General features: G+C 38.4%; 4 protein-coding genes and 1 non-coding gene across 11 annotated transcripts; 2 read left to right on the top strand and 3 right to left on the bottom strand.

The window, feature by feature from the left end:
* Positions 1-36,547: 36,547 nt before the first annotated feature.
* MMUT (methylmalonyl-CoA mutase) lies at positions 36,548-63,807 on the bottom strand. 2 transcript variants are annotated; one of them, XM_067752735.1, is made up of 13 exons: positions 63,623-63,807; positions 59,843-60,267; positions 58,272-58,639; positions 54,670-54,827; positions 53,748-53,919; positions 52,217-52,465; positions 49,709-49,820; positions 48,191-48,306; positions 46,231-46,346; positions 44,525-44,656; positions 43,216-43,363; positions 40,668-40,835; positions 36,548-36,876 (listed from the first exon to the last, which is right to left on the bottom strand). In XM_067752735.1, exons 2-13 carry the CDS (start codon positions 60,225-60,227, stop codon positions 36,748-36,750), a joined length of 2,253 nt encoding a protein of 750 aa, XP_067608836.1. In that variant the 5' UTR covers positions 60,228-60,267; positions 63,623-63,807; the 3' UTR covers positions 36,548-36,747. The 2 variants fall into 2 exon arrangements, with proteins under 2 accessions (XP_067608836.1, XP_067608837.1); XM_067752736.1 differs by lacking the exon at positions 63,623-63,807 and having other exon boundaries at positions 59,752-59,879.
* Positions 63,808-63,839: 32 nt separating this feature from the next.
* CENPQ (centromere protein Q) lies at positions 63,840-98,463 on the top strand. 5 transcript variants are annotated; one of them, XM_067752739.1, is made up of 9 exons: positions 63,840-63,966; positions 68,151-68,293; positions 69,065-69,119; positions 70,409-70,529; positions 71,118-71,186; positions 71,736-71,865; positions 76,786-76,905; positions 77,060-77,134; positions 97,925-98,463. In XM_067752739.1, exons 1-9 carry the CDS (start codon positions 63,840-63,842, stop codon positions 98,075-98,077), a joined length of 993 nt encoding a protein of 330 aa, XP_067608840.1. In that variant the 3' UTR covers positions 98,078-98,463. The 5 variants fall into 5 exon arrangements, with proteins under 5 accessions (XP_067608840.1, XP_067608842.1, XP_067608839.1 ...); XM_067752741.1 differs by lacking the exon at positions 97,925-98,463 and adding an exon at positions 94,984-95,055; XM_067752738.1 differs by lacking the exon at positions 97,925-98,463 and adding an exon at positions 83,812-86,596.
* Positions 98,464-98,536: 73 nt separating this feature from the next.
* Positions 98,537-104,796, top strand: C10H6orf141 (chromosome 10 C6orf141 homolog). Of its 2 annotated transcripts, XR_010946783.1 has the most exons (2): positions 98,537-99,481; positions 102,034-104,796. XR_010946783.1 is itself a non-coding variant. In XM_067752743.1 (1 exon), the coding sequence occupies exon 1, from the start codon at positions 98,610-98,612 to the stop codon at positions 99,183-99,185; it is 576 nt and encodes a 191-aa protein (XP_067608844.1). In that variant the 5' UTR covers positions 98,537-98,609; the 3' UTR covers positions 99,186-99,809. The 2 variants fall into 2 exon arrangements, 1 of the variants encoding a protein (XP_067608844.1); XM_067752743.1 differs by lacking the exon at positions 102,034-104,796 and having other exon boundaries at positions 98,537-99,809.
* Positions 104,797-117,105: 12,309 nt separating this feature from the next.
* On the bottom strand, positions 117,106-117,213 carry LOC137233231 (U6 spliceosomal RNA). Its single transcript, XR_010947390.1, has one exon. It is a non-coding gene; the product is annotated as a U6 spliceosomal RNA (small nuclear RNA).
* Positions 117,214-118,292: 1,079 nt separating this feature from the next.
* RHAG (Rh associated glycoprotein) lies at positions 118,293-140,951 on the bottom strand. Its single transcript, XM_067752737.1, has 10 exons — positions 140,789-140,951; positions 129,980-130,163; positions 129,454-129,604; positions 127,574-127,721; positions 127,218-127,384; positions 124,983-125,120; positions 124,315-124,436; positions 120,321-120,394; positions 120,037-120,110; positions 118,293-119,319 (listed from the first exon to the last, which is right to left on the bottom strand). Exons 1-10 carry the CDS (start codon positions 140,949-140,951, stop codon positions 119,239-119,241), a joined length of 1,302 nt encoding a protein of 433 aa, XP_067608838.1. The 3' UTR covers positions 118,293-119,238.
* Positions 140,952-144,179: the final 3,228 nt, after the last annotated feature.

Genomic DNA, 144,179 nt, shown 5'->3' with positions numbered 1-144,179 from the left:
CTCTCACTGTTGTGGCCTCTCCCGTTGCAGAGCACAGGCTCCAGACGCGCAGGCTCAGCAGCCATGGCTCACGGGCGCAGCTGCTCCGCAGCATGTGGGATCTTCCCGGACTGGGGCACGAACCCGTGTCCCCTGCATCGGCAGGTGGACTCTCAGCCACTGCGCCACCAAGGAAGCCCCAGACTAATTCTTTTGGAATACAATGATTTAGCCCCGCCTACAAACCCAACCTCATCTCATGCTAGTCTCCCTCCCACAGATCATCATGTTGTCCTAACGGTGGCTTTCCATCAGTTCTTACGGAAGGCCAAGCTCAATGCTATCTCAGGCAAAGCTAAGACCAGGCCCCTTTCCTGACCACATTATGTAAATAGATCCACATTCTGACAGTCCTCTCCTAAACCTTATCACAACCTGAAATCATTTATATATTTGCTTGCTTCCGAAATTTCTTCTCATTAAACAGTAAAATCCATGAAAGCAGAGATTTCACTTCTCTTCACTCCTGTATTCGCTGAGCCTAGCACATTGCCTGACACATAGTAGTTACTCAGAAAATAATTGTGGAATCTTGTTAGAATTCAGAACAGAAGATTCCATACAACCAGACGGATAACAATTGCTAATCTCAGAAATGAGGCTGTTTGCCCTCTGCCTGCATTTAAAAAAAAAATGCACGGGAGCAGACAAGATTAGCAGGTGGATATGTTTCCCAAATGAATTGGATTCTCCCAGGCTGAGGATTTCAACAAGGAGCTGTTTTATCCAAGGTAAGGCAGTGGTTCTCAAATGTTAGTATGTATCAAAATCACCTGGAGGGCTTTCTAAACTGCAACATGGCTAAACCCAATCCCAGAGTTTCTGACTCAGTAGCTCTGGGGCTGGGGCCTAAGAATTGGCATTGCTAACAACTTCTGAGGTAATGCTGATGTTGCCTGTGCAATGATCACACTCAGAGAACCACTGATTAAGGGACCTTCACAGTGCCTGTTAATGTTTCCATATGCTCTTTACCACCCCCATACTTGGTAAAATGGAGATAGGCAGATAGTACCATGTACATGGCCGCAAGCTTGACTCTGTCCTTGTTGAACCTGAAAAAATTAATGGATCTCTCAAAAAGGGAAAAACAGAAAAAAATAATTTTAAGCCAGGAAAAAAAATGTTCACAGACTATTCCGTTTCTCAGCAAAAGAAATAATGCTCTGTGTTCCAAGAAAGCAACCCACATAGAATTGATGTTGTGGCTTTTGGAAATATCAACAAAGAACATCGTGTTTATTCTACGTGCAAACTATGTGTCAGATTTGGGTTTGAGTAGAGTCATGCATTACAGAAAATTCTGCATAAAAGCATATTTCTTTAAAACCTATGTATCTATTCCTTAAAACTCCTGTAATTCTGTTCTAATTATCATGGAGATTTTACCCTTATTATAATTAAAATATTAAGGTTATAAAATTACAATTACCCAGGATAGAAGCACTGGACACATTCCAAGTGTGAGGAAGACCTCTATCTTGACATCAGTAACTAGGACTATCTGGGACTGGACACACATGAACCACCCTGTACATGTAAGCTGGTATTATTGCTGGGGTTTCCCAGGAGGCCCAAGAAATAGGATATTTTCTCTCTCTCCAAATTCTGAACACATTTAGAAATAAGAGAAAGGGAATCTGATAAAGACCAAAATATCACTGTGATAATCCATAAAGACTAAAGTGGACTGGAGAGCTTAACGTGAGAACTAAATGCCTCTCCACAAAGAGAACCTGCCCAGGTTCAGACTTCCTGAGTGAAGGAGTAGAGGGTATTCATTCCTTCCTGGTTTAATGTCGTCATAAATTTGCCAGAGATAAGCCACCCCTTTCAACTAGAGTAAAGTAAGTGGTGAAGAGGTGGGGGGAAAATGTAGTGTTTCACCAGTTCAGCCCCCTCAGAAACATCAGGAGGAAGGAAGAAATGTGCCCACATTACTACTACTGCTGTTACTGTACGTTTCAAAGGAATCCATTTCTTTAGATGAAGAGATATTTCTGTGCTTAGTAGTTTTCTTTAAAAATGGTCTTAACTTCCCCACACTGTGATATGTGTTTCCCCAAGCTCCTTGGTATACATTCAACTTTCTGCTCCAGCCTGGACTAGGAACCTTCTTTATCCCTCAGGAGTCAATCTCTCCACTAGCTCCAGGCCTCCCCAACACAGAACTGTAGACAATAGTGATCAGGGAGAAAGAACTGACCCTTCCCCAGGCTGGACCCTCACTCTGTAGAGTACTACATCTCTTCAAAACAGTACACTTAAACACAATCCCACGTCAGCTCAGATTTTGAGGACTAAGCAACTACAGCAGAGTACAGAAACCAGCAGTAGAAAGTGCCTATGAACTGTGGTTCTGCATATTTATTATGGGACAATTGTCATAAAAATGTAACCTCAGCTAAATCCTGGGTTCCAGCTGGATCTTTCTGAAGTTAATGCTTTGGGGGATAGCACTTGAAAATCTCTTTTAAATTGAGTCAGCCAGCTAATTAAGTTTCCATTTCCCAGAATTGTTTTAATAAGATGTATCAAAGCTGTTAATAGACTGTGCAGCAAAACACATTTACTACCCTCTTGCAGGCCCACAGTATAGATCTTTTGTTTTGATTAATGCCTAAAAAGTCACTTAGCCATGAAAAGTAATTTTTATCACTTGTGGTTTTTCTCAAAAATGTATAGATAACATAAAAGAGTTTTTCATTAAAGCATTTTCATTAAGAGATACTTCCCAAAGTGCTCATAGATGGTATATCAAATAGTTAACACCTAACTACTCCACCTTTAAAATTTCTCTAACAGCTGACTAAAAATTGAAAAAAGATATCCAAAATATCCCAGATCCAGGATATGGTTGATTAACTCTTAATATCACTATAACAAGTTGCCCGTTTTACCAGGACGCCATTTGGGCTGCCTGACAAGGTGGTAAGTTATAACTCAAAAGAAAGAAAACTTGGGCTTCCCTGGTGGCGCAGTGATTGAGAGTCCTCCTGCCGATGCAGGAGACACGGGTTCATGCCCCGGTCCGGGAAGATCCCACATGCCGCGGAGCAGCTGGGCCTGTGAAGCCACGGCCACTGAGCCTGCGCGTCCGGAGCCTGTGCTCCGCAACGGGAGAGGCCACAACGGTGAGAGGCCTGCGTACCGCAAAAAAAAAAAAAAAAAAGAGAGAGAGAAAACTTGCTACTGATAAGATACTGGAATCTAACTCTCCTTGCAGCAATGAAAATTACTGATTTTAGCTAACTTTTAAGTTAATAAAGAAAGAACCCCAACAGATTGCCATGAAATGATAAATGAGCTGGTAAACTACTTTACCTAATAATAAATACACAAGGATCTATAAAGCAAAAGCATATTCAGGAAAACTTCAGACAAAAAAATTAATGACCAAGATACAGTCCAGGAAATTTTTGTGTAATTTATCAAATTTGGAAAGTGAAGTTGGGAATTTACCTGTACCTCTTGGAAGACCAAATTTCTTCCAAAAGCCTGAATAATATAAAATATGTATTTCTCTCAATATAGAAAGACTGTCTTCTTTTCATTTGTAACTATATTCCATTAGCTTCTTTAGAATACTTTAACAATTAGAATTTATATATTTGCCATTAATATAATTGATGTTATCAAACATATGATGTATTTGAATGATCATAACTATAACATATAGAAGTTGAGTAAGATATAGACAAGTTACTTAACTGTCCTAGTCATACATGAAATTTAATGTTTCTTTTAATGTTCCTTTGTATTTCTTTTTAGCATCCCAGTTTTGTACACATACAATTTCTTAAGCACCTAGCGCCTTCATGCTGCCCATCACTGCCTACTTCCTCTCGTTTTGCTGCCCTACCTAGACCTGTATTTCCAGAACAGTTTCTCTAGCTTCAGAGCTCTCTGATTTCCAGTTTTAAACATAGAAGCACTACGCTTTCTAGCACCATAAAGTATTACAGTTGTAAAGAACCTTATGGGTCATCTAGCCCAACATTTTTGTAGATGGGGAAAACAATTTACTCATTATCAGTGAGTGAGTAACTTTCTGATTACTCATTATCAGTGAGTGAGTTTAATTTTCTTTTCTCTTATGTTCTGGCTTTGAATACGGGAAAATTATTCATTCTGCTAGGTTAGGCACATGTTTCCTAAAGGAATCCAAACATAAACAATGTGTTTTTCTGTTTACATAAGTTGAGGGGAGCCAGGCAATCATTCACACAATGAGCAAGAAGCAGAAAAGGCATGTTAACAGAAGTCAACATCTACTCATGAGAAAGACTCTCAGCAAGCTAGGAGTGCAATGCTGTAAGACTGAATGCCTTCTTCCTAAGTTGGGGAGCAAGACAAGGATGTCTGTCTTCAACCCGCCTAGTCATCATCATACTAAAAGTCCTGACCAGTGCATAAAGGTAAGAAAAACAAATAAAAGACATGCATGTTGGAGAGGAAGATAAATCTGTCTCTTTTGCCTGACTTGATTGTCTAGGTAGAAAATCCAAAGGAAATTTTTTAAAAAGTCTTCTGAAACTAATGAGTGTATTCATCAAAATCCCAGGATGCAAGATCAATATACAAACAAAACAAAATAAAACCAAAAAAAAGTTTTTTTCTATCATCTAACAATGAACAACCAGAAATCAAAAACACTTAAAGGGCCATTTACAATCCCACACAAAAATTAAATAGGTAATGACCTAACAATATATTCAAGGGTTCTCTATGCTGAAAAGTACAAATAATTAAAGAAAATCTAAATAAATAAAGATATTTATAACATTCACAGATTGGAAATCTCAATATTGTTAAGATGTCAAGTATTCCCAAATTGATCTATAGAGTCAATGCAATCTCAATCAATATCCTAGCAGAATTCCTTGTAGATATCTACAAGTTGATTCTAAAATATCAAACTATCAATGGCATTTTTCACAGAACTAGAACAAAAAATTTCAGTTTGTATGGAAACACAAAAGACCGAATAGCCAAAGCAATCTTGAGAAAGAAAAACAGAGGTGGAGGAATCAGGCTCCCTGACTTCAGACTATACTACAAAGCTAAGGTAATCGATACAGTATGGTACTGACACAAAAACAGAAATATAGATCAACGGAACAGGATAGAAAGCCCAGAGATAAACCCAAACACATGTGGTCACCTTATCTTTGATAAAGGAGGCAAGAATATACAATGGAGAAAAAGCCTCTTCAATAAGTGGTGCTGGGAAAATTGGACAGCTATATGTAAAAGAATGAAATTAGAACACTCCCTAACACCATACACAAAAATTAACTCAAAATAGATTAAAGACCTAAATGTAAGGCCAGACACTATAAAACTCTTAGAGGAAAATACAGGCAGAACACTCTATGACATAAATCACAGCAAGATCCTTTTTGACCCACCTCCTAGAGAAATGGAAATAAAAACAAAAATAAACAAATGGGACCTAATGAAACTTAAAAGCTTTTGCACAGCAAAGGAAACCATAAACAAGATGAAAAGACAACCCTCAGAATGGGAGAAAATCTTTGCAAACAAAGCAACTGACAAAAGATTAATCTCCAAAACATACAAGCAGCTCATGCAGCTCAATATCAAAAAAAACAAACAACCCAATCCAAAAATGGGCAGAAGACCTAAATAGACATTTCTCCAAAGAAGATATACAGATTGCCAACAAACACATTAAAGGATGCTAAACATCACTAATCATTAAAGAAATGCAAATCAAAACTACAATGAGGTATCACCTCACACTGGTCAGAATGGCCATCATCAAAAAACCTACAAACAAGAAATGCTGGAGAGGGTGTGGAGAAAAGGGAACCCTCTTGCACTGTTGGTGGGAATGTAAATTGATACGCCCACTACGTAGAACACTATGGAGGCTCCTTAAAAAACTAAAAATAGAACTACCACATGACCCAGCAATCCCACTACTGGGCATATACCCTGAGAAAACCGTAATTCGAAAAGAGTCATGTACCACAATGTTCACTGCAGCACTATTTACAATAGCCAGGACATGGAAGCAACCTAAGTGTCCAACGACAGATGAATGGATAAAGAAGATGTGGCACATATATACAATGGAATATTAGTCAGCCATAAAAAGAAACGAAATTGAGTTATTTGTAGTGAGGTGGGTGGACCTAGAGTCTGTCATACAGAGTGAAGTAATTCAGAAAGAGAAAAACAAATACTGTATGCTAACACATATATATGGAATCTAAAAAAAAAAAAGGTTCTGATGAACCTAGGGGCAGAACAGGAATAAAGAGGCAGACGTAGAGAATGGACTTGAGGACACAGGGAGGGGGAAGGGTAAGCTCGGATGAAGTGAGAGAGTAGCACTGACATATATACACTACCAAACGTAAAATAGATAGCTAGTGGGAAGCAGTTGCATAGCACAGGGAGATCAGCTCGGTGCTTTGTGACCATCTAGAGGGGTGGGATAGGGAGGGTGGGAGGGAGATGCAAGATGGAGGGGATATGGGGATATATGTATACATATAGCTGATTCACTTTGTTATACAGCAGAAACTAACACAACATTGTAAAGCAATTATACTCCAATAAAGATGTTTAAAAAATAAATAAATAAATACCGCTTTACTTAACAAGAACAATTCTAATGCCTTTCTCTAAGAAAAACTCTCAACACTGTAATCTTCTACTGCTAAAATTTCCCTCAGGACCCATCCAAATCTTTACCTCTTAATAATGACAAACCAATTTTAAAATTGTATTATTTTAGTTGCAACATTTTGCCCCTAATTTTTTCCTTTGTTAAATAAGAAGTCAAAACACTCTTATCTTTGAATCTGAAAATGCCATGAGCTTCTGTTTGACTTTTTTTTACAATCCATCTGTGACAGGCTGAACTGGTGATGGCAGTAAACAGATACTGAACTTCTTTTCAAGTGTCTCCTTACCAGAGGACTCTTAGCAATCTGGGAGGTTTGTCGTTTGAAGCTTTCCTGCTTTGGAAGAGCATACCAGTGAAATTCAGCATGGAATTAAGTCATTTAAAACGAAGCAAGTCATTCTATTGCCAATGAAGCCAGAGATATCATTTTTATGCCTGAACCACAGGAAAATTAAAACTGTCCTTACCAACCTGAGGATTATCAGGTGCAAGAAAAAATACATTTCATCCATTTTTAATAATAGACATATAATCATATTGGGTAAAGATGATTTTTCTGGTCCAAGGAAAAATTTCATTTACATGGCATTGATCGAAAGGTGAGTTTTCAAAGTTAGTTAATCAGGAATCAGGCTTAATAAAATAATTTTCTTAGTAGTGAAATATTATTACACATTTGGCGGTACTATTTAGAGGATAATTTGGCAACCTCTTAACTGAAAATGGCTCCTCTCATAAAAATGAGTACCCAGAGAGAGTTTTATGCATACTCGAATGCCATTTCATAGGCAAAGAATTACTCTAGAGAAATACATCACTAACTTTTTAGTGTCAGAGTAGATAACAGTGTAAGTCAACAAAATCTAGCAATGGCAGGCAGAGCTTAGGGAAGAAAGGTAAAATACAGTCGAAATCCATTTTGTTAGAACCACTGCTTGCCTACCTAGTACCCATTCTCCCCTTCCTTCTTACTCACAGCTTTTGTACCTACAGGCTATCTGCCAACCAAAATCAACCTTTTTTAGCTTCCCCTGCAGCAATGATGGCTATGTGACACATTTCTGGGACGAGATACAAGCCGTATTCTACCAGGGGTTCTACAAATGCTTTGTATTACTGAGATAAGCAATTCTCCTACTCTTTCTTTTTCCTTCCTTTTTTATGCTTGGAATGTGGTCTGGAGCTAAAGCGGCCATCATGAAACCAAACGTATGAGAACCACATGCCCAAGGTGATGGGACATAAAGCTATAGGAAGATTGAAATATGGGTGGTCTCAAGGGGCTGCTACCTCAGACCTGGACCACAAGCCTCGATAGTTCTTACACAAAAAATAAATTTTTTTTGGCTTAAGCCGCTGTAGTCAGGTTTCTGTTACATCATGCCAAATGCAATCCCTAATTGATAACAATCTTGAGTGCAACTACCAACAAATATAATAATCTCTTTGAATGAGGACAACTATTTATATGAGCATTTATGATAAATTCATGGGTCTTCAGTCATTGGTGGAAGAAAACTTTACACATAAAATCATGAGCTTCTGACATGGTATTCTCCTATGATTTTTATGCAGAATGTTACAGAATCCATTAGGCAATAAATAAAGTAGGATAAGTTAATGTAAAATGAAAATATCACCCAGCAGGTGCCTAAGGTACATTTGCTACAGAACTAAGTGAAAGAAGAGACATCCTGATGAAGCATCATGGTTTACATTCCTTCCATCCTCTTTCATAAAATCCTTCTTCAGTTAATTACGTTGCTCTTTCTCAATGTATATGTGACAACCATCTGGATCTCAGAAGCTCTGAGAGTCTGTCCTAACGTTAATAATACATATGCTTCTCGGAAGTCCTAGGACTGCTGATCATAGGCGATGACGACTATAGAGAAAGTAGCTCACCTTCCCAAATAGACGGATTTGTTATGAGCTCTATTTCTCAGCCAGATTGGAATCGACAAGTCTTACTGTATTCGCAACAACCTCTTTTAAGTCTTTTTTAAAACTTCCTTAATTTTGCCAACTGTGCAAACTTGGTGCTTACAAACTGTTACAATTCATAAACAAAAACCTAACCATTTCTAAGTAGGCACATCTCTTCTGAACCATGAAGTCAGCCTTACCCAAATTCTGAGATGCATATATTCATATAATCAATCAAATTATCAAATATCCTGTTATTTGTTAACTTGACATGAAATAGTCAATATTAAAAAATAATGAATTTAGGAACTATTAGAGTCATTTTATCTGTGGGATCTTTGCATTGATAATTCTAAAGAAAGAAACAGTACAGCTTAAACAGAGGTCTCAGCCAATTCTACAGGAAGCTCTGTATTTGGGGACCTTCAAAGCTTTCCTAAGTTGAGGTAAAGGGTGAGGCTTTACCACTACATCTACTAGTAACTGGACATGGACTGCTCCTGAAGAGGGGAACTACTCTTGAATGAGTCCATGCCATCAACTAGGGTAATTCTGGCAGAAAGAAACAGCCAACGCTTGCCGTAGTTGGGGGAATATCTTGACTTGAAGGTGAGTCTGGACAGTGCACCTCTAAGACCCTCTCATCAATTGAAGACGTCTGAGAAACATTTATATGAGATATACATCTCATCACACTCTGTGCTCATACTACAGACCCCTCACCCAAACACCTTTGTTATCAATTTTCCAACCTATTCTTTCCATGTCCTTGACCATTCGACCAACCTATTAGTCTCTGCCCTTGAATCACTGTAGTTCTGTACCTCAAGCCCCCTTCCAACTTGAAGTAAATGACCAAAGGCACAACCCGAAGTGTTACCCACTTAAAGGACTTCTTTTACTACGTTCAGGACCAACGCTGCTAACTGGCTAGGCAGATAACATATAAAAACTAGTCCTTACTCTTCCACAGCTATAGGTGGAGGGGAAAGCAACAGGACAGTAGGAAATAGTACAATGTGAGTCTGAAGCACCTGTTTTTACTTCTTTACCTTCTGGATTGGCTCAGATCAAATCACATTACATCATTTCCATTTTATACTGAATACTGCTGTGCACGTTGAGCTGTATGGGGCTGTCAAACAGATAATTTTCAGTTCAATTTGGACATAATCACTTCACTATGTATCAAGCCAAGAGGTGCCTTTTAACTGGTTTCAGAGGATGGGAAAGAAAGAGAGGTTGAGAGTTATACAAAACTTGTAGTAGGAAGTAGTAATAACGATTGATATTGTAAAAATTAATAAACAGAAACCTCAATTAAAATAGAGTCAGGACAGCTACATGTAAAAACAATGAGATTAGAATATTGCTTCGCACCATATACAAAAATAAACTCAAAGTAGTGTAAGACCAGAAACCATAAAACTCCTAGAAGAAAACAGACACAAATTGTAGCAATATATTTTTGCATCTGTCTCATGAGGCAATGGAAACAAGAGTAAAAACAAACAAATGGGGGCCTAATTAAAGTTAAAAGGTTTTTCACAGCAAAGGTAACCAGTGACAAAATGAAAAGACAACTGACTGAACAGGAGAAAATTTTTGCAAATGCTATTGCAAATAAGGGGCTAATATCAAAAATATATAAACAGCTCATACAACTCAATATCAAAAAAACAAAAAACCCAATTAAAAAACGGGCAGAAGACCTGGGATGCTCAACATCCTTAATCATCAGAGAAATGTAAATCAAAACCACCATGAGATATCACCTCACACCTGTCAGAATGGCTATTATCAAAAAGACAACAAATAACAAATGTTGGCAAGGATGTGAAGAAAAGGTAACCCTTGTACACCATTGGTGGGAATGTAAGTTGGTGCAGCCACTATGGAAAACAGTATGGAAGTTCCTTAGAAAACTAAAAACAGAACTACCATATGATCCAGCAATTCCACTCCTGGGTATATACTCGAAGAAAACAAAAACACTAATTTGAAAATATATATGCATCCCAACAGTCATGCCAGCATTATTTAAAACTACTAAGATATGGAAGCAACCTAAGTGTCCATCAACAAATGAATGGATAAAGAAGATATGGTGTACATATACAATGGAATACTACCCAGTCATAAAAAAAGAATGAAATTTTGCCATTTGCAATAACATGGATGAACCTGGAGGGTATTACGCTCAGTACAATAAGTCAGAAAAAGACAAATGCTATATGATATCACTGATATGTGGAATCTAAAAAATAAAACAAACTAGTGAAGGAAGGACAGTTTGGAGCAACAGCTTGTCAGTTACTTCAACAGCTCTGGAGAATAATTGGGAAGATAAAAGATGAGAAAATAAACCATTCAAATTTAATGTCTGAAATATCCCTGTTAATCAAAGCCAGGAAGGGGGACCATCATCCCTTGTCAGTAAATCCCACCTTCCCTTCCTTTACTCTCTTTCCTTTCTTCCTTTCTTCCTTCCTTCCTTCCTTCTTTCTTTCCTTCCTTCCTTCCTCTCTCCTTCCTTTCCCTCCCTTCTCTTCCCTTTTCTCTCTCTCTCCCTCCCTCTCTCAACTGTGGTAAGAACACTTAACATGAGATCTGCCCACTTAAGATATACAGTATTGTTAACGCTAATTACTATGTTTTACAGCGGACCTCTAGAATTTATTCACCTTGCATAACTGAAACTTTATACCCATTGAACAACAGCCTGGGTCTTATGAATAAGCTTAGCATGTCAGATCTTGCTAGTGTTTTTCCTACATATCATGTTCAGCAGAAGTTAAGCTGAATAACAAGAATGAAAGGAAGAACCCTAATCCTTTGCCCCAACTGACTTGCTCTGCTCTGTGCTGCGAGAGAAGCATTGTCTGAGGCATCTGGGAAAGCAGCACTGGGAACATACAACTCTACCAAAGACCTAGACATCTACTTGCACAGACCTAGACACCCTTTTCTCCAGCCCACTCTGAGAATCAGAGTGAATTTTTTGAAAGTAGACACAGGTGGTGGGAAGTTGAAGTGTCCAAAATATTTGTATATAAATGACGTTTGTAACTAAATAATGCGCCCAGAAGCTATAAAAATACTTTTCTTTTCAAGAATCTATTACTTTCTGGACATGTTTATGTTATTAATTTTCTCTGTAAAAACCTTTTTTGCATAGACTATGAAAAAGAAACTTCAGCCCTGTTTCTGTCTGAATTAGTTTGGAATATAAGCTAGTGGAGTCAGTTAAGATTTTACAAAACTGTAGAGGTTACATGTTCTTTTCTCTGTGTTCTGAGTGCTGCAGTGGGGTGGGAGGAAAAGCAACCTGGTCCTATATTTAATCTTTTCTGGCAAAAGGGTCCGGCCACACAGCAGAGCTTAAACGTGACATTTAGAGTTCTGGGAACCAAACTTGACAGTGCACTGCCACCGCAATCTGTCACAACCAAGCCCTGGCAGGAATTACCTTCGTAGAGAGAACACTGAATTCCCTCTGCGAGACCTTGAAAAAGGAAACAGAAACAGCGAACTAGAGGATGCGAGTATCCAAAATACAGCATTTGGGCCCAAAATAAAGGGTGTTTAAAATGTGGCTCTGGAAAGTAAGTCCACTGTTGAGGGGAAAAGTAAGTTCACAAAATGCAGTATTTGATGTGTACCCCTTTATTTATAAACGTATAACACCTAGATACAGGTAAATATAGAACACAGAAGAAAAGTTTGAAAATGAATAAAAGATCTCAGCAGTGCTCAGAGTGGAGTATGGTTCTTTTTTCCCTCTTTTTGATTATCTTTAATTTCTAAGATTTATGATATATAAATATAGATATAACTTTTGAAATTTTAGTTATTTAGAAATTTTAGTTACTTAGAAATTAAGTTATTTGTCAAAGTTATGGATAGGCTGATGAACCAGGATATGTACATAAAGGCTTGCACCGTGTATAGCTCTAGTAACACACGGCATTATACCAATCAATGCTTATCATCTCTTCTCTTCAGTAAACTCTGAGCAACTTGAGGTCAGGGATAGGATCTGATACTTCTGGATACCCCAACTCCAAATAAATAAAAGACAGGAGTGTATGTCTTTAGTAACGTCTATGTAGTTAACAAACTTAATTCTTAAAACAACTCTGTAATCATCATCATCATCCCCAATTTTACAGATGAGAAACTGAAGCTTGGAGATATTAAGTAACACAGCTCAGGTCCTTCAGTTAAGAAGTGAGTGAGATTTGGGTACACATCTGTCTGATCCCAAACTAATGTCGGTGTTAAAATTTCAAATCTGTTAAATGGAAGAGAGGAAGGGAGAGGGGCAAGCCATGTGGACCTGGAAGAAGTTTAAAGTTATTAATGTAAAGCAAATGAATAGAATATAAAATAAAATTTACAATAAGCAATTGTTTAAAATATGTATAGAAAATATGCATCTCGTGAGGAAAAATGTGCTCCGGGGCTGATATATCCAGATGGGAACTGAATTACTAGCCCTCGAGAAAGTTGTAGTAGAGATTGCTGTCCTGAGGGCAGATGCTTTTAGGTGACATCCGGGCTTATTAATCTTGGTTCTCCTGTATTTTATTAGGGTCAGTCTCTCATGTTTTGTTTTGTTTTGTTTTTGGCTGTGCCACGTGGCATGTGGGATCTTAGTTCCCCGACCAGGGATCCAGTCCGTGCCCCCCTGCAATGGAAGTGTTGAGTCTTAACCATTGGACTGCCTGGGAAGTCCCTCTCAATTTTTTATTGAAGGTCCCAGGTGATTTTTAAGGACAGAAACTTGTTCCTTTCCTCTGACATCCTCTTTCATTTGGCAGCAATGCATCCCGGTGGTACTTGAAAGAAACAGCAATCAGAGGAGATTCATGATGATTCTAATGAATCACAGGAGACAGGCCCTTTGCTTCAACGCATTAGCAAAAATCATGGATGTAAATGCAGTCCCACAGGTTCTGCGGAGTTTTTTAATAATTAAAAGTTATTCCGTTAGTGCCATCTCTGGAGCATTATGCTTGACTTTATGATAGCTCTAATCAAAGAAGATATACCCATAGGTAAATGCTGGGACACACTCAGAAAGTAGGACAGGTTCAGTTTATCCGAAAGTGTAGAGGAAGTAACTGATTTCCTCTTTGGGACTTAGAATAAATTTGATAAAACCAGTTACCATATAACTCAAGAATGTGGATATTAATTAAAGATCCCTAACAAATATTGCAATTTAGAGCTACCTATTGTCTAAGTAGTTGGGAGTCCCAAGTTTGCCCTGACTTTGAAGTAAGTCCTAAGGTATGAAGGTTGGGATGAAAAATGGGAGAATCCAGGTTGTTCGTTCCCTGAATATTTTTCAGGCACATGGGTAAAGAAAAGTGTTCCATTCAAAGAATGGAACTTGATATTTTTGCCTACACCGTGAACCGCATGGATACTAATATTAGAAGTACTGCCTGTAGTATTTAACAAATAGAAATGGCACTATGTTATGACAGTTAGTTTTGGCATTCCAAAGGAAAACAAGTATCTTGGAGTCTCATGATATGTATCCATAGAAAATAGTACACCTTTCACCTATCTTATTTTTTACCTAATCTCTCATTCCCTATTTGTAGCCTCAAAGCCTTTAATCTTTACGAGCAGTGCAAAATAAATGTATCTGATAGAAATTAACAGTTTTCAAGTTCAAAAAGTTCTGCCAAAATGAGGCAAAGAGAGGTGATTTCTCCTAAGAAGTCTTTTTTGCGAGACAAATAAAGGATGAACTACACTGATATTCCAAGCATTCTGCTGAGCTCAGGGTATAGAAAGATGAATAAATAGCTTCTTCTCACAAGGAACCTATTGTCTATGAGGAATACAGACCATCACAGAAAAATATAAAATTTTGAGGTAGGTATGCTGATGGAGTTGTGGACATGCATTGTATGTTCGCTAGGATGTGACCGCTAACTCAGGCCATTGGGTACAGGAAGGGCTTCCTGAGTAGCTACTGGAGCTGAGATCAAGGTGTGTAGGTGTTAACCAGGCAGAAGGGTGGAGTGGAGAGAAGAGTAGGGAAGGACATGCCAGGTAGAAGGGGTAATATGAACGAAAACACAGCAGGGAACTACGAATAGCTCTAAAATGACAGATTGTAAATTATGAAGCAGAGAAAGAAGAGATATGGGGGGATGCAGTTAGGCAGTGGACAGATCATAGATGAGGATATTTGCACACATGAAAGAGTTTATCCTTGTGGAGTTACTGAAAGATGTAAAGCAACCAAGTGGTATTACCAAACCCGAATTTCTTTTATTTATTTATTTTTATTGAAATATAGTTAATGTATAATATTATGCTAGTTTCAGGTGTAATAATTATGATTTGACATTTGCTCTCATCCTCTAGTTTTTTAAGAAATAATGATTACATCCCTAGCACTGTTCCATCCCTCCAGACACCTCACACTTTCATTCAGTTACCAGATAAGGATAGCACAAGAACACTACAATGGATACAAAGAATACAGATGGAGCTAACCCATATATGTTGAAATGATGAAATGCACCATTTCTACATTCAAGCATTCTTTCCAAACATGTCCCAACCTCTCACTGCTCAGCCTGGAGTCTAGTGCTGTGAATACTGTTACCTCCTTCTTATGAAGATAACCTGATTGAGTCTTACTTCACAATGGCACTTGGTTCATCCTTAGGGATACACTGGGGAGGCTGAAGATTACTGGATTTTGGACTGTTCACTTGTAAGAAGTCTCATAATAAGAAATGTTCACATATTTTTTCCTACCCCAAAATCATAACTTCAGGGGTATGTGTAGACTCATTTGAGATCTTTTTTTTATTCTGTGTTCCAGGCATTGTTCTAAGTTACTGCATTCAACCCTCACAACATCTCTGTGATAATTTTTTTTAACATCTTTATTGGAGTATAATTGCTTTACAATGGTGTGTTAGTTTCTGCTTTACCACAAAGTGAATCAGCTATACGTATACATATATCCCCATATCACCTCCCTCTTGTGTCTCCCTCCCACCCTCCCTATCCTACCCCTCTAAGTGGACACAAAGCACAAAGCTGATCTCCCTGTGCTATGCAGCTGCTTCCCACTAGCTATCTATTTTACATTTGGCAGTGTATATATGTCCATGCCATTCTCTCACTTTGTCCCAACTTACCCTTCCCCCTCCCCGTATCCTCAAGTCCATTCTCTAGTGGGTCTGTGTTTTTATTCCCATCTTGCCCCTAGGTTCTTCATGACCATTTTTTTTTTTTAGATTCCATATATATGTGTTAGCATACGGTATTTATTTTTCTCTTTCTAACTTACTTCACTCTGTATGACAGACTCTAGGTCCACCCACCTCACTACAAGTAACTCAATTTTGTTTCTTTTTATGGCTGAGTAATATTCCATTGTATATACGTGCCACATCTTCTTTATTCATTCATCTGTTAATGGACACTTAGGTTGCTTCCATGTCCTGGCTATTGTAAATAGAGCTGCAATGAACATTTTGGTACATGACTCTTTTTGAATTATGGTTTTCTCAGGGTATATGCCCAGTAGTGGGATTGCTGGGTTGTATGGTAGTTCTATTTTTAGTTTTTTAAGGAACCTCCATACTGTTCTCCACAGTGGCTGTATCAATTTACATTCCCACCAACAGTGCAAGAGGGTTCCCTTTTCTCCACACCCTCTCCAGCATTTATTGTTTCTAGATTTTTTGATGATGGCCATTCTGACTGGTGTGAGATGATATCTCATTGTAGTTTTGATTTGCATTTCTCTAATGATTAGTGATGTTGAGCATTCTTTCATGTGTCTGTTGGCAATCTGTATATCTTCTTTGGAGAAATGTCTGTTTAGGTCTTCTGCCCATTTTTGGATTGGGTTGTTTGTTTTTTTGATATTGAGCTGCATGAGCTGCTTGTAAATTTTGGAGATTAATCCTTGGTCAGTTGCTTCATTTGCAAATATTTTCTCCCATTCTGAGGGTTGTCTTTTCATCTTGTTTATGGTTTCCTTTGCTGTGCAAAAGCTTTTAAGTTTCATTAGGTCCCATTTATTTTTGTTTTTATTTCCATTTCTCTAGGAGGTGGGTCAAAAAGGATCTTGCTATTGTGATATATTATTTATTACACTTTCCATAAAAGTTAACCAAGGAGGTTTAAAAATTTATCCAAGTATCTATAGTTAGTGACAAAGGAGGACCCAGGGAGCCCAGATGACCAGCTAATTAAAGGCAGAACACAACATAAAACTCAAGTTCCTGAGTTGGCAACAACAGTGGGCTCAAATAAATATCCAATCCCTTGATAGACTTACAAATTTAATATCTCCAAAGAGCATTCCTGACATTGATTGAAAATGACATTTCAACACTGAGGATGCACTGTCTTTCTTCTCTGGAGACTGAATGCTCTGAAGCATGAAAATGATGAAACACGGAGTGTATCTGGGGAACCCGCCGTGATTATGCCCCAGACTGCACTATCCCAGGCTCTCTCAGGGAAAAATACCAATGCCCACCCTGCTAACAAATATATATTCTTTCCCCTTTTAGGGTTTTTATTCCCAAAATATCTGCAGCCACCTCAGGGATGCTTATATATGTAACCTGGAGAACACTTCTGCTCCAGTAGCTTTGTAACATATGGTAACTCGTGGGTGTATTTTTTTCTTATGGAATCCGAGCAGCAGTCCCTCTGCACCAATACCTGGTATTCGAGCTTCTTGAGCTCCTACTGAATTGGTTTCATCAATCTTCTTTTCTTCCCCCATGGGTGAGGGGACATGACGTGCAAAGCACATACAGGTGTTAGAGTGTTCTAGCCTTGTCTCAGCAGTTGCCACAGCAGAATGTGTTGCACATGCCAGGCATTCATTTCAGTTATGGTGACCTTCATGGTGATTTTTTTTCTCCTTTTCCCCATAATTCATCCTTCTTTTATGGACAAATTTGGGGCCTCTTATCATGTAGGAATCCTTCAGGTATGAATGAATGAATGTGACAGCCTTTAAACAAACAAACAAAAAGGGCGGTTCACTTGCCCAAGTCTGATATCTGACTTCAGGCACCAGCTTGATCTAGAATTCAAAGGACATCTCGAGAATCCACCACTTTGTTCTCTTTGTTCAGATTTGGCTCCATTCTAGGGGGTCTACTTTATACAGCCCCCAAAAAAACTCCAGGCTCCCACTTCTGTTTACCTCTCTGTCTCTAGGTGACCAACAACATCTGATGCCCACTAAGCCATCTGGCTATACCTCTTTTCTCCAGAAAGAAAAATGAGAACAAGGGAGTGAAGGTAATTGGAAGAGAGAAAGAAAGAGAGCTGAGATTTGTTGAGCAGCTACTATGCACCGAGACACTTGGTAGGTACTTGACCCTCTTTAATTAATTAAGCCCTCATGAAAGTCTCTTAGGAACATCATCTCCATTTTTAAGCTCATGCTTTTACCGCACTGTCATTAAGGGCAGGGTTCCTCCTGTCGATCACTTTCCACCACATTCTATTATATCTTGCTCAGCCCATCAGTACTCGCCCTATCCTGTGCTTCATTTTACTTTCATCTCTCCTATACTCCACCAGCCAACTTTCCAGTTTCAAGTTTCCAAGGTGCCACGGGAGTTCTGTTTGTCTCTTTTTGTTTTCTCCTCCACTCTGAGCTTTAGGAAGTCCTGCTGTCTCCACTCTTCTCCTGATCCTTGGCCAACTAACTCCTCCTCAATTTTGGATCTTCACTTACATGTCCCTTTGACAGGGAGGCCTTTCCCAACATCCCAAATTAAATAAGACCACCTTAGTACCTACCCCTATTTGTTGCAGTCTGTTTTATTTGGCTAGAGTTGACACATGAAGTGTAACCATGTGTGCAGTGATGGGCTCATGTCTCTAAATTCTGTCCCCTAGCTGAACTTTAAGCTCCATGAAGAAAAAGACTGTCCTTATTTTTTTCACATGTGCCTAGCATAGTGCCCGGCACAGAGTATGGCTCAAGACACATCGACTGCATAAAATTTTAAGATTAGTAAATGGATAAAAGAATAAAGGACATTTTCTCCTTCCTGAAATCCACCTTTACTTTGTTCAAGGTATATGTCACTGTGTGTGTTATATTAAAGTTATTTATTCACATGCGTTATTTTTTTAACTAGGCTGTAAGCTCTAAAGAGGAAAAATTCTATAATTTCTCTATGTATCCCCCCCACCCGCCTTCTCTCTCTCTCTCTCTCTCACACACACACACACACACACACACACACACACCAAGAAAATCCTATGCGGTAGACACCAAATAATAGTGTCTTAAATAAATGAGGCGGGAAAAAAGTAAGTGTCTCAAGATAAGTGGAGAAAAGCCAACTATGGTTTCACATGTTTCCTTTCCCAGGAATATTTGAACTGAAAAGAGCATCACTGAAGAGTTATGCCTGATAAGCTAATGGGGTTTCATGGAGTTCAGAGACCATTTTTCTCTTTTTTCAAATCCCATACCATAAATAGGCTTCTCCTATTGGCCTGAACATGAACTTGGCTCTGTTTGTAAAAAAAAAAAAAAAACTGTAAATAACCTTAGGAGGTTCCCCCGCCCCAGTCTCCCACTTCCCTGTTCTTCACTTAATAATGTGATGGTGCCCATAAGTGCAGCATTTAGCCTCAGAGGGTGTGTTGATCAGCATCACCCAGCTCTCACTAGCAGCTTCCTGGTTCAGTTCAGGATCCCCCTGTTCCATCTTAATAATGGAATCCTCATTTAATGCCCGTCCAGCAAGATTCAGAAGCATTTCCTCTCTCAAATAAACACGTATCCAACCATTTTAAATTTCCAAGAAAAAAAAAGGCAGGGTTTGATTTAAAATGTGAGAGGACGATTATCCTGCATTCCTCTGGAATCACAGAATGAGCTCATTCATTCTGAACAGCAACACTGGGAGACAGCCTGGATGTTAAGTAGTATCATCCTGTCACCAAAAGACCAATGCGTCCAATTATCAGCAGCACCTTGCCCTCAGTAGAGCATAACCTGAAAGGTAACAGAGGAGAGCTCCTCAGCCCTGGGGCCAGGGTTTCGTGACCTAAACTCAAAAGCGAATTCGATCAGCACAATATGAGATGTCCAGCTCTCTCCCTAGTGTTCTGGGAAGGCTTCACTGGGCTAAATCATGGAGCTTAAGGTAATCCATTCACAAGCATGCACTGAACACCTCGATTGCTGATTTCTCCCTGTGCTAGAAGAGCTTAGATGTGTACCTCCCTCTCACTCACCTTCCAAATCCCACCCTGGGGCTGGGGACGGTCTCCACACTCGCTTTCCCAGTCCACGTGGGTATGTGTGTTGCGAGGGGGAGGGTGCTCTAAAGAGGAAGAATTAATACAGAAGTCTGGAACTCAGTGAGGATAAAAGGGGACCTCCGACTTTTCTGAGATGGACTGTTACTATCCTCAACCAGCAGCAGGCAATGGCTTTGAAAAGTAGAAAGAGAAACTCTTTAGCACTTGAAATATATTCATATTCATGCCACCAAAAGTCACCCTCAGCACTAACACTGGCGTCCTGTAATTTAGGTAGTAAACCTCTCCTCTGCCTACATTGTTACCCCAGAGGCACCAAAGAGGCTGCACATCAAAGTTAAAATGCAAAACAGGGTGTGATTCAGTTCACCTTATGAAATCAAAAAAACGTGCCCCTTTCACGGTATAATCCTATATATGCTTATAAATATGAATATGAATACACAACACAAAATAATGCCTTCCAAAATGTGGCTGTTTGTATGGAACGTTAAAATGAATATTTGTCATTCTGGGATGTCTAGTATGCAAACATTTTTTTCTGTTTGAGGGAGTAGAGGTGGGGTTCCATCTCCTACTACCTAAAAAGAAAAGGAAAAAAAGTGTCTTTCCCAGCCCTCTGGCAGTTGGGGCATGGCTGTCAGACATAACATTAGCCAGCAGACGTCCCAACTGAATTTTTGAACCTTGAGAAAATAATACAAAAAATTTCAGAGGAAATTAAGACCTCAATAAAAAACTAGAAAGCAGAATCTATAAGAATTGTACGACATGACCAAGTAGTCTAACGTCTGAAAATCAACCAATGTAATACACCATATCATTAGAATAAAGGACAAAAGCCACATGATCATCCCAACAGGTGCAAAATAAAAGCACTGCACAAAATCCAATACCACTTCATGACAAAAAAACAAAAACCAAAAAGCTCAACAAACTAGGAATAGAAGGAAACTTTCTCAAGCTGATAAATGGCACCATTGAAAACTGACCTAATATCATACTTAATAGTGAAAGACTTAATGTTTTTCCCCTAAGGATCAGGAACAAGATGAGGATATGCACTCTTGTCACTTCTATTCAACATCGTACTGAGGTTCTAGCCATGGTGATTAGGCAAGAAAATGAAATAAAAGGCAACTAGATTGGAAACAAACAAGTAAAACTATTCCATTTTCAGATAACATGATATTGCATATAGAAAATCCTAAAGAATCCACTAAAAAGCTAACTGAATAAAATGCATTCAGCAAATTTGCAAGGTAGAAGATCAATATACAAAAACCAACTGTGTTTCTATACGTTACCAGTGAGCTATCTGAAAATGAAATTTTGAAAAACTCATTTAAAATAGCTTCCTAAAGATCAAATTTGTAATAAATTTAACAGAAGAGGGATAGAACATACACTATAAAAACTATAGAAACGTTGAAAGCGATTAAAGAAGGAATGTGTTAAAACCTAACATTTATGATACCACACATCCCCTGTTTTACTCTAGATAAAATCCTTATGAAGTTTTTCCGGTGGAAACCAGTGAACTTTTTTAACAGCTTTGGGAATTTTTTTGTATGATAATTTTTAAAATTGCAATGTGTACTCTTCAAACGAATTAAGGCTTGAGGTTTTCCAGGAGTCACCTTTTAAAAGTGTTTGTACACATTTTAATACTTTGATATTTTCTAATTTGGTTTTGTATATTTTTATGTGTACATAGTGTACAGACTTTTTTTCTTGTAAATAAAACATGTTTTCATTTGTCTAAAAAAATTTTAAAAAAGAATCTGTTTACTCAGAGCAGCTGTGGTGAAATTAAGAGTTAAGCACTAGCAGAGCATCTAAGGATGAAGATGCTTCTGACAACAGGGACTGACTTCCTGGAGGCCAGTCCAGTGATAACGTAGAAAGGGATGCTCCTATTTCCAGGATGAAATTTTGGTTGTGACATGACTTCAAATTTTGGTCAGTTTTCTTAGTCTATTTCTTCGGCCCTCCCTTAAATTCAGAGATCTGTGTATTACCCTTTCAATAAATTCCATTTAGCCAGAATTGGTTTCTATTTTTTTGTAACCAAGAACCCTGACTGGTATGGGTATTATTGCTGCTTAGTTTTCCTCCTCTCCTAAAGATTTCGCTTAGAAAGGAAAAGCCCTTATAATTCCTAAAATATATACATAGTTTTAGCCCTAAGTGCCATTGTTTTCCCAATGTTTAACTCATTTTCACAAAAACATTCTAACTTAATAAGAATAACCTCGTAAAGCATATATGATTAATCCTATTTTTATAGGTGATAAAACTAAAGTTAAAAGAGATTACATGATTGTCTAAGAGAGGGTAGACCTCAGATGGAAATACAGATCTGCTGAGTCTAAATCCCAAGTAATTTCTACTATAATAAGCTGCTTCCTTAATTTTCTGTCCTCAAAGCACAAAAAGCATGTTAGCTGGCCTCTCCCTAAGGAGGATGGCATTGAGCTTAAGTAGACCCCCACACTAAAGAACATTAAAAACTCAGCAATAAAGAAATAGTTACATGAATTACTTATATGCAGTCAATGGAATAGGAAACAGTCATTAACAGTTATGCTTTCAAAAGTATTTAATGACATGACGATATTAGTTGCAAATTTTAGGATAAACACTCAGAAACAAATCCAATTTGCAGACATATGTGTGTTTATCTGTCTTATATATGTGTGTACATGTATTAGACAGACATAAGTATTATAAAAAGTGCTAAGCATTAATAACAGAAAGATAAGGAAAGAAAAGAGTATATTGTGTATTTGAGGAGAAATAGCAGGACATAAGCAATTATAAAGACAATAAATAGCTCTAGTCTTGGGCCTTGAAAAGACTGGGCCCATGCAATCCTACCATGCTATACTCACCAAAAACCTATTGCGTGCTCAAGTCCCTGAGAAAGCCACACCTTTCCTTTCTGTGTCAGAGGTTCCCATCACTTTTGGATTGCTTGTGGCTCTCACAGCTTCCCCAAACAGCCAAGTCCTCCCATAGCTTCCTGAATGCTGACCTCTCCTGGCCATTTCTGATATTGCACTTCTTCCAATTGAGACACATTTAACATTGAAGCAGCTCAACCTGTTCTCTTCACCCGTTGCAGATGAGCTAAAATGACCACAGGTGCCTAAGAGGCTAACGCTGCTGGAGCCCCACTGCCAATAATCCTCCTTGGTGTCAGTCTTGCCATTATCCAAATCCAAGTTCACCCTGGGTGGGCATTCTTAACAGCTCTCTCACCACCTAGCCCTGGGCACTGGAGACTTCTCTGTTGTGGACACTTTTAGACTCAGGGAGTTTTTCCAGACAGGGTTTCCATCACTGATTTGAATTTTCTCACTCTCATCTGTGTTCCCTGGTTTTATGCCTTTCTGCTCACATCTGTGTCCTCTTTCTGCCTCATTGAACAGTACGACTGGCTTTGATCATTAAGAGTCTTCACAGCAGCCGATAAAACTGCTGAATTTGGCAGCAATATCAGTTATGAGAGAAGGAAGACTGGGCCCTTGGATGACTGAAACTCCATCTGTCACTCTGGGGAACTCTCAATGTTAGGAGCTGTGTCCTCACATCTAAAAGGAGGCTCCACAGGTCTCCAGCTGTGATGGGAAACAGAGCCTCATTGTGGTCAGTGTTAGGGTCATCATGCCACCACCAAGCAAACTAATAGATCATAAAACTGTTGTAGCCACTAATGACCAGTGGGCTCTCAACACAAGCAGCCCAACACAATCACCTGATGAGGGCATTTCTCAGTCTTTCAAGCAATATTTTCTCTTCATGCCGAGAGTTAATGGCTGGCTAGGATCAAATTAGAAAGCAAAGCTTTAACAATGAAGACTATCCAACTGGTAAAATGCGTCCGATACCATCTATATTATGGTCATAGCCTGACAAACAATGTTAGATGGATTATTTTAGATGATACAGATTTTCAATGATAGCCTTGGGATTTTCTAAGGGCCGTTCCCTTAGAAAGCATACACACGATTTTGAGTGTTTCTGAGCATATCTGTGACCAGTCTTTCTGAATTTAAACTGTTATAGGGCCCACTAAATCACACAAATTTCACCCCAGGGATGAGAAAGAGGAGTAGGAAGAAGTGGAGAAGAAACAGCACTCACCACAATGAAGCAAGTGTGGGGCTGTTTAAGTAAGAGGCTGTGAAGCTCTGCATTGCCAGTCTGCAGAGTCAGCTGGAAGCACTGTCCTCAATCATGGTCTCCATTTCCCAGTGAATCTTTGTATTTGCCTACAGCATGTCTGTTTTCAATTTAAGTCAAGTTTATTTCAGGCCTTGGGCCTGTGGAGTCCTGCTAAGGACAAGGTCCTATAATCTGAACAATCTGTCTTTGTTTTCCTAGGGTGCAATTTCTTTGCCTTTGCGAGGAGCCTGGGACCATGAGTACCCATTTTACACAAACATGTGATGAAGAGAAATATAATCAAACAGGGAGTATTTAAGAACCTAAACTTACACGGATATAGAGGACAAACTAGTGGTTACCAGGGGGGAGCTGGAAGGGCAAGATAGGGATAGAGGATTCAGAGGTACAAACTACTGTGTATAAAATAAGCCACCAAGGATATATTATACAGCACAGGGAATATAGCCAATATTTTATAATAGCTATAAATGGAGTATAACCTTTCAAAACTGTGACTCACTATGTTGTACACCTGAAATTTACATAACATTGTATACCAATTACACCTCAATAAAAAAAATTGTTTTGAAAAAAGAACACAAACTTGGTCTTGACATTGTGAAGGATATATTAGAAATATATATTAGCTAGAACGCGTTCAGTGCAAGCAACTGAATACACAGCTAAAACTGGTTTAATTGGTAAGAACGGTTATTTTCCCCCATAACAAAAATTCTGGAGGCCAGGCAGTTCCGGGGTCTGTGTAGTGTTGACTTAAAAAAATGTATGCACAATGTGAGAGCTGCGAGTTAAGTTTTATCTCGGACTAAATGAGGACTGCAGCCCGAGACACAGCATTTCAGATAACTCTGAGAAACTGCTCCTTTGAGGAGGGGAGGGGAGGAGCCAGGTGATATAGGAGGTTTTTCAACAAAGAGCAGGTAATTGGGAAGTCAAAAGATTACTGTTAAATAAAGAAAACCAGACATCTCAAGTTAAGGAATTTAGAGCTTTTCTATGTATGCAAAGATGCAAGAGTCTGGGCTCACTGAAATCACTCCTGTGATATGCACCTCAGCGATCTGGGGCCAGGAGCCTGTGTTTTCACATCCTGAGTTTCCTCGGGGCTCACCAGCCCATGTTGGAGGGCTGCAATCATTGGTGACTGTGACATCCTTTGTTTACTGATAGCAGGAAATATTCCATTTATAAATATTCCATTTATATATTTATATATTCCATTCAGTAGTCACTCAATAGAATCAGAGGCCCATGTTCCATACAGCTTTCCACCCTGTCACTCTTAAATTACTGACTCTCCCTTTTGGCTCTTCTTGGAGTGGCATGATCGCCATCAGAGTTCTAGACAACCACAGAGAGGCAGAAGACAGGATATTTTATTTTCATGCATTTTTCAAATAAGAGAGTTAAGTATTTCCCAGAAACCACAGAGCTGATTTTCATTTAGGTCTTATTGGCTAGAATTGGGTCCCCTGCCCAAGTCTTAGCTGCTGGAGAATGCAGCCAAGAGAGTATTTAGGCATCTTCAGCCTCTACGGCAGGAGGAGGATTCTGCCAGCAAGGAAACACAAAGGGGCTTGTAGGATGCTTCAGCAGTCAACACAACCCGCCACGGTACAAGGTACACTTTACTCTCAAAGAGCTTACAATTAATAATAACATCATTTTGTATGGTGATTGACAGTTCACAAAGTCCTTCTGAATAAATTATCTCACTTAATCTTCACATTGCCCTGCAAAATAGATTAAATTACCCTTTCCATATTTTTAAGGAGGAAATTGAATCTCAGTATGGAAGAAGACTAGTAATATAGTACAAATTAAGCTTCCTCAACCTTGTAAGTCTACTAGTAAACAAACTTAGAAATCACAGGGATCAACTGGAATTGGAACTAGGTAGGCAGATCGCCACCAAAAATCAGCCAATAGTCTAGGAGAAGAGGAAATGAGCAGACAAGAAAAAATGAATACCCAGTGAATAGGTAAATCTAAGACAGGGGTCATGAATGCAAGCCCTACTGAGAAGTTTAATTCTACAGTATTTATTGGGCACTTACTGTTTGTGCAAAGTTTAGACTGTGGAGAAAATCAATGTGAATTAGACTTAGTCTGTGCTCTAACAGCAGAGTTTAATGTAGCCCCAATTAGTAAATGCTCTGACAGAAACATGGAACTCAATATCTCATGAATAGCTGAGGGAAGAAAAAAGAATGTAGGCAGATTTTAGAGAGTAGGACACCACAGTCTTTTATTCAGCTCTCTTCTCCCTCCACATGTGATGTTCATTGTTAATGAGTTTATTTTCTTCCTACGCAACTATTTTTGGTTCCCAGATCATTTGACATGAACACCAACCAGCCAGGATGGATGTTGGCCAGGGTGCCATATTCTTTTTCTTTTTTTTTTTATTTTTGCGGTACGTGGGCCTCTCACTGTTGTGGCCTCTCCCGCTGCAGAGCACAGGCTCCGGACGCACAGGCTCAGCGGCCATGGCTCACGGGCCCAGCCGCTCCGCGGCATGTGGGATCCTCCCGGACCAGGGCACGAACTCGTGTCCCCTGCAGTGGTGCAGTGGTTGAGAGTCCACCTGCCGATGCAGGGGACATGGGTTCGTGCCCCAGTCCGGGAAGATCCCGGGCCCGTGAGCCATGGCCGCTGAGCCTGCACGTCCGGAGCCTGTGCTCCGCAAGGGGAGAGGCCACAACAGTGAGGGCCCGCGTACCGCAAAAAAAAAAAAAAAAAGAACCTAGGTTCCATCCAAAATTTCGCCTAAAACACAGTTATTTAGCCCTACCTTTTCTACATCTTTCTAGGTTTTTTTTTTCTTAAATCTGTACCAGTAGGGAACTTTGAATGAATTTGCTCTATGCAGATCCTTATGAAAATGATGCAATTAGAAACAGGGAGAGATGCTGGAAAGCAGCAGGAAGCTCAGAAAGTAGACAAAAATTTTCTGTACGCTAATGTAAAGTGGAGTTAAACATTTTCCCTACCCTCAGTATTCTTTAAAAAACTAAGTTGACCTGGCCTTACAAAGGAACTTCTAGTCTTGAGCTGATGGGATGTGCTCAGTTGAATAAAGTCTCAAATAATAATTAATTTTTTCCACTTTAAAATTTTTCAGAGATTATTCCATTCAATGGAACTCTCATAAGAGAGGTAGAAAGCAGAAATTATTAAAAGTACAAAAAACAAGCAAAAAGTATTCACTGGCATTGTCTGCTGGGAGAGGTCATTAAGAGGACATGACCACCAGCTGACCCAAGAGCTGAACCCAGGCAATCGGAGGTGCCTCACCCCCTTCCCTTTCCTTGGAATGTACGTCCCACCCACTTTTCCCATAGCCGAAGACATTTCAAGGACAATTCTTGAGAGAGCACTGTTTTGTTGAGACCATCTGGACTGAATACGTGACTGAACCCAGTCAAGGCCTCCACATAAACTTTTAAGATTCTGATGGATGGGTGTGGAGATCTACTCAGCTTACACTCATCCAAGACAAGCCTCAGGTGTAAGCTCCCTTGCCTATTAAAACTTATCACCTGCCAATCTGGAGCGATCTACCTATTTCCTCGTTCTCTCTTTGCCCTCCACGTATGGAAGCCAATTTCAGATTTCACCCACCGAGCTCCCAAGGTTGCAAACCAACACCGTCTGACCTTCAAGTAAATAGAACAAATTCAGATTTGTGGTCATGTGAACTCTGCCTGCACATGGCCTTTCAAAAAATATTTCAGGGACCAGTCCTCCAAGAGTCATTTAGTATCTCATGCAACAGTGATAGCTTATTGCATATAAAGGTGAGAATTGTTGTTGCGATGTGTACAGTTGATGGAGAATAATAGCAGCCTTCTCAGCAGCTAATAAAAGGCCATCTGGAGACACCCTTCAACACTGATGTTACATTTCATTTTTTTAATGCACTAGAGATTGCATGGAAAATTAAGTTTTGTGAAACCCAGCAAAGTGGCATGCTGTTGCCTTTCCTTAGGACTTTGTCACTTGTATTCATAGTATTGTTTCTAAGCTGACAAGGTGACGCAAATCAAATCCATTTTTAGAACTTACTTTGGCTTTACTGTTGTAGATTTCTATATATCACAAATCCACACCTTGGAAACAGACCAAATAAATAACATATCCTATGTACTAGTGTCCTCTGGTATCTTTAGTAGTCAAAGTAAAGTAGAAAATCTGATTTTTTTTTTCCCTTCCAGTCTTAACTGAGTGAAAAATTGTGTCATTGTCTTCTTGGATAACCCACACATTTTTCTCCCTCCCTGAGGGAAGTAAAACTAACATTCTTCAGTGTTTACTCTGTCTGAGACACATATTCATATACAAAACATTCAAGGAGGGTGACAGAAAACTGAGGCCCAGCAGGACAAGCAGATGAAGTTGCCCACAATCCAACATCTGGAAAAAGGCTGAACTGGAACTTGGGTCAATCTAATGCCCAAGTCCATGCTCTTTCCACAAGTGGACATGATTCACAGAGGCTGAGCTGATACACAACCAAAAAAACCTAGAGAGGAGAGATATATATATGTATATGCAATGTAATATTACTTAGCCATAAAAAGGAATGAAATAATGCCATTTGCAGCAACATGAATGAACCTAGAGGTCATACTAAGTGAAGTAAGTCAGACAAATATCTAATGATATCACTTATATGTGGAATCTAAAAAAAATCATACAAATGAACTTATTTACAAAACAGAAATAGACTCAAAGACGTAGAAAACAAACTTATGGTTACCAACGGAAATGGGGGGGTGGATAAATTAGGAGTTTGGGATTAACATACACACAGTACTACATATCGATATAAAGCAAATAAACAAGGACCTACTATATAACGCAGATATTCAGTATCTTGTAATAACCTATAACAGAAAAAATCTGAAAAAGAATATATATATACACACTGTACACCAGCTGTACACAACATTGTACACTGTGTATCAACTATACTTCAAAATAAATAAATTAAAAAAACACATGCCTAGAGAAGCCACTTGGTCAACAGAATGAAAAGAAGAAAAAGGAAATGTATTTTCATATTGCAATCAGAATCTTAGAACTAGAGGCCCCCAGACAGTGACCTCAACACACTGGCACCGCTCCCTCCCCAGCCCTAGTCCCCGGGGTGGGGTTGAGGGTTTCCTTCCCAGGCTCTGCTGGAGTCCCCTGACTGCATCTGAGACAGGAAGACAAGAGCACAGCCATTTTGGAAAAGGACCAGGGAACGCCTTGGGCAAAACAGGCCTTGGAAGCCAAAGAACAAGGGCCCTGGGGGCCTGAGTCCCAGAAGGGGGAAAAAAACAGGCTTAAAAGATTAACTTTATCTCCGTTACACTGACGAGTACACCTAGCTGCCATAACACAAAAAGCTCAACTATACATTTGCACCTTATCCGTTCCTGTGCTTTCTTGCAGGAAATTCTCCTGCATTTCTTTCCTCTCAGAGAAGCACTTCCCATTCCTGACAGCCACCCTGGAGCCCCCTACTGCTGATTAAAGAAATTATCAGTGATTATGAGACACACCTGTCTTCTGTTTTAAAAGCAACTTGCCCTGGGGAGCTGGCCCTTTCCCCCCCCCCCCCGCTTTCTCCGTTGTGCACATTCTATCTCTTCTAATAAAAAGCTTTGCTTGTCTAAGAGTCTTGAGGAAGCGATATTCATTTCTACGGTATCGCTGTCCAAGAATCTGGAAAGGGCCGTGCACCAGCTCATGAAGGTATGCTCCAGGTTAGAGGGAAAAGCTAAAGGGATTCGCTACCAGATCCCCGGCGCCCGGCCAGGGTGGGGAGGGGTCTCCGTGTGCCCTGGGGGCGCCCTGAGAGGGGCACGGTCACTGGGCAGGAGGACGTGTCCAGGGGGAGCGCCGAGGGTTCCAAAAGGTAGCAGGAGTCGAGGATGGAGAAGAGGGGAGGCCTCGCGGGTGGAATCTTGAACAAACATGGCCTCGGAGCCAAAAGGGTGGAAGGCGCAGGGATGGAGGGTGCTTTGAAGCTACTGGCCTGGACCGAAACGCGTCTGACTCACCTCAGTCGGTCTTCTGAACTGCGAGGACCCCGGAGACGGCGCTAGGCAAGCGGGTCCGACCCTTTTCAGGCCCCCCCTGTCCGCAGGTGGAGCTCCCGGAAGCAGCGGGACGCCTCGGCAGTGTTGGGTCTGTTTCCGCCCGGAGGGCGTGGCACATCGATTCTCGCGTTTTTTCCGGGACCAATTGGTGAGCCCTACTGTATGCCCTGCGCCCATCTTGGGGCCCAGCGGGGACCCAGACAGCCCCGACCTACCCTCCCAGGGCACACAGGCCAAGGGTTCTTAGATTCTCGTCTCTTATTACTTTCCGTTTCCCCGGGACCCTGGAAAGGCTGCGGGCATACCCAAGCTGCCCAATAAATGTGTATTGAATAAAAAGAAAAAATCTTATAAATAGAAAGCATTATACCCATCAATACCCACAATAGTTTGCTTCCACATCACCCGCATATCTTCAGTACCAGTAAGAGGACCCTCAGCAAAAATATGAAGTAAAACATGTTTTCCTGTGCATGCATACGCACACACATGCATGCATGCACACAAATACACACATACATACCTGTTAAAAATACTCAAATTGGGCTTCGCTGGTGGCGCAGTGGTTGAGAGTCCGCCTGCCGATGCAGGGGACACGGGTTCGTGCCCCGGTCCGGGAAGATCCCACATGCCGCGGAGCAGCTGGGTCCGTGAGCCATGGCCGCTGAGCCTTCGCGTGCAGAGCCTGTGCTCCGCAACGGGAGAGGCCACAACAGTGAAAGGCCCGTGTACCGCAAAAAAAAACACACAACCAAAAAAACCTTTGTTGCCAATTTCCCATTGTTCAGGAAAACCCATCGCAAGAATGTGCCTCAATTTTCCCTTCTTCTCTGCCCCTGCCCCCATTCTATTACTCACACAAATACCCTTTTTATTCTCTTAGCTCCTTTATACTCTCTCCCAGATCAAAATGTATGTGCGTAAAAAGATCTAATATGAATTGTCAACACTTCTCCCAGAGTTACAGTTTACTCTCAGTCCTAACTAGAATTAAAGATGTGGTCTGCTGTTAAAGGAATCTTCAGCACAACTAAGCATGTGAGAAAGTATATTTGGGGGTGGCATCTTTGAAATCATCCTAGTTGATTATTTCTTCTCTTGGTCTACAAATTTATTGTCCAACTGAGCAGTGACTTCGATGAGAGTCAGAAATTTTGTGTTCTCACAGCATCATGTGGAGACTTCCTTCACATCATGTAGTCACAATCTTCCTGTGAGTTCATCTCCTGCAAACTGGCTACCATCTCCTTGAGAGGAACCATGTCGTATGTACACATTATTTTTATTTCCAAGGGCTAGAAGTGAGGCTAGCATAAAGTGTAATAATTACTATAGAAAACGTTGATTGGTCTTTCTCTGCAGGCTGCACAGTTCAAAGGGGGTTCCATGCACTATCTCATTTAATCCTTAAGACAAACATTTGACATGGGCTCTGCCGTTATGCCCCCTTCAAGGTGGAAAACAGCAGCACAAAGTATGCAGGGCTGTGACAGTGCAAGACTACAAAGTAAATGGCTCTCCCTGGAGGTGGGCAGTGCACAACCGTGCAGAATTAACAACAGCCCTCTCAGTCAATGCTTTTAGAATCAAATTTAAATTTTCAATTGAATAGTAGGCTTTTATCAGATATATCTGTAATTCTGAAGAATAATTTTAGAGGTCTTGATACCTTAAACCAAAGAACATGTTAGAGGTAAAGACAGCCATCTGCCTAGTGTCCTTCACAACTTATTGTCCAGATAACCATTTATTCTGACAGAAAATTGTCACTAACATTGCTCTGATGACCATATGGTCTAACGAGAATGAGAAAACTAAAGGAGAGAATAGGACAGATTGTCTGAAGTAAAGATAGTCCAGAAAATCTGAGAATATCATCAATGTTACTCTACTACAAGTTTTAGGCTATTTTGGTAATAATTTAACATGAAAATGTCTCTTTTCTATAAACATATGTAATGCGTACTGGCCACGTGGAGCTCTGCTAAAACATAATAAAATCTTGTATGTCTTTATTTTCTAAAAGTAATAGCATATTAGGGCTTCCCTGGTGGTGCATGGTTAAGAATCCGGCTGCCAATGCAGGGGACACGGGTTCGAGCCTTGGTCCAGGAAGATCCCACATGCCGCGGAGCAACCAAGCCCATGTGCCACAACTACTGAGCCTGCACTCTAGAGTCTGCGAGTCACAACGACTGAAGCCTGCGCGCCTAGAGACCATGCTCCACAACAAGAGAAGCCACCGCAATGAGAAGCCTGCACACCACAACGAAGAGTAGCCCGTTTGCCGAAACTAGAGAAAGCCTGCACGCGGCAACGAAGACCCAACACAGCCAAAAATTAAAGAAAATAAAAAGTAACAGCATATTAGAATTTAACAACTGAGAGTCAACCAATAGAAGTACACATTACATGAATTCATGGCATTTATCTGAATTGATATTTTGTCCATGGTCTCAGAATCAAAAGGATATTCGAGTAATCCTGAAAGAAGTTATTAAATTCTGCATTTCTCTTTTTTAAAGGACTTTTAACGGCATCTGTATATTGCGTTGTGTATAAATATTCCTAATATCATTCTCCGATCTCATGGTAAATGGAAAGAGAAGGTCAGTATAACAATAAGAGGTTCAAGTGCAGAGGGAGGAAACATGCCATGAAGAATTAGTAACTTAAAATGAGTTAGTGTGAATTAGGGATGGATTTACTGAATAGAATTCAATAGCAATCTCATATCCAAGGTCATAGTCTAGCTTCACTGCTAATGAATTGCTCATTTTAGCACAAACGCAGTACAGTTCATGAACAATTATCAACATTTAGTTTTATCAACCATAGATCACAATCACAAAGGATGACATTAGGTGCATCTAAGTAGATTATTAAAGAAATTTTGTTTATAGCACCTATGGGTTGCCAGAATGGGCATCATTTCGAATATTTTCAGGGAAATAGAATAATCCTGAACTTAGGGAGACACCTACAGGTAGAGTAGAAAAATCAAATAACATAAAAGGAGTATCTGAGAACCAGAAAACAATAATATTGTTTAATCAGGAAAACCAAAATAATTTTCTTTGAAAATAGTTTTGAATGCTGAGACCATTTTTCATAATGATAAGCACAAATTATATAAGAATATCTTAGTAGAAAAAAATATACATTTTTTTTAATTTTATGTCTCAACTTTAAGGTACTTATAAAAATCAAACTTCGTCAAATGGTCTAAAGCATGGTCCATAATTGTTGGAAATGGGTCAGGATTTACCTATTGGTAGAAATAACATTAGTTGCGATCACCATTACTATTATCATCATCATCATTTTTACTGAGTGTCTACCAAATAGCAACAAGTATATTTAGATATTCATCACTTTGGTAAGTTTTTTTTCATTTAAAATAAAAATACCCCGGTTGCACTTCCCTGCTGGCACAGTGGTTAAGAATCCGCCTGCCCATGCAGGGGACACAGGTTCGAGCCCTGGTCTGGGAAGATCCCACATGCCGCAGAGCAACTAAGTCCGTGTGCCACAGCTACTGAGCCTGCACTCTAGAGCCCATGAGCTACAACTACTGAAGCCCACGCGCCTAAAGCCTATGCTCTGCAACAAGAGAAGCCACCCCAATGAGAAGCCCAGACACCGCAATAGAGTAGCCCCCGCTCACCGCAACAGAGAAATCCCGCGCGCAGCGACGAAGACCCAACGCAGCCAAAAATAATAAAATAAATTTTAAAAAATAAAAATACTCCTGATAAAACAAACATGGTCAGTGCCAGCAGACATTTATGCCTTAACGTAAATGATTTTATTAGGTTCTTTCTTAAAGAAAAGAATTTTGAGTAGTATGAAGTGGGTAGCAATATACAGATACTAGTGGAGAGTGATGGTGATGAATAGCATAATCTTGTCTGTGAATATAGACCTAGAGCTGTTTAACAGCCCCCCATCCCCACCCCATTAAATGAATCCCCACTCCCTGAAATGGAAATCAGAAGAATTCATCCGGTTTTCTTTTGTTGCTTATCCCTCCTACTTCTATGCAGGTTTTGCTCAGAAAGGCTGCATCTTCGAAGCTCTCCTCCACTGCCTATATTACTATTATAATATTCATATTTATATAACACTTATATTTCCATTAAAGGAAAGGATTTGACATCTTCAGATGCCTAGAGACATCATTCTAGTATACTTCCAAAGCCGGAAAAGCTTCTAAAGCTCTGGTATTGACCAAAAAATTATTAGAAAACAAATCCTGTAATTCTGACATTTCCTAATGTTGACATTATGCCAGTGTATCCAGTCGTGAAATCACTGCACATCAAAAAAGGTCCACAAAAGAACTAAAATGGGTGAGAGGAGAGCAGATTCCACACAGCAAATACTTAAGGATCAAAAGCCTTTGTTTTTTTTTTAAAGACAAAAGCCAGATTCTGTCGATTCAATCTTCCAAAAATAAGATCATAGTCTCTCCATCTTTGCCATCTCTGAGCAGCACCTAAGCAGCAGATAAGCTTAGATACTTAGAATTTCCGTATTATATTATTGTAACAGTCTCTCAATTCTTATCTCCAGTCTCGACTCCATTAAAAGGCATCTTCCACACAGCTGTTATGCTGAAACAAATCTCATCAGATTATTTCCCTGGTTAAAACCCTTCTATGAATCTCTTTATCTTCAGGATAAAGTCCAAATCCCTGAACTGTACAAAATCGGTCAGCGCCTGCCTTCCCAGTTTCATGACTTAACATTCATTCTTGTTTAATAATAACAACTAACATTTATAAAACATGCACCATATGCCAGGGCTGTCCTAAATACTTTTTTGTTGTGTTAAAACATACAAAACATAAAATTTATGATGTTAACCATTTTTAAGTGTAAAGTTCTGTGGCTTTAAGTACATTTACATTGTTGTGCAACCATCACCACCTGAAACTCTATACTCATTAAATATTAATTCCCCGTCCCCTGCACTCCCCAGGCCCTGGCAAGCACCATTCTACTTTCTGACTCTTCTATGTACCTCATATAAGTGGAATCATTCAATATTTGTCCTTTTGTAACTGGCGTATTTCACTCAGCATAACGTCTTCAAGATTCATCCGTTATTACGTGTCAGAATTTCCTTCCTTTTTAGAAATAAGCTGAATAGTGTTCTGTTGTATGTATATACCACATTTTGTTTATCCATTCATCTGTCAGTGGACAGCTGGGTTGCTTCTACCTTTTGGCTATTGTAAATGATGCTGCCATTAACATTAATATACATAGCTTAATGTACAAATATCTGAGTAACTCCCTGCTTTCAATTCTTGTGCATGTATACCCAGAAGTGGAATTGCTGGGCCATATGGTAACTGTTTTAATTTTTTTGAGGAATAATATCACCTTCCACAACAGCTGTATAATTGTACATTCCCATTAGCAATGTCAAAGGGCTCTGTGATAGTTAATTTTATACGTTGACTTGACTGGCCATGGGGTACCCAGATTAAACATTATTTCTAGGTGTGTCTGTGAAGGTGTTTCTGGCTGAGATTAGCATTTGAATCAGTGGACTTGGCAAAGCAGACTGCCCTCCCCAATGTGAGTGGGCAACATCCAGTCTGTTGAGGGCCTGGAGGAGGAAGGAGATTGGAGGAAGAAGGAATTCACCACTTTTTTCCATCTAACTGAGCTGGGACATCTCATCTCTTCTCTGGCCCTTGGACTGGGATTTACACCACACGCTCCCCTGGTTCTCAGGCCTTCAGACTCAGACTGAATCACACCACTGCCTTTTCAGATACAGACACCCCCGGTTCACATCATCATTCTGGAGGAAGCCATGGTAACAGCCTGAGCACTTTCATTTTAGGGACTATTCATAAAGATCCACTCTCCTGAGTCTTAAGCCAAGCCTAGCAATAACAGGGTCACGTGTTCACGTTCAGGAAGAAAGTAAAGTCAGACCTGAAGGAATATTCTGCCATTTCCCCCCCGCCTCCCCATTCCAACTTTGGGTCTGATATAATACACTTACGAAGTAATTCTGGTAGAATTTGGCTGAGGACTACAATCACAATATAGTCCCTACATAAACACTCCCATTATTTTTTCCAAGATAGGTATAATTATTTTACATATATGGATTACATCCTCTGGTGTTCAAGTCAATGTAAAACTAAATTAAAGAATGGGACTAGTCAGATTTTTTTTTAGGCATTGTTTAATTCTTAAAATAGAAAGTAAATAGGTTTATAAGAAATCTTTCAAATAAATAGCACAATTTTAAAAAATAATACCTTTGTCTAGAGTTTCTGACAAAGTATTGAGCATACGTTATAGAGAGTTTTTAAGGACTTTTTTAATTTTTAAAATTAAAGTGAAACTATACATACACATTTATAGCATAACAACATTCTCATAAGTCAGGTGCTTGAATGTAAAGCTTTCAGGAAAGCACATATTAGGTGCTGAATAATTTGAAGACGTGGCTTCTTTGATCATTAGTGAAAGAATAGTTTAGAAAGCTAAAACAAAAACAGGATGTTACATAGACTGTTGCTTCTTTTCCAAACACTTCTCAATATCATCAAGCACTTGAACGGCAGCCTTTGGAATTCGAGTCCCAGGACCAAATACCTTGGAAACACCAACTTTAAACAGAAATTCATAATCCTGTTGAAAGAATTTAATTAGTAGGACAATATTTCTAATTTCAAGAAAATGAAACAAAAGGACAATGAATGCTGTCCTTTCTTCTTTATCCCCAACGCCCCAAACTTTCTCATCCGGTACACTCTTGGCATTTGGGGCTGAAAACTTCTTCCTTGATTGGAACTGCCACTAGCACCACCGTTAGTACTCCAAGACATTAAAAGAACAAAAGACATCCTGCCCATTTTCCAAACACCCCAGTGTGTTGTTTGTGGTGGGAAGCTGTATGGTCCACCAATTGAGAACTTCTGAGCCCTAAACCATAATTTTCTCTCACCTAAATTTTTACTACTTACCATTATTTGTGTTAAATTTAGCAACACATTATAGCTTTAAATTTACAAGGCTATTTATTTCCTCCAAGGTAATTTTGTCTACAGCTAGTGAATGGTGTAGTACTTTGAATTCGGCTTCGTGATGGAATTAGGTTTTCTAGAAATGAAAATTAACTCATTTAAAAAAATTCTCTGTTGTTGCTGCTGCTGTTTATTAGTTTTACACAAAGTTTGAGTGAAAAGATTCCCAGGGCACAAATACTGCTCCAGGCTTTGGATTGTTTTAACATCAGAATATTTGTATTAGGATGTGCTGTAAAGCCCTGATCCTCACCCACTAGGATGATCATACTTCCAGGACATTCTGGTTTGTGCTTATTGCTGCAACAGCTTTTTTGTTTTTTTTCCCATGAGTCTTTTTTTTAAATTATTGAGGTATAATTGACACATAATATTAGTTTCAGGTATACAACTTAATGATTCAATATGTGTATATACTGCAAGATGATCACCACAGTAGGTCTAGTTAATTATCTGTCACCCTAGTTACACAATTTTTTGTGTGTGCACTTGTGAGTTTTGTGTGTGCACTTGTGAGTGCAACTTGTGAGTTGTGAGTTTAAGATTTATACTTAAAACTCTGTAACACACTGAGCTCTTGGTAACTCTCTTAGTTACTTAGTACTATGTCCTTAGTCCTTAGTCTCTAAGGTACTACTTACTTACTTACTTACATACTACTCTCTTAGTAACCTTCAAATATGCAGTACGGTACTATTAACTATGGTCACCATGCTGTACACATATTCCTAGGACTTATTTATTTTATAATTGACAGTTTGTACCTTTTGGCCCCCTTCACCCATTTCACCCACCCTCTACCACTGCCTCTGGCAAACCACCAATCTGTTCTTCTCCATATAAGTAAGATCATGTGGTATTTGTTGTTTCTCTGTCTGACTTATTTCACTTAGCATAATGCCCTCATGATCCACCCATGTTGTCGTATATGGCAAGATTTCATTTTTTTTATGGCTGAATAATATTCCTCTGTGTGTGTGTGTGTGTGTGTGTGTGTGTGTGTGTATCACATTTTCTTTATCCATTCATCCACTGATGGACGCTTAGGTTATTTCCATGTCTTGGTTATTGTAAATAATGCTGCTATGAACGTGGGGGTGCATATATCTTTCAAGTCACTGTTTTTGTTTTCTTCAGATAAATATCCAGTATTGGAACTGCTGGATCATATGTACTTCTATTTTTAACATTTTGAAAAGTCTCTATATTGTTTTCCATACTGGCTGCACCAATTTACATTCCTACCAACAGTGCACAAGAGTTCCCTTTTCTACACATCCTTGACGATGCTTGTTATTTCTTATCTTCTTGATGATAGCCATTCTAATAGATATGAGGTGATACCGCATGGTTTTGATTTGCACTTCCTTGATAATTAATGATGTTGAGCATCTTTTCATGTACCTGTCGACATCTGTCTATTTAGATCCTCTGTCCATTTTTTAATTGGATTATTTTTGCAGCATCCTTTTTAGTAGTACTCATTTTCATTCTTAAAAGTGATCACATTGGATGATTAATTACATGGTCATGCTAATTATCCCCCAGCTACTTCTTTTCTATCTCTATTATTTCCTTATAATATTCTTGTAATACCATAATTCTGCAATGGCACTTAACATGTGTTATCGCTATAAGCTCCACAATGGCAATGGCTCAATCATTTTGATTAACCGCCATATATTAGTGCTTTCTAATCTAAAATCTAAGAGACTTTCAGTTGAATAATAGCAACACTTTATATATTTACTGGAAACAAATAATGAGAAAAATGCATGGGTGTTAACTGATATATAATTATATTATAAAGGATACCCATGTTAACACACAAGTGTGTCATTATAGAATATGATCCTTAGTCTTTAAACTCATGGGGAAAAAAGTATGGCAAACACCTACAGATATTCTAGGTAATTTAAATATCCAGAGACTTATACAAAATATATTTCTTGAAAATGTCAGCTCACTTATATAACAGGCCTGCATTTCTTCTCAATTCATATTTCAATGCCAGTATTTTGTGCTGCCTAATTATTTTGGTTCTTAAATTTTAATATCATGCCCAAGAGCTTAGGGATTATAGACTCTAAAACTGCAATATAGATAGAAGTGTTCCACAGACAGACAGCAGTAAAGACTAAAAGCCCTTTATATTCCCAAGTAGTAAACTATATTTATGAAGACAAGAGCAAATGTGCTAACAAAAGCAGTTTTGTGTTGACTGTAACACATTAAGTATTGTGTTGTTAGAGAGAATAAGTAATACATAGCTTGGTCACCAGCCCCACATTGTCACCAATCTCACAACCTCATACATATGTGTATTTTCTCATTTCCTAAGTAGTATATTCATTATTTTATATTCTGAGTTGTAATGGAGGGAAAACAATTGTAGACATGGGCACAAGATCACATGTCATTGACAGATTCCTGCTATATAGTGGTGAGGACTTTATAGTATGTATGAATCATTTACTTAGGAGCAGTTTCATGTAAAGTTCGTGTAACTCAATACTTTTTCCATTCTTAGTAAAAGAAGAAAATTTGATATAATTAAAAATTAAATTGGAAATAGACCCAATTTATATCTCAACTATTTTAACTTATCAGGAAGGTGTCCCTGCCCCCTTAATAAATTAATTGACATTATTGTTACCTAGCACCCATTTCTCCTTTCCTAAGAGGATCTACCTTTTTGTTCAAGCATCCACCTCTGCCCCATTCAGCCAATAATTTTTAGGACAGGCTGACTCCATTTATATCTGAATTAGGTATTTTTGGCTCTAAGAAAACTATTCCCCAATCAAATTAGCTTCATGAAAAAGGGGCTCTTACAGGACCATGTAATTTATACAGTGCTGAGTGAAGGCAACATTTAGGGATGGGAACAGGCAGGAAATGGACAAGGCAGTGACTCTAAAACAACAGAAGTAAGTGCTACCAACTGACTGACTAAAGGACTGGCTCCACTGCTAGGACAAGGGGTGCTCACTCTACCTCTAGGGAGGGGCTGATATAGTCACTGTGTGTTCACCATTTTTTGCTACTCCAGTTGTGAGATTTTATTACTTTTATCCTGCTCCTTCTCCGTCATTGCTTATTGAATATAAAGAAGATAGATCTCTATCTAGGTGACGAGTTTGTAGGGAGGCAACTCTCTCATATAATCATTATATATTATTAAATCAAATTATGCATATTGAATTATAATATAGTCTGAATAGAAAACAACATGGACCACTTTTATAGAATTTACTTAGTAAATGACCTAGGAAATGATCTGGCTCTAAATCTGCAACAAATTTTTAGAGAAAGTATATAGAAAATTAAAGGACTATGAATAAGCTACTCAGATTTCCCATCATGGTACTAGAAAATGTAGGAGATGAACAATACCTGTGGTGGTATCACCCCCCCACACATGACAAGAATATCTGGCCGTCCAAGGGCGTTGAGTTCCTTGATGAGCTCAGGAACTAGGGTCTTATGCCCAGCAGCGAGTGTGCTCACACCCACAGCATGAACATCTGCATCCACAGCCTGCTGGGCCACTTCCCGGGGAGTCTGAACAATTCAAAAGTAAAGAGACAAATCATTATTTATTCCGAAAAGTGTTTCTAAAGTGTTATACTACTTCAATCAACATTCTAAGATTTTCCTCATTAAAAATCTTGAAGTGAATATAACTTCATATTTCATCATCAAATACCAACTCATCCAATTATTATAATAAACACCAGGGCTATATCTGCTTCTAGCACTACAAACTATCAATTAGATTTAAGTCACATCAAAATATAATTCCCCCCAAAATGTTCAAGATAAAGTAGGAATATAGGCAAAGTATATATTATCTCTTCATTATAATTTTTAAAAAATACATCTGTTGTCTTCACTATCAACATTTACTGAGAGGTAACATGGGATAGGATTTATAAAGAAGTAAAAGACTGAACATAAAATGCAACATGAAAAAGTGAGCCTTAGGTTTTAAAATAGAATGGGAAAGAACAAGATGGTGGGCTAGGAAGCTCCAGGACCTCATTCTCCCATGGAAACACAGAATTAACAGTAATATATGGAGCAAAATAAGGTGAGAACTATAGAAACTAGTTAAGGGGCTATAGCATCCAGGAAAGTGCATAAACAAGAGAAAGGATGGTGCCAAGGAGGGCATGCCTCTCATTTATTAACTGATTTAACCATTGGGATATAGAAGCATAAAGGATGTTTTCAAACATTCTATTATGAATTGAATTACCAAAGATCATATCTGCTCTGTAATGAGTCCGTGACATTGCTTTGATACTGTACACATATATTTAAATCATTTCATATAAAAAGTAACTACAAGTTTCTTATTGTAAATGTAATGTAAATTGAGACAACTGGGAAGGATAAGGCCACCTGAGAAACCAATGCACAATTATAAGCACTAAAAATACTATCAAAATCTGTGAATTTTCTGAGCTGGCACGATTTTAAGGCTCATAATTTTAGCGCAGAATCAAAAGATTTTATACTCAGTAATGGATCCACATTCAAGAAGATCTCTAGGTAAGTCATACAACATATTGGTAAAACCTTGAGTCTGTGAAGAATATTAACACACAAAATTAAAACCTTTAAAAATGTGCATATTCCTGCTATTGATTTCTTAGAGGTAAGACATTTAATTTAAGCATGATTTGTTATTCATATCATACATGCTACCAAAATTGATTAGATTAAAATTCCATTTAGGGACTTCCCTGGTGGCAGAGTGGTTAAGAATCTGCCTGCCAATGCAGGGGACATGGGTTCGAGCCCTGATCCGGGAAGATCTCACATGCCGAGGAACAGCTAAGCCCGTACGCCACAACTACTGAGCTTGAGCTCTACAGCCCAAGATCCACAACTACTGAGCCCGCATGCCACAGCTACTGAAGCCCGCGCACCTAGAGCCCATGCTCTGCAACAAGAGAAGCCACTGCAGTGAGAAGCTTGTGCACCGCAACGAAGAGTAGCCCTCGCTCGCTGCAACTAGAGAAGCCTGCGTGCAGCAACAAAGACCCAAAGCAGCCATAAATAAATAAATAAATAAGTAAATTTATATTAAAAAATTCCATTTAAACAATTCAGTTCCATGCCTTATGTTTATATAAATTAAACTGTATTTTAAATGATCAAATGTTGCAATTTTAAAAACATCAAATCTAATTTTAATTAAATCAGTCATCAGAGAACTGCATGATTGTACCTTCAGCCACAGATAAGTTTTTTTTTGTAATGATGTAAAATTATGGTTAACAAAGTTGGTGGTACTAAAAGACAAATTATATTTTTGCAGATGGTATATAATGGGGAAATGAACTTTTGGTTATTTGAGAAATTCCTTTAGATGCCAATGTTCCTTTAGACAACATTTTTTAAAAATTCTTTTATTTTATGAAAAATTATTTCCCAAAAGCTAACCACTAAATATTGAAAATGCATTATATTTGATCACTATTTAAAACAAACAAACTAAAGCAAAAGGACAGCAAAATGTAAGTAAAAAAGTAGAATGGGAAAGTATTCAACTTAGAGGAAGACTGAAAGCAATCTAAATACAGTGTATACTATTTGTTTAATCTGAAACATATTTGAGATTCTTAACAAAACCCACCTTAAATGCCTAAGACTCTAAACACATTTACATATTTATCTACCAACACAGTTCAGGACATATCTCCAGAAGTCTGTGCTCTTTATAGTAACAATTTCTTCTAGCCTCTCTAGAGTAATATTTTAAAATCCCAAATGGGAAAACTCTTATGGGAGACTATAAAGGCTGGGCCTCTTCAGGAAGATTTACTTCTTTCCTGGTGAAAATGCAATGAATACTCTTTTAGTCTTCATTCCAGTTGACCTATCCACAGTATGTAGCAATAGTACTTGAAATTCCTCCCACAGTTTTCAATACCTGAAAAAGAGGACCAATATCCACATCAAAACCAAGATCAGCAAATCCTGTAGCAATAACTTTTGCTCCTCTGTCATGTCCATCTTGTCCCATTTTTGCCACAAGAAGACGAGGTCTACGACCTTCACATTCCATGAATTTCTGAACCCTAAGGAACATTTTAAAATACAACAGTTATATATTAATTGCCCAAAGGTAAGATATAAGACTCTAATTTATTTGCAGTAAATCTTTCAAGTTTATTTAAAACATCTAATCTGTCTACTCATATTTTGTTAATATCTCTGTTTCACATTAAGAACTCCATTAAAGCCTGAGTATGTTTACCATCTCCCCCCTTAGAAAAAAATTTGAAAGATGGCACAGACTGTAAGTCTGTAACACTGAGAACATCACAGTGAAGCAAGATAAGGAAATAACAACTTTACAACTTAAGACAGTCCCCAGAGTACAATATTCAGAAATAGTTAAATATAAACTAAAAAATGCCTAACTAAAAAGAAGTATTTGTACATATACGTGACTCACTAGCTGTTTTGAACTGTCCATATCTCACTTACCCTTCACAAGTGTGAACTCCCCCAAGGTGACCTCAATGTGGTATCTTAATGTATAATCAAAATACTTGCTTGCTTAAATCAATAAATTTACACCTCAGATGAAAAAGCATGAAGAAACAAATTTATTTTTGTTAAAAGAAAAAAAAATGTTCCATTTTGATGACTTTCACCTTGGCTGTTTTGATATTTATTTCATATATGAGTAGTGACATAATATTTTTCATGGAAAATTTATTACAGTGGTTGAGAAAACTAATCATCAGGAAGCTACTACTCACACTTCAGAAGCATGATCAATTTATATTAATTCATATTTCCAAATCATGTTTGACAGTTATTTACTGTCAGCCCAGTGATGAGTGATTTTAATTTTTGCATAGATGGCAACCAAATATTTACTTTCAAATAGGAAAAGTAAGATTTTATAATTATTTGAGCAATTAAACAATGTAAATAAAACTTAAGAAAATATGAAAATGTACCATCGTAAGGAGATTGAAATCTAAGTACCTGGAGGATATGAAGCAATATCAATGTTAGTTAAACAAACATTTGCTTGAAATGAGAAACTCCTAAAGGGGACTGTGGTGAAAGTTCAAAATATTATTTTCGTAAAGCTACAGATTAAGAGGAAAGTACAAGTCAAATATTTTCCAGTGGTATATGAAAAAATTAAGCCCACCGTAGATTCATGGGGATTGTGTTAACAGAAAAGATGACAGTCTGGTTTAAGAAACCTCACATATTACCTCTTGATAGCAAATGATATCTCTTTACTTTCTCCAAATTCCTGGCGATAGGCTCCACTCACCATACGATCACTAGCTTTATGCTCACCAAATACCTTTTTCATGGCATCTGTGATTTCTCCAACTGTACATCTAAAATATTAAATGGAAGTTCTGTTAACATCATTATTTGGGATAAAAATATTTAACTTAACATTCAATATAGTTAGACATATTTTCTTACCTAAGTCAAAAATAGGCTGTCAAAAATCTAAATCTGAATGCTTTCTATTGCATTCATGATAGGATCTTTCCTCAGAATACTTATGAAAAAAAATGATTCTGAATGCCTTTACTGTAAAATGACCGAATGACCTAAAAACTACTAATAGACAAGCATCTAAAGGTTACTGAATAATTCACTGCTTAACAATACAAATGGGCAAAGACCAAAATTCCTACTGATATTTTTTGATAAAAAGTAAATCTTTTAGCATATTCCATTTGGTTATTAATTCATTCAACACGTCTTGAGTGCCTAATATGGGCCAAGCACTGCTAAGTGCTAGAGATACAGTGATAAATAAGACCAAAAAAAAAAGTACCCGCTCCTGCAGAATTTATCATCTAGTTAGGGAATACAGATAATGCACTAACAAACAAATAAATTAATAAGATAATTTCATATGGTAATAAGTACTATAAAGACAGTAAAATAGGCAAAATGGAATGAGGTGTTTGGGAAAAATGTTTTAGGGATATTGAAGATATGAAGATACAGCTTCTGAACTAAGACCTAAATGATGAGAAAGAGACACACAAGGGAACTTAAGAGGGAAAAGTGTTTGAAAAGGAAATGCTAAATGCAGAGGCTCTGAGAAGTAGGAAAACATGTTTTATGTTCTAAAAATAGAAAGAAGGACATTGGTACACAGCATAACAAAGGAAGTAGGATAAGACAAGGTCAGAGAGGTAGGCAAGGATCATATCCAGCAGTCTTGCAGCCATGGTTAAGATTAGGTTTTAATTTAAAAGGACTGGGAGACCACTGAAGGATTTTAAGCAGGGAAGTCATCTTATTTCTTTTAAGAAATTAAAAAAAAAAGGAAATTAAAACTGAAAAACAAACAAAAAAACAACCGATATACTCCATCCCTTAAGCACTTGAAACAACTTAAAAGTCCATTATATTAAGCAATAAACAAGAAAAGCAAAAATAATTTACTTTTTGACATTATCGTATATTGGGAGAAAAGTTTTTGTGTCACTTGCTTTTATGCATGTTCTGTAAGGCAAAGCACTGACTGCCTTTATGCTGGACTATCTTTTCAGAGATGTCTACATAGTACACGGCCTTGGAAGACAGAGATACTGTCCAGCTTGGACAAAGGGCGGGTTTGCTTACTGTCCAACATAATAATGTCTCCCTATCCTTGAAAGTACATCAAACTTCAACCTGTAAATCAGTGACACAGGTTTATTATAATAGCTCCAAATGTCCTGAGCCACAGGGAAATACACGAATATTAATACACTTCATTCAAAATGTATTAATGTTTTAAATGCACAGATGTTGAAGAAAAACAAGGTTTTTTTTTTTTTGGTTTCCAATATTTTCTTTTAGGCTCACATGGTTTATAGAATCAGCCTTTTATTTAAGTATACCCTGAAAAACTAAACTGGTCAACTTTTAGGATTTGGAAATCTCCAAACTTACATATCCTTACCTTGCACGAGCTGCATCTACTGCAAGAGCGAGAATATTCCCATCTCCACTGGCAGCACATGCAGTCAGGGCAGTGAGACACCGCTCAGCCAAAGCTTGATCCCTGCTGGATTTGACCTTACAGAAAAGGGTAAGGAAAGGGGCCATAGATGTGATTAGAGAATAAAACAGAGATCAGATTATACTCTTATTTATATCATATGGAAATTGTTCCAGAATCCTAACTTTAAAAACAAAAGAAAAAAATAGAAGAGAATAATATGTTTCCTAGCATTGATATTCATTACATTTATTCACTCCCTCAACATTTAAGGACTTCCTAAAATAATACTAAATTCTGTATAACACTGATAATTCAGAAACAAGCAGGGCAATAATAAATAATAGTGCTGACCCTCCCAAGTAGTACATGCTACTTAACAGATTACAACTTAGGGAATATTTCAGTTATATTTTAAGTTTCCCTTAGCTAATTAATAGTCTATTGGTAATAATATGTATGTATATTGCTATTCTACTTAAAAATAATCCCGAGAGAAAAAGAGACAGAGACAATGAGAAATACTGCAAAAGAGAGAGAAAGACAATGAAAAGTGTAGTCAAAAACATTTTCCCTTGGGTCTTAGCTCTACTCTGCTCTGCCAACAACCTGCCTAAACAAAGTTACCTAAAATCCAATTTTTTACAAGTTTTCACCACCTGTAAAAAAGTCTAAAATATGATACTGCCTAAGATGCCACTAAAATTATATCATATCTATAAGCAGAGGTGGGTTAGAAAATTTATATTAAAGGCAAGGAGGAACCCAAACCCATTATCATTATTGAATTTCTCACTCTTACCCAAAATAAGGTAGATCATCATTTATGGTAAGTGGATGCCCTCAAGCTGTGTGTTTAAGAGAGTTTAAGTACAAGAGAGGAAAAAAGCAGTTTTCCAAATATAATAAATATTGAGACTTTTGTGACCACTGGAAATATAATGCTACATCCTAAATAGGACCCTTTAAAAAATGACAAAAATGTGGGAGAGGAGTCATTATCTCCTGAATGAGGGTGAAAAAGGAAACAATATCATTAAACATCTGTCATTAACTCTAATAGAAAAAACAAATGGAAGTTGAAAGTTACACATACAGTCTAACTGGACAAAGTCTACTGGATTCTTAAAGAACATGTGAACTGAGGGGAAAAAGGTCCTATCTTAAACAATCATAGGGAAAGTTAACAGAAAAAACCATTAAGAAATTTCAACTTTCCTGCCTTAGAAATAGCAGTAATTACTAAAGCCAGAGATTAAGAGACCAAAGTAGCTTCATACAATAGAAATATATAGGTTACAGCAGTAAGAATTAATGTTTTATCTATTTTAGTATTTTATATACTTTGGTTCATCTCAGTGAGAAACTGGAAATTAAAACAGTTCTCTAGTTTCAATCTAAATATCTTTCATTCTAAACTGTATCTTACTAAAGCACTATTCAAATATATTTGAATTTTTTTTTTAATTGAAAGCAAATGATTCTTTCATAGTAGTATCAGGAACATGGAAATAAATTACAGTGAGAAGACCTGGGTTCAAATATGGACTCTGAACTTAATTTTGTTTTTAACTTTGAGTGAGTTATATAATCATCTAAGCCTTACTTCAAATGTGTAAATTATAGAAGGCATTGTTATTAAGGTGTGGTTTTTAATAAGAATGTATACGTTTCACAGAGGCAGATATCATGATTAAAAACATGAGTGTTTGGTGTCAACAGACTTAGAGATTTGAGTCTTGGATGCTTAATTATTTATCCTGGGCAAGTTTCTCCATCTCCCTTTAGTTTCCTTACCTTTAAAATGCTGGGAAATAATACACACTTCATATGGTGGTTCTAACAATGCAGCAGGACAGCATGAGGGCTTGGACAGTGCCCAGCACACAGAAAACGTTCAAAATATGACAGCTGTTATTACCTTCTTAAGTTTTTCAATCTGCTTGTTACGCACTGAAGTATTATCAATTGCCAGAACATCCACAGATTCTTCTTTTTCCAACTGGTACTTATTTACTCCAACAATTACTTCAGAACCTGTTAATCTCCCAGAGGAAAATAATATGTAGATTCTATTCACAAATAACTGTCTAACAGTAATGCTCTGATCACCACACATATTTTCCTTATAAGTTTGATATTTTTAAGTAGTATTCTTACTCTTAATGAAATTTCAATATAGATCAGTGAATACCAATATGGAATGGGGATAGGAGGGGAAAAGACAGGTATATATCAGAATCTCTGTAAGGGAGGGCTTTGATTATTCACCCAAACTATATGCTTTCCCAGAGTTTCTGATAAACTCTCTTCTAACACTACAAAATTAAAACTGTAGTAGCAGCTACCAACTAAGATTTATAAGGTAGAAGACAAACATGCAATGGCTTTTGTAATATTTTCTTGAATCCTCTTACAGCCAATCACTTTTAAACAAAAAATACCTTTAAAATCTATAAGTGATAAACCAGAATTACAAATTATACTTCCTTAACACTATAAATATATTTTGCCTCAAACTACCAGATTATTACTCTAGCTAAAGACATCCCACCAAGAAAAGAGGTATATCCTACCTCAGGATATACCTCTTTTCTTATTTTCTTCATAAAACTTACCATAATCCGTAATTATTTTGTCTATTTATTTGTTTACTTGTTCATTTTCTCTCTCTCTCTTACCAAAATGTAAGCTCTATGGGTGTAGAGACCATGTCTGTCCCATTCACAGTTGTATGCCCAGACATAACACAGTGTCTCAAATACTAAAGACTAAAAAAGTATTGGCTGATTGAATGAATAAATAAATGAACAGTCCAATGCAGAGCACAATGACCAATAATAATGTCATCTTCAAAATGGTGGAGATATCTACCCACATATATACACATAATAAATGGGCAAACCTCCACACATACTTTGTACATATGTTTGCTTATGTGCATCCAGGCATGCAAAAATACAAACACAGAGATAGATACATATAGATTCATGAGAAACATTTTATCCAAGTTTCATTTTTCTATAATTTTTGTTTTACTAACTTTATATGTTATCTTCAAACAGAAATTAATATTTTTTTTAAATAGAATTTACATCATTTAATTTATTTATTTATTTTTGGCTGTGTTGGGCCTTCGTTTCTGCGCGAGGGCTTTCTCTAGTTGCGGCAAGCGGGGTCCACTCCTCATCGCGGTGTGCGGGCCTTTCACTGCTGCGGCCTCTCCCGGCGCGAACCACAAGCTCCAGACGCGCAGGCTCAGCAACTGTGGCTCACGGGCCCAGTTGCTCCGCGGCATGTGGGATCCTCCCAGACCAGGGCTCGAACCTGCATCCCCTGCACTGGCAGGCAGACTCTCAATCACTGCGCCACCAGGGAAGCCCCAATATTTCTTTTTAAATACTGGATTTCACATATAAACTTTTCTACTTTATCTTACCAGAATCTATTCTAGCTTGTCTTCGGGCAGCACATTCTTCGATTCGAAGTTTAGGTATTCCCTCTGCTACAGCTTTGGCCATTCCACCCATCTCTTCAATTTCATTAATGAGCTAACAAGGAAAAACAGATTAATAAAACTAGAAGAGAAGATGAAAATATTTTAATAAACAATACAAATGTGTTATGTTATATAATTACTAATGTTAATAAAATTATAAACTATTTTAGTGGTAAATTTAATGTTTCATAAGAAAAGAAATAACAACAGAGCATTAATTAGAAATTCTGCAGAGTTAATGATGCTGTATTATATATTTGAAAGTTGCTAAGAGATAGATCTTAAAAGTTCTCATCACAAGAAAAAATACCTGTAACTGTGTGTAGTAATGGATGTTAACTAAACTTATTCTGATAATCCTTTCACAATATATACATATATTAAATCCTTACATTGTACACAAACTAATACAATGTTAATATGCCAATTATATCAATAAGAAAAAAGATATTCTGTGCTTAAAATTATTTAAAAAGACAACAGATAAACTAAAAAGTATATTTTGGAAAACACAAAAATCTCTCGCTCAAGTCTTAGAAGCCAACTAAAGATAACACTAATTCTGTAATTTTCATTTTTAATTACATAATAAAGTTTTCATGGTTACATAAATACTCTAAAAAGTATATTTCAAAATGCCATTTTATTTTTCAATTTGAGCAGCAGAGTAATGATATAACTCTAGCATTACTGACATCAAGAAATACCTAAATCTTCAATCACAGCCTCATATATACATGAGACAGTGGAAAATGGATGGTGGAATGGAATACGATTTCGTAGATAGGAGCAAGGTCAAACTGGCTTTCTGCTGATGGATTCAAGAAAGAAGAACCTGTACTGGATTCAACAGAAGCCAAGAATCTTCTAAGAAGCTAAAAAAGAAGGGGACTACTTGAGAATTTGCAACTACCTCTCTCCCATTCTATCAGGAAAACCAAAATTTACTGAACTAGAGAAGCAATGGACTATGAAACATCAAGTACAGGGAGAGGCAAGGATAAGATGTCTTACTGAAACAAAAACCTACATTCTGAATGATAAGATTGCAAACAAAAAGGCACACAGAGGAAACAGTGACAATACAGGATATAAAAGAAAACTTCAAAAAATATAATGATCCTCAGAAAAAGAAGAGATTCTGTAATAATGAAACAACTAGTATGAATGCAAGAGGAAAAATTAGAAAACAAAAATGAGCTCTCAGAAATTAAAAATATGATATATAAATTTTAAAATATTTAAGTAGAAAGATAAAGGTGATGACTCTCCAAAAAACCAGAACAAAAACTCAAAGATGCATTATAGAACAGATAAAAATGTCAGAAATCATTTAAGGAGGGCCTTTCCTGATAACTATAAGTTCTAAAAAGAGAAACCAAAGGAAAATGAGTGGAGAGAAATTATCAAAGAAATAATACACGACAAATTTCCCAGAGCTATGAGAACACGAAAAAGGGACCATGTGAAAAATGTCCACCAAAGGGGACAGTGCAGGAAAAAATACACACACCAAGGTACATCAACACAAAAATAAAGAAGAGATCCTGAAACTTTCAGAAAGAGACATCCTGAGTGAGAATAGCATCAGATTTCTGAACAGAAATATTGAAAGCTAGAATAAAAAGTAGGTGAATGCTTACAAATTTGCTTACAAACTCCCAAATGAAAAATTTCAAACCCAGACTATCAATTAAATATGAAAGTAGAATAAAGACATTTTCAAACATCCAAAGTTTCAACTAATTCATCTCCCATGCACCATTTTTAGGAGGTGCCCATAAGATGTGCTTCAAAATAACAAGGGATAATCAACAAAGAGACAGGATTCAGGACATAGATTCAACATAGCAGAGGTGAAAAGGATTCTGACAATAATGACAAAGGGAAGGTCAAGGACAACAACGGTCTAGAGAGAAACCAGTCTAAATCAAATGAGAATATAGAGGACTTCAGGAAGGATTTACATTGAGATATAATTATATTGGTAATATGGGACAAAGGAAAGAAGGGACAAGATCCAGCTAAAATACAAAGCTACCATACTAGCAAAGCAGTAGATAAGGTCTAAAATTGATTGAATTAGAACAAAGAGTATATACATGTAATTTTAAAACATGGAGATAAAAACAAACAAAAAGACGTAGCTGACTCAAGGAAGCAGGAAAACATGCAAGTGGAGGAGAAAGAACTGCTTTTTTGTTATAGTCTTTTAACATTAGTTGTCTTTTTAACTCTTTGAAATACTTTAATACAAATACAAATGTATTTTTAAATTAAGCTTCAGTTTTAAATACTATAAAGTCAAATCTAAAATTCCCTTTTCTCTGAAACACTTTATAAATCTTGATATAAATCTATAAATGATTTGATTTATAAATCAAAAATCTATAAATCTTTATAAATCTGTAAATCTTATAAACAAAGTTTCAAAGAGGAGAAACTGACCTTCAAGGCAGCGTCATAAACATCATTTGTGAGAGATTCCATCATATATGAACCTCCCCAAGGATCAGCCACTTTAGGAATCCCAGATTCTTCTTGAATAATGATTTGCGTGTTCCTGGCAATTCGAGCACTTTTCACCGTTGGCAAACCCAGGGCTTCATCAAAAGAATTTGTGTGCAAAGACTGAGTCCCTCCAAACACTGCTGCCATTGCTTCTACTGTGGTACGAATGATGTTATTGTAAGGATCCTAAAACATTTAGTAAAAGGCAAAAAATCAAAACAAAACAAGGCAACAATTGATATATATTGCAGCCGTAAAAGATGACAATGATTAAGCAGTGGCTGATGCATACTTTCTTTGCCAAAGTCTGTATTAGTCTTCAGAATATCTAATAAATTTAGACAAATAAGTAAACAAACCAGATTTAGGATTAAGAGCCAAAGGATCTAGTCTGTGCTTAGGCACTAAAACATTGCCTCTTATAATCATCTGAAATATAAGTATTTGTTGTGCTTATTTTTGTATTGCCTAAATAGTCTTCTATAAGTGCATCATGAATGTACACTTTGTCTACGTAGATTATTAACATACTTCATTTCATAATTCACTATCTCCTAATTACTGTATACCTTGAAGTATCTACCTTAATGAGGTACACAAAACTGACAATGATTTATTAATAAATGATTAATAAAACAGATGAACAATGGACTATAAGACAAGAAATATGACTTCTAGTTCATTCTGTTCCTAACTGTGATTTGGACAAGTCATTGGACCTTTCTGAACTTCAGCTTCCTTAGCTGTAAAAATGAGGAGGCTAAGTCAAAAACAATTACTAAAGTTCTTTCCAACTCTGAAATCTATTTTTCTCCATTTATAAGTACCTGAAATCATATTTAATATGGAGACTACTAGTTTTTATTTGTTTTAAATTTATAAAAGCAATGTAACTTTAAAGTTATAAATTATTTTAATGTATCAAAATAATTTAATATGTAAAGAAAATGCATGTTAAAAAAGATCACCACCACATAATTTTTTAATGAAATGAAATTTCAATAGATTACTCAAGTGATAATAGTTTTTAAATTGTTTGTTTGCATGCATGCTTATTTAAACACAACTATAATAAAAAACTTTGTATGTATAAAATCAAATTTTAATGAGGAAGTTTTGTGTTAAGAATTTTAACCATTAAAATTATTTAAGACAATATTACTTAAATTATAATTTGTACTTCTTCCTTATCATCACATTTTTTTACTTTTAAAAAAGTAAAATACACAGTCCTGCATGTAAGCTAAGATTTAAATGATTTTATATTGTTAACCAACAGAGGGGGCCAATTTTATTTATTTATTATAATTTGTGTAAAAACAAATATAAGTATGCACTACGCTTCAGAATAATTATGATTTTCAAATATTAGCAGATAAGTTCTTAAATCTGTTTCTTGACTATACCAAGCGCTTAGAAGAAAATATATGACTTTACTAAAATTCTACACTTTAAATGTTATACATACTTGCTCAGTAAGTGACCATCCTGAAGTCTGGCAATGTGCTCTTAGAAGAAGAGATTTAGAGTCTTTAGGCTTAAACATTTTCTCTATTAAGTGAGCCCAGAGTCTTCTCCCAGCTCTCATTTTTGCTATTTCCATATAAAAGTTCATCCCAATTCCCCAGAAGAAAGACAACCTAAAATAGTAAAGTTCAGAATTTGATTATAAAATGGAAATTAATTGTATCACATACACATATACATACACACAAAAAGCTCAGATTTTAATTTCAAGCTACTTAGTTTGAATTAAAAACAAAACATATGTACTTCAGTAACCTTAAACGTGTAATAATAGATGACTTCTGTATTTTAAAATGGAAATATTAAAAGAACAAAAGCAAATCTGTCTTGAAAACCATATTTACATTTTAATATTATTTGTCAAATGTGCCGATTGTGTTCTCTGAACAGCAGAGGCCAAAATTCCTCTAATTTACCAAGAAGTACAGTAAAATTTAATTCTGAATTTTAATTATAAACAGTATTGGCTTATTCCCTCTTTATCACTCATATAAAACATAAAAAAAATCTGGTATATTTATATATACAAATTCATTTTTATCAAAATATTTTGCAGGCTTCCCTGGTGGCGCAGTGGTTGAGAGTCCGCCTGCCAATGCAGGGGACACGGGTTCGTGCCCCGTTCTGGGAAGATCCCACATGCTGTGGAGCGGCTAGGCCCGTGAGCCATGGCCGCTGTCCGGAGCCTGTGCTCTGCAACGGGAGAGGCCACAACAGTGAGAGGCCCACGTACCACAAAAAAAATATATATATATATATACATATATATATATATATATATATTTTTTTTTTGCTATACACTCATAAAATGGTCCTGTGAACTTTCTTAATGTTGAGGCAATATCTGAGTTTAATTTACTCACCTTGGTGCAAATTCATCAATTGTCAGGCCAGCTTGGAGTCCGGTTCTACAGTACTCCAACCCATCTGCTACAGTATAGGCCAGTTCCAGAATGGCATCAGCTCCTGCTTCCTGCATATGGTATCCACTAATTGAAATTGAATTAAATTTTGGCATGTGCTATATAAAATAAAAAAATACAACTGTAAATAAAAATATAAGAAAGGTTCTATTAAATCTATCTTCTAAAAGACAATACTATTTTAAAATGATATTCGATTCAGATATACTAATTAGTTCATAATATTAACTGAAAATATTTAATGTTTAGTTACATTCAATTCACTTTCCAATTAAAATGGCTGATCCAATGAACCACTGTAAGGACTGTACCTGTTTTATTTTTCTAGTGAAAAAGAATCACCAACCACCATTTAGCACCGAAAGTTAAACTCTGAAATTAGCTGGCTGAGGTTAGGAATGTAACCTTTGGCCCAAGAACTGAATGATGACATCTTTAATTCCAAACTCATGACTTCGACCTCATAAGAGGTCCTAAGACCTCAAACCTTTGGGAGAATCTGCTGAAGATGTATAAATTTAATTATTATTAACTAGTTATTAATTATCTTATTTGAATGAACTCATTGAATATGAATAAGTACACAGTGGGTAAAAAAAGAAAATGGTTCAGTGCTAGTACTATATATCAAAACAGGAGAAAATGCATGGCTTAAAAATCAAAGTTTTCAGTTTGATTTACTGTGACATTTAATGCTAAGGATAATTCAGACAGGATCCTTCTACCACAACTACTAATCCACTATCCCCCTAAAATGTCACATTAGGTGGGGTACATATCACACAGAACCTGCAGAACCAAAAAACGATTATCCTTCCAAGAATTAACCAAAGATAAAATAATAAAAACTAAATCAGACACTCATTACAGTTGGTTCAGAACATGGACTCAAGTCAGAGTGCTCAAATTCTAGTCATGTCACTTAACTAGCCAGAAGACTATAGGCAAGTTTCTCACCTTGTTATCCCTTGGTTTCCTAACCTATAAAATAGAGATAATAACTCTACCTTCCTCATGGAATTGTTGTAGGATTAAAAGAAACAATTCATCTAAACAACTTAGTACAGTATTATGCCCGTACACAGTAAGTCATCATAAAAGGTTAGCTGTTGCTAGTGTATGGTATGGATTATCTGTATTTTACATTTGCAAATATTTTATTTATAACTAACCAAGAGTTCTTGAAAAATGTTCATCACAAAAGCAATAAGGGGATTGAATTACATGGAATTGAGAGACTACTTGAATATATCTGGAGTTACAAACGAGAAGGAAACAAACATGTGCTTCTCTACTGAGAGGAGTTTAATAGTAGAATTTTTTTTAAGAATAGTACAAACACTGGGAACATTGGAATATTATTCAGCCTTTAAAAGGAAGTAAATTCTGGGCCTCCCTGGTGGTGCAGTGGTTAAGAATCCGCCTGCCAATGCAGGGGACACAGGTTCAAGCCCTGGTCCGGGAAGATCCCACTTGCTGCGGAGCAACTAAGCCCGTGAACCACAACTACCAAGCCTGCACTCTAGAGCCCACGAGCCACAACTACTGAAGCCTGTGTGCCTAGAGTCCGTGCTCAGCAACAAGAGAAGCCACTGCAATGAGAAGCCCATGCACCCCAACAAAGAGTAGCCCCCGCTCACCGCAACTAGAGAAAGCCCATGTACAGCAATGAAGACCCAACGCAGCCAAAAATAAATAAATTAAATAAATTTTTTTAAAAAAGGAAGTAAATTCTGAAACAGGCTATAATATGGATGAAACAAGGGCATTACGCTAAGTGAAATAAGCCAGACACAAAAAGACAAATACTGTATGATTCCACTTATATGAGGTACTTAGAGTAGTCATATTCATAGAAACACAAGGTAGAATGGTGGTTGCCAGAGGTTGAAGGAAGGGGAGAATGGAAAGTTATTATTTAATAGGTACAGAGTTTCAGTTTTGCAAGATGTAAAGAATTCCGGAGATGGATGGTGGTGATGGTTGCACAACAATGTGAATGTACTTAAAGCCACTGAACTGTATACTTGGAAATGATTAAGATGGTAATTTTTATGCTATGTGTATTTTGTCACAATTAAATATTTTTTAGAGGAACAACATAAAAGTTTAGTTACTTCAAATAACATACTTGATCAATATCTGAAACTGGTACTTTTATCACTTATATGAAAGATTATATAAAGCAATTTTGAACTTGTAGATGACATTAGTGTTTCACAAGGTTAAATGCCCAAGTACATAACAGCAGACTGGTACTATCCACTCCAATAGCCATTCTCTACTCTCCTCTTGTACCTGAACCATACATTCAGTGCCGAAGTGTTCTACATTTCCAATCTTACCTCTTTCTGTCAACTGAGATATAAGTGGAAGTTTGGTTTGTTCCTTCTGGAAGTTCACCTTTAATCAGAGGGGCTAGGTCCTCTCCCCACACAAACACAGCCGGCCCACCTACTTCCTTAATCATGAGCTGGCACACAAACAATAGAGAAGCCAAATGAAAGGAGGCTGGAATCCTCACGACTGCGGTGTTTCCATACAACCAAGACCTTGAGTCTACCGTCCAACTTTTTTCAGTTGAAACAGAATTGACTCCTATTTAAAGCTACTGCTATTTGTGTATGTGTGTGTGTCATATACTGCTCAAATCAATCCTCCTGTGCATGTATTCTTGAAACTGAAAAAGGTGAAAGGCATGTATTCTATACAATTCATGTGAGCAGATGGAATCTATGAAAAGCAATAAAATTGAAAAGTATAAAGTTTATCAAATGAGGAGAGCAGGCAATGCTAGCAAGAGTTCGGAGATAACAGCAATTACAAGAAGTAAAGAGATAAAAAAAAAGCTTTGATGATGAAGGAGAGATGTGCCCTTTGCTATGAAATAATGGTCTAATTTTAAGGTAGGTAAGGAGAGCATTGCCAGCAAAAAGTAAAGTGGGAATGATGGGGGAAAATATAAATGAATTACTCAGAGGAAATGAAGAAGCTTTATGTTTCCCTGTAGAAGGATTGCTGCTAATATAGGAATACTATAAGAACCTTATTTTCTCACCAATCTTGGGAAAATGAACGTAGTTCAGGGGTGAAATATTAGGGACCTCATTGTGGTTACAGATATAAGTGTTATCTTCTAATCCAGTTTTTTGCAGAAATAAAGCTAATATTTTGATCCCCATCTGTCTGACACCAGTGTCTATTCACAACTGGATCTGAACTTTGGAGAGAAATAAAAGAAGTGTAAATTATGAGCCCTCCCTGATTCTAACAAATATCAGAGAATAAAAATTTTAATAAAGAAAATACAGTAGATATCTACTGCCCAGATTCCCACAGGTAATGACAGACCATAAAACTAGTACATTAAAGACCAAAAAATAAAAACAATACACACACATAAACACAAAACCCACACCCTGACTCTATACTACAACTATTACTCTGACTCAATTACCAAATTCAAATTAGGCTATGGCATTTTATAAAAATTCCTACATTCAAAGAACTACAGCAAAATCTATAATAACCACAAAGGATACCTTTGCTGTATATTGGAAGATGTCAGCAATAATTTTCATGGATGGTTCTGGAGGAAAAATGTAAGTATTTCTGACCATAAACTCCTTTAGTATATCATTTTGGATTGTACCAGTAAGTTTCTCTTTAGGTACACCTTGTTCTTCCCCAGTTACTATAAAAGTTGCAAGAACTGGAATAACTGCTCCATTCATGGTCATGGAAACTGACATTTTTTCTAAAGGAATTCCATTGAAAAGAATTTTGGTATCTTCCACAGTGTCAATAGCAACTCCAGCCATTCCAACATCACCACGAACTCGAGGGTTGTCTGAATCATAGCCACGATGAGTTGCCAGATCAAAAGCAACTGATAATCCCTGCTGACCGGCTAAATATATAAAGAAAAATAATGTAGGATTAGAGTCTGACATCAAAGTAAACTGATTTTCTTTAACACTACTTAGTGTTGATTCATCTCATCAAATTATACTTTTATAATAAACATTTTTTATGCTCAAAACAAACTTAAATAAAATACTTTATTTCCTACTAAAAGTCTGCTGTTTCTCATGTGCTAAAATACACAAAGTGAATTCCAGACTTCACTATAATAAAGGATAGATGGAACCAAACGTGTCACATATCTCATGTCCATCTCAAGATTTTTTTATCTTAACGATTTTTTAAAAATTTTTCATTTATTTCTGGCTGTGTTGGGTCTTCGTTGCTTCCCGTGGGCTTTCTCTAGTTGCCGCGAGCGGGGGCTACTCTTCGTTGCGGTGCACGGGCTTTTCATTGCGGTGGCTTCTCTTGTTGTGGAGCACAGGCTGTAGGCATATGGGCTTCAGTAGTTGTGGCATGCAGGCTCAGCAGTTGTGGCTCGCGGGCTCTAGAGTGCAGGCTCACTAGCTGTGGTGCACGGGCCTAGTTGTGCTCCGCGTGGTATGTGGGATCTTCCCAGACCAGGGCTTGAACCCGTGTCCCCTGCAATGGCAGGTGGATTCTTAACCACTGTGCTACCAGTGAAGCCCTATCTTAACAATTTTTGATAGAAATATATTTAATCATGAAAAGATATGGCTGTTTGTATATAGTTAACATAATTTAGTATTTGTATGCTCGCTTATTTATTTTTGTTCTTGTCTTGACCATTCAAATATTATGGGAAATAGAATTATGAAAACCACGCAAAAAACTAAAATTTGTACATGATCATTTGTTTATTCCTTTCTTGGATCATCACTTAAAGCATTTTCCCCTCCAATTCCTATCCTGATGGTTTTAAGTAAAAGCTTCTCAAAGGCAAAGCCAAGGTCTCTTTTCTTCATACAGCTTCACTTCACCTAATTCCTTTTACACAATGTGCATGTAAGTATTGTTTACTTTCAAGAATTTAGCACTTTATTCTGGGTCATCTATCTTTTTGACCATGGAAGTTGAAAAACATTCACTTTTTTTCAGAGTATAGCCTTAACTACAAAATTATAAAGTGACTATTACCTTTATAGAAATTAACCAGCCTCCCTTCAAAAAAACCAAGATGAGGAAGTGTATGTTTGACCATAAATATTACGTCTCACTAAAATCTCACCCTTAATATTGTCCTTATAGAACTTATTGCTCTCTTCCACAGTACTAAAACCAGCATACTGGCGGATGGTCCAGGGCCTAAAGGTGTACATGGTGGGATACGGCCCACGTGTGAATGGCTTTACTCCTGGAAGTTCTTCAGGTAAGTCCTTGGTATCCCTGCTGGAATACAGAGGCTTTATGGAGATCCCCTCTGGGGTGTGCCATATTAGTTCTTCCGGGTTTTTGCCTTTCAGCTGCTTTTTAGCCAGGGCAGCCCATTCTGGGTGAAGGGGTTGTTGCTGATGCAGAAGTCGCTGCCATATAAGCCTGGAGCCTGATGACTCTTTCAGCTGCTTCAGGTGATGAGGTGAAAGCAAAAAAAGCCGACTCTTAGCCGTCAGCATGATGGAGCATGGAAAACACCCAACAGGAACAAGAACTGACCTAGAAAAAGAAACACAGTGCATATGTATTTATAAGACAGCAGCAAAATAGGAGCTTTTGGTGAAAAGGGAAAAGAGAAAGAAAGGGTATATCAGTATGATTTCATCTCTTCTCCTCCGCTGCCCCCTCCACCTGATATTTTATAACTCTGGTCCCTCTTTTCCACAACTGCTATCATTGTTCTAGTTCTAGTCCTCTCCCTCAAGAGACTCTTAGTTGGTTTTACTGACCAGTCTTACCCCCTCTCATTCACTCCACACACTGACACCAATGAAAATATGACCATGTATCACACTTCTCGTAAAATTTTTCAAAGGCTCTGCATCACGTAGAGGATCGAGCGTTGCCTCCTAACTAACTTTTTCATTCAAAAGGTTTTTATTTAACACCTACTTTATGACAGGCAGTGTTGGACGCTGAAGAAAAAAGTGGTGAACGAAACAGGTATTCAAGGCCCCCATGACCTGATCCCTGCTTATCTCTCAGAATCACCTCTGCCTTTGACCTCTACACATTTTGTGTTCTAGAGATACTGGATTACCTACAGTTCCCTGCATACGTCAAAGTTCCGGGACATGCTCTGGCTCTTCCATCGACCTAGATACTCTTCTTTGGCTAAGGCATCACCTCCAGTACGCGGGGCTTTCTATGTGACAGGCACTCCTTAAGGACTTTATGTAGAGCAGTAATTTTAATCCTCGTAACACCACCAAGAAATAGGTACTAATATTATCCCCATTTTACAGATGAGGAAGCTGAGGCACGGAAGACCTAGCATTTAAACCTAGGAAGCATTTAACTAATATACTCACAGCCAGTCCCTGAAACTACAAGCTCAGCTAAATGGCCTCTTCAGTAATCCATACCACAGAGTTCTGTTTCCCTCTTTATACATCTATCATCTCCCACACTACAATATATTAGAACGTTGTTTTTTTTATGTTCATATAAAATATTTCTTTATATATGTTTTATGTTTATACAAAACACACATATATAAAATTTCATATACTGTATATATTCTCCTCTATTCTATAAACTGATCCAACATCAGAGCTGTATATTCCTGATAATTAGCAGTCTTTTTCATCATTTTAGGTAACTAAGTCCAATTTCATCATTTTACAGATGTAGAAATTAAAGTCCAGAGAAATACAGAAATAAAGTGGCTTGATCAAAATTCCACACAGAAAAGCAGTAACTGTTCACCTGAGTTACTAAATCCTTGTCAGAGTCATATAGTCTCAATATGTAGAGCCTAGTATTTTAAAAGATTTTGAGTTGCAAATTTTATCAATATATTCATCATGCCATGCAGTAGATAAGGCAACAGCAAAGTGAGCCTAAAATTCTATTTTCCATACTATTTCTTACCTATCAATTTGGAGCTTAAAAGAAAATAAGAATACCCAACATTTGTTAGGGAGTTGTGAAACAAAAAGACATCCACCGGTGGGAGTATTAACTGATTTAACTATTTCCAAAAGCAAATTGGCAATACGCACAAAAGGTCTCTGAAATGATTATGCCATTCCACTGAGGGCCATCAGTCCTGGGAAAGTTACTAGATAAAATACATGTTCCCTATAGTTTTACTTGTAGTAAAGAAAACTTAGAAACATCATCAATGTCTAACAATGAAGAAATAAGTGAATTACAGTATATATAAATTATAGAATTTTATATAGCTATTAAAATATGTTTAGGATATCAGCAAAACTAATCTTTGATGTCAGAAGTCAGAAGAGTGGTTACGTATGCTGACTAGGAGAGAAAGGGAGCAAGAAAGGAGCTTTGGGGTGATGGTCTTGATCTGAATTCCTATTATACAGATGTGTTGTTTGTGGAAATGCCTCAAATTTTACAATTATGATATGTGCACTTATCTGTAAGTATATTATACATAAGTTAAAATTTAAAATACGTTATGCACGTTTCTTAAAAAAGGAGATAGGCTCAAAAAGTATTAAGTGAAAGATAAACTGTAAATGCAATGTGTTCAACTAGTTAAAAAAGTGCATAGAACAAACTCGAAACAGAAATACAACAAAAACAATTCCTATTTTTTTTTTAACTACAATGATTTTTATTCTATTAAATCCATGGGGTCCTTGTCATCCAAGTTCTTGTGAGCCATAAACTACAGGTACCAGCTTAAAACGTGGGTGAGAAAAATAATTAATTTATAACTGAACCATTAGGGTAGTAATGATATAAAAAGTAATCTGAAAACTGCCTGAGACCAGATTGCAGACAGATAATATCAAACTCATTTCACACAAAATACAGGTAGGGCTTTTCTAAACCTGGATAAATGACAGGAAAGAGCCTTATATTATATAAGTGACTTCCTAAAATTGCATGGCAAATTGGTAACGGTTGGAAATAGCCATCACTTTTAGATAAGAACACAACTTCTGCTGATGGCAACAGGATTTCTGCAGTCTTCTCATATCCATCAAGAGAGGCTTCAGCATCCAAAGAAGCAACATGCAAAGCAAATATAATAAGTTATTGATGGTTAGAATGTATTAAAGAGCAACGATGAAGCAAGCCTGACCCCACACCCTCAAAAAATATGGGTAAAACACCTACATACAGCTCTGAATCAAATAACTTTCAAGTTTGTTTACATGTGGTTCCGCACTAATACTTCAAGAAAAGCTAGCTTGGAGAGGACAACATACAGCATGCCAATTAAATGTACTATTAGCGTAAATAAATCATTAACCATAAGAAAATACTGGGAGAAAATCATTAAATGATTTTAACTGTGACACACATACACAAACAGATTATTCAGAGTTTCGAGCTTATGAAGGATTGCTCTTTCAAGATAAAAATGAGAACAAGTTAGTAATTTACACTTTCATGTCAACTTAGACTTGTCTTTCCCCCTCTCACCCTCATCTGTACACAGAAAGACACTTCCACCCCCGCCACCTCTTACAAAAAACCCTCACAATCACCGCGGCCTAGACGGAAGGCAGCTGTGAAGCCAGCACATCTCTCTGAAATCTACAATCGCCCTCGGCCTAGAGAAACTTCGTAGTGCCTGAGGGGGCCAAGGAAGATGGCGACATGGCCTCTGGGACATTAAAGGCACCTTCTATCCTGTAGTACCTCCGGACTCCCCCTCGCTGAAAGAGAGCGGTCAGTGGAGAATCTAAACCTAAGAAGCAAGTAGAGGAGAGTGGGATCCCTTCCCAGTCGTAAAGTAAAGAAGGAGGAAGTTGGGAGGTTGGGAGGAGGGAAAGGACCGAGGCTCAGAGGACAGGTATGGGGGGAGAGAGGAGTCTGAAGAACGGAGGGATTTGAAAGGCTGACGTTCCTCAAGGTGCACGGTCTTACTCACGGGTCGGCCTATCTCGGACCGCGGATGCGGGAGAGAACGGCTGGACCTCGGCGCCCCCAGCCCTACAAGTTAAAGGTCCCCAAAGCTGGGCCTGCGACCAAGCAAACGCAAAGGCCAGCGGGACGGAACGGGGGCGTCGGCCGATACCGCTCTCTTTCCAGCCAATCTCATTGAACTCTCGCGGGAGCGCTCCCGATGACGTTAGGGACGTGGCTAGATGCCCGCCTCTCTCCACAAGCGTTTCCGGTTTCTACTGGTTCACTTCCGGGTCTCCGCGGCTGTGGAAGGTTTTGGCGCGAATTTCTCTGAGCGCGGCACCTGGAAGGATTCAAGAGGCGTCTTTGGTGAGTAGTGAAAGCGCTTTCCCTGACGGTGGCTCCAGTTTGGGGATGAGTTTTGTGTCCGGCGCGTTGGTGGCAAACTCGGCGACTCGTGTTTGAGGAGCTTGAGGTGGTTTTCAAAGAGCAGGGAGATCCGAACAGGTGTGCCCTTCAGAGCCAGCGATTGAAAAAGTGGTATTTGATTCGCAAGGAGGGAGTGAAACCACTCATGGTTCCTCCCCCCTTTCCCCGAATCATTGTAATCCTTGTTCTCCCTCCTTAACCTCTCCCGCAGTGAGTCGTGGGGCGAAGTGCAGCCTTAGTGATGAGTGCCTTTGAGCCTTAAGGAAGCTGCGTCGGCAGCGTTCGCTACCCCGAGGCCTCATTTGTCAAGAGGTAAACATTGTGTATTTGCAGTTTTGCCAGACGTTGTGCCCATACAGAGGTCTAGCTTGGTGGCTTCCACGAGTTTCAGCACCCTGGCAAAGAAAACAAGACAACCTAGAATATTTCCCTGTTTCCTACAGAGTAAAAAACACATTCTTTACTGCAGTATATAGTCTGGCTGCAAACTACAGTTCCAGTCTTTTTTTCTGTCCATTCCTCCCGTACACGTCAAAGCCTCTCTGAATTTTTTCTGTCCCTGAACAGACCAGTTTCTTTTGAAGTGTCCTGCCAACGGGCTTTTTTTCTCTCAAATGCTTTACTCCCCTTCCTTCTGGCTAAATATTTCAAAATGTAATTCAAATATTACTTTTGTCTCTGAATTCTGTATGTCCCCCCCAATACCCACACCAATTTGAGATATTCACTCATTTGTCTCGTAACATTTGTCGCATTGTGTATAATTGAATATACATAGGAATTGTTTTCATATGTCTCTAGCTACTACCACTAGCCTGTGGTTTCCTGTGGATCCAAAACAGGCCAAAGTTTACTCTTCCTTTTTGTATATGCTACAACTAGCCCAATGGTAACAGTAGATTATTTTATTTATTGAGTTCTTACTGTGTCCCAAGTTCTAGGCACTTTATGTATTCTGTACAACCTTTTAGCTTTACAAAAGCCTTTGATATTGATACTTCTAGCCGTGGGGAAAGTGAGCAAATTTAGTTCCCCAAGGCTATACAGCTAGTTAAATGACAGAGCTGGGATTTGGAACCTGGACAATTTGTCCTCATCCCCGGCTGGCTCTTGGCAGTGGTTCTCAACCTCGGGCAGTTTTGCACCAGCGGATATTTGATAACGTCTGGAGACAATTTTGGTTGTCACAACTTGGAGGAGTGGGAGGGGCTCCTGGCATCTAGTGGGTAGAGATCAAGAATGTAGCTAAACACCCCACAGTGCCCAGGGCAGCCCCCATAACAAAGAACTATCCCATGCAAAATGTTAATAGTGCTGAGGTGGAGGAACTTTCTGCAGTATGGCTAATTACCTCAAGTAGGTATCAGTGAAAACAGAGCTTTTCAGACTGTCTGTGGTAAAGGACCAATTTTTTTTTTTAATTTTTAATCAGTCACAACTGATACTTTTGTAAAATACAATTTTTAAAAAAACTGAATACTAGCCAAACCCATGAATGAGCCCTAATGTAAACCGTAGACTGGGTGATAGGATGTGTCAATGTCGGTTCAGGGACTGTGGCAAATGCACTGCTCTGGTATGGAATGTTGATAGTAGGGAAGGGGGGTATGCTCGAATTTTGTACTTTCTGCTGAATTTTTCTGTCAACGTAGAACTTCTCTAAAAAAGAAAGTCTTTTTTTTATGAATTATTAGAAAAATTAAACAAAAAGAAAAAACAAAGCCAGTTATTTTTTGGCCAGATCTAACGTATATAAAATTGTTGTCAAATTGCCATAAAAGTTTCTAAATGAATACTTTTAATGTCTGTACTTTAAAAGACTGTAACAAACAGTTTGTAAATCAAATTTGGAGTAGCACTGAATTACATGTTACTGAATAAAGAATATCAAGAAAAACGATGAACAAAACCAAGCTATAAATAAGTGCCAAATGAAAGAGACCGTAAGAGCCCACAGACTTTTAGAGAGCGTCGAGGTGGAGTAGTTAGGAAGGCTTTCAGGTGCAGGTGGCTCATGATCTGGGAGGAGGTTGGGCACAGACAGGAGAGAGCAGCTCGGGTAGAGTATGTGCACTACTCAAAATGTATTCCGGAAATCCAGTCTATCTGGAGAGGGAGATGCAGTTGAGGAGTAGCGGGAGAGAAGTATGGAAAGCTTGGCAGGTCTAGATTGTTAAGGACTATAAATGTTATGGTAAAGAGTTTGGATGTTATAAGGTAGGTATTACGGAAGGATTTTTCTTTTTTAATTAAAAAAAATTACCTATCTTGTTCCAAAATTTGGGATTGGAAACAACTTGGTAGGGTTGTTTCCACGCAGTGTCAGCTGCAGTGTATTGGCTCAGGTACATGCGCAAGGCTGGCAATCGTTGGTGTTAGTTATTGGTTGGGAGTTCAGCTGGGGCTTTTGCCTGGGTCTTTAGTTCCTCTCCGTGTTGGCCTTCCTCATAGAGTGCTAGCTGGGTTTCAAGAGCAAATATTCCAAGCAAGGGGAAGTTGCAGCTGCTAGTCTCTTCATATTTGGGCCAGGAAACTGGTACAGAATCATTTCCACCATATTCTACTGCTCAAACCGCTGCACAGTCTGTAAGATTTAAGACAAGGGGACATATACTTCTGCACAGTCTGTAAGATTTAAGACAAGGGGACATATACTTCATCTCTCAATAACAAGAGTGAGAAGGAATTTGCACCATTTTTAGTCTCCTAAATGGAATGAGGACTAAATCTCAGCCTTCAATTGTTCTCTCACCTGGATGCTCTTCAGTGAACAACTGTACTGTACATGGCAGTCCTTCCAGGAGAGGTCCACAAGCAAAACTCTCATATGGATTGGTTTTTAAGTAGGGGAAGTATATGGCACGGATGTCAAGTTGAGAGAATTTGACATTTCGGGAATGCAACAGAGGAAACTGGGTGTAGAACAAGGTACCACATTGTTCAAAAGCAGGGTAAAGTGTATTTTAGCTTCCACTGCTTTTTGCAACTGATCTGACATGTAGTCTCCAAGTATGGTTTGTGATCTTTCAGTTAATTCTTTCTTTCCCACTATTTTTGTCTTACGGGAAAAAGAAAAGCTTGAACTTTTCCTTTTAAAATTTGAGAGAATAGATTTATCCAGAGTACCCACTTTAATGTCTGTCTCTAAATCTGCATGTATATTTAAATTGTAGTAATGTGATAAACTCTGAATTTTTAGAAAAGGAATGGTGACTGGTTTCTCTATATATCTAACTATATATGTCTAGAAAAATATGTATATATAATGTACACACCACACATACTTGTGTGTGTGTATGTGGGTTTGTGTTCACGTGTACTATACCAGACGTGTACGTAATTTCTTAGCTATCTGCTCTTTATGATCTAATGCAGCAGTATATATTTTATCCCTCTGTTTCTTTTAGCAGAAATGAGTTTGGTGATAAAGAACTATTAAATGGGGAAAAGGAATTATTCTAAATTTTGTCATTAACATTCTCATCCCCACTCCAGTGCCTGTTTCGTAATGTGTGAGAAGACAGAGTAATCAGTATACTTCTGTGCTTTTGTTAAAATGCACATAACCCAGTAAAAGTTAAAACTTAACTTTTTAATTCTTAATTCCTTATGAGTGAATTTACCACATGAATTTCTACAACGTAGATTCATGGTATAATCCTAAAAATTATCGTCTCCCATCTTTGACGTTAAGTTGAATGATAAATCCATTAAGCCTAAAATAAGAAGGCCTGAATGTTATTCTTTGAGTTGACATTATCTGTGACCAGAGTAAAATAACTTAGCACTATATATTTCCATTTTCTTGAATTTAAATATAGAGATAACGTTATTGTATGGGGGGGTATAAAGAGGTGTAAAAGTGTTTTTACATAAGATTTTTTATTGCCATACAAATGGAAGAAATTTTTAGGAATGAAATTGAATTAGATATCTTTACTCTAATGAGAACCAATGTTATTTGTTTTAAAATATATTTAAATGTTTTAAAAACACACAATACTATCCCAAAACTTTCTTTATGATTTTTTTTTTTACAGGCAAATTTGGAACATTTATACGTAGTCTTTTTAACAAAATGTTTTTAATAAAACAAGTCTTTAGTGTTCTTTTTATCTTTACAGACATTTTGAAGCGCTGTTATAGTTGTTCTGTTTACATCAAGATGTCTAGCAAAGCAAATCCTTCTAAGAAAAGGTCTCAACATTTAAAAAGAAATCCAAAAAGAAAAATTGATAATGAAGAAGCGGAGTTATCAGAGAAAGAGGTAATGAAATATCAAGTTTATCATTCAGGACTCTGATTAGAAGTATCTGTTCTATGTAAAGGAGTATGTGAAGACTAAAGGTCAGCTTTACTACAAATTATAGTAATTCATATTCCACATATATTGTTATATGGGAGCTGTTGCAACATGGGTTGTAAAAGTTCTCACATAAAAATTTTACCTCAATTTTTTACCTCAATTTCTAAAGATATTGATCAGAGAATTCTTTAGGGAAGAAGTGCGATGGGGCGTTGCTAAGGTGTTTAAATAGGAAGACTGGGAATATAGTATACAGATTCTATGGCATTCATATGTTAAAAGACAAGAGAATCTGTCAATTGATGGAGGAGATTTTTATTAACATAGAGAAAAATTAGTTTCGGAGGAATTAGCTTCTTCCTACCGTAAAAGAAATAATCAACATTTTTTTCTCTATTTACCCTGTATTAGACAATGCCTATATTTGTTTTTCAGGAAAAGTATATAACACTGTTTCACAGGCAAGATGAGTATGATTTCTTTAAAACATTCTTTGACACCATATGAAATTCTATTATACTTTATCACCATTGTTCAGGAATTGCTTTAGTATATCCTCTGCTTGTGATAAATACACATCCTTTTTCATTAGAAGTAGCAATATACTTTTTTTCTGTCTTGCCAGAAAATATATGAATTCTCTCCAACGTACATGACAAATCTATTGCAATAGCAGTATCTTTTCGTCTAATGTTTAATTCTTTGTGCATGCACATGTGTTTTTCCCTCTAGGTTAGAAACACAGCGAAAAAAAATAAAAGTCATCCAAAACACCTGTCTTCTGAAGGTATTCCTTTTCTATGTCTTGTTTAACCTATCTTTCCCAAGCTATCTATATTTATGAAAAAATTCTCAGCATCTTGTTTATGAGTTCTGCATAAGCAAAAGACAGTAATAAACAGTTACATTCTTATTTTTACAAGAATAAGTAGTACTGGTTGGTCAGTTCTTTTGGTCAACTGAAATTTTACTTACCACCTGTAGCAAAATACTGTGTAGGGCTCTAAGTTGAAAGGAGCAAGAGAAATTCAAAGTGTACCCCAGTCTGAATTATTACTGATTTGTGATATACAGACACACCTACTGACTTCTCTTTGAGACAAATATGCTTCTCTTTTGCCACCACTATTTAGATTAGATTGGAACCACTAAGTTTGTCTGGAGTAAATTAGTTTGGAATAGTCATCTTTACTTAAACATCACTTCAGCATGGAAGAATTTTCTACCTCTCCTCACCCTAGACCAAGTTAGGTCCTCCGGTTTTATACTTCCATAGTGCACTGGACTTTTTCTTTTGTAATGCTTTGCATACCTGAAATGTAATTATTTAATCTCCCTTCTCTCCAAAACTAATCTTCATGTGAGCCAATAGTGTACCTCCTTTGTTTATTTTTTTATTTTTTTAAATTTTTTTTGCGGTACGCGGGCCTCTCACTGTTGTGGCCTCTCCCGTTGCGGTGCACAGGCTCTGGACGCACAGGCTCAGCGGCCATGGCTCACAGGCCTAGCCGCTCCGCGGCATGTGGGATCTTCCCGGACCGGGGCACAAACCCTTGTCTCCTGCATTGGCAGGCGGACTCTCAACCACTGCGCCACCAGGGAAGCCCCTTTGTTTATTTTTTATAAGTAGAATAATATCAACAACCTAGTAGACACTGATTATCTGTTTGTGGTTTGGTTAATCTCCTTTGTTTCAGTTGCCATCCAACATTTGGCAGAAATCATTTTCTAGTCTTCTCAATGAAGCCCTTTAATTCAGGTCATTTCTGAGAACCAGACTTTTGTGTTGAATCCTAATAGTTGTAGCTTGGTTCTTTATTTAAGATTGTCTTGAGTTTGTATCCGCAATATCACTTAATAGTATTTTAGTTAACATAACAATAGCATATTCATATTCAACACCTGGCCTGTTATGGCTATGCAATAAAAAGGAAATTAAATAGTTTATACAGCTTCATAGTATTGGTTCTGATAATTCCATTAGCTCTTCTAGATAAATTTATATTTGAATCACTTTTTAAGTAAAAACATACAAACTTCTAGAAAAACCAGAGTCTCTTCTTTCACCGGTGACAGGACAAGCAAAGCATGCTAATCTAAAACAGGTAAAGATCGCAACCCACAAGAGAAAAACCTGGCAACCTCTTTCGAAGAGTAGCAGAGAACATTTGCAAACTATGATGGAATCAGTAATAATGTGAGTATGAAATTTTTTTCCATTTCACTCTTTTTATTTCTGCTTATATGTTTCCTATAGACAGTATCCTTTTAAATGTTATTATCTACTTTATGGTGATAGGGTGTTTTTCTCTTTTGCAAGAAGATTTATTTAATGTCTTTTGATGGCCTTAGCATTCAGCAAAAATGTCTTGATTAATTTCAGAAACTTGGAATTTCATCAGTGGAATAAAATTGAAATCTTTGCTTGATCTGCTATCTACAACTTTTTCTGGTGAGGGATACTTTAGGAAGAAGTTAGCTCAAATTAACACTTTATGTGGAAGCTAACATGCCAAAAGGAATACAGAGACAGGATTCTGCCATCAGGGAGCTGAAATCTATCAGAAGAGTCAGGCCTATAAATTAATTACAACAATATAATGTGATAAAAAAAACTTAGATTATTCCTCTGCTTTAAATATATTTAACATAAAAGAAAAAGTGATTGATTCTGCCTGGCTAGTAAAAAGGGGTACTTGAAAGATATCAGAGAGAAAAAGTAAACAGATTATACTAGTTATGTTTCAAACTAATATTTATTCATTCCCTATTTTTTCTCTTCTAGAGCAATTTTGAGTAACAGTATTAGAGAAAATGAAAAAATTCAGTATCATCTGAACTTCCTAAAGAAAAGGTAATACAGTTATGCAATTAAAAAATGATTGAAATATAATTGAAAGGTTAAATGATGATTTGTCAGGAATTTGCGGGGGTGACTTATTGCTAAGATTAGCCACTGTTAATAAAAGAACATTACAGGGCTTCCTTGGTGGCGCAGTGGTTAAGAATCCGCCTGCCAATGCAGGGGACATGGGTTTGAGCCCTGGTCCGGGAAGATCCCACATGCTGCGGAGCAACTAAGCCCGTGCGCCGCAACTACTGAGCCTGTGCTCTAGAGCCCACGTGCCACAACTACTGAAGCCCGCGTGCCTAGAGCCAGTGCTCCACAACAAAAGAAACCCCTGCTCACCACAACTAGAGAAAGCTGGCGTGCAGCAATGAAGACCCAACGCAGCCAAAAATAAATAAATAAAATAAATAAATTTATTTTTAAAAAAAAGAACATTACAGCCCTTGGGAGTATGAGGGAAGAAAAAAGAGGATGACAGTATTTCAAACAAAAAAACAAAAATGATACTAATGGTACTCAAAAATAAAGTTATGTTTTTATTCTATCCGTAAGATTGCTGCAACTGTGTGAAACCCTGAAAGTCCCTCCCAAAAAGCAGCAAGATTTAACTCATGTGTCAAGTCTACTGAAAATGGAAAGGACACAGCACAGAGCTAATGAAGAGGGTCTGGCATTATTGCAGGTATGAAGTTTGAACAGGGAGTTCTTTAGAGGGGAAGGGAGAAAAGACCAAAAAGTTTTTTAAATTGTCATGATATTCTTCTAATAACAAATACTAGATCTTGGACCAGGTTTTTCATTAACTTTTATTTTTAACAAAGCAAAAACTTTGCCTGAACTTTGGGCCTCTAAAATTAAGACTATTTCTAATATATTTGTAATTAAGTAGCAGTCTTATTTTTTTCATCAGACTTTAAATATCAGATTATAGGAATTCATCACTAAATGCTGTAGCATTTCAAAACACATTATATTAGTTTTTCTGTCCTGTATCTGCTACTTTATTGGCAAGAAGAACACAATCATCATCATTACTGTTTTTATAATCATTATAGATAACATGTAATGAGGGCCTTCTATGTTCTAGTCACTGTTCAAAGCACTTTACAGTTATAGCCCTTAATGACTTAAAGAGACCTGTGCTATATTTCACATTTTACAAGTGTGCAAAAGAGACATATTGGCATTTCTAGCTGAACCTTAGAGTGCTCACAGTTATGATGCAAACCTATTAGTCCAATTTCAGGGCAGGTGATTCTTAATCATTATTCTGTAGAAGATAGTGGGAGATAATATTAGCTGTCATGATAAACTGCAGGCTTTTAATTAGTGGATACTTGAACAATTAAGAAAAGCAGCCTCGGGGGCTTATTAAATAATTATTAAAACTAAAACAGATTGGACCATATATCCATTTGCCATTTTGAAGTAGTTTGTAGATATGGTCTTTGTTAGCAACTCAACTTTGTAAAGCAGTAAGTTTGTTAACCTTTGTTAGTAAATACGAGGTGGTGGTAGTTTAAGCAAGGAATGCATCCCTAACGATTTCTAATAACTCACCATTCACAAATAGGTCATTCCAGATTTTCCATATGATTGAGAATAACAATGAAAGGATTTATTTGTGAGCAACAGCTCTACATATATTCTAAATTTATAGAGTGGTATTTTTTAGTGGTTGCCTCACTTTCTTCATTGTATGCGATTGAATTTAACTTTCATCCCAGTGTTACTACTTTGCAAGAGTATATTTTCAGTACTGACACTAGCTCCCCCAGTTAATGAACAGTTGGATAACATTAATATGGGTTATTTTTTAAATTTCAGCTTTGTCTAAGATATAATTGACAAAATTGTAAGATATTTAAAGTGTACATCATGGTTATTTGATATAACTATACATTGTGAAAGGATTTCCCCCATCTAGTTAATTTCCCTTGTCATCTCACTTTTTTTTTTGTAAGACCATTTAAGTTCTACTCTGTTTCAATTATATAATACAGATTTCAGTTATGTAATATCAGTTATAGTCACCATGTTTTACATTAGATCCGCAAACCTTATTCATTTTAGCTGCAAGTTTGTATCCTTTACTAACTTCTCCCTATTTCCCCCACCCGCCCCCAGCACCTGGCAACCACTTCTGTACTCTCTGATTCTATGAGTTTGACTTTTTTTAAAGGTTATTTTAAAAGGTTTTAAAGTATAATAATGGTAAATGTTATTTTAACATTTAATATTTGCATAAAGTACTAAATCAGAGATAGTAAATAGTCTTTAATCAGAGACAGTAAATGATAGTGTGATTTTTGTAACGCTGGGAGGCATTTGTCTTTTACACCTAAAACTGGATCTCCGTGTGCCAAAAGCATAAATAGACTTAAATGGAAAAAACTGTTTTTCTATACTCGCAACACTTCTGACACTAAATTTGTGGGGTTTTCATACCAAGCAATTCTCCACTTCTCTGTGGAAACCAACTGGGTGTCCTACAATTCAATTCTAACACTAACTACCTGGAGTTAGCACAGACCCCACAGGTTAAGGGCTCAGTCCCACAGAACTGCCCCCACTTCAGATGCCAGTGCAAGGCCAAGCGTCCTGTACTTCTGACCAACCAAGTATAAATCGGGGCTTCCCATGACCTCCTCCTCCGGTTTGATAATTTGCTAGAACAGCTCACAGAACTCAGGAAAGCACTTTATTTACTATTACAGGTTTATTATCAAGGATACAACTCAGGAACAGCCAGAGGGAAGAGATGCATAGGGCAAGGTATATGGGAAGGGGCACGGAACTCCCATGCCTGTTCAAGCACCTCCATGTGTTCACCAATCTAGAAGCTGTCTGAATCCAGTAATTTAGAGTTTTTATGGAAGCCTCAGCATGTAGGCATATCTATTATTAACTAAATCTCCAGGCCCTCTCCCCTTCTCAGAGATCAAGGATCCAGGCTGAATGTTCCAGCCCTCTGATCACAGGATTTAGGTTGCTCGGCAACCAGCCTCCATCCTCTATGAGTTATTCATTAGCATAAATTCAGGTATGGTTGAAAGGGGCTTATTATGAATCACAAAAAGTGTTCCTCCCACTTCTGTCATTCAGAAAATGCCAAGGATTTGGAAGCTCTGTGCCAGGAATCAGGGATGAAAATCAAAGGTATATTTCTTATAACATCACAACAGTCTAATGTTTGCTTGACAGTCAGTTACTCAGTTGAAGCACTGTTGGCATTTTGGGCATAAGAGTTCTTCATTGGCATAAGAGTCTTTGAACTAGGAGTTTATAGGTTTTATCTGTCCAATGTGCCTTACTTAGAATGGCTTTTTCGTACTGCAGCCTAGAGTTACTGCTGGTGATGACCTTCCAAAACCTGTATCAGTAAGAGAAGTTGTGTTCATGCAACAAGGACACATTCATTGAACTCTCACTGCTGGTGCTAGGGAAAGGCAGTGGTGAACAAAGTCTTTTAGAGATACCGAGAAGATGGTATAGGACCTGCTGGGGCATAGTTTTTTTTGTTTGTTTTTTAATTCATTTAATTAATTAATTAATTAATTTTTTACTTTTGGCTGCATTGGGTCTTCATTGCTGTGCGCCGGCTCTCTCTAGTTGCAGTGAGCGGGGGCTACTCTTCATTGCAGTGCGCGGGCTTCTCATTGTGGTGGCTTCTTTTGTTGCAGAGCATGGACTCTAGGTGTGCGGGCTTCAGTAGTTGTGGCACGCAGGCTCAGTAGTTGTGGCTCACAGGCTCTAGAGCACAGGCTCAGTAGTTGTGGCACACGGGCTTAGTTGCTCCGCGGCATGTGGGATCTTCCCGGACCAGGGCTGGAACCCGTGTCCCCTGCATTGGCAGGCGGATTCTTAACCACTGCACCACCAGGGAAGCCCTGGGGCATAGTTTTTAATCTCTGGATCTCACAACCAGAGTTAACATATGAAAATATTAGAAGAAGGACAAAAAGTAACATTTCTACAGACAACAAAAGCATGCCAAAAATATGTGTTCACAAAACAGATGAATGCTAACCTAATTTCCCAAGTGAGCTGAAAGAAATTTAGAAAAAGAATAGAAGGTATGAAAAAAGTCATAAATATTAGAAATAATAAAAAATGAAGCTATGGAATTCAGGAAAGAATTAGAGCTAAAGGAAAAAAAACTTTTAGTAATGCAGACTAAATTAGAAGGAGCAATAAGCAAATGAACAGAACAAATAATACTTAAATAAAAGGTAAAGTAAGGAGAAAATTTTAAGACTCAAAAAGAAAGAATGACATTTTTTTAAGGTATTGAGAAAAAGTGACAAATATAAAAGTTTGGCAAAAAAGACACAGCATGGGTATGGTATGAATACCCAAAGAAGATAACCAAAGCAATGGAACAAAATTAATTTTTTTAATTATACTGAAAAATTTTAGTTCTTATTACATTAACCCTTTCCTTTATTCAGTGCTATTATTCATTCCCTTCTGTAGTGTGTTGAATGGTGGCCCACCAAAAGATATGTCTAAGTCCTAATGCCTGGAACCCATGAATGTGACGTTATTTGGTTTAATAAGTGTAGCTCACAGACCCAAAGTCTTGGGTACTCAGGGATTAGCACACTATTCCTATAAGGGCCAGGTGATAAACATTTTACTCTTTGTGAGCCATGTATGGTCTTTGTCGCATAGTCTTGTTTTGTTTTTTAACCATCCTTTAGAAATGTAAAAACCATTCATAGCTCTTGGACTGATCAAAAACAGCCTATGGGCAGTTGCAGACCTCTGCAGGTACCTTTTTTAATGGTTACTAGAAGCCATAATATATTTGTTGAGGAAAATTACTGTAGTTGACGGTAAAAATTCGGCTTCCAGTATTTGGAGAATGATGTAGATGTAAGTATCAGCCATATCGCTCCGCAGGATTTAAGAGTTATTATTTCTGTATGACTTCTGTGTGGCTTCTTTACTTGTTCCCTGATCCCCAGGGGCAGTGCTATCCTTGGCTGTTGCTAGGACTAGATTTGAAAGCAGTGCAGTACTTAATACCATTTAGAAACCTGGAAGCTGGCTAACTCTATGTGTGGCCTGCAATCCGTACACCCCTGATATCATTATACTCATTTCATTCATTTCTTATTTTCTCTTTGTTTTCCCCCATAAGATATATATATTTTTTTTAGGTGGGAAACTGCCACTCATTTTCTATTACTATCTCTGCCCTAATGTTCAGCATTTCTTTCTTTTGGCAAATGAAAATAGCACTCAGATGTTCCTAAATTAAAGTTAGAGTTTCTCTGCTTTTACATACCGCTTAAGGAATGCTCCTGTACCTGTTGCCATCAGTCCTTGGGCTCTGCTAGATTCACACAGGTCTTCCAGGATATCTGATGCCCACAGTTTTGGTAAGCTTTTGAGGAAAGCGTCACATACATCTTTGTTCCATTGGTAAATCAATTTCTAGGGAGTCTGTTTTCTGAAAGAAAAATTATCAGTTTCTTCCAGAAGTGTTTCAATATATAAGGTGTTTTTAAAATATGTATGTATATATTAATAGCTGTTTGGGTTTCATTTAATAGTATATTTAATTTAAAATATTAGCTTTCTCTCTCTGATGCAGGAAGAAACAGATAAAATGGTGGAGACCGTAGAGTCAATGACTGGGGATATTCACAGCCTAAAGAACAAAGTTCATGTTCTGAGAAGTGAGGTAGAAGAAGAGGAAAGGAAGGTAAAACAGGTAATTGTTTAAAAAAAAAGTATCGCTAGAATCTGGATATAATTTTTCATGATTAGATTCTACCCAGACAGCTTTTGAGTGTAATAAGAGAAGTCAGCCTTTTGAAATAATCTAGCTTTATGAAATAATCTGTAGCTTTCTTTTTCTACTTTAGATGTTTCAAATAGATAGAGAGGTACTCTCTCTTCCCGAACTTTCTCAGAAGAGTCTCAAAGCACCCATACTTCAGGTAAGTACCAATTTACCATATTAACTGCATCACCAGTTACGAATTGTATATATGTATAATCGTTATACATATAAGTGTATAAGTATAATCATTCTTGTCAATAGCGGTATAGCATTCCATTGTATGGATGTGCCATAATGTAGTAATTTGTGAAAATGATGGAAATAAATAATTTTTGCTACTACAGGTAATACTAGGAACATCCTTGCGCATATATCTTTACACATTTGTGCAGTCATGGCTGTAGGACGGGTTTCTGGAAGCAGATCCTGACAGCTGCTTTTGTTTGTGCTTCTGATAATGGCATGTGCAGCTTTTCCTAAGACAGTTCTGTGTCCACATTTGTGCAGTCATGGCTGTAGGAGGGGTTTCTGAAAGCAAATCCTGACAGCTGCTTTTGTTTGTGCTTCTGATAATGGCGCGTGCAACTTTTCGTAAGACAGTACTGTGTCCCATTTGGGTGTACACAGCACAATGCTAACTTACCTTTGCAAAGGACTCCCATAGGTATTATAGTGTAAGTGTTTACAGTGGTAGAAAGGCTTTACGTTTCCCCAGAAAGTAACAAAATTTTCCTGTCTCAAATCTACCTAGGGTGAGAGGAATGGGAATGGGCAGAGGGAAAACAGAATACCATAGATTTAAAAGTAGAATGGCAGTGAGTTGATGATAATTGAAACTGAGTGAAGATTATATGAGGTTTATTATACCATTCTCTCTAAATAACATACATATAACGTTTTTCATAATGAAAGGTTAAAAACTAATTATATGGGTAAAGGTAGTCAAAAGGTACACACTTCCAGTTATTTATAAATAAGTCATGGGGATGTAATGGACAGAATGGTGACTAGAGTTAATACTGTATTGTATATTTGGAAGTTGCTAAGAGAGTAGATCTAAAAGTTCTCATCACAAGGAAGAAAAAGTTTGTAACTGTGTTTGGTGATAGATGTTAACTAGACTTACTGTGGTGATCATTTTGCAGTGTATACAAATGTCAAATCATTATGCCGTCTGCCTGAAGCTAATATAATGTTAATATTGATTATCAAAAAAATAAAATTTAAAAAATGAATTATTGTCATGCTCACAGAAAGAAATTTTGATGCTAATTCCAAACCAGAACGCTCTTCTGAAGGACTTAGATGTTCTCCATAATTCACCCCAGATGAAAAACATGTTAACTTTCATTGAAGAAGTCTATAAAAGACTGGATGCCTCTTGAAGAGTTTATTGTCTTGTTTTGTTTGTAGATTGTTCCATATGAATTTAATGTTTACGAATTTGTAAAAATGTTATTCTACGTGATATTGCCGGGGCTGAGGCTTCTTCAGGATTCTCGTAATATGCACTTTAAAATTAACCTCTATAAATCTACCATTAACCTGTATACATCTAATGTAGGCCTTGAAAACTGTTTTTATCAATTCCCACATCTAGGAACTCACATTTATGTTGCTGTATTTCCAGTTATTTGCCTTAAACCCTAAAATGAGAACAGCCACAATCTGATGGTTTATAATGGCTGAATAGAGTTCATTTATTGGTTAGTGCAGAGGAAATATGATACTGTGACTTAACATATGTAAAGTGTTTATAGTGCCTAGCACATAAACATGTAAGTGTTTGGTATCAATATTGTTTTTTAGCTGATGACTTGCATTTTCTGTCTGGTCATGTGGAACTCTAGAAGTCCCCAAATGCCTTTGCTCTTTTACATAACTCCCTAGACTTTTTGTGGCATAATTAATATCTGCCAGGTGTCTTTAACTTTAGAGGTAGCATGAACATTTTATTTCTTTGGTTAGGTTAGTGAATAGATGTTGAATATTTATTTTCTACTCTCATCAGAGCATACCTTTATTTCATAAAATTGTTAAAAACGAACCCAAGTTCATTTATTCCCTTAAAATAAACACCAAACCCAAAAAAAACCCTTCTTTCTAAATCTTTTCTCATTGTGATAATAAGCATATACACGTGAAGAAATTATCACTTAAATATATTAAAAATCATTTTTAACCAACCACAGTATATTGTCTGGGTTGCTTTTATCTGTTTATAAAATAAAATAACTGTAATTTAATTACTTTTCTGTCTAACCTAGAATGTTTTGTCAGTTAATTTAGAGGGTGCTATAATTTTGTTAATGCCCTCCAGGCTGAGACCACCAGGAAGACAGCTTCAGTTAAATAAGTTGGATTTAGTGCTCACTGCAGTGAGGGAGACCACACGTCATGGGGAACCCTGGGCAGCTCAGCAAAAGCGTCAAAAAAAAGATCTTAGGAAATAATGGTCAAAAAGGACCTTAATGGATCTTAAGGGAAATAAAGTCTTCGAGAAAGGAAACCTATAGTGCAGCATTTAAAGAGAACATTACAGTATATACTTTGGACTGTCTGCTACATGCCAGGCAAAGCAACTAAAGGAAAAAGGTTTCACAACATGTCTTAAAACTTAAAAACCCTTGTGTTTTTAGACTGGCAAGTAGAGCCCCAAATCACTTTTATCATTAACCATGACATTTATAATCGCTTTTGGTGGGGATGAAGGAGTTACATTAAGTCTGCTGTTTCCCTCAGAACATCTGTTTAACAGCTGATTGAAAGTCAACAGGAATTTCAACTTACCACTGTTGCTGAGGGGTAGTTCTCTACCATGCATAAACTGGTCATACTACCCTCTTGTAGCTTTGAAAAGTACATGATCTAATTTTGAGAGACGTACAGTATCTTCTGGCAGGTAGCAGGCAACATACACAATATTTTCTTCAAAGGTTGAATTGTGGTATACTCTTTGTGAAGAATTTAAGAGTTAATTACAGACCCAAATAAAATTGAAATTCAACTGCAAAAGGTCCCAGTAATTCAGATGGTCATCTTATGTAGTATCCTCATCTGTCTAAATTCTCACATACACAGGCCATGCCAACTATCATACACCTTCTCTCCGGTGACTGATAAGTGCCCATGCCAGAAACTTTAAATTCTAAAAGATAAATATTTTGGAATGGAGCCTATATGGTGTAAAAATGTGGCTTGTAATAAAGATAGAATATCAAATAAAATGTAGAGAAAATAAATTATTCAATAAATGGTCTTGAGAAAGCTAGCGAACCAACCGCACTGGGGATGGCGGTGGAGGGTGGTGGTAAATATTCCTACTTTATGACAGAATAGATTCAAAATAAATAAAATTAAATAGAAAAATAGAAACTGAATAGAATTTATGAATAAATAACTGATGTCAGTGTAGATAAAGCCCGACAGACATACTTGTTTTGTAGTACTTCACTTTATTGCATTTCGCAGATGCTGTATTTTTTACATACTGAAGGTTTGTGGCCACCCTGTTTTGAGCAAGTCTATTGATGCCATTTTTCCAACACCATTATATTTTAATTAAGGTATATACGTTTTTTAAGATATAATACTGTTGTACACTTAGTAGACTATAGTACAATGTACACGAAACTTTCATATTCACTGTGAAGCCAAAAAATTGTTGCAAGATTTGCTTTATTGTGGTGGTCTGGAACTGAACCTGCAGTATCTCTGAGGTATGCCTGTATTATTCATATAAACAGACAAAACCATAAAGAAAAAAAAATTAATAGATCATTACATAAAACTGAACTTTTTAAAATAAAAATTAGAAAACCAAGCCAAAGACACAGCACAGACTGAAAAATATCTATAGCATATATAAAACAAAAATAATATCTTTATTCATAAAGAGCTCTAAAATACCAGTAAAAAATAGATTAAATACCAATAGGAAAATGGGCAATTCTCAGAAGAAAATACATAAATGGCCAGTAAGTACTTGAAAGATTTTCAACCTTAAAATAATCATGTAAATGCAAATTAAAACAGCAAAACTTTTTCACCTATCAGATTGGAAAAGATTGACAAAGGCTGAAAGGGAAAGTCGCTGAACATACAGGAAAATGGGTCCCCAATAATGCTGCTGAAGGAAGGAGGGAAAATGTTGTAATTTGGGGTGGGGGAAGGCAGCCTGTACAGATGTTACAGAAACACAGTTTACTGTCAGTCATTTAAAATTATTATTTTATATGGGTTCTACCATTCTCCAGCTTTCCATTGGGCATATGTTTAACAAACAGGTTTTGCTTAAATATGAGACACCTGCCCAGCAACCTAAAATTAAGGGATTTACTTTCTTTCATTTGGACAGAATTTCTTGGCATTCTCTATTTACCAGAAATAAATGCAGGTGCACCTGTCAACATTAATATTTGAATCATTTAGGTTGGCTTAGTTTCCAAACAGAAGTATCCTAAATCCTCTCAGGTTTCATTCATTGTCAAGAAATTCAGCTTTAAGGAAGAGAGAGGAAAGAAGGAAAGCAAAAGCAGAGAGAAATTCAAATTTCCCATTTGTGCTTTATTCTGTCCTAAGTGACTGATACATTTTTCTGTTCTAACTAGTTTTCTCATTAAGAGTTGCTACCCTTGAATGTATTTCTCCCCACTTAACCACCACACAACCACTTTCTCTTGCCTTAGGTGTTTGTCTCCTCATTAAAGTGACAGCTGTTTGTAGCAACCATATCCAAAGACTGGTTATACTTGTTAAAATTGGACAAAGAGGAAGATGAAGGAGGGACGTTTTCCAAATACAATAAAACTACCATAGAGTACTTTTTTTACATAGACTTTATTCCTTTTTTAACTAAGAGAAACAAATGTGCCTTAGCCAGTTTTACCCATTTCCACCTCCAAGGAGGTCCTTAAAATTAAGGTAGGTTTTCAAATGGAATGACAGTGCTGTATAACAAAAATAACAATGGTTAAAATGGCTGATATTTATTGATATGTGCTATATGCCAGGCACTATTCTAAGCCCATTACATGTATACATGCATTTATACCAATGTTTAATCCTAATAACAACCCTATGGGGATTAAACTTCGTAGCAATCACTGTCATTCCCATCCTGCATAATCAGAGACAAAGGAAGCTAAGTAACTTTGTTTTAAGATCACTCAAATAGTAAGTGGTGATAGAGCTAGGAAGTAAAAAAGGTCAGGCTGTTTGTCCTTTAGAGTTTTAGAGTTTCCCACAGTCTGTTTACTGTCCTGTCCCTGAGATGTTTTAAATTTTCCTCGATCCCCAGTCAGACTTTTTAAAATCAGATTTATTTCTGCATAGGAAGTTAGACAGTTTGTCTGGTTTTTTTTTTAATAAAATTTTTAAATTTTTATTTATTTTTGGCTGTGTTGGGTCTTCGTTGCTGCATGCGGGCTTTCTCTAGTTGCGGCGAGCGGGTCTACTCTTTGTTGTACATGGGCTTCTCATTGTGGTGGCTTCTCTTGTTGTGGAGCATGGGCTCTAGGCACAGGGGCTTCAGTAGTTGCAGCACGCGGGCTGCAGTAGTTGTGGCACGTGGGCTCAGTAGTTGTGGCTCGTGGGCTCTAGAGCGCAGGCTCAGTAGCTGTGGTGCACGGGCTTAGTTACTCCGCGGCATGTGGAATCTTCCCGGACCAGGGCTCGAACCCGCATTGGGAGGCGGATTCTTATTCACTGCACCACCAGGGAAGTCCCACAGTTTGTCTTTAACACCTACATCATTACCCAAATTTGGATACCTTATTTTGGATATCTGCCCCTCACATACAAGGTCATAGTCTCCACTGTCACTCCTGAAACACATGTGTTAGTGTTTTTATTTGCAGTGACATTTCTGCCTGAGGCTTCTTTGACTTTGTTTTGAAGTTTATTTTCAAGAATTAAATGAAAAAGCCTATTGAGCCCGTTATTGCTTGTATTTATTTATTCTTTCCCCCTGCTTAGTTGTTAGATGAGTGACCCAGTGCCAGAGCCCACAGAATGCCTGGAATGTGAGCTAACACTGCAGAACCACTAATAGAAAGAAAACACAAAAGTGTTCTTTATAAAGAAGGACATAGTGAGAATGACATTACCAGGCTCTTAAGTGGGGATGGTTTTAGGACACTGATAATTTCAAGAGTGGAAGCAAATTCGGAAGCACAACCAGCCCCAGAGAGTTGCAACTAAGTAATCCATCTCAGTTCTCAGAAATTGCACCAATTTTTATCTTTTCTTTTTTTTTTTCTTTTTTATCTTAATATCATGGGTTTTTTAACCTTTTTCCAGATTTTTTAGGGAAAGGTCTGGAAGAGCTAGCATTTCTTGAGCATCTACGTATGCCTAGAATATTAAGAAATTTGTATTTCTTTTTCTGGTCATGGATGCATAAAGATAGAAATTCTATCCTAAAATGTTTATTTTTTACCAAGGAAACGATTAGGGGCCCAAGAATCTGGACTTGTTTAAGGCCCTCAGAGAGGGTGTCAGCAGTTTCAGGAGTTAATAAGATCAAGTCTGAGATCTGTTTTACAGAAAAATGAAATACTTGCCTCATCTATTCTGAGGACAATAACAAAGGGGCATAAAATTCGAAGGAAAGACTTAAATTTAATATAATGAGTGTTGTGTCCTATCCGAAATGAAACCCTAAAAGATGTTTATAAGTGGTGAGTGACAGATTCTAATTTATTGAAAATATTCTGGTATTTGCAAGGCACTATCTCGAGGATGATTTCTCAGTTTGAGTCGGTATAAAGAGAAGTAGTTGTTTGTGGTCCCGTGATACCGAGTTCGTATTTCTTCTCATGTCATTTTCTTCAGAATGAGTTCTTCCGCACGACTAACCTACCTGTGTTGCTGATGCTTATCTACTCAACCGGACTTGGTCTTGGGGCGGCAGTGAACAGTGTCATTGGTACATTGCCAACCTCATCTCCTGCTTCCCGAGTGTGTGTCCATGATGACAAGGGGAACCCCGTGTCTTGGTCTGTCACAGACCAGTTTGCTACCATGTGCCATGGCTAAACCCTGCCAGAGCATCGCAGGAAAGGTTACAGCCAGCTGGTGGCCCTCACGCTGGCCAGGAAGTTGCGAAGCCAGGGATTCCCCTCTCAGGGCAATGTCCTGGATGACAACGTGTTCTCCATCAGCCTCCTAAACAGCATTCAAGCCGAGTTCTTGCCTGGTCGATTCTATAGGCTTATTCTCACCCCTGCAGCTTTCTCTGGGCAAGTTCACCCCTAGCCCATTAGAACTCCAGGAATTTTCTTCCTTTTTCTGAACATACACATGCTCCTAGCTGTCAGTGAGGGGAAAAATTAAAACTAGAATCAGGAGAACCTTAAATTTTTGAAAAGGACCAGAAGACAAGCAGGGTTAGGCTGGGAATGCCTAACTCTCCCTGTCTCAAGTTTCTAAAGTAATGACTATAGGGGTCAGAGACAGCTATGGGTAAAAACAGGATAATTATCTTCCTTTGCGATCCACTGTAGGAAGAAGGTTCTAAAGTCAGAGGGTCTTCGCAAAGGAGCAGAAATGACTGCATGAGAACAAGTGATTTAACACGGCAGCACGTGGCTACTGCTTCCTTATTGCTGCTTGGGCTTCTGCTCGGTGTTCTCATTACCACGTCAGTTCCCTACAACCCAAAATAATGCTCCCCTGTGCCTGCCACTGCTGTTTCCCCAAACGCTCTTCCTACCACCTGTGACTCAAGTTCTCTGTAGAATATTCTGCTTTTTTCCCTTTAATTACTGTCTCTCCACTTCTGCCTAGGACTCTAGCATATAGTTCTTCCCTGGAAATGTTTGAATGCAGTGGTTCTCACCTTTTAGTGCCCTTCAGAATCACCTGGAGGGCAGGTTGCAACACAGATGGCTGAGCCTCTCCCCACAGCCCCTGATTCAGTAAGTCCGAGGTCAGGCCTGAGAATTTGTACTGCTAACAAGCTTCCATTTCTCAGTTGCCTTGGATGGAGGAATGAAGATATGGGCATTTTAAAAGCTAGAAACAAACGAACAACAGCAAAAACAAATACATCAATAAAAAAATTTTTAAAAAGCTCGAAACAGACGATGTTGGCATAGGACTGGACATTGCCTGCCACCTATTCCAGCCCCCTTGTTTATAATCTGCTTTCTCATGGGAAACTAAGATGCATATGTAGGTGTGAATCTGGATATGCAAATGCACATGTAAACATACATACACATATATTTACATTTATTTCATGTTTCTGTATGCATATGTACATACTCAGAGAATTTTGATAAGATAAACTTTAATTCTCTCATTACATATGAAGATTTGCGGGCCAAAGAAAATAAATGACTTCTTTGAGATCATACAGATAATCAGTGCTAGAGGCGGAGCCAGAACAGTGTTACTTTGATTTCAACCTTTTTTTTCCCCGAAGCCAAGTATCTTTTTCATAAAGGAAATTTAAATGATTAAATTGATTAAATGATTATAATCAATACTCTTATTAGTCTTTTATCCTTATCAGAATTTTTGTTTTAATTTGGATTCCAATTGATTGTGTATGCATATCTTTCAAGGAAAATAAAGGAAGAGATAAACATCACAAGCTATGTTCTTCTATCTGCAATAAAAGCAGACACAAACACAATGGTTGGATTTATCTAGTCTGGATAAAGTTGACTTAGCCATATGGAAAATATTGGTTTCTTACCCCATGGAGGTCACAAACATCCCGACTACAAAGATTAGAGGAAATCTAAATTTTAGGTGTTTATTCTTAGAAAAGTAAACAAACTGGCTGAAGGAGAGCTTTGTTTTAATAAAAAAATATGATTCCTTGGGAGTGACAGTATGCTTAGGTCACCATGAGCCAGTTGTTACCTAGAGACTTGTCGTTGGTGCCAGAGGGAAGAGGTCTAAGTAACTGGGGTCCATAAATCTCTCGAGAATGTGGTCTAGTTTCTGCCCCAGGGATTCTCATTATCTTTAGCATTGATAACTGAGGGTCACTCCCAGCTGGTACATGGCATCATTATTATAGCCCTGTGCCTTATTGTCTCACTAATAATAATGTGCCTACTGTTTACTTAACATTTAACTACATGCTGATAATTGTGCCAAATTTTATATATACTTTTGTGTATGTGTGTGTGTGTGTGTGTGTGTGTGATTTATCTTATTGTGGGAATTCTGGCTGGGGGGTGGGTTATGACTCATCAAAGGTTATGCAGATTTTAAGTCGTGATCAGAGCCTGAGTTTGTCAGATTCTGAAGCCTGTACTTTGAATTATTATGCTAATTGGCCTCTCAGGCAGCTAGGAACTCTCTGAGGACTCAGTACAGGCAACATGCTCAACTCTGCAGAGATGTGTATTTTGCTCTGGGTGGATGCGGACTGGGTTTTGCAATTGCCTGCGTATTTAGTGAGCATGAATGTTCACTCTGCCTAAGACTCACTGAGGGGAAATACAGAGGAAGAATGGAGAGTTCAGTCTGCTCAAACTTTGGGAGCTGGACAAGGCAGGGCAGTTTCGGAGGACATTTAGACATCCTCTAGAATAGAATCTCATTTAATAACACAAGTTTTGTTTCTACTCATTTTGCATTTTTCATGACGAATTTTTGTTTGGTGATTTGAATTTTGAGAAAAAAACATGAAAGAACTCTAAATTAAATTTCTTTAAGTTGTCTGTGATAATACCTAAAGTTTTGTATCCATTTTCCCTAATCTCAGTAAACTCTAGGAGCAGAGAAAAAATAAAACTGAAAGTAACACACAGCCGATGGAATAGCACAGCACCTACAACAAAGGTGATTTCTCCCTTCAAACCTGGGACGTTAGCATTAAAATTATTTTAGTTGGGGAAAATAAAAATAGTAAAAAAAAAAAAAAAAATGCAGATGGAGGGATTGTTGTGTCAGTATAGGTAACATTAACAGCCTAATTCTCTTTCCCCAAGTTTCTATTCACCCATGTTTCTCAATCTCTGATAGAAATCTTGGCTCCAGCTATTAAAACCCAGTTGCCGACAGCCCTTTGTGTCTCTTTTACCTCTTCTCTGCACTTTCTCCTCCTTTTTTTTTTTTTCTGGTCTTTTATGCAGTTCCTTCCTTCCTTTCTATTGTGATATAGTGCAGAATTTGAGAGCGTGAGTGATGGAGCCAAACTCCCTGGATTTAATATCTACCTTTGCCATATATTAGCTGAACGACTTTAGGCGTCCTACTTAACCTTTTTCTTACCTTAGTTTACCCATCTGAAAACTGGGGGTAAGAATAGTACCAATCCCATAGGGTTGTTGTTGGGAACAAATGATTTAATATGTGTAAAGCCTCTAGAACAGTGCCTGCCACATAGTAGATGCCATTTCCTCTAGAATAAATGAAGGCAGGGATTTTTAAAACTTTTGTTCACCACAATGTAACTATCACTGTTGTATCTCCAGTACCTAGACCAGTGCCTGATACCATTGTTGAAATAATTAATTTTCTATTTCTACTGTGTTTATCTTTCAGTGTTTTTCTTTGGAGCTCTGCTTCTTCTTTCTTTCCTCCTTTAAGACCTCTCTGTTTCTACTTCTGCATTCTTTGCCTCTCAGGTTTCCATCATCTATTGCTCACCTAAATTGTCTCCTATGTCTCTGGGTCTAAGGTTTTTGAGCAGAGTGAAACATCACAAATTCAACATTTATCAGTAATTATTAGTCATGGAGTTTCCAATGAAAAGAGAAAGAAGAACTCTTGAGTCAAGGAAAACTGAGAATAAAATAATACTTTAAATACAATATTTTACATTAAATTTGTGGTGACCTGTGTTTGTCATTTATACATAGGTTAAGCTGCCTGTAAAAATCTGCCACTTTCTACCATTAGTTTTATTTTGATTCAAACGTAAAAGTAGTTAAAAGAAGAGTGTAATAAACAGCTGTTGTTCACCTGGATTCACTGATATTTTATCATATTTGATCCCTCTCTGTCTTTACACACACACACACTATATAGACATTACTAGGAATTATTTGAAATTAAGTTACAGATATCATACTTTACTGCTAAATACTTCAGCATGCATCTTAACAAAATAAATGCCACCACATTACCAATATTGTACTTAAGAAAATTTACATTAATTCGATAGTATCATTTAATGTATCATAATAAATTTTTCCCAATGGTCTACAAAATGTGTGTTTTAGAGTTTGTTCCTCTGATCCAGAATTCAATAAAGGTTCATGAGTCGCAGGTGATTAAGTTTCTTAGTCTCCTAAAATCTAGAATGAAGCACTCACATCTTTTCTTCCCATCCCTGATATTAACTTTTTTGAAGAGTTCAGGCCAATTATCTGATGGAATGTTCCATCCACAATTTGGATTATTCTGATTCTTCCCTTATGATTAGATTCAGGTTACGCAGTCTTGGCCAGAAATCTATGTGGTGATATATTGCACTTCTCACTGCACTGTATCAGAAGGCACACAATGTTGGGTTCTTCCACTGCGGCTCATGCTAAGTTTGACCACTTGGTAAAGATGGTGACCACCGGTCATCTCCATTATACAGGTCCATTTTACCCTTTACAATTTGTAAGTAGTAATAATATTAAATAAATTTTATTTAATAACAATCCTTGCTTGAGTTAATTCTTAAATTGGAGATTGCAAAATGTCAACTTTCTAATTTGCCATTCCTTCTACATTCCTTAGTAGGTATTCTTCTGTAAAGAAGAGTTTTTGTTTGCCAGATCACCTCATTTTCATATCATTGTGGATTCAAGGATTTTTTAAAAAAAATTCATGTGTTATAATCCACTACATTATTGTTATTTTCGATGCTGTTATATATGGTATCAAATTTGCCAAGTAGGAAGTTTGTTGTACCAGTTCTGTTTTCTTTTGACATGACCAATTTTTTTTTTTTTTTTTAAATTGAACCCGGGTCCTTGGCAGTGAAAGCGTGGAGTCCTAAGCACTGGACCGCCAGGGAATTCCCAACATGACCACATTTAGTCTCGAGCATTTCCTTACTTTCTTGCCCAAGGTGTTCTTTCCTTTTCTTCTTTCCTTTTCCTGTTCTTCAGCCTTTTCTCCAAGAGTTCTATTTTCCCTGAAAGGTATTTATGAAGATCTGACTATCAGGGATGATCACTGAGTGTTGTTACTTGTAGCCCTTTTCAGTCAACAGAGCCAAAGAATAGATGTTATTTTTAATCCCAGGTTCCTACATTGTTCAAAAGTCAAAACAATATAAAAGGGATATATATTCGGGGAAGTCTTATTCCCATCCCTAACTCCACTACTTATAGGTCACTTAAAAAATAGTTTCTCGTTTAATCTTCCTGTGTTTCTGTTTGCAAAAGAAAAGTTAGCAGAGATCTATTTGATATACACTAATTTTCTCATTCTTTCTTACATACTCTTGTACATGTAGCTTTTTTCCCACTTAAAAACGTATCATGGAAATTACCTCAAATTACATCACAGAGAACTTCCTTGTTGCTATAAGTGCTTCACTGTGTAGATGTGTTGTAATTCATTCACCTGGACTTTGAAGGATGGAAATTTAGGTTGTTTCTAAAAGTTTGATATTACAAATAATATTGGAGTGAATAACCCAGTGCAAACATTGGTTTTATATTTGTGGAGGAATCCTCAGGGTAAATTTCTGGAAGTTGAATTGCTTGTATAAATGCGTATGTATTTTATTAGACGGTACTGAATTCCCCTCACTGGAGTTGTAACTTTCCTACTCCCACTACCGTATATGAGTATGCCTATTTTCTACAGCTTCAAACTTGGGTTCTCAATATTTTTTAAAAGTATTGCATGACAGTTTAATCACACTTTTTTTTTTGAGTGAAGTTAAGCATCTTTTCATATGTTTAAGGGTCATTTTATTTGTTTTTCTGTGAACTAACCATGTCTCTTGCCCATTTTTCTATTGGATTTGAGTAAATTTTTTTTCTCCTCTCAGTGTTAAGGGTTCTTTATATTTTATGGAAAATAGTTCTCTATTTGTGATATAAATTGCAAATAGTTTCTCCTAGTGTGTAATTTATATTTTGACGCCAGATCTTTTGCCACTGAGAAATCACACACATGCACACATACATATGTATTTTATTTATCAAACTTAATTTATTACTTCTGAATTTGGAAAGCCTTTCCTTATACCCACATTATAAAGGAACCAACCAATGTTTTCTTCTAGTATTTGTATGACTTCTTTTCTTTTTAAAGGCTTTATTTATATCTTGGATCAATTTGGAGTTTATTCTTGTAGAGGTATGAAATATGAGTTTAATTTAATTTTACTTTTTTTCAGATTGCTATCCATTTGTCTCACTGCCACTTATTTAAAATTCCTTCTTTACCCCAGCGACTTGAGATGCCACTTTGATCTTATTTTAAACTTTCCTGTGTACTTGTTATTTCTGGACCTTTTTTTCCCCTTTGTTCTGCACAATCATGTGCCATTACTACACTTTATATAGGTTTTTTTAAAATTAATTAATTAATTTATTTATTTATTTATTTATGGCTGCGCTGGGTCTTCGTTGCTGCGCCTGGGTTTTCTCTAGTTGCGGTGAGTGGGGGCTACTCTTCGCTGCGGTGCGCGGGCTTCTCATTGCAGTGGCTTCTCTTGTTGTGGAGCACGGGCTCTAGGCATGCGGGCTTCAGTAGTTGTGGCTCGCGGGCTCTAGAGCGCAGGCTCAGCAGTGTGGTGCATGGGCTTAATTGCTCCACGGCATGTGGGATCTTCCTGGACCAGGGCTCGAACCCGTATCCCCTGAATTGGCAGGCGGATTCTTAACCACTGTGCCACCAGGGAAGTCCCTATATAGGTTTTATAGTATGTTTTAATGTTTGTGGGGTTAATCTCCCCTTTTAACCTATTTTCTTTTCCTGAAATTTGTATTGTTATTTTTGCATATTTATTTTCCATGTTCTTAGTCTCAGGAATCTGATGAAAGGAAATAGTCAAAAATGCAGCAGAGAGACTTCCCTCGTGGTCCAGTGGTTAGAACTCGGCACTTTCAGTGCTGGGGCCTGGGTTCAATCCTTGGTCCAGGAACTAAGATACCATAGCTGCACAGCGCAGCCAAAAAAAAAAGCAAAAATTCTAATGGGACAACTAGAAATATATCAAGTGCTCTCTTTGGGAAATAATCTAGAACTAAAATCTTACATCTCGTGTTCACTGCAGTAACTGCATGGTACTAACTAAAGTCTGATAGTCTTACTGGATTATAAGCAATGTCTTTTAACAGTGTTTAAAACCTAGAGTATATTTTGCCTTGGAAACACATAGATCTGTTAGAGGGAGAGAAAGCCACACATCCATTAGGAAGAAGAATACCCAGATGTTAGCTATTTTTATTTGTAACTTTTAAAATCACAAGAGCCAGAATAAGGGGGAGTAAACAAAAGTTCACTCAAGAAAATAAAGTTCACTCAAGAAGTGAACAGGGACTTCCCTGGTGGTCCAGTGGTAAACAATATGCCTTACAATGCAGGGGACTTAGGTTTGATCCCTGGTCAGGGAACTAAGATCCCACATGCCATAGGGCAACTAAGCCCCGTGCCCCTCAGCGAGAGCCCACGTGCCTGCAAACTACAGAGCCCACGCACCACAACTAGAGAGAGAAAACCCACACTCCTCAACAAAGATCCCTTGTGCCTCAACGAAGACCTGACGCAGCCAAATAAATAAATAAAAATAATAAATAAATAATTTTAAAAAGAAGTGAACAAAATTGGAACAGGGCTGGAACACACATGCCACCAGCACTGCTGAAGTTGGAGGGGGTAAAGAAAAGGGGAGAGGCTGGGAGTGGCTTCTTTCTCTCTTTCATCTCATTGCTCAGGTACAGTAAGATCAGAAAAAGCAAAGGGCTGTCGTACCTATCAGGAGTATTAAACTGAAGGAGGGCTAAATTCCATGCCTTTCTTAATGAATTTATGGCTTTGAAAATAACATAAGATTGTCCTCAGTAAAAGAGTTGAGAAAGAAGGGGGAGTAGAGATAAGCAGTGGGGTTACTAAATGATCAGTTTAATCTACTACAACATTCTGTCCAAGCCTTGCCCTGGAGGGATGAATTATGAAGTATGAATAAGAGATAACAAGGGATTATTACTAACAGTTTCTTTGAGTTCCTAGACATTCCAGGTCAACTCGTTTGCAGACTTGCTAAATGAGAGACTCAGTATTTTCCAGCCACTCTTTTCTTGTTGATAAAACATAGCAAATTATAACAGCTAGATATTTGGGGAATGAAATCTCTCTAGATGTAAAATATCACTGAGGATTTCTACAGCTGTTATACCCCATATCCGATCACATGCACATTGGTTAATAAAATAACGTAATGGGAAGAAAAATTGCCTTGCCCCATTAAAAATATTTTATTATAAACTAATCAAGATTGGGTATATTAAGATCATGACCTTTATTTTACTAACCTGAGTGATTATTTTATATGAAGTATTTCATAAGTATTAATTCACCCATATTGAGTCAAAGATTGAATTATCTCTGGAATAGTACTACGGGCTGCTGTTGAACAAGTCAAATTTTGTTTATGCTGAAGATGAGTATAGGGTAAAGAACATTCGTTCTTTATTATCATAAAATGCCAACTCAATTACTAATGACAAAATTTCCTGTTTAATAAGTTGTTTATTCATAGTCAATGAGAGAGCCTAGTCTTAAATCCTAATCTCTGACAGGAGAGGAGGATGATGAATATACTTTAAAATGTTGGATAATGCAGGCAGCTGACAATGAATTATAGTTTAAAAATACCCTTTATACAGCTGCTATTCAGAGTGCTACATGCATCATTTCTTGCAGCTAACTGGCACACCTAGCATTCTTTGTCCTTTCAAAGTACCTGGCCGACATCTTTTAAGGGTCGCCAACTCTCTGTGGAGTGAAAAGGCAATGTGCTTAAATGTTTCATTCAAAAAATATCATACATATATACCACGTTAGTCTCAGGGCCACATGTTAGGTAAACTAAGCCTCTTTCTTCTTCTCCCAGGAACACACCCTTTGGTAATACAAAATTTAAAACAAAGACTCCTTTTTAAAAAATTTGCCTCAGTTTTCATTTTATCTCAGACCACTGGGCTAAGCTGCTTGATATCCCCAGAACTGCCACATTCCCTCTCTTCCTCTTTTTTCTCCAATTTATAACTAATAACATTAGCTCCTCTGTTCTAAGATTATGAGTCTGGTACTTATTGTCTAGCTCCAGCCACTGACTTCTGCATCTTTCCCTAAGGATTTCATTAAAAACTGTGGTTTGGGTTCCCAGTTCTAAAAAACAATAATGAACTTTAAAAAAGTAAATTTAGGGCTTCCCTGGTGGCACAATGGTTGAGAGTCCGCCTGCCGATGCAGAGGACATGGGTTCGTGCCCTGGTCCGGGAAGATCCCACATGCCGCGGAGCGGCTGGGCCGGTGAGCCATGGCCGCTGAGCCTGCGCGTCCAGAGCCTGTGCTTCGCAACGGGAGAGGCCACAACAGTGAGAGGCCCGCGTACCGAAAAAAAAAAAAAAAAAGTAAATTTAAAATATTTTGCAAGCTTCATAGTTTCAAAGTGTTACCAGGATTGTTTCATTTGACCTCCACGAAAACCCTGGGAAGCACACGGGACAGGTACTATTTATACCTTGCAGATGAGAACATAGATTTGGAGGCATTGGGAGACTTGCCCAAGATAACAGGGCCCATCAGAGTCACCTGACTCAGTCCAGTGTAGATTTTCTTTGCACAGTCTGAGTTCTTCAGGTCCCGAGAACCTTAGTTGTCAAAGGAAATATGATTAGAATCTCTTCTAAAAGGCTCGTAGTTTTCAAGGTCTATCCATAATCAGTCTGGATTTTATTTATACACAATAACCTCACCCTAGTCTCAGACTTGCACTTTGTGTTCATTTAGGTGGCTTGTTTGTTTCTTTTTTCATTTATTCATTAAACTATAAACAGTGATAGGCTGGGGTAAGATTATGAAGGTATTTTATGTCATGCCTAAGGGTCTGAGTTTATTTTTGTAGCTATGGGGATTGGAGAGGTAGGGGCAGAGAGGAAATACATACACATCAGCACTCGGTTAAATATTAGATATGTGGGGTGGGTCTAGCCACTGAGGGAAAGGGAAGACAATAGAATTGCTAGTCAAGCTAATCCTTGGGATAAGGAACACTTGAAAGAGGGGACTGATTTAAGAGAATAAATAATGAGTTCAGTTTTAGATATTTTAGGTTTCTAGTGTGTTGACTGAAAAAAAAAAAGCACAACATAAAAGTTGAGAGTTATGTTTTATTTGGGGGACATTCTTAGGACTTCAAGCCTGGGAGACAGCATCTCAAGAGAGACTGCTCCGAAGAGGGCTGGGGGTGGGGGTGGGAGGGGGGAGTTTTTGCAACAAAACCAGGTAGTTGAAATATCAAAAGATTATTGTTAATAAAAGAAAATCGGGTATCTCAAGTTAAGTTTAGCGCTTCTCTATGTTTGGGAAGATGCAGGAGTCTGGGCTCACTGAAATCATCCCTGTGCTATGCACCCCAGCTATCTGGGGCCAATTAGCTATCTGGGGCAGTTATCCTATGCTTTCTCATCCTGAGTTTCCTTAGGTGCACCGTCAGGGGTGACTGCCGGGGCTGATGGCTAGATGGGCTTGGAGTGGGCAGCCCCTTTGCCTCCATCCTGAGTTCCCTCAGGGCCCACAGTCTGGGCAGCTGTAATGTAATGGCCTAATGGCTGCAACATCCTTTGTTTACTGATACGGCAGTCAACATTTTAGTTCTCAAGTGACATTCAAAAGAGGTGTCCAATAGAAAATTGAACAGAAACATTTTTCACTAGGTTAGACTGTGGTAGGAAGCAACCCTCAAATTTCATTGTTTTACTGTAACAAAAGTTTGTTTCTTGCTTAGAATATGTATCAGCTGCTGTAACTTTGCTGGATTCCAGTCGGCTCTGTCCCATGTACTGTCTTCATTCCCAGATCACAGCAAAGATGGCAGCTCTGATTGGAGCCTGCCCAAGGCCAACCTTGCAATGACTCTTCCCTTTTGCTCAGATGCATCCAACGTCACACCTGTTTAAGCTGAAGCAAGTCACATGGCCAAAGTCAACATCAGTGGGGTAGAGAAGTGTATGGGAATAGGAGCATTGCAAGTCATGTGGTACACAAGCCAGGAAGTACGATCTTCTTTCAGGATGAGGAAATAAATAATTTGAGACAATAATACAATCTACCACAAGTCTGGAAATAAGCATCATGGTCTATAATAGAGATATAAATTGGAGAATCATCAGAGTACAGGTTGCAGTTGAAGCCACGGGATGGATAAAATCATGGAAAGTGTTTTAGACGTGAGAGAAGAGAAATGTCAAGGACAAAACTATTCTCTACACGTGCCTCCATATTCACCATTGCACCATTGCTCATAATGTTGCCTTATCCAGAATACCCTATCTGTCACTCCCATATCCACACTCTGTTTATAATAGTTAGTGTGATAGACATTAGTGCAATTTAAAAAAAATTCTTAACAACACCCTGACTACTTTTTTGGAATGTTACCTTTCCCTACCATACAGTTTTATTAGGTGGGGGAAGTCCAGCTGTTTGCTTTTCCATTACAGAAGCCAAGGGGATCCCCCAAAGGCTTCTTTGACTGTACCTTTTCTTTTACTGTCCTGTATTGTGAAGGGGTAAGCAGGTTGCATAAACTGAGCCAGATGGATACTTCTGAGTGGAATTTGACTCCTGAGTAAATGCCACAGGGACAAGTGTGAGAGTCGGAGTGCATTCCATCCAGCGGAGAAATCTGTTCCTGTTGTACCAACTCCTTATTCCCTCGGCAACAGCTTTGATTTCTACCTGTTTTAAAGTCTGATATTCCCACTTTCCCAACAAATCTGTCAATATCTCCTAACAAATCTCCTAATATCCTTATGACAAAGCCTCTTTTCCTTAAATTAGAGTTGGTAGTAGGCAATTCAGAGGGGAAGTAAATGGGTTCACTTTATCAGCACCCTTTATCAGGGTTTTATGCACTGTGAGATATTAAAGCATAGCAGACACCACTATCCTGAAGGCAAGCTGCCTATTTCTTTGTTTATGTTCTTTTTAGACTTTATCTCTTTGAAGTTTAATTTATTTGGCATTTCCTCTTAACATTCTTTTATGCATTAATACACAACTTTTTGACATCTAGAAATTCAGGTGCTTTATGGTGGGTGAATCAGGCTCACTCCTCAGCAAATAGGTTTTCCCCATTCCCCATGCCCACTCTAATCCCTCACCCAATCCCCATTGGCATGAAAATTTGAAAGCAATAAATCTTGTGGTTTACATTACACTTCCCTCAGAATACAGGTACCTTCGTTGGAATTCTCCCAATATTCCTGCAAGGAAGGAAAACTCAGTGTTCTTATTGTCACATGAAAGCAGCAAAAAAAGGCCTAGAGTTTATCTACGGTCTAGAGTATTATCATTGGTAATGTTTCTTATAATGTTGTCTATGAACCACTAGCATCAAAATTGCTGAGGGTCTTGCTAAAAATCCACATTCTAAGCCCTCCCCGAAACCTATAAGAGCAGAATCTTTGAGAGTAGGGTAGGGCATTAGCCTGCAGTTGATTTTCTTGTGCGTTAAAGTTAACTTATTATCTCCTACGTTTGAACAGAGAATTTGATGTATGTAACTGATGTAAAGAATGAAAATTCCAACAGGACAAGCAATTCAGCTTCTTTCCTCCATCACCTAGAACAGTAGCTGACATTGAGCACACACTCAGTGATTCCTGGTTAAGTAAATGAACAGAAAAGAACATGAAGTCATTTAAAATAGGACCAAACATTTAAAGAAGGTCATTTAAAATAGGACCAAACATTTAAACTTGTGAGACCCCTGGCTCCACTGTTTATTGGTATTTGATCTTAACCTCCCTGTGCTTCAGAGTTCTCAAGGAGACTATAGAGCTACTTCGTTAGTTTGCTGTGAAGAATAAATGAGTTTGGGCTTCCCTGGTGGCGTGGGTAGTTAAGAATCCACCTGCCAATGCAGGGGACACAGGTTTGAGCCCCGGTCGGGGAAGATCCCACATGCCTCGGAGCAACTAAGCCCGTGCGCCACAACTACTGAGCCTGCGCTCTAGAGCCCGAGAGCCACAACTACTGAAGCCCACGCGCCTAGAGCCCGTGCTCTGCAGCAAGAGAAGCCACCGCAATGAGAAGCCCACGCACCGCAACAAAGAGTAGTTCCCACTCACCACAGCTAAAGAAAGCTTGTGCGCAGCAATGAAGAACCAATGCAGCCAAAAAGAAATTTATTTTAAAGAAAAGAATAAATGAGTTTAAATATATCGAATGCTTAGAGCAATTCTTGCCTAATACACTCGAAAAATTTAGTTAATTGTAATTTAGCAGTAACTGGCCCAAGTTCAGGCATCCAGTCAGCAGACATCAGAAGGTCCTCTCTTTCCAAAATATCTTTCACCATACTACTTGGTCCTTCAAAGTATGGGCAGAAACTTGCACCATTGCAGTCATTTTTTTCTAAAGCAGACAGGAAAAGTGAACACTTTCTAATAAAGCAGGGACCTGTAACCAAGGACAAACTGGAAATCACAAACTAAGCTTCCTTTTTTCTGTTAGCTAGCTTTCCGCATTACCCTCAGGCAAAGTTAAGTGTGTCAGAGGGCCTGGCAACGAGAGATTCTGAAAGCCTACCCAGAGATCCATATTTATGTATTTTTAACTTCTGGGGTTAAACAGGTGTGTGTGTGTGTGTGTGTGTGTGTGTGTGTGTGTGTATAGGGGTGGGGTGAGGGAGGTAGGGGAGTAGTGAAAGGGGAAATTTTAAAAACGAACACAAAATTCTAAATCCTTAAGTTCTTATAGCGGTTTGGTTTTGTTTATTTTCGTTTGATCAAAGGCACTTATGCCCCTTTGGACGAGCATGGCCAAAACCAAAATGAAGACCGGTGTGACATTCCCGCCTTCCTACGAAGAACAACAAACAATACAAAGGCGTTTTCTCAAAGGGCTCAACTTTCCCAATAAGATGCTTTTGATCTACATTCGATAATCTTGGTAGGATGGTGAGGGTGGATTCGGAGTGGACACGGAAACTTTTATCAGAAGAACTTGATTAAATCAGACTTTTTTTTTTTTTTTAACTTCCATGTTCCTTCACTCCAAGGAGAGTCCTTGGAAAGAAGACATACACTGTGTTGGGCATTTCGTGGGGCAGTGCGGGTGTGTGTGCGGTGCAAGGGTGTCTCCTGTTGTTTAGAGACAAACGGTGGTGGGCTGGAAACTAGGATAGAACTGAGAAGAGAGAGGGGAAAGACTCAGAAATGAGATCACGGCCGCAGGTCTAGGATCGCAGGTAAGAAGAGGAGGAGCGATCGTGGGGTTGCGGGGGAAGTGAGGCTTTTCGCCTTTGAAAAGCCCGAAAGCCGCGAGAAAGGGAGGGAGGCGCGGACGGGAGGGGGCGGGGACAGTCCCAGGCCCGGGAGGCGGGGTGCTCGGAGGCCACGCCCACGGCCGACCGGCAGTCCTGCGCTTTCCAGAGCTCCGCTGGCGTTCTCTGCGAGAACCGGCGGAAGATCCACCGGATGAATGGCCCTCCTCTCGGGATGGGGGCCCCGGGTCCGCGCGGGGCTCCGAATCTCGCGGCCTCGCCCCACAGCGGGCGGTGCGCCCGGCCGTTTGTGCGCGAGGCGGGGCGCGGGGCTCCCCTGGCCCTGGGCGCGCCGAACCCCTCGGTAGCGGGGGCTAGCAGCAGCCGGTGCGGCGCCCACGAGCACAGCCCCGGAGAGAATGTGGACTGTGACTCCTGGGTCCGAGAGAAAGTGCTCTTTCTTCTGCACCCGGAGAGGTGGCTGGGGACTCAGGGGGACTCCGTACGGGAAGAAGTGGCCGATGAGGAGGACCTTTTCAAAGCGGGAGGACAGGACCGGGAACCCGACTGCCCTTCGCCTCTCTTTCCAAGGGAAAAGCGAATTTCTGGCAGCCGTGTAGACGCTCCCTCCCGAGCTCCGGGGGACCCACCCAAACCCCTCCTCGTCCGGGTCGTGGATTATGAGGTGACACAAGAAGTCCTGCAGGTCGCGTGGGCGAAGGGCTGCATGACCACGCTGACCGAGGAGCGCTCCATGACCGCGGTCACTTTCACCGCCAACACGGAGTGAGACCGGTTGCGGGGCGCCGGGACCCTTGGAGAATCCCGAGCCCTCGGCACAGAGAGAGAGAGACCCCTGTGTCCACGCCGCGGAGGGAGAGTTTCACGGTCCCTCAGGACCTGACTCCCCGAGGAGATTCAGTGGGGAAGAGGAGCCCGAGGAACGTTCAGGAGTTAGTGAAGGAGCGCTCATCCTTAAGAAAAGAAAATGCTCTTCCGGAAACTCCAGCCAGAAATTAACCGACAGCAAGAACCTTTTAAGAGGCTTCAGGGAGGCGCACGGCACCCAGTGCAGACTGAAGAACTGTAAGCAACACGATACCTCCTTTATACTGTGGCTTAAATACTCTGACGGTCTGGGGACCTTAGAAGAGGGGAGGAAATGTTATTTTCAAATTGGCAGAACGTGGGAATTTTGAAATAAGAAAATCTATTGTTAATTTTTATTTTGAGATAACTCTCGGTCACTTTTCTGCCTCCCCGCCCTCCCCTTCTCTTTAAGACCTGAAAGCAGAAGTGAAGTTTGAAGTCTGCTCTCTGCAGAAGGGTGGGGGTGGGAATATATGGGGAGAGAGGCTTGTTTTGAAACTGAAAAAGAAAGTAAAAAGTGTGAAAATAAAATGTAAAACAAAATCGTTTTTTGTTACTGTCTTCTGGTGTGCACATCTTTTTCTTTCTTTCTTTTTTTTAAATGTTTTTATTACCTTTAAGTGTTAGGAACAAAAGAGAGGAGCTAGGAAAAGAAGGGGAGGAAACAGAAGACTGAATTTTGAAGGTGAAATGCTATTTCAAAGGGCTTTACCCCAAGTATTTAATTTAGTTCAGTAAAAATGCTATTAATATGAAATTTTTAGTTATCTTAATGTTTGAAACACTGCAGATAAATCTTCTGCTCCAAAGGTAGATAGAAATATATAGTTTGCCATAAAATGACTGTGTATCTTATTCTTATTCGAAGTTTCTTACTAATAAGATTTGTAGTCGAGACTGGATTGAAAAAAAATCTCTCCTGATACTGTTGGAAAAAAAATTTCTTCTGATGCTATTGAAACAACTCATTTTTATTTTGTTTATTTTTTATTAAACACCATCTTTATTAACTCTAGTAGTGGGGCCTGGTTTGGAGGTGTGTTAGGAGCAAAGCACCCCCTCTAGAGATGAACTGATGAACTGAAGGTGTTATCTGGTTACTGCAGGAATTAACAAAACAAATGGGACTCTGGCTTTTGAGGAGTAAACTATTGAACAGGGAGGGCCCCCTCCCTTACTCTTCCTCCTTTGCCTGTTATTTTCAGTTTAGAGCTTGACAGGCCCTCAAATAGCATCTGATCCACCTCTTGCCTCTTGGCAGACAAGATAGGTAAGATATGTCCCTATTTTACAGTTGAGTCAACCTAGGCCTAGAAGCCATGTGGCTTATGTAGGTCACGAAGCTAGTTACTGCATATGCTTACTAAGTAGGTAAGAATATGATCATCTCCCTCCTAAAAGTTTGGGGATGCCTTTAGGACTTAATTCTAGGGAGTCAAAAGATGAGTGAGGGCAGCCTAGGTTTTCTGACTCAGTCAGTTATGAGAACTACTAAGATCACCTTGATGTCCGTGAGTCTGGCCAGGCCTGTGGGCTTGAGATTTACCAGTAGCAGTTCTCAGTGTGATCCTCACTTGAGAGAGGAATTCAGCACCTGAGCTCATCTGTGCTCAAAACTGCTTGGTTGGTAGAAAAGGTAATACAGACTCCATGAAATGAATGATCTTTTCATCCAACAACCCTGCCTGGCTCCAGTGTGAGGTTAAACTTCTTGGCAGACAAATTTCAGACCTGACTCAATAAGTTTGGTTGTTGTGAGTCAACATATGCCCCATGTGATAGAGCTTTGAATAGAGACAAGAAAAGCCTCTTTAAAGTTGACCAAAAACGGTAGCGGCATTCTGTTGCCTTCCCTATGGAGCCAACTCAGGACTTAAGCTTACTTGGGTTCACAACCACTTCACCTCTTACTAACTGTGACACTGGGCAAGTATTTCACCTCTCTGTGCCTCTGGGTCCTTATTTGTTAAATAGGGATAATAAATAGTATCAATCTTATAGGGTTTTTCCTAGGATTAAGTTAGATGAAAGATATTTAGATCAGTGCTTGGCATATAATAAATGCTCAAAGTGAGCGATTATTAGTATTATCGTTATTGTTTAGTTCACTTTCATCCTAACCAGGCTTTAGGGCTTTATTTAATAAAAAGCAGCAGAAGGCATACAACACAAGAAATCTTATAGAACCCAAACCAGTGGTTTTTATGGACTTTTTTCTGCATTCTTAAAACAAAAGTTTTATTTCTAGCTTTTCCCACCATTTAATGGATCAGTAAATTTAAATTCCTTAGTAATGACACACACACACACACACACACATACACACAGACACACACAGCTTGTGATAAGATTCATCCTAAGTTTAAGAGGCCTAAGGTACACCATGTTTGACAGTCTTTGAAGAGGTTTCTCAGACTGCTTAGTTCCCCCTGGCAGGTAGGAGCTTGGAGTACTTTCTTTAGGACCTGTCAGGTTAGTTTGTTTGCCCTCAGGGATTTTAAATCTGATGCCCTTGTCATCTCAGAAAAGCAGAATAGGCACAATTAATTTTCATTTCATCTCCTTTCTGTCAAAAAAGTATTCAAGTCAGCTGGACTCCTTTAATCCAAATACGTTTGGGTTAATTTTCTTTCCTTTAAGTAAAAATTATTTTTAAAGCACTTAACCCCCCTGCTAACTGCCTATAATGTGCTTATACGTCTTCTATAAACAGATGTCTCCCCGATTCAAAAAGTAATAAGTTGAAGTCTACTGAATTTGCTTCACAGATTTTCCCAATCCAAGCAGAACCCTGCTATGGGAGGAAGCTGAGGAATCTTTTCCCAATTAACAGTGTCCTGGGGGCTTCCCTGGTGGTGCAGTGGTTAAGAATCCGCCTGCCAATGCAGGGGACATGGGTTTGAGCCCTGGTCCGGGAAGATCCCACATGCTGCGGAGCAACTAAGCCCGTGTGGCACAGCTACTGAGCCTGTGCTGTAGAGCCCGCGAGCCACAACTACTGAGCCCGTGTGCCACAACTACTGAAGCCTGCGAGCCTAGACCCCATGCTCCTCCACAAGAGAAGTCACCACAATGAGAAGCCTGCGCACTGCACCGAAGGGTAGCCCCCGTTCACCGCAACTAGAGAAAGCCCACGTACAGCAACGAAGACCCAATGCAGCATAAATAAATAAATAAATAAATATATAAATATATTTAAAAAAACAAAAAGAAACCAAACTGTCCTGGGAGTGAATCTGAAGGGAAGCCTGGGCATCCTCAATACCAAGAAGCCTCTGAGAATGACTGGGTCTTGGCTCTGTGGTCTTACCTCCACCTCACCAAAAGTGTGATCATCTACAATTGTCTTATGTGGATGAGTCACAGCAAGGACTTGGGAAGCCAGCTGACCACTCAAGTGACCATAAGACACATATTATAGTCACATAACTGCCATGGATCAAGCAAGTGTCAACCTCTCTTAACCTTTGTCCACAGCCTCCATCACCTTTGAGAGTCATTACATTTGACTCGCTGATCTTATTCTTGTTGGTCATAACCAGCACTTGATGTGCCTTTCTGCTTAAAAACAAGAAAGAAAGAATAAAGGAGAAAGAGAAAAGGCTTTCTGTTAACAGAAAAAGTTATATTCATTGCAAAAAAATTTGAGGAAATGTTATTTTGTGAGGAAAAAGAAAAATGGAATAAAAGAAAACAAAAACTCACCCATGACCCCAAATCTCTTTTAGTAATTGGTATGTTTCCAGTCTGGTTTTATTTATTTGATGTTTTAATGTGTATATACATACACTTTTCTGATCATAAACTGTATATAAAATCTGAGTATTGTCTTTATGTAAACTAACGTATACTGATGCTATCCAAGGTGGGGTCTGTGAACCAGAAGCTTGGGCATTCCAAGAATGGTTTTTTAAGAAATGCAGAATTCCAAGCCCCACTCTAAATCTGTTGAATTGGAATTCACATTTTGACCAGATCCCTGGGTGATTCACATTAAAGTTTGAGAAGCCTTGACATATATGCTATATTTAGTTCTGTATCCCACTTTGTCACTTACGGAAACGTAAAGGTTTTTCTTTTTCTATATGGAAAACAATGCCATGGTAATAACACTTTGTAGAATTATGAAAACATTTAGAGATTACAAAAGAGTGAAACATATATTGATTTGTGAATTGGCAAAGAGATCTCTAAAAAGCCTCGCAGTGTTTTTTTAAAGAGCCTTATTATTCTGAAGTTTTCCTAATGAAAGATTGATTGGTTATTGGAGTTCAAACTATTTCAGAAATGTGGTTCTTTTATTGTCTAAGAATGTGAAACAATACTTACTTAAAAATCCCCTTAAGGGAAGAGGGCAGGAAGTGATTAAAGAAAGCCCGATTACAACACTTGCAGGCTGAGTCAAGACTCGCCAGCCACTTGTAATGAATTGCCAGGGGTGGGGAGAGAGGTAGAGCCTGAATTTGAATCAACTGATTCAGATAAGAAAGCAGGCTGTGACTCTTGAACACCCTGACATTCTTATAACCCTGGTCAGTATTTTGCCCTTTCATTAGGGAGGGCAAATCTTTGTAACTTTTCTTCTGTAGATGAAGATAAGAAACAGCCCAATTTACTTTGGAAAGAATAAGGAATTATTTATTAGGCACAATGTAGCTAATAGTTAACAAAACATAAGACTTGGTTAGCTTTAAAGCAAGGAATAAATTTAAATTCAAACTCAGATTTCTAAGTGTAAGATAGAATGACTACTTTTAGGAGGCTGCAGGCTTCACAAAAGTAGGACAAACAGAGGCTGTTTATTCAGAGCTTGGTTATAGAAAGGGAGTCAGCCAGCATCACTTGCACTGGGCCAGGGAGCAAAGGCAGGCGGGGCAGTGGGAAAGTTTTACAGTGACCAAGATGATCTTAACTTTATTCTCAGCTCAACTAAACCTTAGGTTTCTTCCTGACTATAGATGCTGAGCTCTTTAGAGCATTACTTGAGAAAACTTGCAATTGTAAATTTCTTTCTCTGCCCCTTTGAGATATAAATCTCCCAACGTCTTGCCAGTTTTACAACCCAGGAACAGGACCTTCTTTCTCAAGGATCTGGAAGCCATCCCTTTGAAATGTAATCTAGAAAGATGGGGGCCCCTGACTCCCAGTCTCTGCAAGGGGGGGTCAGAGCCCAACTTCATAAGCCTTAGTTAGCGAACATGGATGGCTTAATGGCTTTGACCAACCTCCCCCTCTAGTACTTCTCCACTAGCTCACCCCAGTGCTTAAAAGCTGTCCCACCTTTTGTTTCAAAGGAGTTGAGTTCAATCTCTCTCCCCTATTGCAATAGACTTGAAAAAAGTCTTCCTTGCTTCTTTAACTCGGTCTAGTACAATTTTTGTTTGACAACAGTGAAGAAAGGAGGGGTTTCGTGTATGCTCTGATTGGAAGCTACTAGCATGGGAAAGCTAGAGGTGGGCTATCAAGAGGGGCTTCTTATATAATGGTTTAGGGCTCTCTCTGGTAGGTCCTGAGTTGGAAGGGTGCAAAAAAAAAAAAGAAAAGAGAAAAATAGGGACGCAGTCATTGACCAAGTAAGTTCTGGTCTTTCTGGCCTGATTGCAGCAGAGGCTGTGGTTTGCCTTCCCAGGCTAGTTGCTCCACAGGTTGTAGATTCAAGTTCTACCACCTGGTAAATAGTATCAGCCTCAGGATTTTTTTCTAGGAGTAAGTTTAAACTACTTAGAACAGTGCCTGGTATACAATAAATACTCAAAATTATTATTATTGTTACTATTGTTGTTATTGTCGATTTTAATTTTTATCCTAACCAGCTTTTGTTTTGTTTGTTTGTTTGTTTTTAAGAGCAAAAGGCATACAACACAAGAAACCATATCAAACCCAAACCAGTGGCTTTTACTAAGACTGTTTTTCTGTTAGAAGCTAGAAGACCCAGTCACAGAATTCTGGAAGGTCCAGTCACAGAATTCTTTTTTGGAGAAAATCATGTTATAATTATTTCTTAAAAACATCCAGAATGCAGCATTGCAAGTAGTTTCTTCATGGGGTGAAATATGCTTTGGCATAGTTCAGCCCTGACTGTTGGCACCCAAAATGCTATGTAATAGACTAGTACTACCTTACTGAGAGAAAAGTCAGGGTTCACCTAGGTATTACCCAGTGATCGCTGAGGTTGGTTAGTGCACAAGCCTAATCTTAAGGCTGGTTTGTTGGACAACCTGCTCCAGGCTTGGAACCATGAGTGTTAAAGCTGATTTGTGTGCCTGTTGGATCATCCTTAGGCACATGTCTTACTTCTAAAAACTCTTGTGACTTTGAGCTTAATTTGAAAGCCTGCTAGGTCCATGGCAAAGCCGGTACAATTGAATAACCGGAATTCAACTTACCTGGGAGAGGGACAGGGAGGTATACGGGGCACCAGGTAATCTTTACCAAATCAAAAGAACTTGAAGGGGAGGGCTTGTGAACACAGTCACCTTGTGTAAGCATTCTCTGACCACTGATGTCCATGTTTCAGAGAGAAGCCCTGTGCAAGCCTATGGACTTCCCAAGCCAGCCTCAATATTGACCCAGATTTCTGAGGTTATAGGTTCAGGGTTTACAGTCTTTCCATCCCAACATAACTGGATGGGAAAATGTGCAAACTTACAATTGAAATAATACTAAATCAAAATATGGGAGTAGAAGAAAGGAGGTTCTGTGACCTATATTCAGTGGCAGGGTTATATTTAGGCAATGGGCAAGGTTTGCCCCAAGAGTGAAAAATAAGCAGTACAACATCTTCAGAGATTAAAAAAAAAAAATGATAATGCTGGACTAAAAGCCTGTCTGCTTTTTGTCATCACCACGGACTTAGTAATAAAATACTTGTCTCTGAAAAAAATCTATTGTTGATCTAAATTCTAAAAAATTCCTGTGATTACTGTTTGAACTTTAATAATACAGAGGTAAGCCTCCAATGAGCACATTTTCATTGTCCTTTATTATTTTTTTTCTATGTGGAAGATAATTTAAAGAACTCTCAGTGTTGCCCCCCAAGTCAATCTCTCTCTCTCTCTCTCTCTCTCTCTCTCACACACACACACACACACACACAGAATCAGTTATATGCATTCATTTAGAGAGTAAATTCCTAAGAGTTCAGAATCTTTCTTACTCACTTGGAATGCACTTTGTGTCTCCGACCCCTATATATTACTTCATTTTAAGAGTAAATTCAGGGACTTCCTTGGTGGCACAGTGGTTAAGACTCCATGCTCCCATGCAGGGGGCCTGGGTTCAATCCCTGGTCAGGGAACTAGATCCCACATGCATGCTGCAACTAAGAGTTTGCATGCAGCAACTAAGAGTTTGCATGCCACAACTAAGGAGCCCACCTGCCGCAACTAAGACCCAGTGCAACCAAATTAATTAATTATTTTTTTTTAAAAAAACTCTTTTTAAAAAAAAGAGTAGATTCAATATAAACTGTAACCCAGTGGTTGTAGTGATTTAGAAAAAGAGCTAGAGTTAGTTCAATTCTGACATTATATGTGACATGTATAAAATTTTAAATAGGGAAACAGCGAAATGTAATATTTTTTGTTCAATAAGTGCAAATTTAGTTCACACATGAACAGTTTTATTAGATTTGGAGAATTAACATGAAATTTATTATTCATCATTTTAAAACTAAAGAATGAATCAAGAAAATAAAATATCCCATGAATTGTATAATTTAGTAGTTCGGTTTCTTTTGCAGACATTTCAGTTTTATTAAAGTTTATTAGTTCCTTGACAGTAGTTTACATACATAATTATTATATCAGACTCACAGAAGGATCAAAGTTATTGTTTTAGTTTATGATTATTATTGAATATTATTTTCTCATATTGGTGTTAAAAATTATCTGCTACTGGTGTCACATTCACTAAGTATGCCACTGCCAACATGTAGTCATAAAGTCATAAAAATGGGGGACTGAAAGGGTTGGAATTCAAACTCGGATTTCCTGATTTCGAATCAAAGCTGTTTCTGTTAATCCCTATATAAGAGAAAGTAAAATCTCTATCTTAATGCAGTAAGTAATAAGTGCTATGGATAGAACTGGGGAAAAGAGTGCCTTCAAACACAACTAGAGAAACATGAGGGTTTGGAGAGATTTAGCTCTCACAGTTCAGGCATAAAATTGATTTTATAATAGTTTTTCTTATTGTGACACTTGGGATTATATTTTAGTAATATTTCTGTTTGTGTATGATAAAAAATAGTATTACTACTCCTAGATTTCCTAAGTAGAAAATATATATATATATCTAGAGATGTTTAGAATTCCTGAGGTAAGCTGGGCAAAATCCTTTAAGGATGGGGCCACCCTGCAAAAATCTATCTGCTGCTGCCTTGTAGTCCAAAGAAGCTCCAGGTCCAGGTGCGTGAGAAACCACAGAAGCCCTGAACACAGTGTCAGTCAGAGCTCAAGAGCAAAAGTCAAATTAATTATTGTTCACAGGGTGTCATAGAGAACATAATTTCTTTAAAGATGAACAGCAGTAAGTCCAAGAGCTGATAAAGGACTCTGGAAATCAGTATGTATCTCTCCACTTGTAAAATGAAGGTTTGGAGTTAGATGTAGCTGGCGTATCCTCCAGAGATCATTGTTTATGTTTCTGTGGCTTTTTTTTCCCCCAAAACTATAATGCAAGGAAGTGTTGAGAGAAATTGAGCTCGAAACACTGCGAATACATGTATGTTACTTTTCATTTACTTTACCTCTTGTTCCAGATGTGATATTATATTTTTCATTTTAAAGCAGGAGTCATGAATACGTGCAACATTTTCTTGTATAGCATCCTGTGCCTACGTGTGTCTGTGTGTAAAAACTAGGAGAATGGATTGTGCTTTTTATCTCTCTGCATCCCTTAGTTATCAGTAGGTAAAGAAAGCCTATTTTTTGGGTGACTGCTGTTTACCCATCACTGAATGGGAATCTGGAGTGATGCTAAGCCATTGTTTGTACAAGTGCAAAGATGACAAACTGCTTATGGTGAAGTTTTGCTAAGATTCTTTTCTGGAAATGGAGAACTCATTTCAGGTTCTTAGAAATCCAGACATTATAGAGTAAGTTCATTTAGTTCATGGATTTCAAATTTAATGTAAAGCTCTTTTCTTTTCCCCGCTTTGCTTTCTTCAAGAAATCCTAAGAGAAACACTGGTATTTACACAATTAAAACAAAGCTTCTCTGGTTGGAATGAAGTGGGTTTGCCCATCGTTGCCCTGCTTGACTTTCTCTTCAAATTCCTGAGGCTCTGCCCTAGCCTCACCCACAAGGAATCTTCAAGGACTCCCTAAGAAAATGTCCTTCCGATGCTTAATGTTCTACAGCCAATTGAAAGCCGGGGGAGGACTCTTCCATATTTCTGAAGTTTAGTGCCACATGGGAAGATATAAAACCTTAGCACTGGCCTAAGACAAAGCCAAATCTCTCCAGATTTTTCAAATCACCTTTCTCAAGTAAGATGCCTTACCTGCTGAAAAGGGCATGAAAGCTTCCTTCTTGATAAGCTTCCTGGTAGAGTTAAGGAAATGAAATGCTCAGGGTTAAATGTGTCTGGTTTTCCCTACTGTGTTTGATCCCAAAGCACAGAGGTCAGGGATGACCTCAGTGCCCTAGAGATAAAAGTGTTATTAGTGACAGAGATGAAACTTCTTCCTAAAAAAGTGGCTCTTAAAGATGTACGGTGACCTTGGTTGGCAATTTTTGTGAAGCAGTGTGTTCTAGAAGGAATAGGAAGTGGAGAAGGGGGAGGTGGGGCTTAGGATTGAGTGTGGAGTAGTCATGTACTCAACCAAATGTTCATTCGGTACCTACTAAAAAACACAAGCTTCGGATTCAGAACTGGGAATACATTCTTAGTCATGTATTTGCTATGTGATAACAGCATGTTATTTAACTTTTGATAAATTCCAGTTGCTAAATTCATACGATGGGAGTTAAATAGTCCTCATTTGGTGACTCTGAGCCTTCCTGGTGGGTTTGGGGGCTCCGTGAAGGTTTGATCTTTTATCTCCAGGGACAGTGACAGTGGACAAACTAAATCGAATAAGCCCATCAAAACAAATCCTCAGAAGTAAGCTACCCCACTTCCATAGCTTGCCACATACTCTGAAACAATGTAGGGCTGTCAACAAAAGTAGTTTTAATTTTGATATGGGAAAGAGTATTCTGAAAACTAAAACTACACTAAGATGATAATAAAAGCAAAAGCTTGCCTTGAAATCGAGGGCAATGTTCACTGCTTCAGCTTGGTGAATCAGTTTCCTCTTGAAGGAAGTTTTGCCATACTATCATTGTGGCTAGCTGTTTTATCACAGGAATTGGTATAGTTTTCAAGTGACAGAAAGCAATCAACTGCTTTTAAGTGTTTTGTTAAATAATATTCAGCCATTCATCCATCATTCATTTATATGCCTGGGCATCATACATGGACTTTCTCCTCATAGTTGTGCTAGATTATTTCCATTCCATGAAAGAGAAGACTGGGGCTCAGGGAAACGAAAGGACCTAACAGCAGTAGCACGGGTTCAGTTAGATGCTCCACAACTCCAAGGCTCTTTCTAACAAAACGCTCTACCTAGCTCGCACCAGTTCATCTCAGCGCCTCTGTGATTTTGAGCAGCATGATGTTCTTTCCCTTTCCCCTCACCCCTCTTCTTAAACCCTTACCTTTGGAATATAGTAATTTTTAAATATAATATTTGTGGTGGTTGCACAGGGTAGGCTTGCGGGCAGGATATCAGCAAATCTCTGTACTTCGTGAATGACAGCGTCTTCGTAAGGTATTTGAGTTCGGTGTGCCATTCGAGGCACCCACGACTTTGGCGATCTCATCATGGACCTTTTCTGGATAAAACAGAGCACGGTTACAGTCTGCGGTGGGAGGCGGGTATTGAAACAGTCTCCCCATTTTCTTTAAATGTGAAAGTCAAGCCCAAGTGCTCTCTGAGTTCCGACTCATCTTTTCCCCCCACTGCTTCCACCTCCAGGCCTCTATTCCTAGGGCTCCTCTGGGGACCTGCACGTAGTGATGCCTTCAGACCATCTCAGATTGCTTAGAGGGCAAAATCTACTTTATTATATCACGAGGAGACTAAAGGTACAAACTATCCTCAAGGGTAAAAATTAAGGTATCAGGGCAACTCTAGAATTCTGCCTTGTCCAGTCCAAGAGTTTCTGCTTCCTCTCCTTCAGACAATGCTCTGAATTTTAGAAGACTTACTCTGGGTCTTAGGATATCGCATCATGAGCAGAATCCCCCAACGCAGCGTGGAGGCCGTGGTCTCTGTACCTGCTGCAAACAGATTACTAACAAGTGCCACCACATTGTCATCACTGAAACAGTCCGTAGATGTATCTTTCTTCTGAAAGAGGAAAAGGAATCATTAGTGATGAAATAATTTTATCCTGGGCAACCATCACAAATAACCTCAAGTGAATTGAAAACACAAAGTGTTACATTCTTCCCTCAATCGAGTGGAATTTTATTTTATGAGAATGTTGTGCAGAATTTTAGGATAAAGCACATCCCGGATGCTAATAATGATACATAATTCTAAAAAATGGGAAAGTCTGTTTCTCATTTAGGAAGACTGGGAATAAGTTGTTTTTTTGTTTTTTTGCGGTACGCGGGCCTCTCAGTGTTGTGGCCTCTCCCGTTGCGGAGCACAGGCTCCAGACGCGCAGGCTCAGCGGCCATGGCTCACGGGCCGAACCGCTCCGCGGCATGTGGGATCTTCCAGGACCGGGGCACGAACCGGTGTCCCCTGCATCGGCAGGTGGACTCTCAACCACCGCGCCACCAGGGAAGCCCAAGAGCACTGATTTTTAACTTAATGAGAACTGCGTGCAGATCCTAACACAGACCTTCAGCATGTTACTCAACCTCTTTGAGCCTTAATTTCTTTATTTTAAACTGAGGAAAATAGCAATAATACATAAATGGTTGACTTGTTGTGACAAGTTAAGAATGAACAAATACACAGCTCCTGAAATATACTTAGAATTATACCTGGCGTTTCTCATTTTTTTCCCCTCTTTTGTCCCCTGACAAGCATTTTCATTTGTTTATGTCTGTATCCCCTTCTGTCAGAGTTGACTCTTTCATTTTGCTGTCACTAAATTTTCTACCTTTTTATGCTACTGACTTTTAACCATGCATCTGAGAGATAACTCATTCTAGTTGACTTGAACAAGAAAGAAATATCTTTCCCTTTTGTGTTAGAATGACTATGAAAAAGGAACTATATTAATAGACTGGATTGAACAATCTTTTACCTATTGCCTTCTTGATAACAATATTTCCTCAAGTTTTTACTGGTTGCCATTATATTATATATTTACCTTTTAGTGTATCATTCCTTTTCTCCAAGGAATTAAAAATTCTTGAAAGCAAGGACTCTTCCCCTGACCATTCCTACCCCCTGCCCCCAACTATGGAATCCCCAATGTCTAGAACAGAACATCTCCTGGCACTTACTGAATTGAAACTGGTCAATAAATGCAGGAGTAAATGAATGATTGAAGTCTTCTGAACGTTTTGTTTCTAAAGAGTCATTCCTAGTAACATAGAATTTGGGGAAACTGAGTGACCATGCGTATCAAATTCTGTCATTTTATGGGTAGTGCAATTTAGACCCAGAGAGTTCACATTTGGTAAGGGTCATGCACTTCTTCCTACTAGAGCTACGATTAGGACTTAGGTCTGCTCCTGCTGCAGTGTGTTCTTCACACCACGTGGCTTCATGCCATGATACTAAATATATACAACTACTTGACTCCTCTGCTTGGCATGACTTTGGCTTGCTGGAACACAATCCCAGATAATCCTGTCTGGCAGGCACTAACAAAAACCTTGAGCCAAGTCTAAAAGAGGCAGCTGCAGGCACAGAACAAAGGGCTGTATTTCTTTGCATAAAAAGTGACTGTTAGTTTCAGTGACATCTTTTCCGTGATATCCACACTTAACAGTGTTCCCATCAACTAAGCTCTTTTTCTAAAACAAAGGACGGAGGGAGAGACAAAAAAGAGATTCCAATCAGACCAAATGGGAGTGTGTCAGGGATTAAAATGACTTGTAGCTGATTCAAATTGTTATTATAATAATAGGTAATGTAATATGTAATAGATCCTAGTGATGCTGTTATAATCCCAATATTACAAATGAAAAAAATGAGGCTTTAAGAAGTTAACCAATCTGCCCAAGGTCATGTATTTATTAAGTGAGAGAATTCAAGTTTCCTTGATTCCTGGGCTATTAATTTCTTTAATATATTGCTACTTCCCAGTATTGATTCACACATCTGGCTCTAATTAATATAGCACCTGGAAATGATGATAACTGACCACCAATCAAATGTTTCTTGATTGCTCTGATTCTGACTGTATAAAGAAAATTGCTGGATATATCAACCTTATCTCCTAAGATCTGAGTGAAGAAAGCTGGGGATTTTCTGTCTGTATCTGTTAACTATTGAGAGAGGAGTAATGATTTTTCTGACCATAATGGTGGATTTACCTACATCTCTTTGCAGTTCTATCCATTTTTGCTTCATGTATTTTGAAGTTTTGTTATTAGGGGCATAAATATTTAGAACTGTTATGTCCTCTTGATTAATTGTTTTATTATTATGAAATTACCTTTTTTATAACTGTTATATTCTTTTTTCTTAAATCTACTTTGTCCAATATTAATACAGCTCTCCCAGCTTTCTTGTGACTAGTGTTAGTATGGAATATCTTTTCCTCATCCTTTTACTTTTAAGCCTATTTTTGTCTTTATATTTAACGTGTATTTCTTGAAGGCAGCATATATTTGGGTTTTGTATTGTTTATTTAATCTGATAAGGATAAGTCTTTTAATTTGAGCCCTTAGCCCATTTATATTTGATGTGATATTGTTAAGCTATTTGTTTTCTATTTATGTTACGTGTTTTTTGCTCTTTTTTTCCTGTTTTTCTCTGTTCTTTTGGATTATCTTTTTTTTAACATAAATTGATTTTAACGCCTTTGTTGGCTTAATAGCTATAAAACTGTTTTGTTATTTTAGTAGTTGCTTTAGGGTTTTCGTACACACCTTTAATTTATCATTCTCTATCTTCTAGTGATATTACACCACTCCTTATAGTATAAAAACTTACAATAGTATATGTCCATTCCTTCTTCTCTGGTTTTTATGCTACTGTTCTTACACATTTTACTTTACATATATTATAAGTACCAGAGTACATTGTTATTTTGTTGTTTAAGCATTTAATTATCTTTTAAAGCACTTAAATAGGAAGAAATTTTTTAAAAGTTGTGTATTTATCCAAATAGTCACCATTTCAAGTGCTCTTCATTTCTTTGTGTATTATGTTTCCATCTGGTATAATTTTCTTTCTGCCTGAAAGACTTCCTTTAACATTTTTTGTAGTATGGACCTTCTGGTGATGAACTCTTCTATCTTTTTTTCTTTTCAGTTTATCTAAACTAAAAATACCGAGAAAAAAACAAAAACAAAACCAGAACCAAAAAATCCCACCCAAAAAATAGTTCACCTATTTCTCCTACTCTCTACTCCCTACTTCTAGCAACCACCAGTCTGTTCTCTGTATCTATGAACATAGTTTTTTTTTTGTATATATATTTTTAGATTCCACACAAGGAGAGATAATATGTTATTTGTCTTTCTCTATCTATTTTCACTTAGCATAATGCCTTCGAGTTCTGTCTATGCTGTCGCAGATTACAAGATTTCTTCCTTTTTTAAGTCTCAACAATATTCCATTGTATACATATACCACAATTTCTTTAGTCAATAATTAAAAACTAATCTCTCAGATTTAAGACATGAACCAGAAATACAAAGAATTCCAGAAATAGGCCATCTGAGTAGAGTTTGAGATTTTTAATCAAATCGTCCAATCAGTCTAAATGGTATTATTTACTACTTAAAGTGATTTTGGAATGGATAAGGCGTAAACACACCAAAAGCATTCAGTGCCTCAGAGCTGGGCTACGTTTTAGGGGTGAACCTCAGGGAGAGGGGCTTTGTGCCCTGTGCCCAAGCCTGAGATTAAAAGGGCATGGAAAGCATGAGGGGGGGCAAGGAAGGGCAGCATTTGGCTGCCAACTGGGTAGTGACTCAAAAAAAGCAGTAGAGGGGAGAGAGGCCTTCTAGTCTATAAAAGAGGAAAAGGAAGAGAAATAAGGAAGAAAATTAGAAAGAAATAAAGAATAGACAGAAGGAAAGAAAGAAAAAATATTTTAGGTTCATAGATAGACATACTATATATATAAAATATATGCATATAGCATTTTCAGATTTAAGAATATTCACATGACAAAAAAATATATTTATATACATATTCAGGTAAAAATTCCCTGAGAATCTTTAAAACAAATGAGTGGGTCCCTAACTTCATTTTCATATTCACTCCTGAATTTTACCTTATTTTTCTTGCCTCAGTATGAATTTTAGCCTAGTTTCCCTTACATAAATGTAACGTATAATCTGTAAAGCCCCAACATTTAGTCACATCTGTCAAATAAAAAACCAACTGAGGGCTTCCCTGGTGGCGCAGTGGTTGAGAGTCCGCCTGCCGATGCAGGGGACACGGGTTCGTGCCCCGGTCCGGGAAATAATCTGTATAGCCCCAACATTTAGTCACATCTGTCAAATAAAAAAACAACTGAGAAAGCAGAGACTTAGTTCAAAAGGATTATTGCAAGGCAGGGAAAGGGACTATTGTGGTAGGGTGAATGCTGCAATCATAATGAAGTCTGCAAGCATCTTAGGAGTACAGAGAGGGATGAACAAGGCCAGGAAGGACAGGGTGCATGGAAGTGGGGTGACAGGTGGGATAGTGTCAGAGAATTTTCACACCTCCCACCCCAAGCCATCCTATTCTGAGCAGGGTTGTCTGCTGGCTCATGCTGGGTGTGGGCCAAAGTTCAGGGCTCTGGAGGAAGGCGAGAAGCTTAACACTTGTCTAACAAGTGTTTTGTTCTGATTGGTCAGTGAAATGAGTAGTTCAGGAAATAAGTTATGAGGAAAAGCATAGGCATTTGTGCCTGGCCTTGTCACAGGTAAACAAGGGGTTTTGTGAGTCTTATCTAATCATATGGGGAAAGGCTTTTTTTTTCTTTTTTCTTCAGTAAACTGTGAGGTTCCTTTAAACTTCCCTGTTTCCAGAAGCACAGGGCTTAGGTAAAATTCAACATTGTCAAATCCCTATTATCTAACGTTTGACATATTATTGAAAAAAATGGCTAAAAACTGAAAAAAAGAATTAGAGAATAAAGATCCACACACATGCATTCATTCACCAACTTCCTGTGGTAAGGTCAAGGGCGCACCCTTGGGTCTGCTGACTGAACTTTCCTATCTTCTTCCTGGCATGAATTACACAAAAAGTGCATTGTCTAAGATATTCAGCTTCAGATTCTTTAAATAACAGAAAGAAACTAGACAAGCAATCTGAATGAAGAATCTTTCTAGATTTTTGTGTTTACTTCCCAATCTTGATTGCTCTCTTGTTTATTTTATTTTATATGTTGCTCTTGTCTGATGAAAGAGCAATTTCTTTGTTTCTTTTTGTTGTTGTTTTAGCAACTTGTCTTTATAGTCTTTCTAATATAGCCAATCTAGAAATGACCACTTTCATTCATTGCACTTACAAAACAAGTGAGCATTGAGTTGGATGTTTTTGAAAGGTTCTATACAAGCAAGTTACTAAAAATGCATCATTCAAATAAGTATTAAGTAAACTGATAACATGTAATTGTTTGAGGTCTGGGCTTTGCTCTGAGCTTCTGGGAGGTAACCCCTGAACCTTGGAATGTCCTGCTTGATAAAGTGTATTTGTTTACCTGGGAACCTTGGGCCACCTGGATGGTCTCTGCTAATATGGTTTATGGTGTGGTCTTTGGCTGTGTGGTAATAGCTAAGTCTCTGGAGGGTAAACACTAAGGTCAGCCATGTGGGTGACTGGCCAAGTGTATGTGACAAAGCCCAAATAAAAACCCTGGAAGCCAAGGCTGGGTGATCTTTCTGGTTGCCAGTACTTCATGCACATTGCCACACATCATTGCTGCTAGTAAGCCCAGTCCGCTTGACTCCACTGGGAGCGGACCACTGGAAGACTGTGTCTGGAACTTTCTTAGACCCTGTCTTATGTGCTGCTTCTTTCACCTGATTTTAATCTGTATCCTTTTGCTATTATAAACTGGAACTGCAGGCATAATAGCTTTTCTGTTTTATTTTGTTTGTTTGTTTTTGCGGTACGTGGGCCTCTCACTGTTGTGGCCTCTCCTGTTGCAGAGCACAGGCTCCAGGCACGCAGGCTCAGTGGCCATGGCTCACGGGCCCAGCCGCTCCGCGGCATGTGGGATCTTCCCGGACCGGGGCACGAACCCGTGTCCCCTGCATCGGCAGGCGAACTCCCAACCACTGCGCCACCAGGGAAGCCTTGTATCTTTTTTTTTAATGTAATTTTTTTTTTTTTTTTTGGCCATGCCACAGGGCTTGTGGGATCTTAGTTCCCCAGCCAGGGATCGAACCCGTGCCCCCTGAAGCATTGGGAGCACGAAGACTAAACCACAGGACCACCCGGGAAGTTCCATGCATCTTTTTTTTTTTTTTTTTTTGTATTTCGGCTCTACCAGGTCTTAGTTGTAGCACGTGGGATCTTCATTGTGGCATGCAGGATCTTTAGTTGAGGCATGTGGGATCTAGTTCCCTGACCAGGGATCAAACCCGACCCCCTGCTTTGGGAGCACAGAGTTGTAGCCACTGGACCACCAGGGAAGTGCCCCCCCCTTTATAAAATAGGGAATGCTTCATGAATTTGAGTGTCATCCTTGTGCAGGGGCCATTGCTACTCTTCACTATATCATTCCAATTTTAGTATACATGCTGCCCAGTCGAGCATTCAAGTAGCCACTTTAGAATAAATGTTTGTTTTTCTTGTTTGTTGTTTTTTTTTTTGCGGTACGTGGGCCTCTCACTGTTGTGGCCTCTCCCGTTGCGGAGCACAGGCTCCAGACGCGCAGGCTCAGTGGCCATGGCTCACGGGCCCAGGCGCTCCGCGGCATGTGGGATCTTCCCAGACCGGGGCATGAACCCGTGTCCCCTGCATCGGCAGGCGGACTCTCAACCACTGCGCCACCGGGGAAACCCTAGAATAAATGTGTTTTTTTTGAAACCTATTGACCTGCATATCCAAATGAACTCTCTGGAGACCCTCTTAATGTCGCCTTATGATCAGAGGAACGAGGAGGACTTGGGACATCCTGGTGTCGAAAATGATTCTTTGTGATGATCATCAAGAGTGGGGACAGTGGACTTTTATAGGTGAGCTTTTTCAAAAAGCCCATTTGAAAGAGAAACTGATGCAGGTTTGAAAGAAGTCACCTATTTATCTAGTAAAATATTTAGGATCTACAAATAAATTACACTATTTTCCCAGAGCAATGACATATTAATTAATTGTTATTATAATTTTTCAGTTCTAGCATCTAGAAACTGAAGTCCTGTTAATTATGTCAGGGCCTCACTGATACTTAAGCGCATCCTGGCAAGAGACCAGAACTCCAGAGATAGAAGAAAAATCTTCAGCGTTAACAAAGAGAAAAAAATTTTATGTTATTTCCCTAGAAATGGTTTTATATGACTATGTCAGTTACCTTTTTCTAAAACTGAGTTCTTCAAAACGTACCCTATGAGACATTAACTTGATTTTTTTGGTAGTGAATACATAGTAACAACTTATTTGAACTGAGTATAGACTAAGTATGAGGAATGTGTGTGTATGTGTGTGTAATGTGTGTGTTTGTTACTAAAATGAATTCTAACCACCAAAGAAAAAAGACAAATGCTTTATTGTATAATAAGATTTAATCCACTGAAATTTTATACAAAACAGACATTGGTCAGATAGCATTTGAGCTCTTATTGCAAATAGTAAACATGCAAAGGAAGTTAAGCAAAAGAATATTCAAACTGTGAATGAAACATGTCGCCTGCCATATCAGTAAACAAAGGATGTTGCAGCCATTAGCCACTACCTCCTTTCTTGAGGGTGAGCCCTGAAGGAGCTCAGGATGCAAACAGCAGGATGCCCACAGGCTACTGGCCCCAGATAGCTGAGGTGCGCAGCCCAGACTCTTGCATCTTCCCGTACATAGAAAAGTGCCAAATTCATTACCTTGAGATGTCTGGTTGTCTTTAATTAACAGTAATCTTTTGATGTTCTGACTACTTGGTCTTTGTTGCAAAACTCCTGTATATCCTGGTTCCTCCCTTACCTCTTCCGAGCAGTCCCTCAGAACTCTCTGAGAGGCTGTCTCCTGGGCTTATGTCCTCAGAAAGTCTACCAAATAGAACACGATTCTCAACTTTTAGGTTGTGCATTTTTTTTTAGCCGACAAAACAAAGACATAACATTACTAACTAGACCATTTTTAGAATCAAGAGAACTCAGTCAAAAAACTATCATATTACTGCTTTACATACATACGTTTCTTTCTTATTTCTTATATAGATTTCTTACATAAATTATTGTTTCATTGGCTTCGGTTTTATAATCTTTGGGATTGAAGACATAGTACGTACATTAAGACATGATTAGAAAATGTTGGTTTCTTTGTAAATTTTCCTCTATGTGGAAAAAAAAAGATACAAGAAAATACATGGAATGTTCACCCTGTACCTACCCACTGGCAGGAGTAATCTGGGAGTCCTGAATAGAATCCATTTGACCATCTGTTGTATGTCACACTTCTTCAACTAAACGATCATTGATGCCAAGAGACAGCACCAGATTATGTTAAAACATTTTCACACTGGACATTTGGGGCTCAGGATCTATCCATTCTGGTCCATATTCTCACTGGATGCTGCCATTTTATTTCAAGTCTAGGCAATGGGAAAAGAGGCGGAGGCACAGGGATGGTTTTTAGGCTTCAGGTTCTAACTGGTTGTGGTTGCCATGTTCATGGAAACGACTGAACACGTCCAGTTCTGTCCTCCTAGGGACCTTAAAAAAAAGAAAAGATTAGGGCACTTTTGATAGTTTCTTTCACTGGGCTTGTCAGAGGTTAGTATCAAAACAAAGATTTTCTGTAATCATTATTCAAGCTTAGAAAAAACTGGAAATAAAAATTGTTTGAGTTGGGAAAAACTAATAAAACAAAAATATTTATCCCGCCCACCCTGACTACATTCGCTTTCCCAAACCTGTTCTCTTTGAAAATCCCATGGAACACATCCAAATATCTGTCAGTCTTAAGCTTTGCAGGAAATAATTTGGGAGAAAATGTCAATGAAATAAAGAGGTAGAAACTGGAGGATGGAAAGAAGCTGATGTTTTGTTAGTCCTAGAACCTCTTGTGTACTCACTGAAATTCTTCAACCTTGTGTGCTCCACCTGTTTCGTCTACTTTTATATGTGGGGTAAAATCTCACACCACTGCCCAGGATTCTTATAGTTTTATGAGGAGCTTTTTTATTGCCCTCGGAGGAGTGAAAGGGCACTTGCCAACTAAAGTCTGTCTTTTCTTCATCTAGTTTCTGCTTTGGAAAATATCATAGCTTCTGATTTTATCTTTCTGGGCACATTTTCTCAATTTCTCTCTATAAATAGGGAGTTCAACCAATTTCATCATAGGGGTGCCACACAGACATCTAGACATGAGGTGAGCAAAACTTTCCCTACTGTAGTCATCATGTATGTCCTTAGAACACTATATAGTACCTCCCAATAAACAGAATCATCATAGCAGTCCTGGTCAGCTGGTTGTCCCCAGATAGGTATCTTTAGAATCAAACCTGTGAAAGTGGGGAGAAAATAAGTCATGTTATGATGCTGAAGAGGAAAATCAACTTGCAAAGTAATTAAAATACTGTTGTAAAGTCATTCCCTTGAGCTTACATGATTACTGTCAGAATTTTAGAAAAATTTTAAATTTAACAATATTTATTATCATCTATGATGCTGAGAGCATGAGATATAAACATATGTTTACTTTTTATGCTCACCTGTGACTAGCCCTCCAACAAGTGCTGTTCCGATGGAAGAACCTAGCGCAGCTGCCTGCATGGCCATGGCAGACCTAGGAGGCCAAAACAATTCCATTGTTTTTCCAAGCCAGCAAACAAAGCTCATCTCCGGAGGGCATGCATGCCTGCCCCTTTCAGGCCAGAGTGCATCATTACATACCAGCAAACAAACATTTGTTACAATTTTTCTTTTATCTCATATATTTATTTTCTTTGAAACTCTTGATCAAAGTTCACACGTTCTTATAAGCACTTAAACAGGCACTACCTTTTTCTTCAGGAATGATGAAAAGATCTTCCTCAGATTCCATATATATGTGTTAGCACACGGTATTTGTTTTTCTCTTTCTGACTCACTTCACTCTGTATGACAGACTCTAGGTCCATCTACCTCACTACGAATAACTCAATTTCGTTTCTTTTTATGGCTGAGTAATATTCCATTGTACATATGTGCCACATCTTCTTTATCCATCCATCTGTCAATGGACACTTAGGTTGCTTCCATGTCCTGGCAATTGTAAGTAGTGCTGCAATGAGCATTGCAGTACATGACTCTTTTTGAATTATGGTTTTCTCAGGATATATGCCCAGTAGTGGGATTGCTGGGTCATATGATAGTTCTATTTTTAGTTTTTTAAGGAACCTCCATATTGTTCTCCATAATGGCTGTAGAGAATGGACTTGAGGACACGGGGAGGGGGAAGGGTGAGCTGGGATGAAGTGAGACAGTGGCATGGACATATATACACTAGCAAATGTAAAATAGATAGCTAGTGGGAAGCAGCCCCATAGCACAGGGAGATCAGCTCGGTGCTTTGTGACCACCTAGAGGGGTGGGATAGGGAGGATGGGAGGGAGATGCAAGAGGGAGGGAATATGGGAATATATGTATACATATAGCTGATTCACTTTGTTATATAGCAGAAACTAACACAACAATGTAAAAGAATTATACTCCAATAAAGATGTTAAAAAAAAAAAAAAGATCTTCCTTAGAGGGTTTAGTATTTTCTAAAAATATGGTACGAGGTTCTGATTGATTCAACAACTACTTATTGGGTACTTGCTTTGTGCCAGCTTCCCTTCTAGGCACTGAGGATGGAGCAATATACAAAACAAATGTGAGCAGCCATCTCTCCTTACTTCATCCCCCCAAAAACAATTGTGATGAAATTAAAAATCAGAAAAGCTAATTTTACCATGTATTGTAGGGACAACTCACTGAAAATATTAAAGTGCATCTATATCTTAGAAGTAGTTACCTTAAAATTTAATGAGTGAAAAATTCCTTATAATTTGGGGAATAGAAGAATGTGATAAAAAGCTATAGAAATGCATAAGGGTGTCAAATGAACTAGGAGTGTGGGAATCCCCTTAGCACAGTGCCTCACTCTTTAACAGGCAATTAACAAATAGTTGAGTTATTGCAGGAAAGCAAACCATTGAAGTAGGAGAATGTGTTGTTTCTTCCTCATCCTTCAGGGAAAAGAATGTACTTAACTCAGATTCCTTTTTTTCTCTTTATTTGAAGGGTTTATTACTTTTTTTCTACTAAAGAAAAAATTGTATGGGTAATATATGATCATTGTAAAAATTTCAAAACCACTAATTAAGAAAAGAAGGGAAAAAGTTTAATTTCCCTCCAATCTTATCAGTATAAACATGTAAAATATAAGCAAGTATTTTTATAAAAATGCAAGCATGTCATGATACTGATTTTCCCATTAAATCTTAATGTTTTTTCATGTCAGTAAATGTAGATCTGGATCATAATTTTAATTACTAGAGTATTACACTGTACAAATATACTGTAATTATAGTTCTATAGGTTGGGTATTTAGGTTGCTTCTGATGTTTCATATTTTTAAATATGCTGTGAGAATATATCCTCTTAGGAATATGCTTATGGACTTGTCCAATAATTTCCCTAAAATAAAACCTATCTAGAAATGGGATTATCAGTAAAGGTTTATATTCTTCTTAAGGGCTTTTCCAAATACGACCTTATACAATTTATATCCCCATTTTTCCACTTTAGCCACCATTCAGTATTATAATTTATTAAATCTTTATCAATTTGATAACTGAAAAATGGATAACTTGTTTTAATTTGCATTCCTTTGATTACTAGCAAGGTTGAATATTTAATATGTATTTAACTCATCTGATTTTCTTCTATTGTAAGCTGCCTGTTAATTTTACCAGAATCTGCCAAGACCTTTTACAAGGTATTAAAAGATGTTTTTGATGAAAGTTATTCCATGATAAAATAGGCTTGGAAAACACAGAGTTAGACAAAATTAACAGCACTGTTAGAGTAAAGCTGCCATAACTTGAAAAAATGTCCCTTAAGTATATTAACTTCTCCTTGTTCTATGCTTACCAAGAAACCCGATTTGCATTTTAATATTCTGAATAGACACATGTGAGTAAATAGATTTGGCTCTTGTACAAATGTATTTTATCTGCTGTGTGAAATATGTGTGAATTTTACCCACACATGTGAATGGGCCTTCCAAGGCTTGCCCCCCTCAATGCCTCCTGAGTAAATTAAGAAGTTGCTAAACCTGTATACCCAAGGATTGGACTCTTAACCATGAAACCTACCCCAAATCTGGCCACCCAGCAAGACCCAGCCTTTGAGAGCCAGACAGACTAGTTTTATTGCATCTATGGAATTGATCCAGGCATGATGCTCAAGAATTCCTCTATTTCTAATCCTGAGACACCTCTTAAGTATGTGTGCAGAACGTTTACACACTATAATACTTAGGAGTTGAACTCTTTAACTCAAACTTTTGTCACGCTTGATTTGCATTAAAATACATCAGTGTTTGGTCTCAACACTCTGTTGGGTCCTGGAAAGAACTAAAAGAAGATGTGATATTTCTGGGGTTGTCCTCCAAATTTACAAAAGTAGTAAAAAAAAAAAAACACAAAAAACAACAACAGAAGAAATGGGTCACCTATACACATGAAGAGGAAGCAAATTTTCTATTCAGTAGAAAATATGATGAAGCAAGTTTTTCAAATATTTATCATTACTGGTCTTAACATGGTAATATTTTAATCTGCTAAAATGGAAGAGAAACACTTTCTTTTCATATTATATAACTCCAGCCAGTGGTCTTGTTGAGACATCATCAAACACATTCACCTTTTCCTCATGTTTTCAATCAAAAATTGCGCATTTTTATTCCTCCTTCCTTACTCCCTGAGTGATCTGAACTCTACAATTTTCCTAGCTGTTTTGCATGGATGACATTCATTTCAAATTGTTCCAATCTTGTTGCATAAAGTTACGACTCATGGCTTATGGCATCACTTCCATTCTCCTAAATTTGACTGATGGCTGTTCTTTCTCTGGCCACTTGGGGAAGAATCTAAGTCTGTTAGAGCCTAGAAGGGATTTCAGAGAATAAATAGTACAAGTCTCTCATTTTACAGATGAGAAAACTTAGAACCAGAAATGCTGAGTGACTTGTCAAAAGCCACTTAACTAGGTAGCAAAGTTGGAACCATATGCCAGTCTTTCTGATTCCCCAGATCCAAATGCTCTCCACATTATGCTAACTCATTCTTCTTTGTGTGGATTGGATGCAAAGGTTGCCAGTTCATCACATATGCCCCATATGCTTGATTTTGGTAGGACCAAGTAAAAGAGTAAGCCTACTGTAATCTGAATGTGATGATCAAATTGTCCTATCTGCAATGAGACAGTTGCCTATGATAGAGAAATTTAAATAAACACGTTAATTAAACAAAAATAAACATTAATAATGCTAGTTAAGAAACATCTTCCAATACAATTCTTTTATCTTGGTTGTGTCTCTTTGGCTTCTATAAGAACAGTACTTACGAACTGTGGTCTGGACTGCTAAAGAAAAAGCTCTCTCATCACTGGGTTTCTCTAAGAGTAAGAAAACAGCACTTGACCTTGGGGAACAGGAAAACCCATTCTTTCACTCACGTGTCAGCTGTCTCCAAGGCTATGAACACAATGCTGGCGAGGCCTCCTATCACACCAGGTAAGGCATGTAGGTTATGGACCCCACACGTATCGTGGATCCTCAGTTTAGTAGTGAAAAATGGCTAAAATTGTAAAAAGAGGAAGCTTTATTATTTTGTTAAGTATAGAGAGCTGTGTGACTGAAGTCAATGACCATGCAGGAAAACTTTTATCTGCAGGCCAGTTCTCCATCTTTATCTGACACCTGCTTACATCAAAGAATCTGAATACACTGGTGGCAAAACTGCTCATTTCAGTCTTATGTAGATAGATTTGAAGGTGAGTGACTTTAACTCCTACTCATTCTTAACTACTGATGGTATCCTAAATCCCATGAATAGGGCTCAGAGTCCTTAATTATACAAAACAAACATCAACAACAACAAAACCTTTAATGGAACTGCCCTGAGGAAAGCAATACAAGTACGTTCAGTTCATACTGTTATAAGTAACTGACATAAAAAAAAGAAAGCAAGAAAGAGTAGAAACCACTGGAACACTGACATGTTGAATGACCCAAGGAGAGGTGCTTAGGAAAGGACTTTTCATAGCTTTTCTCTGCTGGTGGGATGTGAGAAGAAGATGGGGCAGATCCAAAGTTTGACTCAGAGTGTCTTGTTAATACTTACAGTCAGAAACTTGAACCCAAACACGCAGACCACTCCTGCAATGCTCCCAATGATCATAGCATAGTATGGGGTATTTGCCATGTCTGCAGTAGTGCCTATAGCCACTCCTCCAGCAAGGGTTGCATTCTGAATGTGAACCTGTGTAGGGCACAGAAATGTGAGTGAGGTGAGAGGAAGGAGGAGGAGTTCAGAAGGACTGTAGCAATCGTGGGTTCAGTGGATTCCATACACCACACATTCTTCAGTTGGGAGGGTTATGGATTCGTTCTTTTTTTTTTTTTTTTAATATTATTGGGGAATGGACTTTTTATTTATTTTTAAAATTTTTATTTATTTATTTGGTTGCACTCAGCCTTAGTTGCGGCAGGCAGGCTCCTTAGTTGCGACTCAAGGGCTCCTTAATTGTGGCATGTGAACTCTTAGTTGCGGCATGCATGTGGGATCTAGTTCTCTGACCAGGGATCGAACCCAGGCCCCCTGCACTGGGATCGTGGCGTCTTAACCACTGTGCCACCAGGGAAGTCCCAGGATTCCTTTTTAAGAAGAAGGTTCTTTGTAATTTCAGAAGGCCTTTCTTCCCAGAAGTTGACACTTGGTATCCTTGTTGTAGGGTTCTTTGGTCATGCATGAGAGATCAGATTAGTAAGACCAGTGTGGAGAGGGATGTGAGGAAATCAAAAGAAGTTGTAGTAGGAGGGTGGGAATATACAGCAGTTATTCTGGCAGTGTTCTGCCTCTTTATGCAGCTTTGGAATGCATTTGTGGTTACCGTGAACTGAAAGAAGCCTGTGGCCACTGTGTGCTTTTGCAGAGTCCATGATATTCCAATAATCAAAGAGGGGATTTAGAGACATTGAAAAGTACACATTACACATCAAAGACAACAGCTTTTGCAAGTGTCACTCTTCTGAGAACATTTGAGGGTGGAGGAAAGAGTAACCAGTTTCCATTTACCAGAATTCCTCAGAAAAATCATATTCTGACTGTTCTGCCAGAGGAAGACAGGTTATCAGTGCTTTTGAAAGAGAACCACTGAGCTGTACATGTACGATTGCTTCCTTTTATTGTTTTCAGTTTTTTCTCATGAAACAATTTGTAGAGAACTGAAATACATGTCCTTAGCTATGCTTAGAAATATTTTAGTGGGACTTCCCTGGTGGTGCAGTGGTTAAGAATCCACCTGCCAATGCAGGGGACACAGGTTCAAGCCCTGATCTGGGAAGATCCCACATGCCGTGGAGCAACTAAGCCCGTGCGCCACAACTACTGAGCCTGTGCTCTAGAGCCTGTGAGCCCAACTACTGAGCCCGTGTGCTACGACTAGTGAAACGCCTCGAGCCCGTGCTCTGCAACAAGAGAAGCCACTGCAATGAGAAGTCCGTGCACTGCAATGAAGAGTAGCCCCCGCTTGAGGCAACTAGAGAAAGCCTGCACGCAGCAAAGAAGACCCAACGCAGCCAAAATAAGTAAATTAATTTAAAAAAATTTTAAAAAAGAAAGTAGTATTTTGGTACAATATCTTTTTTCTCCCTCAGCTCAGAAAGGAAGAGTGGCTGATCTGAGGATTATTCCTTCACTGATATTTCTTTAAGCTCTTAGTCAAGAAACTCAAAAGACTATTTTGGGGGAGATATAAAAAAAGTTTGATTTTGAAATAATTTTAGACATGTAGCAGTTACAAAAATATTGCAGAGAGTTTCCATATATACCACACCCAGTTTTCCCCAATGTTAACGTCTTACATCACTGTAGAACTAGGAAATTAGCATTGGTGTAATATTATTAAATACCTTTTTGAATTTCACCAGTATCCCCACTGATATCCCTTTTCTTTTCCAGAATCCTATTCAGGATCCCACATTACATTTAGTTGTTATTTCTTTGAGAGAAATATCTGCTGTTAGAAAATCAACTTGCATTCCCCCACTCTCTTTTTTTACTCTTGTAGAAATTCCTGTTTCTAAGAAAGATTTTCTAAGAACTTGGGGACAGTTAGCTCTATCATTAAAGAAATACGCTTCAGATCTTTCATTTTTGCATAATTATATTCCCTACTAGATTTGCCAGAGTACACATTTGAAGAATAAAGGAATGTTGTTTTCAGATTATTCTCCAAGGTCTGCAGTGTTGTGATTTGTTCGGGCAGCTCAGCAGTGATGCAGAAGTGAACTAGTCATCAGAGCAGCCATCAGGGTCGCTTAGCGAAAGTTCCATGGGAGTTAACATGGCACTTACCATATGGAGCTTGCCTCGGCTCTCAAGAAGGCTGGAGCACGCATAGGCTGTAACCACGCAGGCGGCAAGAGAGAAGTATGTGTTTACGATGGCCAGGTACTGGTTCTTTCCAGCATCAGCGATGGCCGAATTAAAGCTGGGCCAAAATACCCATAAAAAAAGAGTCCCTGTAGTAAATCACAAAAAGGGGTATTTGTTCTGAATGTGGAAGGCAGTCCAGGGGAAGCCGTTTGCTTTGGGCATGGACAAGATGTCTTTCCTTTTATGCTTTGTTATCTAAGAGTTAGGGGAAAATAGGGGTATTCCCTTGCGTCTGACCAAATAGACAAGAATCAGGCAAGTTCATCCCAACTCACCAATCATTGCAAACAAGTCCGAGTGGTACACAGACTCTTCATTGCGATGCCCTTCTTTCAGGCTTGATCGATACAAGATGCCTGCTACAGCCAAACCAAAGTAGGCCCCAAAGGCATGGATGGTCATTGATGCTCCAATATCAGAGGCCTGAGGGTGGCAAAACATTCATGTAAATAGAGGTGAAACTCACTACAGGAGGGAGGTCAATGAAAGAACTGCTTCATGGGTTAAAGAAAAAAAGATGAAGAGAGAGAAAAAATGTGTCAGAGAAAGGGAATAAAACAGGATCGGGAAAAACAAAAAAGTGCAAGCATTGGAGCCACACAGAACTGACTTTCAATCCTAGGTCAGGTACTTCTCTGATGTGACGTTAGTCAAATTACTCTACTTCTTTGAATCTCCAGTTCTGTAAAATGGGGAAATGTTACCCAGCTAATACAGTTTGTGGTAAGATTGAGCTGGGACCATGTTTTTCAACTGTTAGGTCCTTAGTGGGCACTCAATACCTTTTAGGTTACTTTTCAAGGTTAGAGATATTCTCAGTGAAATATTATGCATTGCACTTGATACAAAACAAACATGATTTTTGCATTCGCTTGACATTGCAGTAAAAGCTCACTTCATTGTAACTCAAAGACTTGAAGTTTCAAGAAGCTTCACCCTGCAATGATGATATGAAAACCAGCTGAGGGACTTCCCTGGCGGTCCAGTGGTTAAGACTCTGCGCTTCCACTGCAGGGGGCACGGGTTCGATCCCTGGTCTGGGAACTAAGATCCCACATGCTGCTCAGTGCCGCCACAAAAAAAAAAAGAAAAAAAAAACCAAAGAAAAAGAAAATGAGCTGAGGTCCAAGATTCATTTGAAGAAGCGCATTTTAGGTCCCTCTTTAGGACACAATGGATTTGATCCAGTTTTCTACATTTCTTGTCTCTAGATGGAAAGTTCAGTGTGCCAAACCCAAGGCATTGCTCTGTACTTATTAAAGTAGGAAAATGATACAAATTTATTAATTTATTTAAATTTTCATGCTTGATAAACTCCTATGTACCTTTCAGGTCCAGCTTAGCTGTCACTTCCTTACATAATTCTTCCTTGATTCCACAGTCTAAATTAGATCTTTTAGGTATACTCCTTCAGAGCCGCTCTATTTATTTTTTCAAAGCATGTGTTGCAATTTACAGTAATATTTTTGTGTATGTGTGCGTGATTCTATAGGTAGATGGTTGAATGTATGATCATTTGTTGGGTGTCTGTCTCCCCCACTAGATTGTAAACCCTATGAAGACAGAGACCTTAACTATTTGTTTGTCACTGAATCACCAACACATGACACCTAGAAAGTTACCAAAAGTATTTGCTTTTGAATTACATGTTCAATAGAGGCATAAATAAAATACTGGAGAGTGCCCAGGAATATTCTATTTATTTTCCTTGGGAGAATCAATGAGATTTTCACGGAGGAGAAGAAATTTCATCTAAGCTTTAATAAAAGGCTTTGAAAGAGCTATTCAATGAGTAGTTGAAATATAAATAGGAATTGATCATTGATAGAAAATGTATTTTAATAAAAAGAGTTGTAGAGCTAGAAAATTCTGGATTTGAATCCAGATTCAGGCAAGTAAGTCATTTAGCATCTGTGATCATCAGTTTTATTGTGTATAAATAGTAACATCATAATACCTACTTTACACTGTTGTGGTGATACTGCAATTAAATAATGTTTATAAAACTCCTGGTTTACAGTAGGCACTCAAATGATGACTATGAGTACTATTTGCTATGGTATCACTGTCACCAAGGTTTGTCCCTGAATATAGTGGGCATCCAATACATGTGTTGTGATGTTCAAAGCTAGGTAAGTATCACTAGAACACTTACCCCAAATACCTCGACAACCAGATGTTCATTGACAGCAAAGACAGCAATTTCTAAAATTGTCATGGTCAGCATTTGGATTGGACTTGTTTTTCCCAGGACAGCTCCAAAAGAAATCAGAACTGCGGCTGTACTGAAGTCTGCATTTATCATGCTGAGGGAAGAAGAAAGAAGACATTGAAGAATAATGCACACCCCACATATATGAGTTGTAATGAACTATAGCATCACCCTGTCTAGAGTTCAAGGGCCCTCTCCCCACCTGTCCCCATCAGGTGCTTCTCCCAGGCCTACTTTTATCCTCTCCCACGTTCTTGCCCACCCCCGCCTCCAATTACCATACAATCTTTAGTTGCTCTCACATTTCCTTTAACCTCCCTGTTCTTTACCTCATTTAGGGTTTTACCTTAATAAGGTAAAGGAATAATAATAACAATTTGCAAGCTAGTTCAGAGGCTGACTGTCAAGAGACTAAGCAGAGAAACAATTGCTCTGAAAACACAATGGTTGGAAAATAAGGGGTGCTCACTTTTTGATTTCAATGTGGAATTTCTCTCCATGGCTCTGCAGGATCCCCTGTGCAATAGTGCCCCACTGGAGGCCCAGAGCAGCAATGAGTAGGTTGATGCCCATACTGCTGAAGCCATATTTTCTCAAGAAGGTCATGAGGAAGCCAAACCCAGCAAATACCATAACATGCACATCTTGGAAGACTGCAAAAGAGCAGAGGAAAAAAAATCTGCATAAGGGGACCACTGAGAAAGTGTTACATCATAGCATATTCCATTTACTAAGTGCTACATCCTTTTCAGAAAACACTACAAAGGGAATGTTAACTGGGCTGCCAAAGGCTGGGTTCAAGTGCCAGCTTGGTTACTTACCAGCCAGGAGACCTTGGGCAAATTATTCAGTGTCTGAGCCTTTTCTTGGAAGACTATGCACTATCATACCAGTGTGTCTTTCATCCTCTCCCTGAAGAGTTTTCCATTACTTTCCACCTGAGGAAAACTTTGCAAAACATAGTGCAAGTATCACCCGCTCTTGCAGACTTTCCCAATATTTCCAGGGAAAATTAATATTTCCTCTTGTCTTTCCCAAACCTCAGCTTTAGCATTTGTCACATTGCATTACCATTTATTTAGCACGTATCACACTGTAATAGTTATTTGGTGAGGTGTCCATTGCCTGCACTAGATTGTGAGTTTCCCGATTGAAGGGATTAGGGCATACTCATCCTTTGCTCCCCTGAATCTGTCATAAAAGCGTGCATATAGGAAAAGAGGCAACATTGACTAAATGAATGAGCTGCTGTCTTTATCTATCAAATGTGTATAATAGGACCAGCCCTGGAAATCTTACTAGATCATTATTCAAGTCATATGGGATAATGTCTTTGTTAACACTTTCTAAGCCAACGGAAGGAAGGCTTTATCCTCTTGAGGAACAGATACTTGACTTGGTTCTGGAGATGTAGGCTGATATCCCCCAATTGTATCACATGACTGTGAGACCTTGGGCAAGTCACTTATTCTCTGGGAGCTTCAGTGTTCTCATCTGCAATACTGCAAAAGCTATATTTCACATTTCCTGGGGCGGTAGGGAGTGCTGCCAGGTGACAGCTCTCCCTTCCCTCTGGGAAACACTCTTATCTTATACAGGTCACAGGCCTTCCCTCGGGAAGCCTGAGCCCAGTGACTGGTTCACATGTGCATCCCCTTGCCTCGGGAGAGGGCCACCTGAAGCTAGACAATACCAGTCTCAGAGTTTCTGGTGGGGTCAGCTGAGGCTTCTCTCTCTGCCCAAACACTTCTGCTGCAGGTGTTGATCATAAGACACTCCCCAATAACCTTCTTTCAGGCTAATGTCACTCTTGGAGTCTGTAGCACCTTCCCTTTGGGCTCCCCTCGTCTCTGTAGAACTGTCCTGACTCTTTCCCCAACACAGCTTGCATACTACATTTTTTTCAAACTTTTCAGATTAAATCCGATCAACTAATCTGTGGCAGTGATCACAAACCCGGAAGTAGATGAAGATGCTGTCTTTCCAAAGATTCCCAGTATTTGAAAAGGGCTGGTTGGAGCCGTGGGGACTTACCCTACCATCTTACTCTATGACAAATACCAGGACAGACAGAAGTTGGCATCATAGACTGAATTATGAGGTTCCTTTGGTGGTCTAGAAGCTAGTCTCACTTGTATATGAGTGCTGCAAATGTAATAAAGAGAATGAGAAAACCAGACCAAACTTGCTGATTCAGGTACACACAGCATCATCATTGTTTCGACTCCATCCACGCAGTGAGCCTTTTGGTCATTTTATTTGTTGGTGCAACCTCCCAAGACAGTCAGTCTGAGGAGGGTGAAAAAGGAAAAAGATTTCTGAAGATTCCCTCTCCTTAGCAGCTTTGAGGGAGGTCTCAGAGAGGAGAATGCTGCAGTCTTATTTTTTTTCCTAGTGCGATAATGCCTATTGGCAATAATCTGACTTATACCCGCATTCTGGATGCCCACCCTCATCTCATATCTTCCCAGAGAACTTCAGAATTGGGATTTTACCTGACCTGCCGATGGGCAACTGTCAACTAACATCAACCTGTTTGATTTTGGAAATATAGGTGACCACATGCATTCATCTATTTTTACAGATTGTTTTACCACCATTTAAATTTTTTTACGTAAACATTTGATTTAGATCATAGACTAAGTTGGAGTGGAGCTCAGAGAGTATGCGTGACTTACTGTTTATGATTTTCCTAGACCTTTCTGCAACTCGGTTTTCTCCTCTTTAAAGAACAGTTTGGATTAGATGAAGCCCAAAGTCTCTCCTAGCTCTATAAGTTGTTTCATTTATTTTATTTTGTTTTTAGGTCAGGACTCTAAGATCCAGAGAAGTTAGGTGAGTTGTTTATAATCACAAAACTAAAATAAAAATAAGAACCCAGGGCTTCCCTGGTGGCGCAGTGGTTGAGAGTCCGCCTGCCGATGCAGGGGACACGGGTTCGTGCCCCGCTCCGGGAAGATCCCACATGCCACGGAGCGGCTGGGCCCGTGAGCCATGGCTGCTGAGCCTGCGCATCCGGAGCCTGTGCTCTGCAACGCGAGAGGCCACAACAGTGAGAGGCCCGCGTACCGAAAAAAACAAAAACAAACCCAGTCTTACTGTCTTCACTGTGTTGTTTTCTTTTTTTTTCATTACGCCAAGTTGTTTTTCTAAACATTCTTTTCTTTTTTCCGAGAGTACTCTCGTTCCTCCTGTCATCAGCTGATTTTAAAGTGTGCAGTAACCAACTAATTAAAAAATTGTTTTAACTAATTTTGTAATGTCTCACACTGGGAGTAATAATTATTCAGATTCTATCCCCCTCTTCCTTTGTTGGAAAACCAGACATTATATAGAGGGAGGAATTTCTTGTATTAACAGTGCTCCACTGTTTCCCACCCCTCCCCCAAATCTAATTCTTGTTACTGCTTTTCGCCACAAGGGGGCTTTAAGAACCTCATCTAAGAGAGCTTACAAAGTTGAGAAGGCTCTTGACAAATAATGATTCTGTATGAAAGGTATGGATAAAAAGGTTTATAAACAGGATTGTGTATTGTCTTTCATCCTGCACTAGGAATTTTTTTTTGCGGGTGGGGACAAAGGAGAGGGTCATGAGTTTAGTTTTATGGTGCAAGACTCTGCCATTAAAGGAATTAAGTATCCTCTTCATAGAAGGAAAAAGGGATTTCTTTAGTGATTGGAACTTTTGTGAAGTCTTCTGATGGGTTTTAAAGACTGCCAAGACTTGTCTAAATCAGATATTCTCAGTAGCAGGCAATTTTAAAAAATTGAAGTATAGTTGATTTACAATACTGTGTTAGTTTCAGGTATAAGGCATAGTGATTTGCCTTTTTAAAAAAATTTTTTTCAGATTATGTTCCATTATAGGCTATTACAAGATATTGGGTAACACTCCCTGTGCTATATAGTAAATCCTTGTTGCTTATTTACTTTATGTATAGTAGTTTATATCTGTTAATCCCATACTCCTAATTTGTCCATCCCTGTTCCCTTTCCCCTTTGGTAACCATAAGTTTGTTTTCTATGTCTGTGAGTCTGTATCTGTTTTGTATATAGATTCATTTGTATTATTTTTTAGATTCCACGTGTAAGTGATATCTTATAGTATTTGTCTGTCTCTGTCAATTAGCAGGCAACTTTAGCCTCTAAAGTAAACTTGGCAACGTCTGGTATTTTTGTTCTATATTTTACTTCACATTTATCTTGGACTAGGGTATCTTTTAAGCCCCGATAACTCAATGTCTTTGAAATGCAACTGAGGATTCCAACTCTCCCTCTCCCACCACCAACCAACAGAAAAATGAAATAGAACCTTCTTTCTCCTCTATTTCCTGTATACGCGTGCTGCCTAGAATGTCTGCCCCATCCCACCTCCAACACTTTTTCTTCTTTTGGCCACGCCACATGGCTTGTGGGATCTTACTTCCCTGACCAGGGATTGAACCCGGGGCCCTGGCAGTGAGAGTGCCAAGTCCTAACAACTGGACCGCCAGGGAATTCCCCTATACCCAACACTTCTTTACCTGGCATACTTCTAGATGACCCTCAAGCACCAGATGCTCTGCACAGTGTTGCCGGGCACAGCTGTAACATTGTGCACGTCCCTCTGGTTTAATTTCATTTGTTTATGTGCTTGTCTGTGCCCGTTTATCATCAATTTTTCTTTGTTTCAGTGTGTTATAATCTATTACCGTCATACCATTATTATTTTTAATGCTCTATTTATCCCCAGTTTGGCTAGCTGGTGCTCTTTCAAGTAGGATCTTGTGTTCTCTTGGCACGCCCCCATTAGTCTTTATACACTTGGCTTACATTGAGCTTGCTTTGCCCTGACCTGGAATGAGCCTCTGAGTGGAAAATGGTAGTTAGAAGGCAAGATATGGGTTCTATTTGTGCTCATTGCTTCCAGTCCTTTTAAGTAAACAAAATGAGTCAACTCAAAGGCAGCATACAGGAGGCTGGTATCTTATTGTTAGATTATAAAACACAGCATGTTAATTCAAGCATTGTATCACTTAGGATAGCAGCAAACAATTTCCTAGGAATCATTTACCCTGCACTTTTTGTAACCTTTTGCCTGTCACGTATATCTAGATTTGCTGAATCTTTTGTAATAAATGAACTGAATGAGGAATTCCCTGGTGGTCCAGTGGTTAGAACTCGGTGCTTTCACTGCCCTAGCCTGGGTTCAATCCCTGGTCAGGGAACTAAGATCCTGCAAGCCGTGTGGCGCAGCCAAAATAAATAAATAAATAAATAAATAAATGAACTGAATGATATCTGAATAAATATAGGAGCATATTCTTAAATTGAGATTTTAAAAATAAATCATCATACTAATCTGTTGCTGGTATTGAAATTCATAAAATAATTTCTAGTGCTGTGTACATTCGTTGCCAGTTTACCTATATCTTCAGTAATTCTTCAAGTGTGATCTGCAGACATCTTGGGCATCTTGGAAACACTTTCAGGGAATCTGAGGTTAAAATTATTTTTATGATAATTCTAATTCAGGATGTTATTTGACTTTTTCACTGTGTTGATATTTCCGCAGATGATGAAAAACAATGGTATAGAAAACTACTTGTACTTTAGCATGAATGAAAGCAGTGGTACCAAACTGAATTAGTAGTCTGGTATTCTTCCTGACCACACACTTGCAGTAAAAAAAGCCAGTTTTACTTACAAATTCCTTGATGAATCAGTAAAAATTATTAATTGTAACTATTAACCCTCTCATACATGTCTTTACACGTAAAGCACTACTGAAACATGATGGTTGTCTCAGAAAAGAAAAAGCACGTTTGTTATTGTTTGAGTTATGAACTGAGTGAGCAACTTTTCCACAGAACTCCATTTTTTTTTTTTTTGGAAAAAAGATTGATATAAACTATGGTTTTTCAAATGGGTATTAACTTTTTCTGAAAAATGAACGAAGTGATGTTATGATTTCAATGAAAAGAACTCACAGTATGCCAGTAATACATTTTGAGTTTTAAAAAAAAACCTTAGAATTCCACCAGAAACTAACACAACATTGTGAATCAACTATACTTGGTTAAATAAGAAGTAAATTAAAAAATTAGAAGTAAATTAAAAATTAGAATTTCAGAATATTTATGTCTGCCACTACAAGCTTGCCAGCTTTCTGAAACTTCTTGGGGTTTCTGGTGAGATTGTTGGTGATATTAACAAGTATCCTTTTTTGATATTATATAATGAACTATGTCAACATTTGGAGTATCTGCGTAACTGTGAATCAGTATTTTTCAAATGATCAGTGTAACAAGATCACACATGGGATCCACTCAAAGTTCAAGATAGACTAATGGGGGCTTCCCTGGTGGCACAGTGGTTGAGAGTCCGCCTGCCGATGCAGGGGACACGGGTTTGTGCCCCGGTCCGGGAGGATCCCACATGCCGCGGAGCGGCTGGGCCCGTGAACCATGGCCGCTGAGCCTGCGCGTCTGGAGCCTGTGCTCCGCAACAGGAGAGGCCACAGCAGTGAGAGGCCCGCGTACTGCAAAAAAAAAAAAAAAAAGATAGACTAATGGATTCTAATGTTTAACAGAGGACATAAAGTTCATTGATGTGGTTTTAATGTCCTGTAGGCATTAAAGACCTTGTGTTTGTAGAATCTCTAGTAACATGTTAACAGCCTTCAAGGAGCCTTCTCCTTAAACTTTTCTCTAGTCTTGCTATGTGTTAGCAAGGATTAGTTGACAGTCACAGCCAAACGTCATTCCTTTATCAAATTATTTGCCTCAACAAACTGGCCAACACTTTGCTGGGTGCCATGAAGGCCAAAAACCGTGGAGTGTATCTAGTTCCTCAGGTGAGTTTCTCTGGGGTCCGTCATGACATGCAATGTGATATTCAGGTGTATTGCCCACTTCCGTAGTTGTGCCCTGGGATGGGAGCAGATGCCAGGATTGTGTGATATCACCCCTTTCTCTGCATTGCATAGTGAGGAATGCAAGAGAGGAGAGAGATGAATAAAATTATATCCTGTTGAATTTATTTTAAATGTAAATTAAGGTCCTACTTTATTTATTTGTGAAAAATTCATAGCTTTCACCACACTGCAACTGAGAACTGGTGAAAGTCCCTGTGAGCTTCTTAGGCAGGAAATGAGCCTCTTCTGTGCTTGAACCCCTGAACTTGGCACCGTCCATGGTGCTGGGTAGGTGTCCCCAAATGTTTGTTGACCTGACTTGAACTTTGCTTCTTAGTGAGTGAATAGTTAATAATCTTCTCTCCAGTGACTTATGCTGTTGCATAAGTTTGATGTACATCAATTGTTTGAAATGTAGGAAAAAATATATAGGTATAATTAGTATAATTGTGTGGTTTCTAGGGCTGTTCTACAAAATATTTTAACCAGTGATAACATAGCTGAACTGGAAGATTAGTACTAACCAGAATTTTAGATCTTGGGAGCCACCTTACAGAAGAGAGAACTTTTAATTGTGTATAGACTTGAGTTATGGGGAGCATTTTGAATGAGTGAAGACTGCCTTCCATGTAAAATTTCACTTTGTGTTCTGTGTAATGCCCTTCTTCTGGGCCCCCAGGGGCCTCTATTGCTTAAATTCTTCTTCCCTTATCCCGCCCCCTGCCTATGTCCTGGCTTCACTGCCCTTATAGTGAGGAAGATGTTGTGGTTTGTGTGTGTCTGTGTTGGCTGTTAATCATTATCATTATTGGCAACTGTGATTTGATGTTTCCTCAAAGAAGTGAAAAAGAATCCTGCCCTAGATATCATTTTTTGATCCCTCTCTTGTTTTCATGTTTGATACAGCTGATATAACAGAAAATCCTTTTAGCGATACTTTCAAGTTATAGCCAGAATTTGACCATTTCTCGGAACTTCCTCCATTATGACCTTGGTCCAGCCTACTTTCATATCTCTTCAGGATTACTAGATGGTTCTCGTAATATGACTTCCTAGTTGTTCCCTTGATCCCCTACAAACTCTTGTCTACGTAACATCCAGAAGAATGTCTTTAAAACTTAAATCATATCATACTCCTCCTGTCAAAGTCCTCCAATTGTTTATCGACTCAGAATAAAAACAGTTTGCTTACAACGGTCTACAAGGCTCTGTAGCACCCGAACTCTCACACTTCTGAGTTTGTTTTCCCTGCTTGCCCACTGCATATACTAAATACCCCAGGGCCTTTGCGCTTGCTGTTTCTTCCATATAAAATGTCCTTGTTCCGTTTCCATATAGCTTATTCTCTTGCCTCTTTTAGTTCTGTTTAATGTCACTTCGTATCAAAAAGACCTATCCAGACTCTACATTAACTGCCTTTCTCAATCAGATTTCTCATTTAAACCATGGAACAAGATAATGATTTAAGTAACTATTTTCTAGTTCTCTCAAAGATGGTACAGGATTGGTACCACTGTAGAAGCACAGAAGAGAAGTTAATTAATTGTATGCAGTGGATGCCTTGGGCTAGTAAGACTTAATTCATTCACATAACCCTGGTTGAGAAAGGCTGAAAGGATATCCCCCTGGTCCAGGTACATCTATTTTTTAAATATTGCTTTGTTTATTGCTGTGGCATTTTATTACCATGTGAGTGTGTGTGTGTTAGTGTATGGCTGTGTGCTGTGTGTATGTATAACATACAAGCAAATATATACATGTATATATTTGCTTGTATTATACACAGATATGCATATGTATATGTATATATATACACATATGTACATATGTGTAAATGCTTTTCCCCTCCCAGCACAGTACATATGTGAATATGAATATATATATACATATTGAATATATATCTATTCATATATATATATGTGTTTGTGTGTGTGTGTGTGTGTGTGTATATATATATATATATGGTCTGGGTTTCCCCATTGGAATGTAAACTTTATAATGAAATAGAGCAGGACCCTACAGTCCTCCCGCAATCCATGTTCTCCACCTGCCTTTTGTCTGTGGAAAAACTGTAGCCAAAGAATAAGTTTAATAGAAGTGAGAAAATGCAGAAGCAAAGAATAGCAGTCAAAAAAGACTAAATAATAATAGTTTAGTCATTAACCAAAGTCAAGGACCTTTAGTTCCTCCTCATGGGATATAGATAATATCCTGAGCCACATGCTGTGAGCTGCCTTATAGACACTGAAACCCCGGCCAGGTGGAAGAAGTTAACTACATGATGAACAGACTGTAGCCATGACATAAGCTGTCACAATTCTGAGAATTGGCCTCAACGAAATGGGAACAAACCAACCCTGGAACTAAAGACTAACAGTACTTAAAACAATCAATATGACACTGATCAGACCACTGATGACCAATATCAAGAGGACTGTCAGAGCTGACTGTGCTCTTTCTGCATGTAGCCCCCTCCCTCGGTCTGTAAAAGCTCTTGCGCCCTGATTGTCGGGGGGGCGGGGGGGAGTCGGCCTTTGGACAGGAGTCTGCCCTCCCCCTCAGCTGCAGCATCTATAATAAAGCAAACTTTCCTTTCCACCAAACTTGCTTCTTTATTGGCTTTTGAGCGGCGAGCAGCCAGACCCCACTTTCGGTAATAGCAAGGGCGTGGACTTTGCTTGCTTTGTTTGCTTTGCTTTATTTACTGCCTAGAGCCTAGGACCTCGAAGATTGCTTGATGAGAATTGGGAGCTAAATAGATATTTTCTTAATGCATCATAAAATGAATGGATTTCTATGTTCCTTGCAAGCAGAGTGTAAAGGTTATATGATTGCTAGGCAATTGAAAAAAATGACCATGTTTAGTAACTCTTCTCTCCAACTTGGCTTTTATCTCAAATTCTGAATTGAAGTTTTACCTATGAGTGTTGACACTGGAACTGAGAGAATTCAGCTTGAATTATGCAAATTACAGAGCTTTTGATCTCTTAAGATAACTTTATTTGAATAACACTAATCTTAGATTATATTTTTGGCATTTTATTTCTATGCCATACTGCAGCTCTTCGTTTACATTTGCACCGAACAGTGGAGTCTTACAATAAAGACATCTTACTTGTTTCATCTTTGAGTAAGTTTGCGGTAGCACATGCTTGGTGCATAGTAAAAATGTTTACTGGAGGAAGAAACAAAATGTACAAAAGCATACAGAGTTGAACAGAATTCTTTTCTGTTTTGGTGTTCTTGAACTTGCAAATTATAAAATTCTTTAATCAAGAACCCGTTTGGATATCTATGTAGTGTAAAGAGAACTAGATTTGGACCCTGAGTCTCTGACTTATGGTCCTAACTCTGCCCTTAACTTGAGAATGTGCATTTTGGCTGAGTCGCTTGGCAACTCTAGGTCACAGTTTCTACATGAGACTACTCCGCATTATGTAAACTCCCTCAAAAATGTGTAGGAATGAGAGAACAAATGTCATATTTTCTTTAAAAAGCTTAGACATATGCTATAGAACTATAATAAATATCGCTACAAAAATAATTGAATAAATTAATAAAATTTAACACTTAATAAATAATAAATACTAAAATTATTTGTGCCTCACTGAATAAACAGTCTATATAACAAGATTATATCACAACCTCCCTCCCTGGTTAACAAGGTGATGAATATGCCTGGCTCATAGTAAGCAGTGAGTAAATGGTAGTTATTATTTTTATACTAAGTATTTTATAGCCTGCCTGTCCAAACTTGAAACTATATCCGTTCTTTCCTCCAGTTGCCATTCCCAGGGAAGGGTCCTGCTTTTAAAATATGTCAGGTAGTTCACACGTTTCTTCTCATCTCAGAGGAACAAACCGTCTTCCTTTCAGAATATTATAAAGCCTTGAGTACATCATTTACATCCTATATCATCCTTAATACCCCTTCTTATACCTTAAGGCCCTTACATGAATTCCTTCTCAATATTCCATTTTGTTTCTACTCTTTCTCCTCCAAAGTTAACTTTGAGTCTTTTTTTTGGGGGGGGGGGTGATATTTTTATACCTTGCAGAACTAGTGATGAAGGGAAAAATAAGGTCATTTAGCAGCATGTAGACAACACAAAACACTGATCAATTATTTACATTTTCAGCTTCTTGTTCTCATATTTTAATAAACACAGATTCTATCCAAACACATTAACTACAGAGACCAGATGCCCCAGCATAAACTTATAATAACCTTAGCACTCAGAACTATCACATAATTCTGTAAAGAGCTCCCATGTAGAGTGCTAGGGGTTACGGTATTCACAGACCTCACATTCTGAGAACCTAAAATGGGTCCACATTCTGAGAACCCAAAAATGTACAATAAGAAGCAGATTGCTTACTCACGAGGATACAGGTCAAGGTATCTGTCCACATCCACGGTAGGTGACTTGGTGCTGTTGGGCTGCTGGGAAACGTTCTGATCCGTTTCATACTGAACAAATAATCCAAATAAAACAATCATGGCAACTTCCAGGCCAATGGCCATGAGAGGGAACGTGAACCTCATGTTTGTGGCAAAGGACAGAGGCACACTGAGGGCTTCGCGGTCTGTGGGAGGTTGATAAGGACAGAAGGGCTGCTCTGTGTGTAGAATTAGGCTGCATGCTCAAGGCACTCCAGTGACATTGCAAGAAAAAAAATGGGCAAGACTAGTGAAAACGCCCCATCCACTGGAGTGAATTATGCTCTGTAATCAAACTGTTGTAAATGCTGGTTTGAAGAAAATACAATATAGATTGAAAGAAGCCAGCTGATGGAAATGATCTATTGCACACAAGTGTCTAGACTCTTTTTTCCCCTTTTTATTACATTTTTAAATTAAAAAATTTTTAAATTAATTTAAAAACTTTTTATTGGAATATAGTTGATTTGCAATGTTGTGCTGTACAACAAAGTGAATCAGTTATACATATACATATATCCACTCTTTTTAAGATTCTAGTCCTGTGTAGGTCATCACAGAGTACTGAGTAGAGTTCCCTGTGCTATACAGTATGTTCTTATTAGTTATCTATTTTATATATAGTAGTGTGTATATGTCAATCCCAATCTCCCAATTTATCCCTCCCCCAACTTTTCCCCTTGGTAACCGTAAGTTTGTTTTCTACATCTGTGACTCTATTTCAGTTTTGTAAATAGGTTCATTTGTACCATTTTTTAGATTCCACATATAAGTGATATCATATGATACCTGTATTTCTCTGTCTGACTTACTTTGCTCAGTATGACAATCTCTAGGTCCATCCATGTTGCTGCAAGTGGCATTATTTCTAGTGTCTAGTCTCTAATGTAACTTTAATTCAGCAGAAACTTGCTGCTAATTGTATGACAGGCACTGAGCTGGGCCCTCTAGGAGACACAAAAGTAAGCAAAGTATAGAAGGGGTCTATTAACTTCCTTGAGGAAGTTAATCTAGTTGGGAAGACAGGAATGTAAGCAAGTGATCGTATAAAAACAGATAAGTAATGTAAGTGTTCGTAAAAGTATTGGGGAACATAAATAAGGCAGCAATTCATTTTGTCTTGGCCCAAGAACACTACTAGCACATGAAATGCTATGGATGGAGGCATTAAAAAAATAAATAGGCTTTACCAGTAAAACAGAAAGAGGGACTAGCATAAGGCTTGGACGCACACGGCATATTTGAGGAATAGCAATTCGTTAAGTAAAGCTGGGAGAAATGGGGAGGGACCAGGTGTGGGGTATCTGGTGATAAAGCTGTAATGGTAGCTGGGCTGGATTATAAAGGGTCTTGCATTCAGTATTAAGAATGCTGCAGGGCTTCCCTGGTGGCGCAGTGGTTGAGGGTCTGCCTGCCGATGCAGGGGACACGGGTTCGTGCCCAGGTCCGGGAGGATCCCACATGCTGCGGAGCGGCTGGGCCCGTGAGCCATGGCCGCTGAGCCTGTGCGTCCGGAGCCTGTGCCCTGCAGCAGGAGAGGCCACAACAGTGAGAGGCCCGTGTACCGCAAAAATAATTAAAAAAGGAAAATTAAAAAAAAAAAAAAAAAGAATGCTGCATATATACAATGGAATATTACTCAGCCATAAAAAATAACAAAATAATGCCATTTGCAGTGACACGGAAGGACCTAGAGATTATCGTGCTGAGTGAAAGACGGCACCACAGGAGTGGATTCAGATGGTTAACTTCGGGGACACACATGTATGTCCTCCACTGTGGTTTCGGTTTTGCAGTGGCCCAAAGGGTGCTCGTGATAATTCCAACAGATCATAAAGGCAAAGTACTAATGCTGATAAACTCTACACAAGGTTGTAGAAAACCAAGTAACAGGGAATTCCCTGGCGGTCCAGTGGTTAGGACTCTGAGCTTCCACTGCAGGGGGCCTGAATTCCATGTTTGATCCTTGGTCGAGGAACTACGATCCCATATGTATCTAGTGAAGAAAAGGTTCTTCCTGTCCCCAAAAAGGCTCTTTCCACCTCTCAGGGCTCTAGCTGGGGGGCCCTGTCTTTCCTCATCATCCTACATGGCTGTGGAATTATTTCCCAGAATATTACCACCGAGCTGGGTTACAGGACCAGAGTGAGCTCCAGCACGCCCAAAGCAGCTGTCTGAGGTGTAGGCCCTTGTCTTAAGCCAAGGGTTCTTAACATTTCTGTGCTATGCACACTTTGGCAGTTTGTTGAAGCCTCTGAATTCCTTCTCGAAATATTTCTTAAATGTACAAAATAACATGCATAGAATTATCAAGTTAACCAGTTGCATTGAAATTCATTGATCAAAATATAATAAAATCCAAAAGTCTGATGTAGATGCGTCTTCATAATATAGAAAATAACAAGATCTAGTGGCATTTCTAATAACTAGTATAACTTCAAAGTAGGAGTATGAGTATAAACAATTTTTACTCATTATTTTAAGATATTTGGAACAAGAATAATATGAGAGAAAATTATTTGGGATTTCTATTGGTGACAAAGTCATAAAACTACTAATGGAAATACTGAATTTCAATTAAATGCACTTTTTTTCCTACTCAAGTATATGGACCACCTGAACTCTATCCATGGAACCCTGGTTAAAAATGTCTGTTTTGGGGACTTCCCTGGTGGCACAGTGGTTAAGAATCCGCCTGCCAATGCAGGAGGGCATGGGTTTGAGCTCTGGTCTGGGAAGATCCCACATGCCACAGAGCAACTAAGCTCGTGCATCACAACTACTGAGCCTGCACTCTAGAGCCCGCGAGCCACAACTACTGAGCCCACGTGCTAAAACTACTGAAGCCCGCGCCTAGAGCCCGTGCTCCGCAACAAGAGAAGCCACCGCAATGAGAAGCCTGCGCACCACAATGAAGAGTAACTCCTGCTCACCACAACTAGAGAAAGCCCGCGCCGCAACAAAGACCCAAAGCAGCCAAAAACAAAAAAAGTCTGTTTTAAATATGGCCTTACTTCCCCTTTGTTTCAATGTAATTTTACCTCAGGAATCTCCTCATCATTTCTTGTTCTTGGTAATTCTCATGGACACCTTAGTTTATAGCAATAAATCTCCTTAACTCTACATCCCAGGGACAATTAGAGGAATATTAGTCAAAATCTTCCTAGGAGATCCTGTGCACCTTAGAAAAGTTAATTCAACACCCCTCATATGATCGGCGTTGCATAAGAAGAGCTAGAGGACCTGTGAAATGATGCTTAACAAAGACAGTAAAGCTAACTTTGCCAAGTAGAACTCTATAGACAGATAATAAACTTGAGGCTCAGAGAGTTT

This window comes from Pseudorca crassidens, chromosome 10, assembly GCF_039906515.1.
Source record: "Pseudorca crassidens isolate mPseCra1 chromosome 10, mPseCra1.hap1, whole genome shotgun sequence".
Taxonomy (NCBI): domain Eukaryota; kingdom Metazoa; phylum Chordata; class Mammalia; order Artiodactyla; family Delphinidae; genus Pseudorca; species Pseudorca crassidens.
Note: the sequence above shows the minus strand (reverse complement) of the source record. Positions and strands in the feature narration are given on the sequence as shown.

What these genes read in the sequence shown, in the direction of transcription:
- RHAG (XM_067752737.1), bottom strand. Translation starts at nt 140,951, where the DNA reads ATGAGGTTCACGTTCCCTCTCATGGCCATTGGCCTGGAAGTTGCCATG. An exon ending in ATACCTTGACCTGTATCCTC is followed by an intron (nt 130,164 to 140,788) that starts GTGAGTAAGCAA and finishes GCTCTTTTGCAG; the next exon opens with TCTTCCAAGATGTGCATGTT. An exon ending in TTCCACATTGAAATCAAAAA is followed by an intron (nt 129,605 to 129,979) that starts GTGAGCACCCCT and finishes TTCTTCCCTCAG; the next exon opens with CATGATAAATGCAGACTTCA.
- MMUT (XM_067752735.1), bottom strand. Translation starts at nt 60,227, where the DNA reads ATGCTGACGGCTAAGAGTCGGCTTTTTTTGCTTTCACCTCATCACCTG. An exon ending in TCTTCCAATATACAGCAAAG is followed by an intron (nt 54,828 to 58,271) that starts GTATCCTTTGTG and finishes TATTTTATATAG; the next exon opens with CACATGCCAAAATTTAATTC. An exon ending in ATATTGGTCCTCTTTTTCAG is followed by an intron (nt 40,836 to 43,215) that starts GTATTGAAAACT and finishes TGAATTGTTCAG; the next exon opens with ACTCCCCGGGAAGTGGCCCA.
- CENPQ (XM_067752738.1), top strand. Translation starts at nt 63,840, where the DNA reads ATGCCCGCCTCTCTCCACAAGCGTTTCCGGTTTCTACTGGTTCACTTC. An exon ending in GGATTCAAGAGGCGTCTTTG is followed by an intron (nt 63,967 to 68,150) that starts GTGAGTAGTGAA and finishes TTATCTTTACAG; the next exon opens with ACATTTTGAAGCGCTGTTAT. An exon ending in TCAAAGCACCCATACTTCAG is followed by an intron (nt 77,135 to 83,811) that starts GTAAGTACCAAT and finishes CATTTTCTTCAG; the next exon opens with AATGAGTTCTTCCGCACGAC.
- C10H6orf141 (XM_067752743.1), top strand. Translation starts at nt 98,610, where the DNA reads ATGAATGGCCCTCCTCTCGGGATGGGGGCCCCGGGTCCGCGCGGGGCT.